This window comes from Bombina bombina, chromosome 7 (assembly GCF_027579735.1).
Source record: "Bombina bombina isolate aBomBom1 chromosome 7, aBomBom1.pri, whole genome shotgun sequence".
Lineage (NCBI taxonomy): Eukaryota > Metazoa > Chordata > Amphibia > Anura > Bombinatoridae > Bombina > Bombina bombina.
The window spans coordinates 496,855,537-496,975,536 of NC_069505.1; the positions used below are offsets into that span (position 1 = coordinate 496,855,537).

Sequence of the window (120,000 nt, forward strand, 5' to 3'; positions counted from 1 at the left end):
TTTTTAGATGTAGCAAGGACTGAAAGAAACAAAGTATTATTAAATGCATACGAAAGTTAAAATTAAACTTTCATGATTCAGACAGAGCGGGCAATTAGTTGGACATCCTGGTGTACAGAAAATGATGTCATAACCAGATACTTTTGGTAGCCACATATAAGAGGTGATGTAAAATCTTATGTTAACTCCTGTGATTTATGTCAGTGCACCAAAACTCCTAAACAGCTACCCGCTGGATTACTCCAACCCCTTCATATTTCAGAAAAAACTTGGGATTCCATCAGCATGGACTTTATTGTGGACCTACCACCATCTGAGGGAAAGACCTGTATTCTTGTTATTGTTGACAGACTAAGCAAAATGGCTCACTTCATAAGCCATTACCTTCCATTCCACATGCCAGCACCATTCGTCAAACATTCCTAAACATTTTTTAGATTGCATGGTTTTCCCAAAGAGATTATTTCTGATAGAGGTGTTCAGTTCACCTCCAGATTCTGAACTTCTATGCCTAAATCTCACAAAATAGATCATCACTTTTCCACAGCATTTCAAAGTAATGGCCAAACTGAGTCCACCAAATACTTGAACAATATTTAATGATCTATTGCTCATACTTACAATCTGATTGGAATGAACTGTTCCTCATTCATCCACCAAACAATACTCTCTCTTCGCTGGAATAGAAAAACCTCCATCCTCCTCCACCAATTCTGATCGATGGAGATCCAGAATCCAAAAGTAGAACAATCCCTGGATTCTCGTATTAGGTACAGACATCTGGAATATCTTATGTGATGGAAGAGTTATGGTGTTGAAGAAAATTCCTGGGTAACTCATCATTCTGTTCATGCCCCAAAAATGACCGCCAGTTTTCATCAATCCAACCCTAGCAAACCCACACCTTCATCTCCCTGAGGGAGATCTTTGCCGGGGGGGTATGTCACATTCTGATACTTATGATTATATGACGATACTGTCACTTTAATAAGTTTACCTTTTAGAAATCACTCCCCTTTTTTCTCCTATGCTTCTGAAGGCATTCCCTGCCCATTAACAGGTGCTGTGTTAATTAATTGTGTTTGCTGTCTGGTGTTGTAAGAAATCTGTCTTTCTCTGCTGAAAGCCAACTGCATATTAAACCTGTGTCTGCTGACTGAATGTTGGATTACCTCCTATCTTTGGATTTATAGTCTTTTTATGCTGCTGAAAACATCAAGGCCACTGTTTGGGATATAAAGTGCTGGATCTGCTTTCTGGTTTTAAACACACTTTATATTTACTTAAAGCATCAAGTCTGCTGATTGTGATCTGATTTGCAATCTGGGGCTACTCATTTGGATTGAAAGACACTTTATGTTTGTTTGCTGAAAGCATCAAAATTACTGATTGGGATCTGACTTATGTGCTGTTCTGTTTACTTCATGAGATACACGGCCTAATGACAAAATTAGGTAAGAACTTTGTTACTAATTTTAAGAGGAAAAAAGACTGTTTATATTTTTGAGTTTAGATTCTGTTTGACCTTTTTCTCAATACAAAATATAGTTGAATAATACAGTAAGAATCTTGTGTAAAGTTCTCCTTTTAAAAGGAAATGTATTTAATTTGATCTAGTACAGGCATACCTCGTTTTATTGCGCCTCACAGATATTGCTCTTTTTACAAATTGAAGGTTTGTAGCAACCCTGTGTCGAACAAGTCTATCAGCAACATTTTTCACCTTATACTCACATAAACGCACATGAATACACATATGTACACACCTATATATACACTCACCACCAGAATAAAGATTACGACTCGCTGAAGGCTCAGATGATGGTTAGCATTTTTTTATCACTAAAGTATTTTTTAATTAAGGTATTGCACACTTAGAGGGACACTAAACTCAAATTTGTTCTTTCATGATTCAGATAGAGCAGCAATTTTAAGCACCTTTCTAATTTACTCCTATTATCAATTTTTCTTCGTTCTCTTGCTATCTTTATTTGAAAAAAACAGGAATTTAAGGTTAGGGTCCGGCTAATTTTTGGTTAAAATATTTCAACTCTGAGTTCTCAGCTACGCGACCTGATGCGGCTGAGCGCGCAGAGATGAAAAGGCAAGACACACTGAGCACATACAGCTGCATCATCACGCTGTGCACCGCGCCGCATCATCACGCTGTGCACCGCGCCGCTCTCAGTGTGTCACAGCCTTAACAGTTACTGCCAAGTGAAGATTAAAGCCCTTATTTGAATTTTGGGACCTCACTCTTTCAAATACGAGTCTTAAAATATATATATATATATAATGTGTGTGTGTGTGTGTGTGTATGTGTATATATATATATATATATATATATATATATATATATATATATATATATATATAATATATATATATATATATATATAGTGAGTGAGTAATAAAGGTCAAATGCTTAGAGGTGAAAATCCTGTAACGGATATTAATAGTTTTGAGAAAAACCAGGGAAAAGTGTAGGCTGTAAGGCTGAGGAAAGTCCCGCTTCAGAGTTCAGGTGTCAACTGAAAAGTTTGAATGAGAATTAAAAAAAATCTTTGTAATGCCCTGTTCAATTTACAGTCACTAGAGTCAATGTAGTTTGGACGATAACCCCAATATTTTTGCAGAGTTGTATAAATTGGGTAAGTAGTATACTAATATGCAAATATCGTTGTATAAAGAATTGAATCTGAAATCTTTGGTGACGTTTCTTAGGAACTTTGATTTGTCGGTTAAAATATTGGACAGCTGAGATGATTTCCATGCAGAGAATGACTGCTATTGGAGAACTATTCTTCACAAAATATTTGCCTGCAAAATGCCCTACTTAGAGTTCTTTGCAGTTGATAGGTTCCTTATCTGCAGGATTCAACTTGCCCCTGTGATAGATAGGCCCCAACAGGCTCCTACTAATACATTTCTTACATCTGATTCCATAACAACATCTAGAACACTGTCGAAGATAGTTCTTCTGTTCCAAATTTCCATGTGAAAAAGCCACCAGGAGAGTTCTTCCATGGCCTCTGTAGAAAGAGGGATATTGTGGAAATCTCCTTTTTGGAGATTCAAAATTTTAGTTGTTGCAAATAGGGTTGCTAGGTGTCTGGTATCTGACCAGACAGTCTGGTTTTTCAGCCAGCTGTCCGGTAAAACTACCAGAAAAAAACGGACACTTAAATTTCTTGTTTTGAAGAAGACAACTGCACTTTATCCAGTGGAGAATAGGGAAGTACACATTCCCATGCTTTCTCCACTCCACGAGACTGTGCCACCTCCCCTTTTGGAGACCTGTTAAACTTCACAGGTTCCCAGTTGCTGCGGGGGTGGGGCCTCATCTTATGCTGCAGAGAAGAGAATGGACTTAAGTGTCTGCTTATGCAAAATACTTTCTCACGGACAGAAGAGTTGTAACTGCCCTCTCTCTGACTGGAGGTAACCGTATGAAGAGGATGCTCCGCACCGGATGTCTTGAAGATGGAGCTGCTCCACGTTGGAAGGACGAAGATAGAAGATGCTGTCTGGATGAAGTCTTCTGCCAGCATGGAGAACCACTTCTTGCCACTTGGATGAAGACTTCTCCCCTTTTCAGGGCAATGGGGAGCTTAGGTTTTTTAGATAGGTTTTTATTTGGGGGGGGGGGTGGTTATGTGGGTGGTGGGTTTAACTGTTGGGGGGTTGTTTGTATTTTTTTTTTTTAACAGGTAAAAGAGCTGATTTATTTGGGGCAATGCCCCGCAAAAGGCCCTTTTAAGGGCCATTGGTAGTTTATTGTAGGCTAGAGTTTTTTTTTATTTTGTGGGGCTTTTTTATTTTGATAGGGCTATTAGATTAGGTGTAATTAGTTTAAATATTTCAAAATTTATTTTTTATTTTGTGTAACTTAGTCTTTTTTATTTTGTGTAACTTAGTAATTTTTAATAGAATATTTTAATAACTTGAGTAGGGTTAGGTTTTTAAATATGTAATATAGTTAATTTAATTGTTAGTTTAATGTAATTGTAGTATAATAGTTAGGGTAGGTTAATTAGTAATTTAATATAGTTTATTTTAATTCTAAAGGTAAGTTTAAATTTATTCTAAGATAGGGATGAGTTAATATTTATTGTAAAGTTATTGGGTTGTTAGGTTTAGGGGTTAATAGGTTAATTTAGTTTATGGCGATGTGGGGGGCTGGCGGTTTAGGGGTTAATAGGTTTAGTTAATGGTAGTGATGTGGGAGGCCAGGGGTTTAGGGGTTCATTTTTATAACAGTTGCCGGGAGCGGCGGGATAGGGGTTAATACATTTATTTAGTTACGGTGGGCTCCGGGAGCAGCGGAATATGGGTTAATATATATATATTTAGTTGCAGTGGGCTCCAGGAGTGGCGGGATAGGGGTTAATAAATTTTATTTAGCTTGCAGCGATGTTGGGACGGCAGATTAGGGGTGTTAGGACTCTGGGTATATGTTAGGGTGTTAGGTGTATACGTTACTGGTTTCCTCCCATAGAAATCAATGAGATATCTGGCAGCAGCGAACATAAGCTTTCGCTGCTTTCAGACTCCCATTGATTCCTATGGCATCCGCGGCCTCCAGGGTGGCGGATTAAAAACCAGGTATGCTGGGCCGGAATAGCGGCGAGCGTACCTGTTAGGAATTTGAAAACTAGCAAAAGTTGTCAGATAGTGAAGAATTTGTATTCGGAACATCTGTAATGACGTAAGCATCGATCTATGTCGGATTGAAACCAGCGGATCGTATGTTACGTTACAAATTTCAACTTTTGCCGGTCTGTAGGCTTTGATAAATAAGGCGAATCAGTCTCTCCACAATTACGCCGCTGAATTCCGGCATATTTGCGGTTGATGGCTTGATAAATAGGCCTCATTGAGTCAACTCTGCGACCTGTTTCCAAAGCTGATACACGAGAGAGTGATGTGAACTCTCCAATATACCTGGCTGCTGGCTCCCAATCTTGGGGATGTGGCCGGCCCCCAGAGGTGAGACAGGAGTCATCGGTTGGATCACAGGGGCAATCACATCGAATCCAGTAAGGCATCTTTGTTCAGTGGATCACGGGTTGAACATTGCACTCTGCCGTACATGAAAGGGGAATCCTTCACAGGTTATGAAGGGAGAGCAATTGCGGCAAATTATGCACGCCAGTGTGGAGATTCGTTGGACATCTTTGCTAGACTTGCTACTTGAGGAACCTGAAAGGCTACCCCTTCAGGGTTGAGTTCTACGCATGAGACATGCAGAAAAATGTATTTACTTTATCCGCTCCAGTGAGTTTGTCTTGCGTAGCAAGGGGCACAGATTCTTAACCTATAAGAATCATAGACAGGGAACTGGTTGAGACTCGGGACTGTGTCTGTGTTACTGAGCTGCAATCTGCATTTTTATATACACTTGCTTTTCAGTATTATAGTATTACCTTCTGCTTTGTACAAAGTGTTTTGTCATGAAAGCTCAAAAGCCTGAAATAGGTATTTACAGTCTTCTAAAGTCGAAAGTAGTTATGAATAGTTTACATTCCAATGTTCTTCATATAGATGAAAATGTTTATTTTAAAATATATATTTCTCTATATAACTGATTATTTTCTTGAAATGTATTTAAAATTAAACAAGATGTCAGTGCAACCCTCTAATGATAACATTTAATGGATGCCTCCTAATTCTAAATGCTATTAACTGTATATGTATCCCCATTGCATTAACACCTTCCTACCTGAACCACAACTAAGCCCTTTGCCACTTTGCACAACTCCGCAGCACAAGGGCACTCCATAAAAAAAAAAAACCTGAAATCATCCTTTTTAAAAAACAAACTAACACCCACATAGAAATAACATAGCCCCATAACCAGCACCAAGTTTCCCCTAATGTAAAGACATTAAAGGGACACTGAACCCAATTTTTTTTCTTTCATGAATCAGAGCATGCAATTTTAAGCAACTTTCAAATTTACTCCTATTAACAATTTTTCTTCGTTCTCTTGCTATTTTTATTTGAAAAAGAAGGCATCTTAAGCTAAGGAGCCAGCCAATTTTTGATTTAGAACCCTGGACAGCACTTGTTTATTGGTGGGTGAATTTATCCACCAATCAGCAAAAAAAAAACAGGTTGTTCGCCAAAAATGGGCCGTCATCTAAACTTACATTCTTGCTTTTCAAATAAAGATACCAATAGAATGAATAACATTTGATAATAGGAGTAAATTAGAAAGTTGCTTAAAATTGCTGCTCTATCTGAATCACGAAAGAAAAGTTTTGGGTTCAGTGTCCCTTTAATCTATGATCATGTAATGTCTTCTTACTTGTTGGATGAATAAGTGACACAGAAGTTCACAAACGCTCTAATGCAACATAACGCTTTATTTCAAACAGTGATCTAGTGCCCTAGAGGCATGAAACGCGTATGATGCAGAGGGGCCATGGTCCTTCCACTTTGCTTTGCTTTACTATGTTCTCCAGTGGATGATATATGTTTTTATGGAAATCAATTTGACACCTGAACTCTTACTTTACCTGGCTCGGCTGTTTGAAATAGAGCATTATATTGGATTAGAGCGTTTGTGGACTACTTAGTGCTGGAACTTCTGTGTCACTTGTTAAGCTTCAGTCCTATCGGGGACTGTCTCCATTGCACCTGACTTTCCATCCACGCCCACTACAATGTGTCGACACGGAAGAATGCCGCTGTCTACCTTCGGCTAAGCATCCTTTCCCCCTTGGGTTCCTATTTCTTGTTGGATGGAGGAATGGCCGACCTGATAAGTATGTGAATTGGTAAGCTTTTTCTATTTCAAAAGCTTTCGGCCTTTATAATCAAACCGAGATTATTTTTGAGTATTGCCATTTATTCATACAAAATTGTTTATATTTCTCAGCAAATACAATTTGGGCAACTGAGATTAAAATACATCCCAAAAAGATTTCATGCAAGTCTCCCCTTAGTAACGGTCCATGTTCTTTTAATACAACCACTGTGGTTGTGTTGTGCTTTCATGATTATCTTAAATCCTCAGAATATAGAACTTCTTCAATGTAGAAACCCCCCAAAACATTTTTCTACAGGTGTAAAGAAAAAAACATTAAGAGAAAACTTTCTATGAGTTGTTTCTGTTATTCAGGATGTTGTCTTCATGATTCAGATCCAGGTCTTCTCAAAAGCAGGTCTAGGCTAAGCAGCTTGGCCTTTGTATTGTTAGCGAGGGACGGCATACATAGTATATTTCCTAGGTCTTGATGCGTTGGTGTTAGGTTCAGGTGTGATCTCAATGTCCTTTTCATCTACTGTGGGCTTCAAGGTAAACTTCTGTAGTATGTTGGTTAGGAAAAGAAATAACTCCATACGGGCCATGCCTTCACCAGCGCACACTCGTTTTCCTGCAGTAAGGAGATGGGAGACACAAGTATATCAAGATGAGAAAAAACAAGCATGAAACTTTCTACATAAAAGGTGTATGGTCCATAAAATACCATTGTAGAACCATCCACACAATGTTGACGGAATATACGTTAATATTAAAATGTGAAATGATACAACAGACCTTGTTTTGTACCCGCTTCTCTGTTGTGGTGCTATATGGCATTCTCTAAAGTATCCTTACCACTTGGATGTCTATTATGCACCTTGCAACATGCTTCTATTATAAACAGTGATAATATATTGTTGATAGCTCTAGTATTAGTATTTCCCTTTTGTTTTTATGACAGAAAACCTACCAAACAACATATTTTAAAAAGCAAATCTACTGTTTAAGGGTTTCTTTCAAGAGAAAAATAGATCTTTTTTTTGAGACTTGGGGGCCGATTTATCAAAGCGTCAATCGGCCCTAATGCATTTGTTTTCGCAAGAAACAGGAGTTAAGAAGCAGCGATCTTAAGACTGCGGCTCCTTAACTCGTCCGCCACCTCTGAGGCGGTGGACAGCAATCAGCCGATTGGATATGATCGGGATGATTGACACCCCCTGCTAGTGGCCGATTGGCCATGAATCTGCAGGGGGCGGTATTGAACAAGCATTTCACGAGAAATGCTTGTGCAATGATAAATGCTGACACCGTATGCTGTCGGCATTTATCGATGTGCAGCGGACACGATCTGCTACAGCAGATGTCCGTCCGTCCGTGTATGTGTGTGTGTATATATGTGTGTGTGTGTGTATATGTGTGTGTATATATGTGTGTGTGTGTATATGTGTGTGTGTTTATATATGTATGTGTGTGTGTATATATGTGTATATATGTGTGTGTGTATGTATATGTGTGTGTGTATGTGTGTATGTATATATGTGTGTATGTATATATGTGTGTGTGTGTATATATGAAAAATACGAGTGTATCACTGTGTAGTCTGCGCTCCTCCCGCAGTCCTGTGGAATGAACAGAGCCCGGCACAATGGAGAGTGGGTGGGGGACACACCCCTGTGTGATGCAATCCAATCAAGTAGGCAGCCTCCTCAGGCGTGTCAGCCACACACGCTAAAAACAGAGATAGGTCAAAAGGTGCAGAGAAGGCGCTCTGTGTAAAGGGAGAGTAGTAATCTAAGTGCTATAAAAAGCACTAAACCATATGAAAAATGAAGACGAATTCCAGGCAACAAAATAAAAAAGTAAAGAACAATTTTATTCCATAACGTTTAAAAAAGGACAAAACCAGGATGTCCTGTACAGAGCCAGCAAATGCTCTACCAACCAGGCAAGTGAGCAGATCCCCATGCAGACATGTTTCGTGCACCAGGTGCACTTGATCACTGAGTGATCAAGTGCACCTGGTGCACGAAACATGTCTGCATGGGGATCTGCTCACTTGCCTGGTTGGTAGAGCATTTGCTGGCTCTGTACAGGACATCCTGGTTTTGTCCTTTTTTAAACGTTATGGAATAAACTTGTTCTTTACTTTTTTATTTTGTTGCCTGGAATTCGTCTTCATTTTTCATATGGTTTAGTGCTTTTTATAGCACTTCGATTACTACTCTCCCTTTACACAGAGCGCCTTCTCTGCACCTTTTGACCTATATGTGTGTGTGTATGTGTGTGTGTATGTGTGTGTGTATATATGTGTATGTATATGTGTGTGTGTATATGTGTGTGTATGTATATATGTGTGTGTGTATATATGTGTATATATGTGTGTGTGTATGTGTGTGTATATATATGTGTGTGTGTGTATATATGTATGTGTGTATGTATATGTGTGTGTATATGTGTGTATGTATATGTGTGTATGTATATATGTGTGTGTATATATGTGTGTGTATATATGTTTGTGTGTATATATATATATATATATGTGTGTGTGTATATATGTGTGTGTGTGTGTGTATATATGTGTGTGTGTGTGTGTATATATGTGTGTGTGTGTGTGTATATATTTCTATGTGTGAGGTGTTTTATGCCGAAATCTCAGTAAAATAGTATAGCACAGAAGCAAAACGCTAAAACCTTATCTTACATGAGTTTTACCGTGCGCCCCCATAAAAGTCTGTGAGAGATTAAGCACACCCGTGCCCCCTGACATACAGTTGTTAGTGTGCACTAGACTATTGCTTCAGTGATTAAAAAAAACAAAAAACTTTGTACTTGTTATATAATAACAAAAATAGAAGTGGTATTGATTGCGCTTGAGTGCGCTAATATTTTTGTGCTCCACTTGTAATCTACACCAATAAAGGGATAGTTTATGAGTGGAGCACAAATTTGTGCTCCCACAAGTGCTTTATCTGCGCTCAACTTTTTTTTTACCATTGCACGCCCAGTTGCTCACGTATTAAAGGTCGCAAGTAAAGACTTTGCGAAGTTGTGAACACAGGACCATATTCCCCCATAGACTTTAATGGAGCAAACATGAGCGTAGGATTGCAATAATATGTATGTATTTCTATAAATATGGATATCTGTATTTAGTTGTATATATATGTATGAAAATACATATATATACATATGTATAGAAATACTTGCGTATATAGTTATATACATACATATATTTATACATGTGTTCCTATGGATCCCTATGTAAAAGCACTTTTGGCCCGTTATTTTTTTTTTTATAACACCTGAGACCTCATATCTTTGAGCCATTATAACTTTTTATTGCAATTTAAAAAAAATGTTTAATTAGATACTGTTTTTATGAGTCTAACTGTACTCTGTAATGTATTTTTGATGTGTTTTGTGACACTTCTTTGACTTGCGTAACAGTTAACCAGAGCTCTGAAGTCGCGGTCATAATTGTAGCGTAAATTGCAATTGCGCTTAAGTGTTTGCATTTACTTTCAACATTTAATACAGGCGGATTTTAACTTGCGCGCAAATAACCACAAAAACCCGATATCACTTGCGCTCAAACGATAGCGTCACTCATAATCTAGCCCATACATTTTTTACTAAATCGTCATATTAAAGTGCAATTTTTTTAGATCATTTGTGTACTGCACAAGAGAAGACTTCTTATCAAGAATGTCTCATTTATTAAATACATCTTATTCGGAAAATGTCGGGGTGGATATCGAATATGGCGGCGTGAGAAAAGAGCTCCAGCAAACCTGCATCTTATTGTGTAATTATAGCCGCCATATCGATCCTCGAAGTAGTCCTTGGCAGGGAAATCCAGCCTGGAAACACTGCAAGGCTCACTCAGCAGCAACCTCACCATCGGAACACTACGCAGGTAATATCAGTAGCCGCCATTGCCTTTGCCGCCCACGACGAGTGAGTTTCTACTGTGCCTGGATGTATATAGGGCGCATATAACTGCCGATCTCAGCAGCGCAGTAACCCTCCACACATAGGGTAAGAACATTTAACTACTGCGGCTCTGCTGGGAATAAACTTGGCCTCATTGCGATGTTAATGCCGCACTTATAATCTTGCCTCAGATCTTTGTCTCAGAGCTAGCTACATCTTTTAAAATAAAAACGCATCACAGACAAAGGGCAAAGTCTATTGATGTCCACAATTATTTCGACACTGAGAGGTCAATTTATTAAGCTCCGTACAGCTCGCCGGAAACAGAAGTTGCTCCATAACCTGTCCACCTGCTAGCGAATCTGCAGGGGGCGGTATTGCACCAGTAGTTCCCAAGATTCAATGATAAATGCAGGCAACGTATGCTGTCGGCATTTATCGATGTGCAGCGGACATAATGCGCTACATCGTATCATGTCCGTCCGCACAATAATAAATTGACCCCTGAATATTGAACTTATTATTGTGCATCAAGACCACATATAGCTTGCTACACTTTCCACTGCTTAACTACGCAGCATACCTATAAAAAGTTAACGGGAGTATACCTTTAATACCTATAAACAGAAAAGCTGCAAACAAGAAGGGAAATAAAAATATATTTTGTGAGCATAAAAGTAATAAGCAGACGGACCTCATCATTTGACTGAGACCTCCCCCGCACACAGCAATCTGCTAAGTGGCACAAGATATACTTGCTATAGCATTTTTGTTTTTTACTTAAAGATTCCTGTTGCCTACTGCAAACGAACTGTATGACCTGTAACAGCCTATGGACAGGCATCTAACCTCTCAAAAAATGTTGAAAAGAGCAAAGGCCCACCAAGAAAGGAAGGGGAAGACGCCCCCTGACCCTCCACCTACTTCACCATCTACGATGGCTGTAGTGACACAGTCAGACATCTCCCTCAACGCAGATCAACAGCTTAGCTCTCTCCTCCTGACCAAGCTGGATACTTTACAGAAGGGTATGGATACCCTAACTACGGAAGTTAAAAATTTAACTCACGGCTTACTATGGCAGTGCAGCGAATCTCAGATTTGGAGGATGGTCATAACTCGTCGGCAATTAAGATTACGGATTTAATCCAACAAAATGCCTACCTTCACCAGAAAATTGATGACTTGGAAAACCGTTCCGTAGGAACAGTATTCGGCTGGTGGGACTCCCAGAGTCGGCTCGCCCCATCTCTATGAAAGTGCGCATAGGATTGGAAGTTACAGGCCAACAACTCTGGAGAAGAGTATCTCAATTTTCAATCCAAAATTCACCTTCTAAGAGCATACTGAAAAATTCAGATGCTGCTTTATGACAACAAAAGTATCTACCTGTTTCAGGACTATTCATCGGAAGTCATGAGGAAAAGGAAAGAATTCTTCTCTCTTGTGCACATCACTACATAAGGAAAAGCGGCAAGCCATCCTGCTGTTCCCAGCACATCTTAAACTTCACACTCCGAGAGGCCCTAAAATCTTTGATTCACCCAAAGATGCTCAAGCCCTCTTAGACCAAGAAATGGAATTCACCTCACAACTCCACTCACAGTAACATGCCTCTCCTGGCTGATTCAGTTGAGGAACCTTTCTTTCGCTCCTAAGTGGGAGCTCAAGCCCCTGAGAGGGATATTAACTGTGAAATCCAAAAATAAGACAATTATGGTTTGGTATTACTTATTGATATATGTTAATTGTTATATGTTGTTTTGGTTGTAAAAAATTTACCAAGGCTATTTGTTACAGAATGTAGATTAGTTTTTACTATGAGTCATCTCTACTTGTTACACACTACACACTCCAATAAAGATAACTACTTGAGCTCCACTCCTCCTTATGATTACGTGCAACCCTGTGTAGCATACTTAATATATATATCCCTCCTAGGCTTCCAATGTCAGTGAAAATCATCTCCTGGAATGTAGGAGGGATTAATTCACCAATCAAAAGAAAATCTATTCTAGCTCACCTAAAGTTCCCCGCTAACATCATGTTCCTACAAGAGACCCATCTTAATACACCCGAACACGAAAAACTTAAAGTTAATTGGATCTCAGAGATTATTAGCGCCCCCTATAACAACTCTAGTAGAGGAGTAGCTATTCTATTCCACAAAAATTTTGACTATCAAATAGAGGACAAGATCATTGACCAGGAGGGAAGTTTTATCATTACCAAAACTTAAATGGCAGGGAGAATGGTATACCTTATGCAATGTTTATGGCCCCAACCAGCGAGCCCCCAAATTTTGGCAAGACTTGACCAAAAACCTAGCTAGATTTTTAGACACTAAACTCATTATAGCTGGCGATTTTAACCTTACCCCCAATCCAGCACTTGATAGATTTAGGGACCCGACAAGATCTGCTCCAAAGAGGCCTATAAGAGATATGACAATATTTCCACTTAAGGTATTTGATGTATTTTACTCCTCTTGGAAGTGCAGGACATTTGGAGAAGACAAAACCCTACAGGAAGGGACTTTACTTGTTCATCTCGAGCCCACAATACGGTATCCCATTACCTCCTGACTCTCTAGAGCTCCTGATCACAGAAACTAAAATTTATAACATCACAATCTCAGACCATGCCCCTGTCTCTATAACCCTTCTCCAATCTCCAAAACCCATTTACAAACGTGTTTTTTGCTTCCCATTTTGCTTCCCAACTCACCTAATTAAGTCTCCTGATTTTAACATGTATCTAGTAAAACAATGGGACAACTTCGTAGCTAACAATGCCCCCCATTTGGAAACCCCAGAGCTTTTTTGGGAAACAGCCAAAACAGTCCTCAGAGGGGACATCATTACATATCTTACTAAACAGAAACATTTACAAAATTGTAAAGAGGAACACCATAATGATATGATGTCAAAAGCATACTCACTTTACTGCCAATACCCAACCCTGGCTCATAGGCGTTCCTACTATGCAGCAAAAAAGGAGAGAGATACCTTCCTATTGCGGAATACTATATATCAAGACAATAGAAAAAAGGGCAGATTTTTGAAGCATGGTAATATATCGGGAAAGTTTCTAGCTTCCCTGATTAAAATTAAGCAATCAAATAGGGGAGTCCCTGCTCTCAAGAAAGGAGACCAGCTGACAAATAATCTATTAGATATAGTAACAGAGTTTGCAGAGTATTATTCCACTTTATAACAGTCACAGCCAGCCCAGAGGGATGCCCAATATAGGTTTTGGAATAAAATCACACTCCCCAAAATAACAACTGACCAAGTAGACAATAAAAAGGGTCATGAAACCCAAACATTTTCTTTCATGATTCAGATAGAAAATACAATTTTAAACCCCTAGCAAATATACTTACGATTTCTCTTCCCGGGAATTAGCCTCAACTCACACAAACTGCAAATTGCTCTTTACGCGGATGACATGCTCCTCTTTATCTCAGATCCAAAAACCCATGTCACCCTAATTTTAGATTCGATTAAATTATTTGGAGAATTCTCCTGACACAAAATAAACTATTGAAATCCGAGATCTTATGGTTAAATCAAAAAATTAAAAGATACAAAGATGCCCTACCCTTTCCCCACCGTTAACACCCACCTAACCTATCTAGGCATCCATATCTCTGCCAACCCACAACAATGGTATCAACATAATATGACCCCTATAATCCACTGAATTAAAACAGATTTGGCCTCCTGGCATAATTTACCACTCTCTCTAATGGGTAGAGTACACATAATTAAAATGATCATGCTGCCCAAACTTTTATATCCCATTCAGACGTTGCCCCTCCTTTTTAGGCGCAAAGACATATAATTTCTTAATGGTATGTTCAAAACTTTTCTTTGGAAAGGAGGTAAACCAAGAATTGGTATTAAGTTATATCTGCCTTACTCGAAAGGAGGCTTAGGTTTGCCAAATATTCTTTATTATAATTGGGCCTCACTATCAAAGTTTGCATTGGATTGGAAACTGGGTACACAACACTTCTCTACTATTCAAATAGAAGAATCCGCACTCCCTCAGTGGTCCCTCTCCTTTTTACCACATGCTACACTGTCAGAATTACCAGTTACTCTACAATATCACCCCATGTTTAGAGACATACTCTTAGGCTGGCGTGCCCTGGACAAGAACTTGGCTTGGGACCCAAGTCCCTCTTGTAACTTACCTATTTATTGGAACCCTAGATTCATACCTGGATTATTATACCCTGTGTTCCATACCAGGAAACTCCTAGGCATAGACATCATAGGCAAGTTGCTAGATGTCTCTACCAAATTGGTTATGCCCTTTGATATTATATGTAGAACATACTTAGTTCCTTATACTAATACATTTGCCTACTTTCAACTCCAGCATCATATTTGATCTTATCAGCTATTTTTAACATTACAAGTCACTGATATTGGGGTCCAGACATCACCCTGTGGGATTGCGGTGAATGCTCCTGGCGGAATACCTTGACTGCTGTTTTTCTACATGGAAATCATTACATGCTGTTTTAAATTTTTGTTCCTGTAAGTGCATTACTGTTTGTGCGCTTTTTGTGTACTATATATAAATATGTAAATAAATACACTTGAATCTTGGTTGCGCTCCTGTTCCCTTTATTGTTTTGCATGTTGACACCGGCTGAGAGGGAAAGAACTCGGCATTGATGGAGCTGCACCAGAGACACCATACATACCACTGAGTGACGTCATCATCCAGACACTTGGATTCACACGCCAGAACTACACGCCACACACCAGTGGGGAGTGAGTTTGTTTGGCTGCATCTTTGTCTTTAGCATATACACTATAAGGAAAATATCGCCACAGAGGAAGTCTTGGTCTGCAGTTTAAAAAGAACTAAAAGCGGAGCAGTTTTATAAAGGTACTGTGCCAGTCTAATTTGGGAGTTGATTTCTTCTACAAGATACGACGAGTCCACGGATTTCATCCTTACTTGTGGGATATTATCCTCCTGCTAACAGGCAGTGGCAAAGAGCACCACAGCAGAGCTGTATATATAGCTCCTCCCTTCCCCTCCACCCCCAGTCATTCTCTTTGCCTGTGTTTGTACTAGAAAGAGGTAAAGTGAGGTGTTAGTTTTAGTTTCTTCAATCAAGAAGTTTTTTTTATTTTAAATGGTACCAGTGAGTACTATTTCCCTCAGGGGGATATAGAAGAAGATTTCTGCCCTGAGGTTTATGATCTTAGCAGATGTAACTAAGATCCACGTTGGTTCCCACAGAGCTTCTGAAGGTAGTACAAGAGAGATCTTCATTGTGGAGAACGGTTTCATGCTACAAGCAGCATTGAGGTATGTTCAGTCCTTTACTTCTGAGGAGACTTGGTGTATCAGAACTGGCTGACATGTTTTTCCCTGCAAGGGAAGGGGTAAGCAGTAGACCTGTTGAAACAGAGGGTATTACTGAAAACCTGTATGTATTATTTGTTAACATGATACTGGGCTTTATGCATATTGCAGCATATATCAGAGACACTGGGAGAGGCAGCTTAACGGTTTGGTTTTTATTAGTGAATAACAAACGTTTCCATAGCTGTTTTTATGAGGTTTATGTTTGGGGACCACATGGCTTTTGGCTAAACCGCTTCCCATGCGGTTGTACAGTCTGAGGTAAACGTCGTCCATGATGGGCGGGGCCTATTTTCGCGCGCTCGGACGTGCAGTTCATCTGGCTGTGAAGGCAGCAGGCCTTAGCTCCGGATGGGTCTACACTGATGTCCTGTTAACCGGATCGTTAGCAAGTCCTTTTGCAGTTCCCTGGGGGCAGGTAGGCGCCACAGCTCTGCAGGGGTCGTTTTTTGAAATCAAATACATTTTTTGCTTTAAAGAACGTCTAGAGTTTAATTTTGCCCTTTTGCCTCAGGCTGCAATAATTTTTGGCACTATTGTGTATGTGTAGCTAATTAGATAGCGTTATTTAACGTTTTTTAGGCAATTTGAAAAAATTGTGCGCTTTTTTATTTCTTAAAGGCGCAGTACACGTTTTTCTAAAAACTGTTTAATTCAATAAATAAAGTGTTTGACTACTGTGGTTATTACTAGTCTGTTCAACATGTCTGACATTAAGGAAACTCATTGCTCTATGTGTTTGGAAGCCATTGTGGAACCCCCTCTTACATTGTGTACCTCTTGTACTGAAAGGGCCTTACATTGTAAAAAGCATATTTTAGGTGAAGAAAGTGTGCCTAAGGATGATTCTCAGTCTGAAGAGAATCAGGATATGCCATCCAATTCTCCCCAAGTGTCACAAGCTTTAACGCCCACACAAGCGACGCCAAGTACCTCTAGTGCGTCTAATTCTTTTACTCTGCAGGAGATGGCTGCAGTTATGTCAACTACCCTTACAGAGGTATTATCTAAATTACCAGTGTTGCAGGGTAAACGCAGTAGGTCAAGTATTAATGTGAATACTGAATCCTCTGATGCTTTATTAACTATTTCTGATGTACCCTCACAGTGCTCTGAGTTGGGGGTCAGGGAATTGCTGTCTGAAGGAGAACTTTCAGATTCAGGAAATGTGTTATCTGACATATTCGGACGTGATGTCCTTTAAATTTAAGCTTGAACACCTCCGCATGTCACTTAGGGAGGTTTTAGCGATTCTGGATGATTGTGATACTATTATGATACCACCAGAGAAATTGTGTAAGATGGACAAATATCTAGAGGTGCCTACTTACACTGATGTTTTTCCAGTTCCTAAAAGAATTTCGGAAATTGTAAAGAAGGAATGGGATAGACCAGGTATACCGTTCTCTCCCCCTCCTAATTTTAAGAAAATGTTTCCCATATCAGACACCATTCGGGATGCTTGGCAAACGGTCCCTAGGTCCCTAAGGTGGAGGGAGCTATTTCTACCCTGGCTAAGCGCACAACTATACCTATTGAGGACAGTTGTGCTTTCAAAGACCCTATGGATAAAAAGTTAGAGGGTCTTCTAAAGAAATTATTTATTAATCAGGGTTTTCTTTTACAACCTACGGCTTGCATTGTTCCAGTTACTACTGCAGCAGCTTTTTGGTTTGAGGCTCTAGAAGAGTCTCTGAAGGTTGAGACTCCATTAGATGACATATTGGATAGAATTAAGGCTCTCAAGCTAGCTAATTCTTTTATTACTGATGCCGCTTTTCAAATTGCTAAATTGCTAAATTAGCAGCGAAAAATGCAGGATTTGCATTCTAGCGCGTAGAGCGTTATGGCTCAAATCTTGGTCTGCTGATGTCTCATCAAAATCTAAGCTTTTTTAGCTATTCCTTTTAAAGGTAAGACCCTATTCGGGCCTGAATTGAAGGAATCATTTCTGACATTACTGGAGGTAAAGGCCATGCCCTACCTCAGGATAAGTCTCTTAAGACGAGGGGTAAACAAAATAATTTTCGTTCCTTTCGAAAGTTTAAAGGAGGACCCTCTGCTTCCTCTTCCTCCACAAAGCAGGAAGGGAATTTTGCTCAATCCAAGTCAGTCTGGAGACCCAATCAGTGGCTCAGTGTATGGAGGTCATTGGATTAATGGTGCAAAAATACATAAGGTTCACCAGCACTGTTAGGATAAAAAAATTATCTTTTATTGAAGATCCTTTAAAAATAGCAACATTTCGTGACCTTATGTCACTTAATCATGCCTTGATTAAGTGACATAAGGTCACGAAACGTTGCTATTTTTAAAGGATCTTCAATAAAAGATAATTTTTTATCCTAACAGTGCTGGTGAACCTTATGTATTTTTGCATCATACAGAGGACTTGCAGTTTAACCTCATCACCATGCACTATTAGCGGTGCTGTATTCATGAATGATATTGGATTGGATTAATGGTAGCGGCAATGGACATCATTCCATTTGCCCGCTTGCATCTCAGACCACTGCAGCTGTGCATGCTCAGATAGTGGAATGGGGACTATGTGAATTTATCTCCTCAGATAAATCTGGATCAAGAGACCAGAGACTCTCTTCTTTGGTGGTTGTCGCTGGATCATCTGTCCCAGGGAACTTGTTTCCGCAGACCCTTGTGGGTGATAGTGACAACGGACGCCAGCCTACTGGGCTGGGGTACAGTCTGGAATTCCCTGAAGGCTCAGGGTGTTTGGACTCAGGTGGAGTCTCTACTTCCAATCAATATTCTGGAACTGAGAGCAATATTCAATGCGCTTCAGGCGTGGCCTCAGTTGGCTTCAGCCAAATTCATCAGATTCCAGTCGGACAACATCACGACTGTGGCATATATCAATCAACAGGGGGGAACAAGGAGTTCCCTAGCGATGATAGAAGTATCCAAGATAATCCGATGGGCAGAGGCCCACTCTTGTTATCTGTCGGCAATTTACATCCCAGGAGTAGAAAACTGGGAAGCGGATTTTCTAAGTCCTCAGACTTTTCATCCAGGGGAGTGGGAACTCCATCCGGAGGTGTTTTCCTCATTGATTCGCCAATGGGGCAGACCGGAACTGGATCTGATGGCATCTCATCAGAATGCCAAGCTTCCACGTTACGGATCCAGGTCAAGGGATCCCCAGGCCGAACTGATAGATGCCTTGGCAGTGCCTTGGTTGTTCAGCCTAGCTTTTGTGTTTCCACCATTTCCTCTCCTTCCACGCGTGATTGCTCAAATCAAACAGGAGAGAGCTTCAGTAATCCTGATAGCGCCTGCATGGCCACACAGGACTTGGTATGCGGATCTAGTGGACATGTCCTCTCTGCCACTGTGAAAACTTCCTTTGAGACAGGACCTTCTCATTCAAGGTCCTTTCCAACATCCAAATCTAAATTATCTGCAGCTGACTGCTTGGAGATTGAACGCTTGATTCTATCTAAGCGAGGATTCTCTGATTCGGTCATTGATACTTTGATACAGGCTTGAAAGCCTGTCACTAGAAAAATCTATCATAAGATATGGCGTAAATATCTTTATTGTTGTTAATCCAAGGATTATGCATGGAGTAAAGTTAGGATTCCCAGGATTCTGTCTTTTCTCCAAGAAGGATTGGAGAAAGGGTTATCAGCAAGTTCCTTAAAGGGACAAATGTCTGCTTTGTCAATTTGCTTCACAAACGTTTGGCAGATGTGCCAGATGTTCAGTCTTTTTGTCAGACTCTATCTAGAATTAAGCCTGTATTTAGACCAATTACTCCTCCCTGGAGTTTGAATTTAGTTCCCTCGAGTTCTTCAAGGGGTTCCGTTTGAGCCCATGCATTCCATAGATATTAAATTGTTATTTTGGAAAGTTCAGTTTTTAGTTGCTATTTCTTCTGCTCGAAGAGTTTCTGAGCTTTCAGCGTTACAGTGTGATTTGCCTTATCTTTCATTCTGATAAGGTGGTTTTACGTACCAAACGTGGATTTCTTCCTAAGGTTGTTTCAAATAAGAATATTAATCAGGAAATTGTTGTTCCTTCCTTGTGTCCCAATCCTTCTGCTAAGAAGGAGCATCTGTTACATAACCTGGACGTGGTCTGTGCCTTTAAGTTTTACTTACAGGCGACTAAGGATTTCCGTCAATCATCTTCATTATTCATTGTTTATTCTGGAAAGCGTAGGGGTTAGAAAGCTACGGCTACCTCTCTTTCTTTTTGGCTGAGGAGTATCATCCGCCTGGCATATGAGACTGCTGGTCAGCAGCCTCCTGAAAGAATTACGGCTCATTCTACTAGGGCTGTGGCTTCCACATGGGCCTTTAAAAACTATACTTCTGTTGAACAGATTTGTAAGGCTGCGACTTGGTCGTCCCTTCATACTTTTTCCAAATTTTACAAATTTGATACTTTTGCTTCTTCTGAGGCTGTTTTTGGGAGAAAAGTTCTTCAAGCAGTGGTGCCTTCCGTTTAGGTCTCTGTCTTGTCCCTCCCGTTTCATCCGTGTCCTGTAGCTGTGGTATTGTATCCCACAAGTAAGGATGAAATCCGTGGACTCGTCGTATCTTGTAGAAGAAAAGGAAATTTATGCTTAGCTGATAAATTGATTTCTTCTACGATACGACGAGTCCACGGCCCTCCCTGTCATTTTAAGACAGACTATATTTTTTATTTAACAACTTCAGTCACCTCTCCACCTTTTAGCTTTTCCTTTCTCTTCCTAAAACCTTCGGTCGAATGACTGGGGGTGGAGGGGAAGGGAGGAGCTATATATACAGCTCTGCTGTGGTGCTCTTTGCCACTTCCTGTTAGCAGGAGGATAATATCCCACAAGTAAGGATGGAATCCGTGGACTCGTCGTATCGTAGAAGAAATCAATTTATCAGGTAAGCATAAATTCCCTTTTTTATCCTATCTGTGGACTGCAGTCGTTGCACACAATTGTTCAGCATCATGAGAACTCTCTGTTTGTATTAACCTACAATCGTGTGTATATATATATATTTTAATTCACTGCATTTATCACGCTTGCTCTTGGGGATTTTTTAGCGCAGAATGTTTTTCTTAGATTGGTGTCACTACATAAATCATATATTACATAATTGCATGACATTCTGGAACCCCACACCGTTAGGCCTAACCTCTAACTCTATAGATTGGGGATATAGCAAATTTGCGCATTAGGAATAAAGTATTAATACAAGCTAAAATCCCTACAATGCAACAGAAGCTCTTGAACACCTGGAACAAAAAAATAGCTAGAATACCCTCAACTAAGATTATATATGACAGCCTGACTTTGACAAGGTCAGCGACTCTTGCGGCGGACCTTAGAGAATCTCAGCTGAGAGTTGTTTATCAAGACTGCCTTACCCCAAATAGACTGAGCAAATGGAGGAAAAACTTCTCTAATGTCTGTAGTAAATGTTCACATCCAGATCCAGATTTTATCCACTACCTTGGTACTGCACCAAGATCCGTAACTATTGAGGATATGTCTCCTTTTGGTTATCTAAAATAACACACTTACCTTTAACTCTTACGCTTCAACATTCTGTTTTTTTTTGACCAACTACCAATCAGAGGTCAAGTTAAAAGTTAGATAAAGTTTTTTATTATTTGTGTATTGTTGGCTAGAAAATGTGTGTTTCACAGATAGCTTCATAGTAAAGCACCCACTTTTGTATTTTTGAAGCAGATGGTATTGAAATATCTAAAACATGAACAGTGTGATACCTTATTTGATGTATGTGCCAGAGTGTCACGTTTCCTGGGGAAGTGGAAGCTCTATCTAGAGTTTATTGATCTTCCAACCAAAAGGCAGATTCTGTATCCTTTCAAAACTACAGTTTATATGATGGAAGCCAACCTGAGAGATGAATGGAATATATGGGAGGACTGACCTATATATGGAAGTTGTATTGAGTTGCATATTCAAGTCCGCTGCGTTTGCCCTGATGATGCCTCACAGATCATTTGTTGTGTGCCCTAACTGTCAATTTGTTGGAATGTATATAGTTATATATACCAATGTTTACAAGTGTTATGACGTCTTGTTAATGTCTAACGCCCATATGCCTAAATGTGGCATAAGGCATCCCAGATAATCTATTTTGTGTTGTGTAAAAATTAAAAAAACAATAGGCAGAATGGAAATACAATACCCTCAACAAGAGGGAGAACTGCTGGACTAAATAAGAATCGCGGATCAATCACTGAGACCTGTCTCTCACCTTTTCTTTTACTTTGGTTTAAAAGTGCTTTATTATTTTATTTTGCCACATGAGAACTTGTCTATTTTATTTATACACTGAAATGTATATGATCTGTATACGGTTTGCTCTATCCTATTGCCTATTAATAAATAAAAGTAAAAAAAAAAAAAAATCTTATTCATCAAATATTGCACACATGGAACTTTCCTAAGATCTCAACTGTAACATTTATAAACCACTAGTGAGTGGACTTTAGATTATTCAGGTATAGGGTTGCCAGGTGTCCAATTTTCAACTGGACAGTCCAGTATTTTTATCAGGCTGTTTTGTAAAATCTTCCTTAAAATACTGGCCACATAACCCCTTCACACAATAAGACGTATATATACGTCTTGTGGTACTTTGCTCATCGTACCGCAAGACGTATATATACGTCTTAGCTTCAGGAAGCTCCAGCAGTCTCGGCTTTTAAGTTACAGCAGAGAGCTGGAGTTCCTGAAGCTCCAGGCATCTGCCGCATATGGAACTGGAGCGCGATTGGCGCTCCGGTTCCTTATGAGGGCAGATGCGTGATTGTTATAGATGTTGACACTGTGTGTGTCACCGTCTGTAACGATCATTACTGGTGCAGGCGGGTGGTGGGTGGGCGGCCAAGCAGCAGAGGAGGGAGGGAGTGGGTGGGCCCTAGGCTACAGAAAAAAATTAATAAAGGGACAGGGAGGGATGGGGCAGCTACTACACTACAGAAAAAGGTGTGTGGGATGCCCTAACTAATGATCGCGGGAGGGGGGAGGTGGGGGGGACACTACGCTACAGAAAATAATTAAAAAAAAAGAATAAAAAAGTATAGCTGCCAGTACCTAAGATGGTGGCTAATAGAGGGGGGGTTTAGAAAGCTGTTTGGGGAGATCAGGGAGGTTGGGGAGTAAGGGGGGATCCTACACTGCAGAAAATATCAAAATAAAATAAAAAATAATTTATAAAAAAAAAAAAAAAAAAAAAAGACATTTTCATACTGGCAGACTGTCTAGTACCTAAGACCAGTGGGAATTGTGTGAGGGAAGAGAGCTGTTTAGGAGGGATCAGGGGTTGGGAAGTATCAGTTGAGAGGGTAATCTCTACACTAAAGCTAAAATTAAACTTTTAAGCTACCTAATTAACCCCTTCACTGCCGGGAATAATAAAAGTGCGGTGCACAGCTTCAATTAGCGGCCTTCTAATTACCAAAAAGCCATATATGTCTGTTATTTCTGAACAAAGAGGATCCCAAAGAAACTTTTACAACCATTGGTGCCATGATTGCACAAGCAGTATGTAAATGATTAAAGTGAGAAAACCAAAGTTTGTGAAAATATTAACAATTTTTTTTATTTGATTGCATTTGGCGGTGAAATGGTGGCATGAAATATACCAAAATGGGCATAGGTCAATACTTTGGGTTGTCTACTTAAAATATATATATATAGTTTTGACAGGTAAATAAAAACAAGACAAGGCTTTATTTCTGTTTAAATGGAGTGATAGCAAAAATGCTAAAAATTCTACGTTATTTTGGACACGTTTTTCTCTGAAAGTCCCTGTAGCGAAGGGGTTAAAGGTTCAGTTTTTTTTTTTTTTTTAAGTTCCTGAGTGTTATATAAATATAAAAGACATTTTTATACCTAAATGTGTTACAAATATGGAGCAGACAGAAGTGAGGGGCAATCAAGAGGGTGAAATCTGGCAGCCAGAGGTAAAATAATTGATATGTATGTTACTGGCCACCAAGGGGTAAACATACTACTCAGTTGTGAAAAATATACATAATAGGATCAAGAGTTGGGGGCTAATGTAGAGCTTTTGGGGGGAAACATTTTGTGAATCCCACCTACCAGTGTACCCCAGTTTGCTCAGTATTTTTGTGGAGGGAAGTTGGCAGCCCTATTCACTTAGGAATTGTGAGATGACCGTATTGGTTTTCTTGAAGCCTGTGAAATATTATTGGTGACTTATTGATCTTACCTACAGAAAATGGAATAAAATTCTCAGATTTCTTAAAACCTCCGTTTTCATCAAGAAAATGATTGGGGTCAAACTGTTGTGGATTTTTGAAATACTTTGGATCCTTCAGGACAGAAGTTAATACCGGAAACAATGTCGTACCCTGATATAGAAAAATAAATTAAAATATAATTTGTCTTACAATATTTATGATAATGATAGCAAATTTAAGGATTCAGTGTTTAGAAAAAGACCAAAATGTACCATAAGATAATGATTATGTTAGGAAAGGGATAGGTTTACCAAATTTGCCTATTCCAAACTCTAGCACATCTCATTTCTATATAGCTATTAGATTCATTTGTAGAAACCTGTTAATGGGACACTGTATTATAAAATGTGTTTTTCCTTAATTTGTTCCAAATTACTTGTTTTACCAAGAGCATAGTATTAAATTTATGGGAAATTGATCCTTCATGTTTTTGTTTGTATTCAAAATAAAGGATTTTGCTCATTAAACCCATCACATAGGACATGCCCATAACAGGGGGCTGAGCCTGCAAGTAAAGCAGATCTGCTAATGTTATTTATGTTAGGTCTTGAATTGCTAATGATGACTGGAGGGTTAAATAAACACAAGCAGCTATTTCATATATAAAATTTCCCCCTCTTGTCCCCCACTATAAGATTAATTAGTGCTAATGTCTCCTGTTGACAAAGTTTTTCTAAAGAGAATATCTGCGAGATTACGAGTTTTGTGTTAACAGGGGTGCGGTGCTAACGAGCAGTTTTCCCTCACCGCTCACCTACAGACAACGCTGGTATTACGGGTCTTTACAAACCTGGGGCGCGATCCGATAAACGGCGTAGTTTGCGGCGCAAGCGAGGGAACCCGCGTCGCCCGCAGTTTCAGCTCGCAACTCGAGCTATACCATATACGGCGCCGTCAGATGCTAACGTGCCGTAAGTCGGATAAACCAGCGATGTCCAGAAATCTGCGCAAGTACAAATTTCTGGCGTCGCCAGTGACTTGCGCCACGTTAGAAACTGCCGGCGCCTACAAAACCTGACTAAAGTCTAAATCACCCGCACTGTCTAACACGCCTCCCTAACATAGCCCGACACGTCTAACCCTCTATCCGTTATCCCCCCTCTCTATCCTAACAATAAAATATGTATTAACCCCTAAACCGCCGCTCCCAAACCCCGCCGCAACCTAATAGTTATTAACCCCTAAACCGCCGCCAGCTATATTAAATCTATAACCCCCTAAAGTGAGCCCCTAACACCGTCGCCATCTACCTTACCTACCCCCTAAAGTGAGCCCCTACCCCGCCGCTATCTATTTTAAAATTATTAACCCCTAATCTAATCCCCCTACCCCGCCGCCATCTATATTAAATTATTTAACCCCTAAAATACTAAACTATCCCTACCACTAAACCTAAGTCTAACCGTACAAATAGCCCTGAAAAGGGCTTTTTGCGTGGCATTGCCCCAAAGAAACAGCTCTTTTGCCAGCCCTTAAAAGGGCTTTTTGCGGGGCATGCCCCAAAGAATTCAGCTCTTTTGCCAGCCCTTAACAGGGCTTTTGGCGGGGCTTTGTCACAAAGTAAACTGCTCTTTTGCCTACAATCTACATCCCCCTACACCGCGGCCACCTATAATAAAAGTATTAACCCCTAATCTAATCCCCCTACACCGCCGCCGCCTATATTAAACACATTAACCCCTAATCTACATCCCCCTACACAGCGGCCACCTATAATAAATGTATTAACCCCTAATCTAATCCCCCTACACCGCCGCCAGCTATATTAACTATATTAACCCTAATTATATTAGGGTTAATATAGTTAATATAGTTATTATATTATATATATTAACTATGGCCTAGATTTAGAGTTGGGCGGTAGCCGTCAAAACCAGCGTTAGAGGCTCCTAACGCTGGTTTTTACCGCTCCTGTGGTATTTGGAGTCAGTCATTAAAGGGTCTAACGCTCACTTTTCAGCCGCGACTTTTCCATACCGCAGATCCCCTTACGTCAATTGCGTATCCTATCTTTTCAATGGGATCTTTCTAACGCCGGTATTTAGAGTCGTGGCTGAAGTGAGCGTTAGAAATCTAACGACAAAACTCCAGCCGCAGAAAAAAGTCAGTAGTTAAGAGCTTTCTGGGCTAACGCCGGTTCATAAAGCTCTTAACTACTGTGCTCTACAGTACACTAACACCCATAAACTACCTATGTACCCCTAAACCGAGGCCCCCCCACATCGCTGCCACTCGATAAAAAAAATTTAACCCCTAATCTGCCGACCGCCACCTACGTTATACTTATGTACCCCTAATCTGCTGCCCCTAACACCGCCGACCCCTATATTATATTTATTAACCCCTAACCTGCCCCCCACAACGTCGCCGCCAGCTACCAACAATAATTAACCCCTAATCTGCCGACCGCAAAGCGCCGCTACCTACGTTATCCTTATGTACCCCTAATCTGCTGCCCCTAACACCGCCGACCCCTATATTATATTTATTAACCCCTAATCTGCCCCCCTCAACGTCGCCTCCACCTGCCTACACTTATTAACCCCTAATCTGCCGAGCAGACCGCACCGCTACTATAATAAAGTTATTAACCCCTAATCCGCCTCACTCCCGCCTCAATAACCCTATAATAAATAGTATTAACCCCTAATCTGCCCTCCCTAACATCGCCCACACCTAACTTCAATTATTAACCCCTAATCTGCCGACCGAATCTCGCCGCTACTGTAATATATGGATTAACCCCTAAAGCTAAGTCTAACCCTAACACTAACACCCCCCTAAGTTAAATATAATTTAAATCTAACGAAATAAATTAACTCTTATTAAATAAATTATTCCTATTTAAAGCTAAATACTTACCTATAAAATAAACCCTAATATAGCTACAATATAAATTATAATTATATTATAGCTATTTTAGGATTTATATTTATTTTACAGGCAACTTTGTATTTATTTTAACCAGGTACAATAGCTATTAAATAGTTAAGAACTATTTAATAGCTAAAATAGTTAAAATAATTACAAAATTACCTGTAAAATAAATCCTAACCTAAGTTACAATTAAACCTAACACTACACTATCAATAAATTAATTAAATAAAATACCTACAATTACCTACAATTAAACCTAACACTACACTATCAATACATTAATTAAATACAATACCTACAAATAACTACAATTAAATAAAATAACTAAAGTACAAAAAATAAAAAAGAACTAAGTTACAAAAAATAAAAAAATATTTACAAACATTAGAAAAATATTACAACAATTTTAAACTAATTACACCTACTCTAAGCCCCCTAATAAAATTACAAAGCCCCCCAAAATAAAAAAATGCCCTACCCTATTCTAAATTAAAAAAGTTCAAAGCTCTTTTACCTTACCAGCCCTGAACAGGGCCCTTTGCGGGGCATGCCCCAAGAAATTCAGCTATTTTTCCTGTAAAAAAAAACATACAATACCCCCCCCCCAACATTACAACCCACCACCCACATACCCCTAATCTAACCCAAACCCCCCTTAAATAAACCTAACACTAAGCCCCTGAAGATCTTCCTACCTTATCTTCACCTCGCCGGGTATCACACCGATCGGTCCTGGCTCCAAAATCTTCATCCAACCCAAGCGGGGGCTGGCGATCCATAATCCTGCGGCTGAAGAGGTCCAGAAGAGGCTCCAAAGTCTTCATCCTATCCGGGAAGAAGAGGCGATCCAGACCGGCAACCATCTTGATCCAAGCGGCATCTTCTATCTTCATCCGATGAGGAACGGCTCCATCGTGAAGACCTCCAGCGCGGATCAATCTTCTTCCGACGACGTCCAACTGAAGAATGACGGTTCCTTTAAGGGACGTCATCCAAGATGGCGTCCCTCGAATTCCGATTGGCTGATAGGATTCTATCAGCCAATCGGAATTAAGGTAGGAAAATTCTGATTGGCTGATGGAATCAGCCAATCAGAATCAAGTTCAATCCGATTGGCTGATCCGATCAGCCAATCAGATTGAGCTCGCATTCTATTGGCTGATCGGAACAGCCAATAGAATGCGAGCTTAATCTGATTGGCTGATCGGATCAGCCAATCGGATTTAACTTGATTCTGATTAGCTGATTCAATCAGCCAATCAGAATTTTCCTACCTTAATTCCGATTGGCTGATAGAATCCTATCAGCCAATCGGAATTCGAGGGACGCCATCTTGGATGACATCCCTTAAAGGAACCGTCATTCTTCAGTTGGACGTCGTCGGAAGAAGATTGATCCGCGCTGGAGGTCTTCACGATGGAGCCGTTCCTCATCAGATGAAGATAGAAGATGCCGCTTGGATCAAGATGGTTGCCGGTCTGGATCGCCGCCTCTTCACGGATAGGATGAAGACTTTGGAGCCTCTTCTGGACCTCTTCAGCCGCAGGATTATGGATCGCCAGCCCCCGCTTGGGTTGGATGAAGATTTTGGAGCCAGGACCGATCGGTGTGATACCCGGCGAGGTGAAGATAAGGTAGGAAGATCTTCAGGGGCTTAGTGTTAGGTTTATTTAAGGGGGGTTTGGGTTAGATTAGGGGTATGTGGGTGGTGGGTTGTAATGTTAGGGGGGGGTATTGTATGTGTTTTTTTTACAGGCAAAAGAGCTGAATTCTTTGGGGCATGCCCCGCAAAGGGCCCTGTTCAGGGCTGGTAAGGTAAAAGAGCTTTGAACTTTTGTAATTTAGAATAGGGTAGGGCATTTTTTTATTTTGGGGGTCTTTGTTATTTTATTAGGGGGCTTAGAGTAGGTGTAATTAGTTTAAAATTGTTGTAATATTTTTCTAATGTTTGTAAATATTTTTTTATTTTTTGTAACTTAGTTCTTTTTTATTTTTTGTACTTTAGTTAGTTTATTTAAATGTATTTATTTGTAGGTATTGTATTTAATTAATTTATTGATAGTGTAGTGTTAGGTTTAATTGTAGATAATTGTAGGTATTTTATTTAATTAATTTATTGATAGTGTAGTGTTAGGTTTAATTGTAGATAATTGTAGGTATTTTATTTAATTAATTTATTGATAGTGTAGTGTTAGGTTTAATTGTAACTTAGGTTAGGATTTATTTTACAGGTAATTTTGTAATTATTTTAACTATTTTAGCTATTAAATAGTTCTTAACTATTTAATAGCTATTGTACCTGGTTAAAATAAATACAAAGTTACCTGTAAAATAAATATAAATCCTAAAATAGCTATAATATAATTATAATTTATATTGTAGCTATATTAGGATTTATTTTACAGGTAAGTATTTAGCTTTAAATAGGAATAATTTATTTAATAAGAGTTAATTTATTTCGTTAGATTTAAATTATATTTAACTTAGGGGGGTGTTAGTGTTAGGGTTAGACTTAGCTTTAGGGGTTAATACATTTATTAGAATAGCGGTGAGCTCCAGTCGGCAGATTAGGGGTTAATGTTTGAAGTTAGGTGTCGGCAATGTTAGGGAGGGCAGATTAGGGGTTAATACTATTTATTATAGGGTTATTGAGGCGGGAGTGAGGCGGATTAGGGGTTAATAACTTTATTATAATAGCGGTGCGGTCCGCTCGGCAGATTAGGGGTTAATAAGTGTAGGCAGGTGGAGGTGACGTTGTGGGGGGCAGATTAGGGGTTAATAAATATAATATAGGGGTCGGCGGTGTTAGGGGCAGCAGATTAGGGGTACATAGGGATAATGTAAGTAGCGGCGGTTTACAGAGCGGCAGATTAGGGGTTAAAAAAATATGCGGAAGTCATCGATAGCGGGGGCGGCAGAATAGGGGTTAATAAGTGTAAGGTTAGGGGTGTGTAGACTCGGGGTACATGTTAGAGTGTTAGGTGCAGACGTAGGAAGTGTTTCCCCATAGCAAACAATGGGGCTGCGTTAGGAGCTGAACGCGGCTTTTTTGCAGGTGTTAGTTTTCTTTTTAGCTCAAACAGCCCCATTGTTTTCTATGGGGGAATCGTGCACAAGCACGTTTTTGAAGCTGGCCGCGTCCGTAAGCACCGCTGGTATTGAGAGTTGAAGTTGCGGTAAATATGCTCTACGCTCCTTTTTTGGAGCCTAACGCAGCCATTCTGTGAACTCTAAATACCAGCGGTATTTAAAAGGTGCGGCCAGAAAAAAGCACGCGTAGCTAACGCACCCCTTTGGCTGCAAAACTCTAAATCTAGGCGTATATTAACCCTAATTTTATTAGGGTTAATATAGTTAATATCGTTATTATATATATATATATATATATATATATATATATATATATATATATATATATATATATATATATATATATATAATAAGTATAATAACCCTATCTAACTCTAACATCCTAACTAAACTCTTATTAAAATAAATCTAATATTAATATTATTAATTAAAATATTCCTATTTAAATCTAAATACTTACCTATAAAATAAACCCTAAGATAGCTACAATATAATTAATAATTACATTGTAGCTATGTTAGGGTTTATATTTATTTTACAGGTAAATTGTTAATTATTTTAACTAGGTATAATAGCTATTAAATAGTTAATAACTATTTAATAGCTACCTAGTTAAAATAATTACCCAATTACCTGTAAAATAAATCCTAACCTAAGTTACAAATACACCTACACTATCAATAAATTAAATAAACTACAAATATCTATCTAAAAATACAATTAAATAAACTAAACTAAATTACAAAAACAAACACTAAATTACAAAAAATAAAAAAAAGATTACAAGATTTTTAAGCTAATTACACCTATTCTAAGCCCCCTAATAAAATAATAAAGCCCACCAAAACAAAAAAATTCCCTACCCTATTCTAAATTAAAAAAAGTTCAAAGCTCTTTTACCTTACCAGCCCTTAAAAGGGCCATTAGCGGGGCATGCCCCAAAGAAAACTGCTCTTTTGCCTAAAAAAAACACACAATACCACCCCCCAACATTACAACCCACCACCCACATACCCCTAATCTAACCCAAACCCCCCTTAAATAAACCTAACACTACCCCCCTGAAGATCTCCCTACCTTATCTTCACCACGCCGGGCCGAACTCCTCATCCGATCCGGGCGATGTCTATCCAAGCGGCAAAGAAGAGGTCTTCATCCCAGCGATGTCTTTATCCAAGCGGCAGCAAAGTCTTCTTCCATCGGGCAGCTTCTTCCATCAAGCGGCATCTTCAATCTTCATTCTTCGCTCCACAGACGCGGAGCATCCATCCCGGCCGACGACTGAACGACGAATGAGGTACCTTTAAAAGACGTCATCCAAGATGGCGTCCGTCGAATTCCGATTGGCTGATAGGATCCTATCAGCCAATCGGAATTAAGGTAGAAAAATCTGATTGGCTGATTGAATCAGCCAATCAGATTCAAGTTCAATCCAATTGGCTGAACCAATCAGCCAATCAGATTGAGCTCGCATTTTATTGGCTGATCGGATCAGATTTTTCTACCTTAATTCCGATTGGCTGATAGAATCCTATCAGCCAATCGGAATTCGACGGACGCCATCTTGGATGACGTCATTTAAAGGTACCTCATTCGTCGTTCAGTCGTCGGCCGGGATGGATGCTCCGCGTCTGTGGAGCGAAGAATGAAGATTGAAGATGCCGCTTGATGGAAGATGCTGCCCGATGGAAGAAGACTTTGCTGCCGCTTGGATAAAGACATCGCTGGGATGAAGACCTCTTCTTTGCCGCTTGGATAGACATCGCCCGGATCGGAAGAGGAGTTCGGCCCGGCGTGGTGAAGATAAGGTAGGGAGATCTTCAGGGGGGTAGTGTTAGGTTTATTTAAGGGGGGTTTGGGTTAGATTAGGAGTATGTGGGTGGTGGGTTGTAATGTTGGGGGTTGGTATTGTGTTTTTTTTTCAGGCAAAAGAGCAGTTTTCTTTGGGGCATGCCCCGCTAATGGCCCTTTTAAGGGCTGGTAAGGTAAAAGAGCTTTGAACTTTTTTTAATTTAGAATAGGGTAGGGAATTTTTTTATTTTGATGGGCTTTATTATTTTATTAGGGGGCTTAGAATAGGTGTAATTAGCTTAAAAATCTTGTAATCTTTTTTTTATTTTTTGTAATTTAGTGTTTGTTTTTTTTGTAATTTAGTTTAGTTTATTTAATTGTATTTTTAGATAGATATTTGTAGTTTATTTAATTTATTGATAGTGTAGGTGTATTTGTAACTTAGGTTAGGATTTATTTTACAGGTAATTGGGTAATTATTTTAACTAGGTAGCTATTAAATAGTTAATAACTATTTAATAGCTATTATACCTAGTTAAAATAATTAACAATTTACCTGTAAAATAAGTATAAACCCTAACATAGCTACAATGTAATTATTAATTATATTGTAGCTATCTTACGGCTAGATTTAGAGTTTGGCGACCAAAGGGGTGCGTTAGCTACGCGTGCTTTTTTTCCCCCGCACCTTTTAAATACCGCTGGTATTTAGAGTTCACAGAATGGCTGGGTTTTCAGTGCGTTAGGCTCCAAAAAGGGAGCGTAGAGCATAATTTAACGCCACTGCAACTCTCGATACCAGCGGTGCTTACGGACGCGGCCAGCTTAAAAAACGTGCTCGTGCACGATTCCCCCATAGAAAACAATGGGGCTGTTTGACCTGAAAAAAAACCTAACACCTGCAAAAAAGCCGCGTTCAGCTCCTAACGCAGCCCCATTGTTTCCTAAGGGGAAACACTTCCAAAGTCTGCACCTAACACTCTAACATGTACCCCGAGTCTAAACACCCCTAACCTTACACTTATTAACCCCTAATCTGCCGCCCCCGCTATCGCTGACCCCTGCATATTATTTTTAACCCCTAATCTGCCGCTCCGTACACCCCCGCCACCTACATTATCCCTATGTACCCCTAATCTGCTGCCCTAACATCGCCGACCCCTATATTATATTCATTAACCCCTAATCTGCCGCCCCCAATGTCGCCTCCACCTAACTACACTTATTAACCCCTAATCTGCCGACCGGACCTGAGCGCTACTATAATAAATGTATTAACCCCTAATCCGCCTTACTCCCGCCTCAATAACCCTATAATAAATAGTATTAACCCCTAATCTGCCCTCCCTAACATTGCCGACACCTAACTTCAAGTATTAACGCCTAATCTGCCGACAGGAGCTCACCGCTACTATAATAAATTTATTAACCCCTAAAGCTAAGTCTAACTTTAACCCTAACACCCCCCTAAATTAAATATAATTTAAATCTAACGAAATAAATTAACTCTTATTAAATAAATTATTCCTATTTAAAGCTAAATACTTACCTGTAAAATAAACCCTAATATAGCTACAATATAAATTATAATTATATTATAGCTATTTTAGGATTTATATTTATTTTACAGGCGACTTTGTAATTATTTTAACCAGGTACAATAGCTATTAAATAGTTAAGAACTATTTAATAGTTACCTAGTTAAAATAATTACAAAATTACCTGTAAAATAAATCCTAACCTAAGTTACAATTAAACCTAACACTACACTATCAATAAATTAATTAAATAAAATACCTACAATTATCTACAATTAAACCTAACACTACACTATCAATAAATTAATTAAATACAATATCTACAAATAAATACAATGAAATAAACTAACTAAAGTACAAAAAATAAAAAAGAACTAAGTTACAAAAAATAAAAAAATATTTACAAACATTAGAAAAATATTACAACAATTTTAAACTAATTACACCTACTCTAAGCCCCCTAATAAAATAACAAAGCCCCCCAAAATAAAAAAATGCCCTACCCTATTCTAAATTAAAAAAGTTCAAAGCTCTTTTACCTTACCAGCCCTGAACAGGGCCCTTTGCGGGGCATGCCCCAAAGAATTCAGCTCTTTTGCCTGTAAAAAAAACACATACAATACCCCCCCAACATTACAACCCACCACCCACATACCCCTAATCTAACCCAAACCCCCCTTAAATAAACCTAACACTAAGCCCCTGAAGATCTTCCTACCTTATCTTCACCATGCCAGGTTCACCGATCCGTCCTCGGAAGTCTTGATCCAAGCCTCGGAAGTGTTGATCCAAGCCCAAGCGGGGGGCTGAAGAGTGACGTCCATCCTCGGGCTGAAGTCTGGATCCAAGCGGCGGCTGAAGAAATCCATCATCGGGCGGAAGTCCATCATCGGGATGAAGTCTTCTATCAAGCAGCATCTTCAATCTTCTTTCTTCCGGAGCGGAGCGGAGCCATCTTCTTCCCAGCCGACGCGGATCCATCCTCTTCTAACGACGCCTACTAGCCGAATGACGGTTCCTTTAAATGACGTCATCCAAGATGGCGTCCGTCGAATTCCGATTGGCTGATAGGATTCTATCAGCCAATCGGAATTAAGGTAGGAAAATTCTGATTGGCTGATGGAATCAGCCAATCAGATTCAAGTTCAATCCGATTGGCTGATCCGATCAGCCAATCAGATTGAGCTTGCATTCTATTGGCTGTTCCGATCAGCCAATAGAATGCGAGCTCAATCTGATTGGCTGATTCCATCAGCCAATCAGATTTTTCCTACCTTAATTCCGATTGGCTGATAGAATCCTATCAGCCAATCGGAATTCGACGGACGCCATCTTGGATGACGTCATTTAAAGGAACCGTCATTCGGCGTCGTTGGAAGAGGATGGATCCGCGTCGGCTGGGAAGAAGATGGCTCCGCTCCGCTCCGGAAGAAAGAAGATTGAAGATGCTGCTTGATAGAAGACTTCATCCCGATGATGGACTTCCGACTTCAGCCCGATGATGGATTTCTTCAGCCGCCGCTTGGATCCAGGCTTCAGCCCGAAGATGGACGTCACTCTTCAGCCCCCCGCTTGGGCTTGGATCAACACTTCCGAGGCTTGGATCAAGACTTCCGAGGACGGATCGGTGAACCTGGCATGGTGAAGATAAGGTAGGAAGATCTTCAGGGGCTTAGTGTTAGGTTTATTTAAGGGGGGTTTGGGTTAGATTAGGGGTATGTGGGTGGTGGGTTGTAATGTTGGGGGGGGGGGGGTATTGTATGTGTTTTTTTTACAGGCAAAAGAGCTGAATTCTTTGGGGCATGCCCCGCAAAGGGCCCTGTTCAGGGCTGGTAAGGTAAAAGAGCTTTGAACTTTTTTAATTTAGAATAGGGTAGGGCATTTTTTTATTTTTGGGGGCTTTGTTATTTTATTAGGGGGCTTAGAGTAGGTGTAATTAGTTTAAAATTGTTGTAATATTTTTCTAATGTTTGTAAATATTTTTTTATTTTTTGTAACTTAGTTCTTTTTTATTTTTTGTACTTTATTTAGTTTATTTCATTGTATTTATTTGTAGATATTGTATTTAATTAATTTATTGATAGTGTAGTGTTAGGTTTAATTGTAGATAATTGTAGGTATTTTATTTAATTAATTAATTTATTGATAGTGTAGTGTTAGGTTTAATTGTAACTTAGGTTAGGATTTATTTTACAGGTAATTTTGTAATTATTTTAACTATTTTAGCTATTAAATAGTTCTTAACTATTTAATAGCTATTGTACCTGGTTAAAATAAATACAAAGTTACCTGTAAAATAAATATAAATCCTAAAATAGCTATAATATAATTATAATTTATATTGTAGCTATATTAGGATTTATTTTACAGGTAAGTATTTAGCTTTAAATAGGAATAATTTATTTAATAAGAGTTAATTTATTTAGTTAGATTTAAATTATATTTAACTTAGGGGGGTGTTAGTGTTAGGGTTAGACTTAGCTTTAGGGGTTAATCCATTTATTACAGTAGCGGCGAGATTCGGTCGGCAGATTAGGGGTTAATAATTGAAGTTAGGTGTCGGTGATGTTAGGGAGGGCAGATTAGGGGTTAATACTATTTATTATAGGGTTATTGAGGCGGGAGTGAGGCGGATTAGGGGTTAATAAGTGTAGGCAGGTGGAGGCGACGTTGAGGGGGGGGCAGATTAGGGGTTAATAAATATAATATAGGGGTCGGCGGTGTTAGGCGCAGCAGATTAGGGGTACATAGCTATAATATAGGTGGCAGCGGTGTACGGAGCGGCAGATTAGGGGTTAATAATAATATGCAGGGGTCAGCGATAGCGGGGGCGGCAGATTAGGGGTTAATAAATATAATATAGGGGTCGGCGGTGTTAGGGGCAGCAGATTAGGGGTTCATAGGCATAATGTAGGTGGCAGCGGTGTGCGGTCGGCAGATTAGGGGTTAAAAATTTTTAATAGAGTGGCGGCGATGTGGGGGGACCTCGGTTTAGGGGTACATAGGTAGTTTATGGGTGTTAGTGTACTTTAGAGCACAGTAGTTAAGATCTTTATAAACCGGCGTTAGCCCAGAAAGCTCTTAACTACTGGGTTTTTTTTGCGGCTGGAGTTTTGTCGTTAGATTTCTAACGCTCACTTCAGCCAAGACTCTAAATACCGGCGTTAGAAAGATCCCATTGAAAAGATAGGATACGCATTTGACGTAAGGGGATCTGCGGTATGGAAAAGTCGCGGCTGGAAAGTGAGCGTTAGACCCTTTAATGACTAGCTCCAAATACCAGAGGGCGGTAAAAACCAGCGTTAGGAGCCTCTAACGCGGGTTTTGACGACTACCGCCCAACTCTAAATCTAGGGCTTAGAGTTTATTTTATAGGTAAGTATTTAGATTTAAATAGGAATATTTTAGTTTATAATATGAATTAGATTTATTTAATAAGAATTTAGTTAGGGGTGTTAGGGTTAGATAGAGTTAATATAGTTTATATAAATACTATAGTAACTATATTAACTATATTAACCCTAATATAATTAGGGTTAATATATATAATGTAATAACTATATTAACTATAATATACTTAGGGTTAATATAGATAATATAGCTGGCGGCGGGGTAGGTAGATTAAATTAGGGGTTAATAATTTTAATATAGATGGCGGCGGTGTAAGGGGCTTACATTAGGGGTTAATACTATTAATATAGGTGGCGGCGGTGTAGGGAGCGCAGGTTATAGGGCAAAAGAGCTGTTTACTTTGGGGCAAAGCCCCGCAAAAGGCCCTTTTAAGGGCTGGTAATAGAGATAATTATTTTAGGGGGATTAGATTAGGGGTTAATAATCTTAATATAGCTGGCGGCGGTATAGGGGGATTAGATTAGGGGTTAATATTTTTTATATAGGTGGCGGCGGTGTAAGGGGTCAGATTAGGGGATAGATAAGGTAGATGGCGGCAGTGTAAGGGGTTCACATTAGGGGATAGATCAGTTAGATGGTGGCGGTTTTAGGGGCTCACAGTAGGGGGTTAGTTTATGGAGATGGCGGTGGGGTCCGTGAGCGGCGGTTTAGGGGTTAAATACTTTATTAGGGATTGCGGCGGGGGATCGCGGTTGACAGGGAGATAGACATTGCACATGCGTTAGGTGTTAGGTTTTATTTAGCAGATCGCGGTTGACAGGTAGATAGACATTGCATCAGCCAATAGGATTTTTTCTACCTTAATTCCGATTGGCTGATAGAATTCTATCAGCCAATTGGAATTCAAGGGATGCCATCTTGGATGACGTCATTTAAAGGAACCTTCATTCTTCAGTTGGACTTCGTTTGAAGAGGATGCTCCGCGTCGGATGTCTTGAAGATGGAGCCGCTCCGCGCTGGATGGATGAAGATAGAAGATGCTGCCTGGATGAAGACTTCTGCCGGTCTGGAGGACCTCTTCTTCCCGGCTTGGATGAAGACTTCTGCCCGTCTGGAGGACCACTTCGCCCAGCTTCGTTGAGGACTTTGGCCCGGTTGGGTGAAGACTTCTCAAGGTAGGGTGATCTTCAAGGGGTTAGTGTTAGGTTTTATTAAGGGGGTATTGGGTGGGTTTTAGAGTAGGGTTGGGTGTGTGGGTGGTGGGTTTACTTTTTTTAACAGGTAAAAGAGCTGTTTACTTAGTTTGGGGCAATGCCCCGCAAAAGGCCCTTTTAAGGGCTATTTGTAATTTAATATAGGGTAGGGCTTTTTATTATTTTGGGGGGCTTTTTTATTTTATTAGGGGGATTAAATTAGGTGTAATTAGTTTAAAAAACTTGTAATTATTTTATTATTTTCTGTAATTTTGTGTTTTTTTTTTCTTCAAACTTTAGATAGTTTTTTTTAAATTGTATTTAATTGTATTTAGTTTAGGTAATTAATTTAATTATAGTGTAGTGTTAGGTGTAATTTTAACTTAGGTTAGGTTTATTTTACAGGTAAATTTGTATTTATTTTAACTAGGTAGTTATTAAATAGTTAATAACTATTTAATAACTATTCTACCTAGTTAAAATAAATACAAACTTGCCTGTAAAAAAAAAAACAAAACCTAAGCTAGCTACAATGTAACTATTAGTTATATTGTAGCTGTCTTAGGGTTTATTTTATAGGTAAGTATTTAGTTTTAAATAGGAATAATTTAGTGAATTGTAGTAATTTTATTTAGATATTTTTAAATTTTATTTAAGTTAGGGGGTGTTAGGGTTAGGGCTAGACTTAGATTTAGGGGTTAATACATTTAATATAGTTGCGGCGACGTTGGGGGCGGCAGATTAGGGGTTAATAAATGTAGGTAGGTGTCGGCGATGTTAGGGATGGCAGATTAGGGGTTAATAAAATGTAACTAGTGTTTGCGATGCGGGAGGGCGGAAGTTTAGGGGTTAATATATTTTTATAGTGGCGGCGATGTCCGGTTCAGCAGATTAGGGGTTAAAAATAGTTTTTTGTGATGTGGGGGGGGGCTCGGTTTAGGGGTTAATAGGTAGTTTATGGGTGTTAGTGTACTTTTTAGCACTTTAGTTAAGAGTTTTATACTACAGCGTTAGCCCATAAAACTCTTAACTACTGACTTTTAAATGCGGTATCAGTCTTGACAGGAGAGGCTGTACCGCTCACTTTTTGGAAGACTCGTAATACCGACGTTATGCAAGTCCCATTGAAAATATAGGATACGCAATTGACGTAAGTGGATTTGCGGTATTTTCGATTCTGACCAAAAAAGTGAGCGGTGAGCCTCTCATTTCAAGACTCGTAATACCAGCGGGCATTAAAAAGCAGCGTTGGGACCTCTCAACGCTGCTTTTTAAGGCTAACGCAAGACTCGTAATCTAGCCGTATGTTTGTTATTCATATTTGTAGTATAGGTGGTAGTTTCTAGAGGCAAATTCAGCTATTTCAAATAACAAAATAAAGGTAAATTATGTGTTTGCAAATATTTAAATACACTCCAGCAGGTAAAATGTACCATTTGGACAACATTAACATTTTACAGTACAAAGCCCCTTTCTATAGAGAATAGAAAGAGGAGGGCACTTTAGTTAAAGTCTGCATTGGAAAAGAAAATGTAAGGAAGTTGCTTGAAACCAGATCATTTGGATTTAAAAGAGAAAACTTTGTTGAATTCCTCTAACCTTTGGGATATTGTATCCTCTAAAGGTTGTGTCTTTGCTGGCTGCATGAGGAACCCCCATTGGCACAATATCTGCAAATCTCTGAATCTCATGGATCACAGCATCGGTATATGGCATTTTGCTCCGGTCCTCTATTGATGGCAAGCGATTATGGCCTACCACGCGATCAATCTCATTGTGGACCTTCTCTGAAGACAAATAAGAGTTATAAACACGCATAGCAAGAAATAACAGCAAAGACAATGTAACATATACTAGGGCCATGGATTTGAGATCCAATGAGTGTACTCTAACCTCTATGGCGGTGGGAAGATAAATATTTTTATATTTAAATTACAGTAAAAACAGGCAATACAAATACTGTATAGATGCACTACACATTGTTTTGTTTTCACTATGCATAATTTAACTTTTTATGGTTAATTACAATTTAACTTTCTCTTGTAAGGTGTATCCAGTCCACGGATTCATCCATTACTTGTGGGATATTCTCCTTCCCAACAGGAAGCTGCAAGAGGACACCCACAGTAGAGCTGTCTATATAGCTCCTCCCCTAACTGCTACTCCCAGTCATTCTCTTGCAGCTCTCGACATGAAAGGTCTTACAGGCAGTGGTGCCTTCCGTTTAAGCACCTGCCTTGTCCCTACCTTGTATCCCACAAGTAATGGATGAATCCGTGGACTGGATACACCTTACAAGAGAATGGATGAATCCGTGGACTGGATACACCTTACAAGAGAAAACAAAATTTATGCTTACCTGATAAATTTATTTCTCTTGTGGTGTATCCAGTCCACGGCCCGCCCTGTCATTTTAAGGCAGGTGTTTTTTATTTTAAAACTACAGTCACCACTGCACCCTATAGTTTCTCCTTTCTCTTGCTTGTCTTCGGTCGAATGACTGGTGGTGGCAGTTAGGGGAGGAGCTATATAGACAGCTCTGCTGTGGGTGTCCTCTTGCAGCTTCCTGTTGGGAAGGAGAATATCCCACAAGTAATGGATGAATCCGTGGACTGGATACACCACAAGAGAAATAAATTTATCAGGTAAGCATAAATTTTGTTTTTAAGGGCATTGAACTAGATGAAAATATTATTACTTTATCACCAAATGTATAAATCTCCTTAAATGGCCTGAGAATGGAAGATAAGGATAACTGCTTTTTGATGTAGAATAAAAATATAGTGGTGCAGATTCCATTACAGAGACTAAAACTGTAAACTTATTTATTCAATAATTAAAGAGCTTACATAATACTTCTATAATCTAATGTTCTTTGTCTTCTTGGTGTCATTTGTTGAAAAGCAAACCTAGGTAAACTCAGGAGCAACCATGCACTACTGGGATCTAGCTGCTGATTGGTGGATGCATATATGCCATATGTTTTTAACTAGCTCCCAGTAGTGCATTGCTGCTCCTCCAACAAAGGATAAGAGAATGAAGCTAATTTGATAATAGAATAATTTGGAAAGTTGTTTAAAATTGTACGCTCTATCAGAATCTTGAAAAATGGGTTTTATGTCCCTTTAAGTTTGGCGTGTGGAAAAAAGTCTTCCGACTGATATTGGGTAAAACATAAACAGGGAAGTTACCTTGTATGTGAGGGTATTTCAGCATGATCAAGAGGGCGTATGTTAATGTTATGCTTGTAGTCTCCGTCCCAGCAAAAAATAGATCATTAACAGTGCTCATTAAATTATCATCATTAAATTCAGTGTTGGGATTTTTCTTCTCCTGTTTAAAGTTGAAAAATGAATGAGAAAAAAATAAAAAAAAATAAAACTCTTCCCATAATTGTTCACCTTTTATATTTAAAAAAATACCTCATTTATCTTGATAAGGAAACAGTCAATTAAATCCCGGGGGCAATTCTCATCCAGTGACTCTTTGTGGGCAGCCAACTTTTCCTTCAAAAATTCCTTTATACTGTCGAAATATGTGAAAATCTTTTGATGAGGACCAGGTATATAGCTGACAGCATTTGGAAAGAAATTAAAAAGCTGTGAAAATGGAAAGACAAAGATAAAATGAGTTTAAGAGGCTTTGGAATGAGCAACCTAATTCTCCATCTTATCCATAAGACTAACCTGCCCAGTAGCACTGTTGAAAAGTTTGGTCATTTCTCTTAGGTTGAACAGAAGATCCTTAAACTCCTTGTCTTTGTAGTCAAACCTCTCACCAAAGACGACGGAGCAGATTACATTGGAGACGGATGATATTAACATGTACGTTGGGTCAAATGGGGAATCTGTCAAAAGAGTTAATCATTATAAAGCAAAAATTGTAATATTTCCTGCAAGGATTAGCACAAATCATTAGGTGTTAGGTTCACCACCAACCTCTTACGTCTATCTACTCTCTCTTATCTTAACAATCCAAGTGTTATTCTGCCAAACCTGTAAACTAAGGCCTAGGGGTCAATTTATTAAACCCAGGACTATAGTGAATAATGTCCGCCCTCTATTGCGTATGCTGTCGTCATTTAACATTGCACAAGCATTTAAGAAGAAATGCTTGTGCAATGCCGCCACTGCACTTTCACAGTCAAACGGCTGCTAGCAGGGGGTGTCAATCATCATGATCTTATCCGACTGCTGCTTTTTAACTTCTGTTTCCGGCAAGCCTGAAACTATGGGGGTAGATAGCAGCATCCACTGCTTATTAAATCTACCCCTAGTTTCTATTGAGGTGGTAAAGTTTGGAAACTGGTGATAAAATAATGTATCTCCATTAATGTCTATGGAGATTTTTTTTCTTGCCACCAGTTTCCAAACGTTACCAACTCAATGGAAACTAGGCCCATGTAGGGTCAAGTTTCCATGTTATTACCAGTTTCCCAAATGCACCACCTCAATCAAAACTAGGTCTAAGATTGGTTTGATTTTGTCTATGGTTTCCCTAGAAAAAAAGGTAGGATCCTCATGAGTTTTACCAGCCTTTTCACAATAGTAGAGAGCAAATGTCCACATTGACTATCATACACCCAAATCTAGATAGCTTTCCTTGAGCCCTCATAATTTGTACCAGACCAAGGGCTCATTTTCATTGAGGTGGTAAAGTTTGGAAACTGCTGACAAACAAATGTGGGTTTTTTTCCATTGAGGTGGTAGACTTTGGAAATTGGTGGTAACATAAAAAATCTCCATAGACTTTAATATAAATAAAGATTTTTATCACAGTTTTCTTTTACACTTTACCACCTCAATGAAAAGCCCTTTATCTCCATTATAGTGTAAGGAGATGTTTTATGTTACCACCACTTTCCAAACTTTACCACCTCAATGGAAACTAAACCCAAGGTCCCAAATATAGGCCTAGTTTACTGGTGGTAACATAAAATATCTCCATAGACTTTGGCCTATTTTCCTTTGATGTGGTGAATTGTTAAAACTGGTGGTAAAAACATTTATCTTCATTAAAGTCTATGGAACATTTTTATGTTACTACCAGTTTCCAAACTTTACCACCTTAATGGAAACTAAGCCTTTAATGGAGTTAAATGTTTTTACCACCCCAGTGGAAATGAGCCCATGTTCTCCATAGGCTTTTATGGAGATAAATGTTTTGACCATCAGTTGGCCTAAATTCCACTGAGGTGGTAAACTTTGAAAAACGTTTGTAAAAACTTTTATCTCCATTAAAGTCTATGGAGACTTTTTTTGTTACCAGTAGTTTCCTAACTTTACCACCTCAATGGAAACTAAGCCTTAGTCGGAGGGTTTAAATTGAGCAATATACTCTAAACCCACCAATGGGATTACAACTTGATTTACAATCTAGGTACAGGTAGAAAAGATCCATGAACGGGCAAGGTGGGACACTAATTAAGCTTCTGTCTGCAGCTAACTGTGGAACATAAACATGTCAAAAACTTTAAAAAAACAGGGAGGTAGGTAAAATGAAAGTTGTCAATAACAAATAGTTGCACACATTTTAATATGGAGTTTTAGATAACACTTAACCCACCCACAATGGGCCAGATTACTAGAGGCACACTAACAGTTACGTGCGAGCAATAAGGGGTTTATTGTGGCTGTTTGCGTGTGTCAGATGTAGCGTATTACAAGTTAAAAGTAAACGCAATCGCTTGAGCGCAATTGTTAACGTGCGTCGGGATAGTGTGTCCTCACAGCTCAGGTTAATTGTTTAGCGAAACAATAATATTTTATGATATCTTTTATATCTTTTTATGTAACAACACTGAAGAAATGACACTTTGCTACAATGTAAAGTAGTGAGTGTACAGCCTGTATAGCAGTGTAAATTTGCCATCCCCTCAAAATAACTCAACACACAGCCATTAATGTCTAAACTGTTGGCAACAAAAGTGAGTACACCCCTAAGTGGAAATGTCCAAATTGGGCCCAAAGTATCAATATTTTGTGTGGCCACAATTATTTTCCAGCACTGCCTTAACCCTCTTGAGCATGGAGGTCACCAGAGCTTCACAGGTCGCCACTGGAGTCCTCTTCCACTCCTCCATGACGACATTATGGAGCTGGTGTATGTTAGAGACCTTGCGCTCCCCCACCCTCCGTTTGAGGATGCCCAATAGATGCTCAATAGGGTTTAGGTCTGGAGACATGCTTTGCCAGTCCATCACCTTTACCCTAAGCTTCTTTAGCAAGGCAGTGGTCGTCTTGGAGGTGTGTTTGGGGTCGTTATGATGTTGGAATACTGCCCTGTGGACCAGTCTCCAAAGGGAGGAGATCATGCTCTGCTTCAGTATGTCACAGTACATATTGGCATTCATGGCTCCCTCAATGAACTGTAGCTCCCCAGTGCCGTCAGCACTCATGCAGCCCAGACCATGACACTCTAACCACCATGCTTGACTGTAGGCAAGACACACTTGTCTTTGTACTCCTCACCTGGTTGCCACCACACACACTTTACACCATCTGAACCAAATAAGTTTATCTTGGTCTCATCAGACCACAGGACATGGTTCCAGTAATCCATGTCCTTAGTCTGCTTGTCTTCAGCAAACTGTTTGCGGGCTTTCTTGTGCATCATCTTTAGAAGAGGCTTCCTTTTGGGACAACAGCCATGCAGACCAGTTTGATACAGTGTGCAGCGTATGGTCTGAGAACTGTGAGGCTGATCCCCACCCCTTTTAACCTCTGCAGCAATGCTGGCAGCACTCATACGTCTATTTCCCAAAGACAACTTCTGGATATGACGCTGAGCACATGCACTTAACTTCTTTGGTTGACCATGGCGAGGCCTGTTCTGAGTGGGACCTGTCCTGTGAAACCGCTGTATGGTCTTGCCCACCGTGCTGCAGCTCAGTTTCAGGGTATTGGCAATCTTCTTATAGCCTAGGCCATCTTTTTATTTTTTATTATTTTTTCAGATCCTCAGAGAGTTCTTTGCCATGAGATTCCATGTTGAACTTCCAGTGACCAGTATGAGAGAGTGTGAGAGCGATAACACAATATTAACATACCTGCTTCCCATTCACACCTGAGACCTTGTAACACTGACAAGTCACATGACACCGGGGAGAGAAAATGGCTAATTGTGCCCAATTTGGACATTTCCACTTAGGGGTGTACTCACTTTTGTTGTCAACGGTTTAGACATTAATGGCTGTGTGTTGAGTTATTTTGAAGGGACAGAAAATTTACACTGTTATACAGGCTGTACACTCACTACTTAACATTGTAGCAAAGTGTCACATGTATGTGTGTATGTGTGTATGTGTTTAAATAAGTGCACATGTGTATTTATGTGTCTATATGTATTTACAGCCATATATACACACATAAATACATATGTATACATATATAGGCATAAATATAAGTGCATTGGAGCCCTGTGGCCCTTTGTTGTCAAGTACATGAAAAAGCATATTAATGTAATATCTATATTTAATGCAATGTTATACTGTGTATTTACTGTAAATATTTCACATTCCAATGTTCTGCACATAGAATATGTTCTAAGAATTTCTAAATAGATATTCCTATATATATAATCATCTATATATATATATATAAGTATATATGTCACCAACATAGTAAATAATTAGCAAACTCCTAATTCTTGGCTACATTATATATGAAACAACCAATCATATCTCAGAATCACCACTGCCGCAGCACAACAGCATGAGCTCTCCCACAGATAGGAAGAAGGAAGCAAATCTATTGCTCACTTTGATCTCCTACTTTAAAGATAATTAGCCTTGGTCCCCATAGAAAAAAACAAAGTTGCCACTTTTGTGACAGGTATTTAAAGCGACACAAAACCCAAATTGTGGCCTTTAAAGGCTTAGAAATTAGCATATCAGCCTACCTAGGTTAAGCTTTAAACAAAGAATAGCCAGTGAACAAAGCAAATTTGATGATAAAAGTAAACTGGAAAGTTGTTTAACATTGCGTGCCCTTTCTAAATCATGAGAGTTTCATTTTGACTTGACTGTCCCTTTAAGTTCCTTACCCACCATGGTTCTCTGCCTTTGCCCATATCACCAATTACTTCACCAACCTTTGTGAGTTTTGATCTCATCCACCAGACACTGTGCTTCCTCCTGAATTCTCTCCTCAATACTTCTCTTCCCCATGCCAAAATTCCTCAGTGTCATGAGAGAGAATCTACGCATGGTTTTCCAACGATCCCCATTGCTAAAGATGATGCCTGAAAATAATTTAACAACTATATTATCAAGGTTACTGAACATGAGTTAACACTTTAATATCCTAAAAAGACTTCTGATTACATATTGATCATTAGAAAAGACGTGTTTGTGACTTACAAGGAGAAAATAAAGTTTTACTGCTCCGATCACAAAAGGGTTTCATTGTTTTAGCAGACACTCATGAAAAAGAAGGTACTCACCATTTAACTCATTTATGACGGGGGGCAAATGTTAATGATTAGAATAAAGTTTAGACGTAAACATTACAGGGAAAAGGGAAATCATATGATCGCTGATGTGATCACATGATACCAGCGCTAGGATCAGATCCTTGCGGACTGCTTCCGGTGCTAGGAATGTCCCTCAAGCAAATCTTCATTGAAGCAGGGGGTGTGCTGGATGCCAAAAAAGGTAGGACGTTCCATACCGTCCTAACGGCGTTAAAGCCCAATGCCTTTAACATGGCATGGAATGTCTTAACAGTGTTAACCGGTTAACAGAGTTTATGGGAATTTTTAGTAAAGTAAAAATATACTCCTGATTTACTCCAGTTTGGTATTGACTGTGAAAGTTAAAGCAGAGTTGCCAACGGTCCCTATTTGTGCAGAACAGTCCCGCATTTAGAGTTTTGTCGTGCTGAGACCCGCCATATGGCAGGATTTCCTTTGCTCAGGTATGATCAGCCTTAGCCCTTCAGAGTTTTTGGAACTATATTTCCCATGATGCTCAGCCAGTTTAAAGTGTCAGAGCATCATTGGAAATTAAGTTTCTAAACCTCTGAAAGGCCAAGGTTGATCACCCCTGGGTTAGTCCATTGACCTCCCAGACACACCCAGCAACACACCAATCAAACCTATGATCACACCCACTATCCAACCCATAACCCACCTCTCCTGACATAGCTCCTCCCATACAATGGCGACGGGTCCCCCTTAACTTCCTGAGTCTTAATTAGCCATCCACAAATGTTAAAAGGTATGTTAAAGTAATTTCCAGAATATTTATTAAAATTCACAACAGTTTTGTAAAATAATTTTTACCCTAAATTTAAAAACGACTTCATGAAATACTCCGCATAAATCCTATTAATCTAGAGTGGCTGCATTTATACTTCTACAAGAAAGGGACCCATGTGAATTTAATTCTATACAATAATTATGTTGAGTCTTTCATTAAGTAGTTTTTTTGGTTTTGTTTTTTGTTTATTTTAACAAAATGTAATAATTTTTTGTCTTTTGGCCACTAGATGACGCTGCAATATTTGATGTAACGTTTACATGTATAAACTATAAATGTTATTATTGTTACATTATTGTAAGCATTACTAAGAACTCATTGATTGATAGAAATGTTGCACATTTCAGTGTTGGACTCCTGTTACATTAAAAGAAAGAATCCACAGCACCAACGATATATTTACAACTTTATTGGAACATCTGGGTCAGACAGATATTATAAGCAACGTTTAGGGTTAACAACCCTTAAAGAGACAGTGTAGTCCAAAATAAACTTTCATGATTCAGATAGGGCATGTGAGGGTGTTAGTTTATGTGTGTCATATAGATAACACTGTGCTCACGCGCTCGGAGTTCCTAGGAGCCCGCACTGATTGGCTAAAATGCAAGTCTGTCAAAAGAACTGAAATAAGTGGGCAGTCTGCAGAGGCTTAGGTAAAAGATAATCACAGAGGTAAAACGTGTATTTATATAACTGTGTTGGTTATGCAAAACTAGGGAATAGGTAATAAAGGGATTATCTATCTTTTAAAACAATAAAAAATTCTGGTGTAGACTGTCCCTTTAATCATGCTTAATCATAGCATGATTAAGGGTTGTTAACCTGAAACGTTGCTTATAATATCTGTCTGACCCAGATGTTCCAATAAAGTTGTGAATATATCCTTGGTGCTGTGGATTCATTTGGAATTTGGATGATTATCTTTGTGTGCCTGCAGTAACCCTTCCAGCGTGCACTTAGGACTAAGGTGTTGAGGTGCTGTGTCTATTGGTATCACGTTAAAATAAAGGTCAGTTTTAATTAAAAAGTTTAATTGAACTGTTATCTTTGAATGCAGTGGGGAAGTGCCTGGTAAGCACAGCTCATGCCAAACAAGGGATAAGCCTGAGATACTAAGTTTAGAGTTCTATAATATGACTATAGACACCCAAGCTTACTCAACAAAATATACTAAGAGAATGAAGCAAAATTGATAATAGAATTAAATGGGAAAGTTGTTTAAACTTGTATTCTCTATCCAAATCATGAAATAAAAAAAAATGTGTGTTTCATGTCCTTTTAACCTTTCACACCTATATATATTCCTACATCCTATATTATAAAAGACAAGAGTTTGTCTGAAGCCGTCATGCGCAGTTCAGACAAACTCTTGCAGCTGATCGCACGCGCACCCACCCGACAGCAGCGCGAGGACCGGGCAGCACAGCTGATCGCGCGCGCAGGGGAGAACCGGGGAGAACGAGAGAGAGAGAGAGAGAGAGAGAGAGATTAAATATAACACAACACGGCCCGTGTGAACGGGCTTTAGGACTAGTTATACATATTAGAATAAGTACAGCAGTGTGCTTTTATTGGCAAACTATATAATATCAGTAAAAGTTATTTTTAATTAATCATTTCTTCATTGCTTTATACATTCTATTTTGGTATATATACTATAGATTGTAGAGTCATTTTATAGAACTCAGAATCTGAATCTAAAAATGTACCAATCGCTGTCTAGATAACTCTCTAATCACAAAACTTAATATATATGATGATTTCTGGAGTTTCTACTTATTTAATACATAAGCATCATCTATTTTTTCTTTATCTAAGGAATTAGAATGGGTGGCATTGTCTTCAAACAGTGAAACTTAGTACCTGCTACACAGTGATTGTTGGATCCGTCCAGAAGCTCATTTAGGAGATAGAATAAACATGTCTTTAAATTTAATTAAAATATTTATTTTGTATGCAAATAATTTCCAATGTAATGCTTTTAATTCATTATGTGTAGAAAAACAATTTATTTTCACAATGTTTTCTCTTTTTCCTGTAATTAATCTCTAAAAAAAAAATGCGGAAAACGCACACTGCAGACTTCTCAGGGTTAAACCTGCTACATAGCTGTCCTTCATTGGCCTCAACAAGGGAAGATTACATAAGGAACTGCAGAACAATGCAAGTATTTGCTAACATAATGGGTGTGCTAAGTTTCAAACTGTGATTGCCTTCAAATAAGTGGTGAGGCAAGTTTTGATATTTTAAATAATTTGCAGTAATTAAGATGTTTATGTGATTTAAAAATAATTACACTTGGCTGCTATGCTATTCTATCTTAAGAAAAATAAAATGGACTAGTGGCCACTTAACGGCTGATATAATATATATATATTATATTGTTACTAAACTTCTAGTAACTAGCTATATAATTATGCATCATCCAAGTCTAAACATATCTGAAATAAATTAACATCTTGTTTGCTGCACTTGTTTTTTAATAGCCAAACTCCAACCACTACATGCCTTATCTGGGCTTGAGCCTGCAGACTATTATATTTGTATAAAGTGGATTGTTTTGCAGCTGTTGTTAGAGAAAGACGTGTAGCAGGTTTAGCCTTGACAAATCTGCAGTGTGCATTTCTATTTCTAAGAAATAGGAAGCAAAATAAATAATGAAAATATATTGCACAGTTAATTTATTAAACATAACTAAACATTTAAATAGCAAGGTGCATACTGTCCATTTAATAAATGTAATACTGTAGTTTTTGTTTTAAAAAGGACGTAAGCTGTTAATTAATTAATTGGATAATTAATTTTATATTGGCAATCTTTAATGATCTCAGCTATTGTAAGCTGCTAAAAGGTCTACAACTTATGTGATTTATTGAACTTTCTTACCATAATCTTTAAAGAATAGGTCAACAATTTGTGTGCCTCCGCGGTCACTAAACGAGTCACTTCGGTCTACCAGAGCCTCTTTCACTGCATCATAACCAACCAGTACCATGACACGTTCCGCAATCAAATCAAGAGTAAAAACGGGTCCATAGGTCTCACTCAGCTGTGTAGAAACAGATAGTGCAACAGAGTTCAGAGCTTTGGACGTTGCAATACATTTAACTGTTTCAGTTGTAGAGAATAATGTTTAACTTTTTTTTTATACTTTTTATTTCATTTTTTATCTATTTACAAATGTTTCCTGCTGAAGTTGTGCTTATGTTAATACCAGAAAACTCTTTTTAAAGAATTGCGTTTCCTAGGTTTATTTTGGTTACATATTATTGATTATTAATGAGGTCATAATATCATAATTTTTTCAAACTATAATGTTCATATTCTCTTAAATTTTCACATGGCACAAGCGTTGGGTGCTAAATGCTAGCAACGGATAAATGTCTCACACATTTGTTAATACATATTAGAAATATTTATTATACTTAACAAATGACAAAAGTTTTCTAAACAAAAATGAATATCTTTCTATCATGAAATTTGACATCTGACTGCCAAATGTAACTCTATATTCTCATATTAAGATTTAAATATTGATCTTCATAGAACAAGATCTATAATTAAATGTGCAGACAAAGGTGTACTTGCCCACCAGAGTTATTAGGTGGCAGACATTGCTTTTCCCTGCACTTGTGAGACCTGTCAATCTCCCAGGCGTTAATAATGAGTGGTCGTACCACTGTTGCTTTTGGATTTGCTCAAAGCAAGCTCTGCTGCTCAATAATAGGTACCCATAGACATCAATCAATGTGTAGGAGACTTATAATATGAATATGAAGGTAATATCTAATTGTTAAATATGGTCATTCAATTTTAACATCTGATATTAGAATGCTAACGTTGGTTCTATAAAAAATAATTTAATTAAACCATTCTTATTTAAAAACAAACAAACATATATCCACACATCCCTATTGAATCCTATTAGTTTAAGTAGAAATTAAATTACAAAAAAATGTATTGAATTATACAAGTCTAGATGTGAGACTTTGTTTTTTTTAAATTACTCCTGATTGTGTGGTTGTTAAAAAACAAACAAAACACAGTTAACATTGAATCTGCTGTTAATTAGAATATACAATTGTTCCAAAGAATGTAATTGTCTTTGTCAATAATTACCACTAATGATCTATAGAACCTCCAGATATTAAAAGTTAATTAAAATAAAAAAGAAAGAAAAATAAAAGAATAAAATATATTGGTTGTGGCTAAAGGAAAAGTTTTCCAAGCAGAAAAAAATGAACCTGCAAAACTGGACCTCAAACTCACACTTACCTTCAACAAGGACTTTGGAAACTCTTTAGGACTAATGTTCAAAAGGTTCCCTAATAAAGGTAAAGGGATCGGCCCAGGGGGCAATTTTTCTTTCCTGAACTTGTTCCACCATGATATCAGATACAGCAGGAAGGTAATACAGGTTGCAAGCAGAATTGTTCCTGCAACACTCAGAGCCATAATTTTATTAACAAGGTTGGAGAACAGTTCTTCCACTCTCTCTCTCTCTCTCTCTCTCTCTCTCTCTCTCTCTCTCTCTCTCTCTCTCTCTCTCTCTCTTTCTCAGTTGTTATTACCCTTTCGCTGTCTTTTTATACCCTGTACTTTTCGGACTATGCCCTTGTTTTTTTTTTTCTCTGGTGACCCAGCTTAAAATTACAGCTGATACAAGGTGTGCCTGAGATTTACACATGGTTGCATAACCGGTTTGGTAGTATCACATACCATTGTAATATAGATATATTTAAATATATATATATATATATATATATATATATATATATATATATATATATATATATATATAAAAATTTATATATATGTATATATAATAATAATAATAGTATGTAAAATGATCTCATATAGACCATCTCTTACTAAAATTAAAAATCAAAAAGGTCCATGATGTCCAATATTTTATATAGTTGGATAGATGTATTAGGCTTATCCATAAAATTCAATTATTAAACTGTAGATCAATACTTGACTCAGTAAATAAATTACATTTGTATAATGCAATATTGTATAACATATATGAACAAACAACTCAAAGTATTAAAGCATACAACAATTTATTTTTTATTATAAATTTAATCCTGAAATAAAAAATATGCATAGAAAAGTTAGTCAATAATATTATTATACCACAATTGAAATTTCAAGCGCTGAGATCTTAGCTATGCCAAGATTCAGGTCTCTGACATAAAAGGGATTAATGGGAGTTTTCCCAGTCCATGGCAACATTAAAAGCAACAATGCAGGTAAGACGTCTGTAGCAACATTTCTATGGCAACATTTCTTTTACAAAGATATGATGAGTCCACGGATTTCATCCTTACTTGTGGGATATTAACCTCCTGCTAACAGGAAGTGGTAAAGAGCACCACAGCAGAGCTGTATATATAGCTCCCCCCTTCCCTCCACCTCCAGTCATTCTCTTTGCCTGTGTTAGTAATAGGAAGAGGTAAAGCGAGGTGTTAGTTTTAGATTCTTCAATCAAGAAGTTTTTTATTTTTAATGGTACCGGTGTGTACTATTTTCCTCAGGGAGATATGGAAGAAGATTTCTGCCCTGAGGTTGATGATCTTAGCAGTTGTAACTAAGATCCATTTTGGTTCCCACAGAGCTTCTGAAGGTAGTGCAAGAGAAATCTTCAGTGTGGAGAACGGTGTCATGCTACAAGCAGCATTGAGGTATGTTCAGTCTTTTATTTCTGAGGAGACTTGTTATATCAGAATTGGCTGACATTTTTTTCCCTGCAAGGGAAGGGGTAAGCAGTAGATCTTTATCACTGAGGGTGTTACTGAAGATCCTTACGGCTAGATTTAGAGTTGGGCGGTAGCCGTCAAAACCAGCGTTAGAGGCTCCTAACGCTGGTTTTGGGCTACCGCCGGTATTTAGAGTCAGTCATTAAAGGGTCTAACGCTCACTTTCCAGCCACAACTTTTCCATACCGCAGATCCCCTTACGTCAATTGCGTATCCTATCTTTTCAATGGGATCTTTCTAACGCCGGTATTTAGAGTCGTGGCTGAAGTGAGCGTTAGAAATCTAACGAAAAAACTCCAGCCGCAGAAAAAAAACAGTAGTTAAGAGCTTTCTGGGCTAACGCCGGTTTATAAAGCTCTTAACTACTGTGCTCTAAAGTACACTAACACCCATAAACTACCTATGTACCCCTAAACCGAGGCCCCCCCACATCGCCGCCACTCTATTAAAATTTTTTAACCCCTAATCTGCCGACTGCACACCGCTGCCACCTACATTATCCCTATGAACCCCTAATCTGCTGCCCCTAACACCGCCGACCCCTATATTATATTTATTAACCCCTAATCTGCCGCCCCCGCTATCGCTGACCCCTGCTTATTATTATTAACCCCTAATCTGCCGCTCCATACCCAGCTGCCACCTACATTATAGCTATGTACCCCTAATCTGCTGCGCCTAACACCGCCGACCCCTATATTATATTTATTAACCCCTAATCTGCCCCCCTCAACGTCGCCTCCACCTGCCTACACTTATTAACCCCTAATCTGCCGAGCGGACCGCACCGCTACTATAATAAAGTTATTAACCCCTAATCCGCCTCACTCCCGCCTCAATAACCCTATAATAAATAGTATTAACCCCTAATCTGCCCTCCCTAACATCGCCGACACCTAACTTCAAGTATTAACCCCTAATCTGCCGATCGGAGCTCACCGCTACTCTAATAAATTTTTTAACCCCTAAAGCTAATTCTAACCCTAACCCTAACACCCCCCTAAATTAAATATAATTTTATTCTAACAAAATAAATTAACTCTTATTAAATAAATTATTCCTATTTAAAGCTAAATACTTACCTGTAAAATAAACCCTAATATAGCTACAATATAAATTATAATTATATTGTAGCTATTTTAGGATTAATATTTATTTTACAGGCAACTTTGTATTTATTTTAACCAGGTACAATAGCTATTTAATAGTTACCTAGTTAAAATAATAACAAAATTACCTGTAAAATAAATCCTAACCTAAGTTACAATTAAACCTAACACTACACTATCAATAAATTAATTAAATAAAATACCTACAATTATCTACAATTAAACCTAACACTACACTATCAATAAATTAATTAAATACAATACCTACAAATAAATACAATTAAATAAACTAACTAAAGTACAAAAAATAAAAAAGAACTAAGTTACAAAAAATAAAAAAATATTTACAAACATTAGAAAAATATTACAACAATTTTAAACTAATTACACCTACTCTAAGCCCCCTAATAAAATAACAAAGCCCCCCAAAATAAAAAAAATGCCCTACCCTATTCTAAATTTAAAAAGTTCAAAGCTCTTTTACCTTACCAGCCCTGAACAGGGGCCTTTGCAGGGCATGCCCCAAAGAATTCAGCTCTTTTGCCTGTAAAAAAAACACATACAATACCCCCCCCCCCCCAACATTACAACCCACCACCCACATACCCCTAATCTAACCCAAACCCCCCTTAAATAAACCTAACACTAAGCCCCTGAAGATCTTCCTACCTTATCTTCACCATGCTAGGTTCACCGATCCGTCCTCGGAAGTCTTGATCCAAGCCTCGGAAGTGTTGATCCAAGCCCAAGCAGGGGCTGAAGAGTGACGTCCATCCTCGGGCTGAAGTCTGGATCCAAGCGGCGGCTGAAGAAATCCATCATCGGGCTGAAGTCGGAAGTCCATCATCGGGATGAAGTCTTCTATCAAGCAGCATCTTCAATCTTCTTTCTTCCGGAGCGGAGCGGAGCCATCTTCTTCCCAGCCGACGCGGATCCATCCTCTTCTAACGACGCCTACTAGCCGAATGACGGTTCCTTTAAATGACGTCATCCAAGATGGCGTCCGTCGAATTCCGATTGGCTGATAGGATTCTATCAGCCAATCGGAATTAAGGTAGGAAAATTCTGATTGGCTGATGGAATCAGCCAATCAGAATCAAGTTCAATCAGATTGGCTGATCGGATCAGCCAATCGGATTGAGCTTGCATTCTATTGGCTGATCGGAACAGCCGATAGAATGCAAGCTCAATCTGATTGGCTGATCGGATCAGCCAATCGGATTGAACTTGAATCTGATTGGCTGATTCCATCAGCCAATCAGAATTTTCCTACCTTAATTCCGATTGGCTGATAGAATCCTATCAGCCAATCAGAATTCGACGGACGCCATCTTGGATGACGTCATTTAAAGGAACCGTCATTCGGCGAGTAGGCGTCGGTAGAAGAGGATGTTCCGCGTCGGCTGGGAAGAAGATGGCTCCGCTCCGCTCCGGAAGAAAGAAGATTGAAGATGCTGCTTGATAGAAGACTTCATCCCGATGATGGACTTCCGACTTCAGCCCGATGATGGATTTCTTCAGCCGCCGCTTGGATCCAGACTTCAGCCCGAGGATGGAGGTCACTCTTCAGCCCCCCGCTTGGGCTTGGATCAAGACTTTGCACCCTCTTCTGGACCGATCGGTGAACCTGGCATGGTGAAGACAAGGTAGGGAGATCTTCATGGGCTTAGTGTTAGGTTTATTTAAGGGGGTTTGGGTTAGATTAGGGGTATGTGGGTGGTGGGTGGTAATGTGGGGGGGGGGTATTGTATGTTTTTTTTTTACAGGCAAAAGAGCTGAATTCTTTGGGGCATGCCCCGCAAAGGGCCCTTTTAAGGGCTGGTAAGGTTAAAGAGCTTTGAACTTTTGTAATTTAGAATAGGGTAGGGCATTTTTTTATTTTGGGGGTCTTTGTTATTTTATTAGGGGGCTTAGAGTAGGTGTAATTAGTTTAAAATTGTTGTAATTTTTTTCTAATGTTTGTAAATATTTTTTTATTTTTTGTAACTTAGTTCTTTTTTATTTTTTGTACTTTAGTTAGTTTAATTGTATTTATTTGTAGGAATTGTATTTAATTTATTTATTGATAGTGTAGTGTTAGGTTTAATTGTAGATAATTGTAGGTATTTTATTTATTTAATTTATTGATAGTGTAGTGTTAGGTTTAATTGTAACTTAGGTTAGGATTTATTTTACAGGTAATTTTGTTATTATTTTAACTAAGTAACTATTAAATAGTTATTAACTATTTAATAGCTATTGTACCTGGTTAAAATAATTACAAAGTTGCCTGTAAAATAAATATTAATCCTAAAATAGCTACAATATAATTATTTGTTATATTGTAGCTATATTAGGGTTTATTTTACAGGTAAGTATTTAGCTTTAAATAGGAATAAGTTATTTAATAAGAGTTAATTTATTTCGTTAGAATAAAATTATATTTAACTTAGGGGGGTGTTAGGGTTAGGGTTAAAATTAGCTTTAGGGGTTAAAAAATTTATTAGAGTAGCGGTGAGTTCCGATCGGCAGATTAGGGGTTAATACTTGAAGTTAGGTGTCGGCAATGTTAGGGAGGGCAGATTAGGGGTTAATACTATTTCTTATAGGGTTATTGAGGCGGGAGTGAGGCGGATTAGGGGTTAATACATTTATTATAGTAGCGCTCAGGTCCGGTCGGCAGATTAGGGGTTAATAAGTGTAGTTAGGTGGAGGCGACGTTGGGGGCGGCAGATTAGGGGTTAATAAATATAATATAGGGGTCGGCGATGTTAGGGCAGCAGATTAGGGGTAAATAGGGATAATGTAGGTGGCGGGGGTGTACGGAGCGGCAGATTAGGGGTTAAAAATAATATGCAGGGGTCAGCGATAGCTGGGGCGGCAGATTAGGGGTTAATAAGTGTAAGGTTCGGGGTACATGTTAGAGTGTTAGGTGCAGACGTAGGAAGTGTTTCCCCATAGGAAACAATGGGGCTGCGTTAGGAGCTGAACGCGGCTTTTTTTGCTGGTGTTAGGTTTTTTTTCAGCTCAAACAGCCCCATTGTTTTCTATGGGGGAATCGTGCACGAGCACGTTTTTTAAGCTGGCCGCGTCCGTAAGCACCGCTGGTATCGAGAGTTGCAGTGGCGTTAAATTATGCTCTACGCTCCCTTTTTGGAGCCTAACGCACTGAAAACCCAGCCATTCTGTGAACTCTAAATACCAGCGGCATTTAAAAGGTGCGGGGGAAAAAAAGCACGCATAGCTAACACACCCCTTTGTCTGCAAAACTCTAAATCTAGGCGTTATATTGCATACATATTGCTTATATCTGCATGGGGCTGGACACTGGGAGAGGCAGCTTGACATTGTATATATATTTATTATTTATAAAAGTCAGTAGAGCTGCAGTTTATTTTTATAGAAATTCAGGGGACCACTAACCACTTCCCATGCCGTTATACAAACTATTCAGACGAAGTCTATGATAGGCGGGGCCTATTTTGCACGCTCAGACGCGCAGTTTACACTGTCTGAGAAGGCAGCAGGCATTTAGCTCCGGTGGGGCCTAGAGTTGAGATCTGTTAACCAGATCGTTGTCGAGACATTTTCGCAGTACCCTGGGGCAGTTAGGCATTTTTTTCTATTAACTTAATCTTTTGTGATTAAAATGCTTCTTAGAGGGTAGATTCATCACTTACCTATAGGGTGCAATAATTGTTGGGCCAATTGAGTTATTATATTTGATTGTTTTAGCGTTTTCAATCGCTTTAAGCAGTTTGAGAAAAATTGTTGCGCTTTTTATCTCTTAAAGGCGCAGTACATTTTTTCTAAAAATTGTTTTGAATCAATATTTGAGGTTATTTACGACTAGTGTTGCTAGTACTAATCTGTTCAACATGTCTAACATTGAGGAAACTAATTGTTCTATGTGTTTAGAAGCCATTGTGGAACCCCCTCTTACTTTGTGTACCTCTTGTACTGAAAGGGCCTTACAATGTAAGAAGCATATTTTAGGTAAAGAAAGTGTGCCTAAGGATGATTCTCAGTCTGAAGAGAATCAGGATATGCCATCTAATTCTCCCCAAGTGTCACAACCTTTAACGCCCACACAAGCGACGCCAGGTACTTCAAGTGCGTCTAATTATTTTACTCAGCAGGATATGGCTGCAGTTATGTCAACTACCCTTACAGAGGTATTATCTAAGTTACAAGTGTTACAGGGTAAACGCAGTAGGTCAGGTATTAATGTAAATACTGAATCCTCTGATGCTTTGCTGGCTATTTCCGACGTACCCTCACAGGGCTCTGAGTTGGGGACAGGGAATTGTTGTCTGAGGGAGAACTTTCAGACCCTGGAAGTATGTTACCTCAGACAGATTCGGACGTCATGTCCTTTAAATTTAAGCTTGAACACCTCCGCCTGTTACTCCGGGAGGTTTTAACGACTCCAGAAAAATGGTGTAAAATGGACAAATATCTAGAGGTAACTACTTACACTGATGTTTTTCCGGTTCCTAAAAGAATTTCGGAAATTATAAAAAAGGAATGGGATAGACCAGGTATACCGTTCTCTCCTCCTAATTTCAAGAAAATGTATCCCATATCAGACACCATTCGGGACTCTTGGCAGTCGGTTCCTAAGGTGGAGGGAGCTATTTCTACCCTGGCTAAGCGTACAACTATACCTATTGAAGACAGTTGTGCTTTTAAAGACACTATGGATAAGAAGTTGGAGAGTCTTCTAAAGAAATTATTTATTCATCAGGGTTTTCTTTTACAACCAACAGCTTAGCTTACATTGTTCCAGTTACTACTGCAGCAGCTTTTTGGTTTGATGCTCTAGAAGAGTCTCTAAAGGTGGAGACCCCTTTAGAGGACATTTTGGATAGAATTAAGGCTCTCAAGTTAGCTAATTATTTTATTACAGATGCCGCCTTTCAAATTGCTAAATTGGCAACGAAAAATGCAGGATTTGCCATTTTAGCGTGTAGAGCATTATGGTTAAAATCATGGTCTGCTGACGTGTCATCAAAATCGTTTAGCTATTCCTTTCAAGGGTAAGACCCTATTTGGGCCTGAGTTGAAGGAAATCATTTCTGACATTACTGGAGGTAAAGGTCATGCCCTAACTCAGGATAAGTCTGTTAAGATGAGAGGTAGACAAAATAATTTTCGTTCCTTTCGAAATTTTAAAGGAGTACCCTCCGCTTCCTCTTCTTCCACAAAGCAGGACGGGAATTTTGCTCAGTCCAAATCCGTCTGGAGATTTAACCAGGCTTGGAACAAAGGTAAACAACCCAAGAAGCCCGCTGCTGCTACAAAGACAGCATGAAGGGGCGGCCCCCGATTCGGGACCAGATCTAGTAGGGGGCAGACTTTCTTTCTTTGCCCAGGCTTGGGCAAGAGATGTTCAGGACCCCTGGGCATTGGAAATAGTGACCCACGGGTATCAACTGGAATTCAAGGATTTTCTCCCAAGAGGAAGATTCCATCTTTCACGATTGTCTGTTGACCAGATAAAAAGAGAGGCGTTCTTACGCTGTGTAAAAGACCTCTCTACCATGGGAGTAATTCTTCCCGTTCCAAAACTGGAACAGGGACAGGGGTTTTACTCAAATCTTTTCGTGGTTCCCAAAAAAGAGGGAACTTTCAGACCCATTTTAGATCTCAAGTGTCTAAACAAGTTTCTCAGAGTCCCACCGTTCAAGATGGAGACTATACGAACAATCTTACCAATGATCCAGGAGGGTCAATATATGACTACCGTGGACTTGAAGGATGCATACCTTCATATCCCTATTCACAAGGATCATCATCAGTTCCTAAGGTTTGCCTTCCTGGACAAACATTTTCAGTTTGTGGCTCTTCCCTTCGGGTGGGCCACAGCACCCAGGATCTTCACAAAGGTTCTAGGGTCCCTTCTGGCGGTTCTCAGACCGTGGTGCATAGCAGTGACGCCTTATCTGGACGATATTTTAATTAAGGCGTCGACTTATCATCTGACGAAATCTCATACAGACACAGTGTTGTCCTTTCTGAGAACTCTCGGTTGGAAGGTGAACCTAGAAAAGAGTTCACTAGTTCCACGGACAAGAGTTCCGTTTGCTCGTTTTCATCTCAGACCACTGCAGCTGTGCATGCTCAGACAGTGGAATAGGGACTATGCAAATTTCCTCAGATAAATCTGGATCAAGAGACCAGAGAGTCTCTTTTTTGGTGGTTGTCACTGGATCAGCTGTCCCAGGGGACGTGTTTCCGCAGACCCTTGTGGGTGATAGTTACAACGGACGCCAGCCTCCTGGGCTGGGGTGCAGTCTGGAATTCCCTGAAGGTTCAGGGTGTAAGGACTCAGATGGAGTCTCTACTTCCAATCAATATTCTGGAATAGAGAGCAATATTCAATGCGCTTCAGGCGTGGCCTCAGTTGGTTTCGGCCAAATTCATCAGATTCCAGTCGGACAATATCACGACTGTAGCTTATATCAATCATTAAGGGGGAACGAGGAGTTCCTTAGCGATGATAGAAGTATCCAATATAATTTGATGGGCGGAGGCCCACTCTTGTTATCTGTCGGCAATCTACATCCCAGGAGTAGAGAACTGGGAAGCGGATTTTCTAAATCGACAGACTTTTCATCCAGGGGAGTGGGAACTCCACCCGGAGGTGTTTGCCTCTCTGATTTTCCGATGGGGCAGACCGGAATTGGATCTGATGGCATCTCGTCAGAATGCCAAGCTTCCAAGATACGGATCCAGGTCAAGGGATCCCCAGGCAGAACTGCTAGATGCCTTGGCAGTGCCTTGGTCGTTCAGCCTAGCTTATGTGTTTCCACCGTTTCCTCTCCTTCCACACGTGATTGCTCGGATCAAACAGGAGAGAGCTTCAGTAATCCTGATCGAGTCTGCATGGCCACGCAGGACTTGGTATGCGGATCTAGTGGACATGTCTTCTCTGCCACCGTGGAAACTTCCTTTGAGACAGGACCTTCTCATTCATGGACCTTTCCAACATCCAAATCTAAATTCTCTGCAGCTGACTGCTTGGAGATTGAACGCTTGATTTTATCTAAGCGGGGATTCTCAGATTCGGTCATTGATACTTTGATACAGGCACGTAAGCCTGTCACTAGAAAGATCTATCATAAGATATGGTGTAAATATCTTTTTTGGTGTGAATCCAAGGGCTACTCATGGAGTAAAGTTAGGATTCCCAGGATTCTGTCCTTTCTCCAAGAAGGATTGGAGAAAGGGTTATCAGCGAGTTCCTTAAAGGGACAGATTTCTGCTTTGTCATTTTTGCTTCACAAACGTTTGGCAGATGTTCCAGATGTTCAGTCTTTTTGTCAGGTTCTATCCAGAATTAAGCCTGTATTTAGACCAATTACTCCTCCCTGGAGTTTGAATTTAGTTCTTAGAGTTCTTCAAGGGGTTCCGTTTGAACCCATGCATTCCATAGATATTAAGTTGTTATATTGGAAAGTTTTGTTTTTGGTTGCTATTTCTTCTGCTCGTAGAGTTTCGGAGCTTTGAGCGTTACAATGTGATTCGCCTTATCTTATATTTCATTCTGATAAGGTGGTTTTGCGTAGCAAACCTGGATTCCTTCCTAAGGTTGTTTCTAATAAGAATATTAATCAGGAAATTGTTGTTCCTTCCTTGTGTCCTAATCCTTCTTCTAAGAAGGAGCGTCTGACACATAACCTGGACGTGGTCCGTACCTTGAAGTTTTACTTGCAGGCGACTAAGGATTTCCGTCAATCATCTTCATTATTCATTGTTTATTCTGGAAAGCGTAAGGGTCAGAAAGATACGGCTACCTCTCTTTCTTTTTGGCTGAGGAGTATCATCCGTCTGGCATATGAGACTGCTTGACAGCAGCCGCCTGAAAGAATTACGGCTCATTCTACTAGGGCTGTGGCTTCCTCATGGGATTTTAAAAATTATGCTTCTGTAGAACAGATTTGCAAGGCTGCGACTTGGTCGTCTCTTCATACTTTTTCCAAATTTTACAAATTTGATACTTTTGCTTCTTCTGAGGCTGTTTTGGGAGAAAGGTTCTTCAAGCAGTGGTGCCTTCCGTTTAGGTTCTTGTCTTGTCCCTCCCTTTCATCCGTGTCCTATAGCTTTGGTATTGGTATCCCACAAGTAAGGATGAAATCCGTGGACTCGTCATATCTTTGTAAAAGAAAAGTAAATTTATGCTTACCTGATAAATTAATTTCTTTTACGATATGACGAGTCCACGGCCCACCCTGTTATTTTAAGACGGATTTATTTTATATTTATTTTTTGTAAACTTCAGTCACCTCTGCACCTTTAGCTTTTTCCTTTCTCTTCCTAAACCTTCGGTCGAATGACTGGGGGTGGAGGGAAGGGAGGAGCTATATATACAGCTCTGCTGTGGTGCTCTTTGCCACTTCCTGTTAGCAGGAGGTTAATATCCCACAAGTAAGGATGAAATCAGTGGACTCGTCATATCGTAAAAGAAATTAATTTATCAGGTAAGCATAAATTTACTTTTTGCTAGTGGTTGCCCCACTATAGCATCCTTGATCTTCCTGTTGGGGCAACATACAGAATAAGAACCAGCAAAAACAACCCCTTGATGTGCAATATTACTCTATAGGGAGCAATTCTCAGTCCTTACAAATTACTAACACAGCTTTATACTTCATTGCCTAAAAGGTCATAACAGAGATGTTTCTGCAGATATGGGGGCCTATCTATCAAGCTCCGATATGGTGGCCTATCTATCAAGCTCCGTGTTTTTGTGTCTAAAGAACGCTGCTCCATTACCCTGTCCGCCTGCTCTGATGAGGCGGATAGGAATCGCTGGAATTCAACACGATCGAGTACGATCGGGTTGATTGACACCCCCCTGCTGGCGGCCTGCAGGGTGGGGCGTTGCACCAGCAGCTCATAAGAGCTGCTGGTGCAATGCTGAATATGGAGAGCGTATTGCTCTCCGCATTCAGTGATGTCTGTCGGACCTGATCCGCACTGTCGGATCAGGTCCGACAGACATTTCATAAATAGGCCTCATGGTCTCTTCCTGTGCCTGAAAGCTGCAGAACCATTGGTCGAACAAGTGTGAGCAAGAGTCAGCAAGACTACAAAGAACTTTCCCTTTTTTAAACAGATTTACTAAAGATAAATATATATGAAATACAAATAATAAATGTGACCACTTATTAGAAGGGTATCATCCAATTGAGATTGTCTCCTTACAATACTATAGCAGAGACCAATATATTGCAATTAAGAAGATAAGATGCCCTATAGCTGAGGACATGAGTCCAGTTTACGTCAGAGAATACTGCTGTCTGGTTATCAGACTCATTGTACAATTATGAGTATGAGAATTCACAAGCTCTTTTGTTCAGGATCTCATATAATATGTAACAACTGAAGGTTTCACTAGAGGGCAGGATTGAACAAGTCTAGAACCGATGTCTGGAATCTCAACCTGAATACAGACAAATAATTCTTAACTCGGCCTTCCATAAAAGAGGGGAGGCTAACTGCCTTGTCCATTCTGCAAGAGGTGTGATCATAAACATGACCTCAGGAAAATAGGTATTTAGTGGTAATTTCAGCAAAATAATATTGTCATTCTATATGGGAGGCTGCATGCAGCTGAGTGACATTATCTATGCCATCTGAATGGAACTTCTGGGAAAGATAGTGGTTCTTTTATATTTTCTCCATTTTATTTTAAGAACTGTGTAGTCGTGTTTAACTCTTTTTTATATATATAAATGCACTGTGACTCTTTTTTTCCCGATTGCATTTTCTCAAGTGTGCAATTTCTGTCCGAGGACTGGATTCTGATTTGCTTATCAGTTGAAGAAGAAGGCAGCTACGTAATGGTGGGGGGAGTCCGGCATCCATATTTACCGGGTATTAGAGTAGTTAGCGCCGCTGATTAGGACAGAAGCAAGGCGGCAAGGCAGGAGGGGTATAGTGTAGGCGGACCTCCGTTTTGTTATTTTCAATATAAAAACATGTTAAAGTAAGTGTTGACTGTCCCTTTAAAGGGACACTGAACCCAAATTTTTTCTTTTGTGATTCAGATAGAGCAGCAATTTTAAGCAACTTTCTAATTTACTCCTATTATCAAATTTTCTTCATTCTCTTGGTATTTCTATTTGAAAAGCAAGAATGTAGGTTTAGATGCCGGCCCATTTTTTATGAACAACCTGGGTTGTCCTTGCTGATTGGTGGATAAATTCATCCACCAATAAGTGCTGTCAAGGGTTTGCACTTTTTTTTTCAAATAAAGATAGCAAGAGAATGAAGAAAAATTGATAATAGGAGTCAATTAGAAAGTTGCTTAAAATTGCATGCTCTATCTGAATCATGAAATAAAAAAATTGGGTTCAGTATCCCTTTAAAGCAAGTAACCTTTTCAATTTAAATAATGTTACAATTATTCATTTTAGATCAAGAAAATATGCATTTAATATATTTTTACAACTTTCACAAATGATATATAGATTCTCCTATAGAGTAAACACATACCCAAACAAAGACTCTCTTAAAATATTTATCAAAAGGGATATTTTATGATATTGAGTGAAAGCTAACATTCTTGGCCCTTCAAGAGACTAGCAACCATGATTAGATGTTAACGAGGAACTGCATACATCTCGTACGTTCGAGGTTTTGATGAATTACTGAAAGGTTCTGGGGTGAGATCAATGTCCTTCACATCTATTTTTGGCTTCAAGGTGAACTTTTGTAGGATGCTGGTCAGAAACAGAAATATCTCCATCTTTGCTAGACCTTCTCCAGCACAGGCCCGTTTTCCTGGAATAAGATGTTAAGCACACAAAGTCAATTTTAAGAAGAAATTATTAGGGCCTGGTTCCCTAAAATCCTCTGGCATGGAGTGTAATATAATACTAATCCTTGTATGAATGAGAAGACTCCCTCAATATCCCGAAAATAGGAGCAGAAACTGGAAGCTCCATTGGATGGTGAGCTGCCCTCCATAGAAAGTAATACAGCTTTGCAAGGGGATTTACAAAAAAAATGGAAGAATGGGCTGGCAAATGGCAAATGAGATTTAATACTGGTATATGTAAGGATTTACATTTTAGAAGTAAAAATATACAGGCTCCCTATTATTTAAATGGGACTAGAGTTAGTAGAGGAGGAAAGGAGTTAGGTGTATTTATAGATAACAAACTAAGAATCGGCACACAATGTAAGGCAGCAGCTTCTAAGGCTAATATTATGCTAGCATTATTCTATCTCTATATAATTTCTTGGTAACACCTCACCTTGAGTGCAGTTCTGGGGACCTATTTTAAAAAGCACATTGCAGAATTAGTAAAACGGCCACAAAACAAATAAGGGGAATGTAGGATTTAGATTTTGAGGAGAGGTTAGCAAAATTGGGCACTTTTTCTCTAGAAAAAAAAAGGAACTTGAGAGGTGATATGACTACTTTATATAAATATATTCAAGGTTCATATACAGAATTGGTGGCAGTGCTGTTTATTCCAAGACAATTGTTTGTGACAAGAGGTCACAGTTTAGGGTTAGAGGAAAAAAGATTTATTGATAGTAGCGAATCATGTCCGCTCAACCTCGCTAATCATGTCCGCTCAACTTCGCTAAATGCTTGTTGGAAACAGGAGTTAAGAAGCAGCGGTCTTAAGACCACTGCTCCTTAACTCATCTGCTACCTCTGAGGTGGCGGACATCAATCAGCCTGATCAGATATGATCGGGTTGATTGACACCCCCTGCCATGAATGTGCAGGGGGCGGCATTGCACAAGCATTTCACCAGAAATGCTTGTGCAATGATAAATGCCGACAGCGTATGCTGTATTCATTTATCGAGCGGATCATGTCCTCCCGCACATTAGTAAATCCCCCCCTTAGTCTGCAGCAATATAAATGTATTTTCGTTGTAAGAGCAATCAAATTGTGGAACACCTTGCCTAAGAAGGTAGTGAATGCCAATACCTTATATTATTTTAAAAATTGCTTGGATACATTTCTATCTAGGGAAATGATTGCGTGTGTTAAATGGGTCAGCTTTCTAATTGTACTAATGTAAGTTCAATTGGTAGCTTCTTTATTGAACATCAAGTACGATTAGTATAGGTTGAACGTGATGGACTTATGTCTTTTTCCAACCTCATCTATTATGTTACTGTGTTACTACCTGGAATGGAAAATCTTACAGAAGAGATTGCATTCGGCGCTGCTAAGAATTTTTTTCAAGCAAATTTAGATCAAATTATTATGTTTTCAGCATTTTCGTATATTGCATTAACTTCTGGTTTTGCACAAATCTTTAGCCCTCAGGGCAATATGCATATTGCTTATTTTGAGACAAATTCACTAGCTTACATTTGTTGGAATAAAATAGTGAGAACTGTAGGCGTAACATGCTTAGAGAATATTATGAGGCCTGTGAGCCTTCACAAAGGCTGCAAAACTCATTTTACTATAAAATAATAAATCATGCTTCAAATTTTGAGTTTTAAATGATTACATTAAATATGTTTTATTCCTAAACACTTTTATTAAGAATTGAATGTGTAATACAAATAATTTTGCTGCATACATTTATTTTGACTTTTAATCTGTATTATTAAAGGGACATAATACTCATATGCTAAATCACTTGAAAGTGATGCAGCATAACTGTAAAAAGCTGACAATAAAATATCACCTGAACATCTCTATGTAAAAAAGGAAGAAATTTTACATCACAATTTCATCAGCTCACCAGAGTAAGTGCTGTGTAAACAGCTCTTTCAGTTACTGCCCAGCTGCAGGTTAAAAAAAAAAAGAGGAAGAAATGAACAGCAGCCAATCAGCGTCAGCAGTGCTGAGGTCATGAACTCTTTTACTGTGATCTCATGAGATTTCACATAACTCTCATGAGATTTCATAGTAAACTTCCTTAAAGGGCCATAATACCCAAATGTTTAAACACTTGAAAGTGAAGCAGCATAGCTGTAAAAAGCTGTCTAGAAAATATCACCTGAACATCTCTATGTAAAAAAGGAAGATATTTTACCTCAAAAGTTCCTCAGTAGCCACCTCCCATTGTAAAGGATTTCTAAGCAGCATTTTAGTGTGTTTGTCCTGGGACATCCGAAGGGACTAGCATCGTGCACTCTCATATTATTTCACCAATCAGGTAAAGGAAGCTTACTATGAAATCTCATGAGAGTTATGTCAAATCTCATGAGATCACAGTAAGAGTTCATGACCTCAGCACTGCTGATGCTGATTGGCTGCTGTTCATTTCTTCATTTTTTAAATTTTTTTTACCTGCAGCTGGGAGCAGCTGAGTATAACTTTTTACACAGAACAAACTCTGCTGAGCTGAGGAGATTGTGAGGTAAAATATCTTCCTTTTTTACATAGAGATGCTCAGGTGATATTTTCCTGTCAGCTTTTTACAGTTATACTGCATCAGTTTCAAGTGATTTAGCATATGGGTATTATGTCCCTTTAAGCTGAATAGGGAAATAACATGTGTGCATGAGGCACACTCCCTTGCAAGTCCCGGGCATACTGATTAGCTGCTTAAAGTCCTTTACAATGGGGTGTGAATACATTTTGTGAAGGACATTTTGAGGTAAAATATATTTATTTTTTACATAGAGATATTCAGGTGATATTTTCTAGTCCTCTTTTTACAGCTATGCTGCATCACTTTCAAGTGCTTCAACATTTGGGTATCATGTCCCTTTAATATTATTTTTAATGCTTATTTAATTAAGTTTTTTTTACTTTTGTATTTATGATGAACTTATGAAGTAATGAGTGCAATTATGTGAATTAATGCATAATATATTAACTAACTGCTTATTATCTAAAGGGACTCAAAATCCAACATTTTCTTTTGTGAATTTGATGGAGCATGCAAGTTTTAACAAGCTTGCCATTTTACTTCTATTTATATAATTTTCTTCATTCTCCTGGCATTCTTTTTTGTAAAAGCATATCTAGGTAGGCTCAAGTGCAGCCTCTTGCAGCTGATGTGTTCAGCTATCCCCCAGTAGCGCATTGCTGCTCCTTCAGCAAATGATACCAAGATAATTAATCAAATTTGATCATAGAAAAAAAATTGGTAAGTTGTTTAACATTGTATGCTCTATCTGAGTCATAAAAGAAACATTTTGGGTTTGATGCCCCTTTAACAAGCATGTTATCAGGAAAAAAATAGATTACCTATAGAAAACGGAATAAAGGCATCACTTTTCTTAAAGCAGCCGTTTTCATCAAGAAAATGCCCAGGATCAAATTGATGAGGATTCTTGAAATATTTGGGATCCTTCAAGACAGAAGTCAGAACAGGTATCACCAGGGTCCCCTAAAATTAAAATATTACAATTCATCTTCAAAGAACCTTGAAGTTCTCGTAGTGACATTTGATGGTTTAAGCAAAAGAGTCAGAAACACTTATATACATTACAGTACATATATATTCAGTACATATATATATATATATATATATATATACACATATACATACAGTACATATACATACAGTACATATATATACACACATATACATACAGTACATATACATACAGTACATATATATACACACATATACATACAGTACATCTATATATACAGTACATATATATATATATACATACAGTACATATACATACAGTACATATACGTACAGTACATATATATACACACATATACATACAGTACATATACATACAGTACATCTATATATACAGTACATATATATATATACATACAGTACATATACATACAGTACATATACGTACAGTACATATATATATATATACACACATATACATACAGTACATATACATACACACATATACATACAGTACATATACATACAGTACATATACATACACACATATGCATACACACATATACATACAGTACATATACATACAGTACATATACATACACACATATACATACACACATATACATACCCTCCTCCCAACCACTGAGAGTGAAGCGGCTTCCCTTTTGTCTTCCTCACACCTCACTACCTGCCCACTTGACCCTATTCCTTCACATCTAATTCCTCCTCTGTCTACCACCCTCACTCTGGCTCACATATTTAACCTATCCCTTTCTACCGGCTCATTCCCTGCTTCCTTCAAACATGCAAAGGTCAGCCCGATCCTCAAAAAATTCTCCCTCGACCCTAACTCCCCTGCAAACTACCGCCCCATATCACTGCTCCCACTAACTTCAAAACTCCTTGAAAAACTAGTTTTCAATCGCCTAACCCACTTCCTGTCCTCCAACTCATTGCTCGACCCCCTGCAATCTGGCTTCCATCCCCAACACTCAACTGAGACTGCCCTCACCAAGGTTACTAACGATCTCCTTTCTGCTAAAAACAAAGGCTACTACTCTATACTCATCTTACTTGACCTATCTGCTGCCTTTGACACTGTTGACCATCCCCTTCTCCTACGGTGTCTCAGTTCTCTTGGTCTCTATGACACTGCCCTCTCCTGGATTCACTTTTATCTCTCTAACAGATCCTTCTCTGTCTCTTTTGCTGGTGACTCCTCCTCTCTATTGCCCCTGTCTGTTGGAGTACCTCAAGGCTCTGTCCTGGGTCCTCTACTTTTCTCTATTTACACTTCTTCACTGGGTAAACTTATCAACAGCTATGGCTTCAGCTATCACCTCTATGCTGATGATACCCAGATCTACCTTTCCACCCCTGTACTCTCTCCTTCTGTCAACTCTCACATCAGCGACTGCTTATCTGGCATTTCCTCCTGGGTGGCCTCTCACCACCTAAAAATAAATATGTCTAAGACCGAACTACTTCTAATTCCACCCTCTAGCTCCACTCCAGTCTCTAATTTTTCTATCACTGTTGGCGGCACCACTATCTCCCCATCACCCCAAGTCCGCTGCCTCGGAGTCACGCTTGACTCAAATCTGTCCTTCATTCCCCACATCCAACTGCTCTCTTCATCCTGCCGCAACCACCTATGCAATATCTCCAAAATTTGTCCGTTTCTGAGTGCTGAAACTACCAAACAGCTCATCCACTCCCTGGTAATTTCCCGACTTGACTACTGTAACAACTTACTAACTGGCCTCCCTCTCTCCCGCCTCTCTCCCTTCCAATCCATCCTAAATGCATCTGCCAGGCTAATCCACCTCTCCCGATGCTCTGTTTCTGCTGCACCTCTCTGTGAGTCCCTTCACTGGCTCCCCATTCACAACAGAGTTAAATTCAAAATTCTCACCCTGACCTACAAAGCCCTCACCAATGCTGCCCCACCCTACCTGTCCTCACTCATCAACAAATATACTCCTGCCCGTCCCCTAAGATCCAACAACGACCTGCTTCTTGCATCCTCTACCATCACCTCCTCTCATTCTAGACTACAGGACTTCTCTCGTGCGGCACCAACCCTCTGGAACGCACTTCCTCGAGCTGTCAGACTTGCCCCTAACCTCTCCTCCTTTAAACGTTCCCTAAAGACCTTTCTGTTCATGGAAGCTCATCACCCAACTTATCAACAAACTAACTTCACTTAACTAACAGTTCTCCTCTATCTCCTCACTAATATCATTCTCACCTCTGCAGTCCCCACCTCCTGTTTCCCATCCTCCTACCCGTCTAGATTCTAAGTTCCCACAGGAATAGGGCCCTCAATTCCCCTTGTATTTGTCTGTAAAATTGTGTGTCTTATTGTATTTTTTCTCCACTGTACTGTTATCCTTGTACCCATGGGCAGCGCTGCAGAATCTGTCAACGCTTTATAAATAAACAATAATAATAATTATATATATATATATATATATATATATATATATATATATATATATATATATATAGTACATATACATACAGTACATATATATACACAAATGTATAGTACATACAGTACATATACATACAGTACATATATATATACACAGTACATATACATACACACATATACATACAGTACACATACATACAGTACATATATATATATACACACATATACATACAGTACATATACATACAGTACATATACATACAGTGCATATACATACAGTACATATACATACAGTAAATATATTTCCAATGAGAGAGCTTCTTAAATTGAGATATATGAGTTGTAGGATATTGGTATTACATACATGAAAGACCATAGATTGTTAAAAGGTATAACATATACTACATATATTATACAGGTTATACTGTTAAGTTAAAGGGATAGGAAGGGCAACATTAAACTTGCATGATTCAGATAGAGCATGTAATTGTAAGACACTTTCAATTTCACTTCTATTTTCAAATGGGCTTTGTTCTCTTTATATCCCTTGTTGAAAAATAATACGCACTTATCCTACACTAGCGTGAGCTAGCTGCTGATTGGTGCCTGCATATATATGTCTCTTGTGATTGGCTAACTAGATGTGTTCAGCCAGCTGCCAGTAGTGCAATGCTGCTCCTTCAGCAAAGGATAACAAGTGAATGAAGCAGATGTGATAATAGAAGTAAATTGGAAACTTGTTTAAAATTGTATGTTCTATCCATATCATGAAATAAAATGTTGGGCTTTCTTGACCCTTTAAAGGGACATTTTTTTAATTTATAATGCAGATAGAGAATACAATTTAACAACTTTCCAATTCAATTATGTTATCTGTTTCATTCTCTTGGCATCCTTTGTTGAATGGCATACCTAGGTAGGCTTATGAGCAAAAATGCACTACTGGGAGTAAGCTGCTGATTGGTGGCTGTACATATATATGACTCTTGTCATTGACTCAGCTAGCTTCTAATAGTGGATTTCTTCTCTTTTAATAAAGAAGATGAAGCAAATTTGATTAAAGAAGCAAAATGGAAAGTTATTTAAAGGGACAGTAAACGTAAATAATAATCACCTGGATACGTTTTGTGATATAGAGGGTGCAAAACGAATGCAACAAAAGTTGTGATATTTCACCCTCCATAGCGCTGCCATTACAAGTTTCAGAAAAGCCACCTTGTGCGTGCGATATGGTGGTGATAAGCTCCATACCGCACAAAGTCCAAGGGCTGAGAATACATGCTCGTGCACGCTTTCCCCCATAGACATCAATGGGGAGAGAGTGTTAGAAAAAAAACTAACGCCTAAAGCGCGGAATGAAAAGCTCCGTAACGCAACCCCATTGATGTCTATGGGGGAAAAAAAGTTACGTTTAAACATAACACCTTAACATAAACCCCAAGTCTAAACACCCCTAATCTGCTGCCCCCGACATCGCCGACACCGAAATAAAGTTATTAACCCCTAATCTGCCGTTCCCGACATCGCCGCCACTAATAAAAGCTATTAACCCCTTTTCCGCCGCTCCCCGACATCGCCGCCACTATAATAGTTATTAACCCCTATTCCCCCGCACCCCAACATCGCTGCCACTATAATAAAGTTATTAACCCCTATTCCCCCGCACCCCAACATTGCCGACACTATAATAAAGTTATTAACCCCTAAACCTCGGGCCTCCCACATAACCGCCACTAAATAAACCTATTAACCCCTAAACCGCCAGCCCCCCACATTGCAAAAAACTAAATTAAACTATTAACCCCTAAACCTAACACCCCCTAACTTGATATTAAAAATACAATATCCCTATCTTAAAATAAATAAAAACTTACCTGTGAAATGAAAAAAATACTAAGTTTAAACTAACAATTAACCTAACATAACTATTATACTAAAATTAAAATAACTACTAATTAAAAAAACTAAATTACACATTAAAAAAAAACTAACACTACTAAAAATTTTTTGTCTAAAATGGCAAAAAATACTAAATTACGAAAAATAACAAACACTAAATTACAAAAAATAACTAACGAAATTATCCAAAATAAAAACAATTACACCCAATCTAAAAGCCCTATAAAAATAAAAAAGCCCCCCCAAAATAAAAAAAAACCCTAGCCTACAATAAACTACCAATAACCCATTAAAGGGCCTTTTGTAGGGCATTGCCTAAAGAAATCAGCTCTTTTACCTGTAAAAAAAAATACAAAGACCCCCCCAACAGTAAAACCCACCACCCAACCAACCCCCCAAAATAAAAAACCTAACTCTAAAAAAAAAACTTAAGCTACCCATTGCCCTGAAAAGGGCATTTGTATAGGCATTGCCCTTAAAATGGCATTCAGTTACACTTACCTAATTTCCTCTCCAGGCACTTCTGATCTGGTCTTCTTTTCAAAAATGATTCACAGTTGCGCTGTCTAATAAAAGCACACCCAATTGCGCTATTGAACTAAATGTAACACGCTCTCGCTACCAGACCAGAGCTTTTTCAAACTAGACCTGATCAGAAGAGCTTGGAGAGGAAAGAATTTAAGTCTAACTTTGGGGGCTAAATCTTTTGGGTTTTTTTCAAGCTGTCGCTAAGATAATCTTACACATAGTGCAGAAATATGTAACATTGTTTTAAATGATTACTGTCCCTTTAAAAGTGTATGCTCTATCTTAATATATATATATATATATATATATATATATATATATATATGCATAACACACATATGGGGCAGATTTATTACGCAGCGGATGCTGCTGCTTAACTTGTCCGCAATCAACCCAATCAGATATGATCGGGATAATTGGCACGCCCTGCTAACAGACGATTGACCGCGCATTTGCAGGGGGCAGCATTGCACAAGCATTTATTGTGAAATGCTTGTGCAATGTTAAATGCCGACAGCCTATTCTGTTGGCATTAAGCGATGTAGGGTGGACATGATTCGCTATAGCCCGTGGTTTAATAAACTAACCCCATAGCCATAACATATATTTTCTGTTACTATCTTCTGATGAAATAATGTTTCCCAGTCCCTGCCAATGTAAAGCATTTCCACAGCGTATTTCTACATGCTACCAAAGCAAGGCTTCAATGTGGGGATGGCGTTCTCAAAAGGATTAGTAATTAGTATTGTATTGTATCCCCTGCCTGATGTGCCTGCTACTGATACTCATATCACGTGATTGCTACCTAGCGAATCACACAGAGCCTTAGTCTGTCGCAGGTATAGTGACTGCACGTGTAGTCAGTGAGTGTGACAGTCTTCAGTAGCAACTTTTATCCTTCCCTGTACTGCTACAATACACTTAGAGGCCGAATTATCAAAGGTCTTGCGGACCTTGTCGGATCAGGTCAGCAAGACCTCGCTGAATGCGGAGAGCAATACGCTCTCCGTATTCAGCATTGCAACGCCGCCCCCTGCAAACTCAAGGCCAATGGGCCGCCAGCAGGGAGGTGTCAATCAACCCGATCGTACTCGATTGGGTTGCATTGTAGCGATTCCTGTCCGCCTGCTCAGAGCAGGAGGACAGGGTTATGGAGCAGCGGTCTTTAGGCCGCTGCTTCATAACTGCTGTTTTTGGCGAGTCTGAAGACTCACCAGAAACACGGGCCCTCAAGCTCCATACGAAGCTTAATAAATGAGCCTCAGAGTGTCTAAGCTGCATGCTGTCTGTTTTAGCTGTTGCTGAACGCTGCATCACCATGACAGGCATAGTTTAAACAGCAATAAATCACAGAGCATGCTTCTTTAATAAATCACAGAGCATGCTTCTTTAATAAATCACAGAGCATACTTCTTTAATAAATCACAGAGCATGCTTCTTTAATAAATCACAGAGCATGCTTCTTTAATAAATCACAGAGCATGCTTCTTTAATAAATCACAGAGCATGCTTCTTTAATAAATCACAGAGCATGCTTCTTTAATAAATCACAGAGCATGCTTCTTTCTATATATGTGTGTGTATGTGTATATATATATATATATATATATATATATATATATATATATTATCACACATACTGTGCCAGCCGGTAAACTCTTTAGCGGCATATTTTGTGAAATCTTAATACTGCAGAAGCCATATATGTGTGAGCACGTAGGTGACTGTGGGTCCCTATGACTGTCTGTGACTGGGTCCTTTATGGATTCTTGCACCCGGGCCCTGGAGTTTCTAGTTACGCCTCTGGTTCTATTGGTATCCTTAGTTTAGGTCCATACCTAGGTAGGTTAGGATTATATATGTGTCGTGTGTACTATATGGTGAAGGTTGTTTTTAACAATATATTGTAAACCCTGCTTCCATATAGTAAGTACAACGTGCATGACCTAATGCCTATATAGATATGCTTTTGAACAAATAATACCAAAGTAACATAGTATATTTGATAACATAAGTAAATTCACATTTTTTTTAAATTGACCGCTCTGTCTGAATCCTAAAAGTTTAATTTTGACTTTTACAAGCAATTGATAACATTTTGTTTCCTTCAGTCCTTGCTACACCTATAAAATAAAAGCCCTTGTTTATCAACGCAGAGAAGGACAAGGAAGGAAAACTGTCTGCCAATAATCAGGGCTATAGAAGCAGGATCCTACTTTCATGCCACCTATTACTCTAAAGCAGGGCTTGTCAATCAACCTAGACTCATTTGACTGGGATAATTGAGACAGACTTTAAGTCCGCTACCTCTGAGGTGGTTCAGAAAGGTTAGGAAGCAGCAGTCTAACGATAGCTACTTGTGGTTAGCCTCCAACTCAAGAGCTCCAAAACTGCATCAGCATCTTGATAAATTGAGGCCCTGTCTAGGTAGCATATTTAGATATCACTGACCTTGGGAATGTGGTAACCTCTGAACATTGTGTCTTTGCTGGCTGCACGAGAGACTCCCATTGGGAGGATATCTGCAAATCTCTGGATTTCATGGATCACTGCATCGGTGTACGGCATCTTGCCTCGATCTTCCATTGATGGGCACCGACTTTGGCCTATCACTTGGTCTATCTCCTTGTGTATCTTCTCTGAAGAGAAATTAGAACGTACATTTATATAGATATGCTAGACCATGAAAATGAAGGAAATTCTATAACAAAAGTAAAAGAAAACTTTTTTTTAAAGAGATTGTATGCTATCTCTGAATTGGCCCATTTTTGATTCAGCACCTGGGTAGCGCCTGCTGATTGGTGGCTAAATGTAGCCACCAATCAGCAAGCGCTACCCAGGTGCTGAAACAAAAATGGGGCGGCTCCTGTGCCTACATTCCTGCTTTTTCAAATATAGATAGCAAGAGAACAAAGAAAAAATTATAATAGGAGTAAATTAGAAAGTTGCTTAAAATTGCATGCTCTATCTGAATTATGAAAGAAAAAAATGTGGGTTTTGTGTCCCTTTAAGGAAGAATTAAAGGGAAATTAAACCACTTTTTATTTCTTTCACGGTTCAGAAAAAAGCATTTTAAACAACTTTCTAATTATAATCATATTAACTAATTTGTTCTCTTGACATCTTTTGTTGAAAAGCCTTCCTATGTAGGCTCAGAAGCAGCAATGCATTGCTGAGAGCTAACTTCTTATTGGCGACGGCACATGAATACCTTTTGCCACTGGTTCACCCAATGGCATCTACTTATCAAGTCGTCGACTTTCTTGCATTCGACGGCACCAATACGCTCGCCTAAGTTCGCCTAACATCGCTGCCGTGGACCTGAATATGTTCTCCAAAGTTACCAAAAAAGCTGTCAAAAAGCTGCGCACCAAGTACGGTGCGATGAGCAGCGGACTGTTGTTAACTAACAGTCATCGATCTCGCTGCTCTTCGGCTTTTTTTCAGCTTTCTTGGTATACTGTCACTAAGCACCCACACTATACTATACTGTTTTACCCCTAAACCGCCGCTCCCGGAGCCCACCGCACCTAAATAAAGTTATTAACCCCTAAACCGCTGCTCCCGGAGCCCACCGCAACTCTAATAAATGTATTAACCCCTAAACCGCCGCTCCCAGAGCCCACCGCCACCTACATTATACATATTAACCCCTAATCTTCCACCCCCTATACCGCCGCCACCTTCATAAAGTTATTAACCCGCTTTCCTGCCGCTCCCGGGCCCCTCCGCAACTAAATAAAGTGTTTAACCCCTAAACCGCCGCTCCCGGAGCCCACTGCCACCTACATTATATTTATTAACCCCTAATCTGCCCCCCCCCTACACCGCCGCCACTATATTAAATGTTTTAACCCCTAAACCTAAGTCTAACACTAACCCTAACACCGACTAACTTAAATATAATTTAAATAAATCAAAATAAATTCTTCCTATATAAAACTAAATACTTACCTATAAAATAAACCCTAAGATAGCTACAATATAACTAATAGTTACATTGTAGCTAGCTTATGATTTATTTTTATTTTACAGGCAACTTTGTATTTATACTACAATAGTTATTAAATAGTTATTAAATAGTTATTAACTATTTAATAACTACCTAGTTAAAATAAATACAAAAGTACCTGTAAAATAAAACCTAACCTAAGTTACAATTACACCTAACACTACTCTATAATTAAATAAATTACCTACATTAACTACAATTAAATAAAATTATCTAAAGTACAAAAACAAACAAACACAAAATTACAGAAAATAATAAAATAATTGCAAGATTTTTAAACTAATTACACCTAATCTAATCCCCCTAACAAAATAAAAAAGCCCCCAAAAATAAAAAAAATAAAAAATCCCTACCCTACACTAAATTACAAATAGCCCTTAAAAGGGCTTTTTGCGGGGCATTGCCCCAAAGTAATCAGCTCTTTTACCTGAAAAAAAAGTACAATACCACCCACACACCCAACCCTACTCTAAAACCCACCCAATCTCCCCTTAAAAAAACCTAACAGTAACCCCTTGAAGATCACCCTACCTTGAGACGTCGTCACCCAACCGGGCCGAAGTCCTCAACGAAGCAGGCAAAGTGGTCCTCCAGACGGGCAGAAGTCTTCATCCAAGCCGGGGCGAAGTGGTCTTCCAGACGGGCAGAAGTCTTCATCCAGGAGGCATCTTCATCCATCCGGTGCGGAGCGGGTCCATCTCCAAGACATCCGACGCGGAGCATCCTTCCTGGCCGATAACTAACCGACGAATGAAGGTTCCTTTAAATGACGTCATCCAAGATGGCGTCCCTTCAATTCCGATTGGCTGATAGAATTCTATCAGCCAATCGGAATTAAGGTAGGAAAAATCCTATTGGTTGATGCGATCAGCCAATATAATTGAAGTTCAATCCTATTGGCTGATCCAATCAGCCAATAGGATTGAGCTTGCATTCTATTGGCTGATTGGAACAGCCAATAGGATTGAACTTCAATCCTATTGGCTGATTGCATCAACCAATAGGATTTTTCCTACCTTAATTCCGATTGGCTGATAGAATTCTATCAGCCAATCGGAATTGAAGGGACGCCATCTTGGATGACGTCATTTAAAGCAGTGTTTTTCAACCAGTGTGCCGTGGCACACTAGTGTGCCGTGAGAGATCCTCAGGTGTGCCACGGCAGACTGACAACAGTGTGACATATTTTTTAAACTTTGCTTGTTTTTTACTCCCAGTGCAGGGGTAGTTTGTAGGAGGCATGGCATAACAGCACAATACATACAGTATGTGTGTGTGTGTTTGTATGTGTATATATATGCTGTATTAGGCTACGTGTGATTTTTTTAAAATTTTGGGATGGTGGTGTGCCACAGGATTTTTTAATGTAAAAAAGTGTGCCACGGCAAAAAAAAGGTTAAAAATCACTGATTTAAAGGAACCTTCATTCATCGGTTAGTCATCAGCCAGGAAGGATGCTCCGCATTGGATGTCTTGAAGATGGACCTGCTCCGCGCCGGATGGATGAAGATAGAAGATGCCATCTGGATGAAGACTTCTGCCCGTCTGGAGGACCACTTCGCCCCGGATTGGATGAAGACTTCTGCCCGTCTGGAGGACCACTTCGCCCGGCTTTGTTGAGGACTTTGGCCCGGTTGGGTGAAGATGTCTCAAGGTAGGGTGATCTTCAAGGGGTAAGTGTTAGGTTTTTTTAAGGGGGGATTGGGTGGATTTTAGAGTAGGGTTGGTTGTGTGGGTGGTGGGTTTTAATGTTGGGGGGTATTGTACTTTTTTTTCAGGTAAAAGAGCTGATTACTTTGGGGCAATGCCCCGCAAAAAGCCCTTTTAAGGGCTATTTGTAATTTAGTGTAGGGTAGGCATTTTTTTTTATTTTGGGGGGCTTTTTTATTTTATTAGGGGGATTAGATTAGGTGTAATTAGTTTAAAATCTTGTAATTATTTTATTATTTTCTGTAATTTAGTGTGTTTTTTTGTACTTTAGATAATTTTACTTAATTGTAGTTAATTGTAGCTAATGTAGGTAATTTATTTAATTAAAGAGTAGTGTTAGGTGTGATTGTAACTTAGGTTAGGTTTTATTTTACAGGTACTTTTGTATTTATTTTAACTAGGTAGTTATTAAATAGTTAATAACTATTTAATAACTATTGTAGCTAGTTAAAATAAATACAAAGCTGCCTGTAAAATTAAAAAAAATCGTAAACTATCTACAATGTAAGTAGTAGTTATATTGTAGCTATCTTAGGGTTTATTTTATAGGTAAGTATTTAGTTTTAAATAGAAATAATTTATTTTGATTTATTTAAATTATATTTAAGTTAGTGGGTGTTAGGGTTAGTGTTAGACTTAGGTTTAGGGGTTAATACATTTAATATAGTGGCGGCGGTGTAGGGGGGGCAGATTAAGAGTTAACAAATATAATGTAGGTGGCGGAGGTGTAGGGGGGGGGCAGATTAGGGGTTAATAAATATAATGTAGGTGGCAGTGGGCTCCGGGAGCGGCGGATTAGGGGTTTAACACTTTATTTAGTTGCGGCGGTGTCCGGGAGTGGCGGTTTAGGGGTTAATTAGTATAATGTAGGTGGCGGCGGTGTAGGGGGTGGCAGTTTAGGGGTGTTTAGACTCGGGGTACATGTTAGGGTGTTAGGTGTAGATATTACCATAGGAATCAATGGGATATCGGGCAGCAGCAAATATGAGCTCTCACTGCTTTCCGACTCCCATTGATTCCTATGGCATCCGCCGCCTCCAGGGTGGCGGATTGAAAACCAGGTACACTGGGCCAGAAAACTGCAGAGCGTACCTGCTAGTTATTTGATAACTAGCAAAAGTAGTCAGATAGTGCCGAACTTGCGTTCGGAACATCTGGAGTGACGTATGCATCGATCTGGGTCGGACTGAGTCCGGCGGATCGTATGTTACGCCACTAGATTCTACTTTTGACGGTCTGTAGGGTTTGATAACTAAGGCGAATCAGGCTCGTCACAAATACGCTGCGGAATTCCAGCATATTTGCGGTTGACGGCTTGATAAATACATGCCAATGTGTTCAGCTTCCTCCTAGTAATGCATAGCTGCTACTTCAACAAAGGATGTCAAGAAAATGAAGTAAATGTGATAATAGAAGTAAATTGGAAAGTTGGTTACAATTGTATGCTCTATCTGAATCATGAAAGACATTTTTAGGTTTCATGTCCTTTTAAAGAAATATTTAGGGACACTGCATATTAGTGAGGTTACCTACCTTGTATATCAGGGTATTTAAGCATGATAAAGAAGCTGTATCTTAGTGTAACGCTTGAAGTCTCTGTCCCAGCAAAAAACAGATCACTGATGGTACCAGTTAAATTATCATTGTGAAATTCAGTATGGCGATTATTCTTCTCCTGATAAATACATGGTATAAAAAATCAATGATGAAGATTTCCTTCCTAGCCACAGACACAAAGGGGTAGATTTATGAAGACGCAAGCGGACATGATTCGATGTAGTCAGCTCGACCTCGCTAAATGCATACACTGTCAGCATTTAACATAGCACAAGCATTTCTGGTTAAATTATTGTGCAATGCCGCCCCCTGCTCAATCTCGGCCAATTGGCCGCTAGCAGGGGCCGTCAATCATCTTACGACCGCTGCTTCTTAACTACCGTTTCAGTCAGACCTAAAACGATGGGGCTTCGATGTAGCATCTGCTGCTTAATAAATCGACCCCTAAGAGCCTGATGTTCTAAGGCTCTCCACTTTAGCGAGATAATCTAAGAAGTCTCGTCCGTATTTTTAGGTCCAACAATTTATTATTTATTTGGTTGAGAGCTGTTTATTTCGCTTTTTATGGCTCTGGAGAGACACGGTACAATATAATCCTCAAAAAAGCCCTCAAAGAATTTATTTGGTTTCTCTCCATCTTAAAACACTCTTTTGATAATCAGACCTCAAGTGAGCAATGCCCACTACAAAGTAGTCTACCCTTTCATTACATCACCTCCTTGAGCTTCAAGAGAAAACAGTCGATTAAGTCTCGGGGGCAGTTTTCATCTAACGTCTCTTTGTGGGCTTGAACTGAATCCAACAAAAATTCCCTTATGCTTTGAAAATATTTAAATATCTTTTGTTGAGGACCGGGCACATATTGGGACAGATTTGGAAAGAAGTTGATTATCTGCAAACAGAGAGAGAGATATTGGAATAAATATAAACATGTAATCATGAATAGACCATTTGCATTGATTTTTATAATACTTCTCCATTTTTACATATTTAATAACATCAAGAACCGACCTGCCCAAGGCTGGAATTTAGAAGTCTGATCATTTCCCTCATATAGAAAAGGAGAGACATAAACTTTTCGTCTTTGTAGTCAAACCTCTGGCCAAAGACAATGGAGCAGATGATGTTGGAGACGGACAATCCCAACAGGTATGTTGGATCAAATGAGGTATCTAGAATTCAAATAAAAAAAAAGAGTCCTTAAAGATCGAAAATGGGAGAGACGTGTTTTAGGTTTGTACAAGGTCAGTGGAGTCTTACCAAAATATTTGTAAAAATAAGAATATATCCTTATTTAATAATCAAATTACTCACAAGCATATGTATGTATGTATTGGGTACTTGTAAAGCGCGGCTAATCACCCGATCACCCGTAAGGGTCTCAAGGCGCTGCTCATTTTATCGACCTCGGAAGGATTAAAGGCTGAGTGGACTTCGCCGGGGATCGAACCTGCAAACCTCGGGTTGCTACAGAGCTCAGCTACAGTGCATTAGCATGCTGAGCTATCTGTCCAAGATCCTGCATGGGCAGGGCCTTCTATGATTTTAAAAATTACTTCATGTACTTAATGTTCAAAGCTCTGCTACAAATTTGAAAATATATAAGTGTTAAATATATATAAATCCAATAACATCTGTATAAATGTAGTTTATTGAATTCCAACTAATAATCCTAAATCAAATATTTAGTAATCCTTTCTTGAAACCTACATTACCTTAAAAGGACTTTAGAATTTTTATTGTTTAAAAAAATAGATAATCCCTTTATTACCCATTCCCCCATTATGCATAACCAACACAGTCATATTAATCTACTGTTTACCTCTGTGATTATCTTGTATCTAAGCCTCTGCAGACTGCCCCCTTATTTCAGTTATTTTGACTTACATTTTAGCCAATCAGTGCCCAATCAGTAACTACACGGGCATGAGCACAATCTTATCTATATGGCACACATGAACTAACGCCCTCTAGCTGTGAAAAACTGTCAAATGCTTTGAGATAAGAGGCAGCCTTTAAAGGCTTAGAAATTAGCAAATGAGCCTACCTAGGGTAACTTTCAATAAAGAATATGAAGAGAACAAAGCAAATTTGATGATAAAAGTGAGTATGAAAGTTTAAAATGACATGAAAGTTTAATTTTGACTAGACTGTCCCTTGAAACATTACAAGGATTCCAGATCTTCTTATGTAGTTGAAAGGAAGAGTAAAGATCTTAATTACATAACAATTTTTGTAATCTTTCTATAGAATACCATACCAACCAAATCTAAACATTCTTCAAACAAATTAGTATGTTCTCTAAAATTGTTTATCAATACCCTAAACCATCCACCACTTATTTGGAGGAACCATCCCATGTTATTAGAAAATGTTTTGTTTTGCAGTTGTTTTAAGCTAAAAACAATTAGGTAAACTATGTAGCAGGGTTGGCCTTGATAAGTCAGCAGGGTGCATTTCAGGTTCGTAGAATTAGTTTTCAGAGCAAAATTAGAAGAAAAAAAGAACAAATAAATAATAAATAATGGAAGTATATTGCAAAATTACTTTACTATGCATAACTAAACATTTTATATAAAATTCTCAAGACGTTTAGTGTCCCTTTAAGTGTAGGAACTTGTAGGGGGCATTACACTCACAATTTAACTCTCTGGTGATATTTAGCATTCGTGCATTTACATCGCTTGACAGATACTTTTGCGTTCGGCAGATTTTGAGTTGAAAGTAAAAAGTTTGCCCAGAAAGAAAAACCCGACGTGCACAAAGAGTTGGACTTAAAATATTGCGACCTATTCTCCCATAGACTTCAATGGAGCACGAAAAATGCAAAACAAAACCCATACTCATGCGCTAACCCGATAGCATTTATTGAAGTGCGCTAAACCCAGCATAAATGATTAATATTTTAAATTACCATGTTCGTCACATACAGAACAATGTCCTTTTTATTGTAAATATATATATATATATATGTATATATATATATATATATATATATATATATATATATATATATATATATATATATATATATATATATTAGACCATGTTTAAGAAGAATATAAGGAGGATAATTTATTCCTTATTGAAAAAGAAAGGGAATTCAGCACTCTTTTTATTTTGAACACCATATATATTTTATTAATCAAAAAGATTCCAAAGAAGGGTCTCTTTGTTACACTTTCCATAAAAGGTTTGATACGCAAACTCATTCATGCTGCATAATCCAAAGAAATGAAATGAAACATTTAGGATCGATCATATTGCACACAGAACTTAACACCTAATGTAACAATCATAAGTGAGCTAGCTATATAATCTTAGTACAAAGCGGAAAAACCTGCATCATTGTGATGTGCATAGAAATAATGACAGGAAAACAACGGTCCATTTCAATGGTGACAGTAGCCATCATGGGCATGGAGTGACAAACATAGAACCAAGTGGAAACTCCGGTAAGTTCAACCGCGGTATACACCGCACTTAAGGTTAGACCGGACTGGTAAAGGATTATCAGTGTCAATGTTGTAATGCTTACGTGACCAAACGCCTGGGAAGCGGCTCAAAGTTCCCTCCTGGGACTCCCTTTCATGGGAGCTCGTAAACAAACGAGTGATTGATTTTCTCTGTAGAGCCCTCCTCTTTTGACGTCACAACAGTAGCATATCCAAAACTCCGATGTTAATTTTACAGCAGACAAAACTTGTGTTCCCAAGACAAATCTTAATTGGAGGTAGATGCACACAGGGCGACCTTTGCTGTCCTACCATGGGCCCTCTCCCATCAAGGTTCCATATTCTATTTAATTCAAATCCAAACCAGTCACGGTATTGAATCACACCAACACCCAGGTGAAATGGCACCTAATCACCATACTTTGTATCAACCTTGTATCCACAGCTCACAGGATTCAATTGCATCTGAGTATTGCGGTCAAATAAACGTCCAAACCTACTGTGTATTACAGCATGATTTTAAAAGCCTTTATACCAACATCATATGTGTTTCACCCCTAAGGCAGACTCACACTGGGGCTTCATCAGGGCAATAATCTACTACACTCACAACAGCCTTTTTAAACCTTGGTTGGCCCAGCCTATTTTGTGCAGTTTTACCTATTTCCCTTAAAGGCACATATCACAATAAGTTTCACATGCTAAAAACATAGTAGATAAGGTTGAAAAAAGACCTAAGTCCATCGAGTTCAACCTATACAAATCTAAAATACTTACAAAAAGCTCCAGTTAAGCTTAAATAACCCCACTAAAAGGTGACCCATTTAATACTAGCAATCATATCCATGAATTTTGTTTATATACAGAAATGTATCCAGACTATTTTTAAATGTATCTATGGTATTGGCATTCACTACCTCTTTTGGTAATGAGTTCCACAATCTTATTGCTCTTACAGTGAAAAAACATTTCCGTTGCAGGAGATTAAATCTCCTTTCCTCCAACCTTAAATTGTGACCTCTTGTCAGAAACAATTTTCTTGGAAAAAACAGAGCTTCTGCCATCTCTGTATATGGGCCTTGAATATCCTATATAATAAAAGGTCAAGTGTGTTTGTCCGAAGCTATCATGCACAGTAGAGACTGCGTGCGAGGACAAACACACCTGGCCTTCCAACTGACCTGGCATCTGGCGTGTGGAGTTGGCGTGATTGGGTGGGTGTGCCGGGGGCGGGGCCAGGTGTGCCATGGGCGGGGCCGGGCATAACTGGGCGGGGCCGGGTGCCATGGCCGATTGGCTGACTGGCCGTGAGAGACAGAGAGCTCTAAAGAGGGGGATAGAGAGAGCAGAAGAGGGGGGATAAAGAGAGGGAGAGACAGCAAAAGAGAGGGGGAGAGTGCAAAAGAGGGGGAGAGAGAGAAAGAGAGAGAGCAGAAGAGGGGGAGAGAGAGAGAGCAAAAGAGGGGGAGAGAGAACAAAAGAGAGTGAGAGACACCAAAAGAGAGGAAGAGAGACAGCAAAAGAAAGAGGGGAGAGAGAGCAAAAGAGAGGAAGAGAGACAGCAAAAGAGAGGAAGAGAGACAGCAAAAGAGAGAGGGGAGAGAGAGCAGAAGAGGGGGAGAGAGAAAGCATAAGAGGGGGAGAGAGAGAGAAAGAGAGGAAGAGAGACAGCAAAAGAGAAGTAGAGAGACAGCAAAAGAGAGAGGGAGAGAGAGAACAGAAGAGGGGGAGAGAGAGCAAAAGAGAGGGGGAGAGAGAGAGAGAGAGCAAATGAGAGGGGGAGAGACAGCAAAAGAGAGGGGGAGAAATAAAAGAGAAGGAGAGATACAGTAAAAGAGAGAGAGAGCAAAAGAGAGGGGGAGAGAGCAAAAGAGATGGAGAGACAGCAAAAGCGAGGAAGAGAGAGAGAAAAAGAGGGAGAGAGAGCAAAAGAGAGAGGGAAGAGAGAGAGAGCAAAAGAGAGAGGGGAGAGAGAGAGCAAAAGAGAGGGGGAGATAGAGAGCGCAAAAGAGGGGGGAGAGCGCAAAAGAGAGGGGGAGAGAGAGCAAAAGAGATGGAGAGACAGCAAAAGAGAGGAAGAGAGAGAGCAAAAGAGGGAGAGAGAGAGCAAAAGAGAGAGGGGAGAGAGAGAGCAAAAGAGAGAGGGGAGAGAGAGAGCAAAAGAGAGAGGGGAGAGAGAGAGCAAAGAGAGGGGAGAGAGAGAGCAAAAGAGAGGGGAGAGAGCAAAAGAGAGGGAGAGAGAGCAAAAGAGAGGGGGGAGAGAGAGAGCAAAAGAGAGGGGGAAGAGAGAGAGCAAAAGAGAGGGGGAAGAGAGAGCAAAAGAGAGGGGAGAGAGAGAGAGTAAAAGAGAGGGAGGAGAGAGAGAGCAAAAAGAGGGGGGAGAGACCGCAAATGAGAGGGGGAGAGACAGCAAAAGAGAGGGGGAGAAATAAAAGAGAAGGTGAGATACAGTAAAAGAGAGAGAGAGAGCAAAAGAGAGGGGGAGAGAGCACAAAAGAGAGGGGGGGAGAGAGCAAAAGAGATGGAGAGACAGCAAAAGAGAGGAAGAGAGAGAGCAAAATAGGGAGAGAGAGAGCAAAAGAGAGAGGGGAGAGAGAGCAAAAGAGAGAGGGGAGATAGAGAGCAAAAGAGAGGGGAGAGAGAGAGAGAGAAAGCAAAAGAGAGGGAGAGAGAGCAAAAGAGAGGGGGGAGAGAGAGAGAGCAAAACAGAGGGGGAAGAGAGAGAGCAAAAGAGAGGGGGAAGAGAGAGCAAAAGAGAGGGGAGAGAGAGAGAGAGTAAAATAGAGGGAGGAGAGAGAGAGCAAAAGAGAGGGGAGAGAGAGAGCAAAAGAGAGGGGAGAAAGAGAGAGCAAAAGAGAGGGGGGATAGAGAGAGAGCAAGGGGTGGGACCGCTGTACTGCAAAAAATGGCCCGTGTACACAGGCTTTAGGACTAGTATTTATATAAAGTAATCATGTCACCTCTCAAGCGCCTTTTTTCTAAGGAAAACAGACCCAGTTTGGCTAGCCTCTCCTCATAGGTTGAATTCTCCAATCCCCTTATTAGCTTTGTGGCCCTTCTCTAAACTTTTTTTAGTTCTGCCATATCTTTTTTTGCGATCGGTCCCCAGAACTGCACTCCATATTCAAGGTGAGGTCTTACCAGGGCTTTATATAGTGACAGAATTATGCTTTCCTCCCTTGAATCAATGCCTCTTTTAATACATGCTAGTATCTTATTAGCCTTTGAAGCCGCTGCCCTGCATTGTGCACCCATCTTTAGCTTGTTATCTATTACTACTCCCAAATCCCTTTCCTCCTGTGTTTGGCTAAGTCTTGTCCCATTTAAAAAAATATGTTGCCTGTTTATTTTTACTTCCAAAATGTAGAACCTTGCATTTTCCCATATTAAATCTCATTTTCCATTTACTTGCCCATACTTCTAATTTTTGCAGATCCCTTTGTAACGAAAGTTCATCCTGCTCTGACCTAATGACCTTACTTAACTTAGTATCATCTGCAAAAATAGAGATGTCGCTATTTAATCCTTGCTCCAAGTCATTTATAAAAATATTAAAAAGAACAGGGCCCAGTACTGATCCCTTGGGGACTCCACTGATTACCTTTGTCCAATCTGAGTATGATCCATTTACTACTACTCGTTGCTCCCTATCTTTTATCCAGTTATTTATCCATGAGCTAACATTTTCAGCTATTCACAGTCCCTTAATTTTGTGCATTAATCTCTCATGTGGCACTGTATCAAATGCCTTTGCAAAATCTAAGAATATCACACCAACTGATTCCCCTTTATCTATATTTTTACTTACTTCCTCGTAGAATCTAATTAGATTAGTTTGACATGATCTATTTCTCCTAAAACCATGCTGATTAGAACTCATAATTTTGTTTACACGAATATGCTCGTCAATATAATCCCTTATAATCCCTTCAAATATCTTCCCCACTATTGATGTCAGGCTAACTGGTCTATAGCTTCCTGGATCATCCCTGCTTCCCTTTTTGAAGTGTGGCACCACATCAGCTTTGCGCCAATCCTGGGCTACCATGCCTGAGGATAATGAGGCTTGAAAAATGAAAAGTAGTGGTTTGTCTATAACAGTGCTAAATTCCCTTAACACCCTTGGGTGTATTCCATCTGGGCCTGGAGTTTTATTTACCTTAATATTATCCAGTTTTTTCCTGATATCCTCTAAACATAACCCAGTTAATGGTATGGGCTGGAATGTTCTATTTTGTTCCAAAGTATCATCCAATGGTTCCTCTCTTGTGTATACTGAAGAAAAAAACTGATTTAGTACCTCAGCCTTCTCCCTGTCACTGTTAATCATGCTACCCTCCACACCTTTTAATGTACCTATATTGTCCTTCTTAGATTTTTTGCTATTTTTGTACTTAAAGAACCTTTTAGGGTTAGACTTAGAATACTTTGCAATTAATTTTTCATTTTCAATTTTGGCTAATTTGATTGCTTTTTTGCATGCTTTTTTACATTCCTTATAAAAATGGAATGTTGAGTCTGTACTATTTTCTTTGAATAATTTAAATGGCCTACGTTTTTTCCTAATTTCTAATTTCTCAATTAGATGAAAAGATACTTCTCTGTAGCTTTTCTCTTAAAGACATTACGAGATGCTGATGAAGATTGGGCACTGCTGATACGACGAGTGCTAGATGTATCAGTCTCGGCTCACCGCTGCGCTGGCTCGCCTTTTCAGTTCAGCTGCCACTAGCCGCTCTCATTCAGCCCTCACTTAGCTCTGCAACTGCCACAATGCAGATTCACAGTCTCACTGTCACTGACTACACGCACGTGCAGTCAGGTCAGGAGCTATGTATTTACATTAACAGTATCATATATATATATATATATATATATATACATACAGACAGTATATATACATATATAGAAATATATATTTAACAATGAAAAGTACAATATTTTCTATGTGAATAACATAGGAATGTAAAATATGTGAAACGCGCATCAGGGTCACAATTTTTTACTAATGTGATTGGGTTAGCGCACAAGAAGAATTGCTATCTTCAATGCGTGTTTTTGCCCTAGCCCAAAATGTACATAATAAGAAATTGCAGCTTATTATGACCTATTTCACTTGCTTTTAATGTAATTTAGATGGTATAAATGATAGTTTTCCACTGCTTTCCAGAAACCCTCCTATTTGATGCACATCTTTGTTTTATTAATACAACAGCTCATTTATATATATATCCATAAACAACTAGAGAAAAGCAGATACGCTAAACACTCAAGAAGATTTTGAAAGGGTTTGACCTTGAACAACAAAACAATGTCATTTTTGTTAAAATATTTTAGTTTTAAATGCTTTTAAAGGGACAGTCTACACCTTAGTCATCTTAAAGTCTTACCTTAAATTAACCCCTTAAGGACCAGCAATGTACCCTGTATGTCGCCGTTTTTTTTGTGGGGGTGCGTTTTTCATTAGTGATGAGACTGCGCTATTATAGAAAGCCTGCAGGAGGGAGGGAGGGTTTAATAGCGGCAAGCCCCACACTATTACACCCAGAAAAAACCTTAATGACCAGTGACATACAGGGTACGTCACATTCGTTAAGGGCTTAAGCTAAAAGCGGCCTTCAAGGGCTTAGAAGGGTTTAGCTTTCAACAAAGAATACCAAGTGAACAAAGCAAATTTGATCATGAAAATTTAATTTTGACTAGGCTGTCCCCTATAAAAAAAGAAGTTATTATTGACTATATCTACTGACCTTGCATCTTCTGAAACTCCTCAGCAAGATACATGGCTTCCTCTTGGATCCTCTCTTCAATGGTTCTCTTTCCCATTCCAAAATTTCTCAAAGTCATGAGAGAAAATCTGCGCATGACTCTCCATCGCTCCCCATTGCTAAAAACAATCCCTGAAAATAATTTTGGAGACATATTGGGGTAAACTGGTTAAGGGACAGGATCTCTCATAATATTGCAAGGTCTGTGTAATTTAGTCAGTAAATATATGTGTAAGAAGTATGGTAATTGCTAATAAATTCTTATCTTTGTCCTTTTGTGCATTATGCCCCTCAATTTTCATTAAAGGGACAGTCTACACCAGAATTTTTATTGTTTAAAAAGATAGAAAATGCTTTTATTACACATTCCCTAGTTTTGCACAACCAACACAGTTATATAAATACAATTTTTACCTCTGTGATTACCTTGTATCTAAGCCTCTGCAAACTGCCCCCTTATTTCAGTTCTTTTGACAGACATCCATTTTAGCCAATCAGAGCTGGCTTACCTGAACTCCACATGCGTGAGCACAGTGTTATCTATATGACATACGTGAACTAACATCCTCTAGTGGTGACAACCTGTCAAAATGCCCTGAGAGAAGAGGCGGCCTTCAAATTAGCATATGAACCTCCTAGGTTTAGCTTTCAACTAAGAATACCAAGAGAACAAAGCAAAATTGGTGATAAAAGTAAATTGGAAAATTGTTTAAAATTACATTCTTTATCTGAATCATGAAAGTTTATTTTGGACTAGACTGTCCCTTTAAAGTGAGGAAAAAAAACACAGACAAAACATAATTTTAGTCCATTACAGTTAGTTAAGTATTTCACATGTATTTCCCAAGGGTTTTCAAATTCAAAACTAATTCTAATCACTTTGAAAACCCGAAAGTAACTTAAATTTGTTACACATTCTAAAGGGACAATTTGATATCTGCACTCTATCAAAAAACAGTCTTTTAGAACTTTTGACCTTTTTAAATACAATAGTCTTGACCACTTGATATCAGATTTTGACCTATTCTGACCTTAAGTTTGATTAGAATCTATGAGCCCTTTTGAATATTGACAATATATGTTGACAATATTACTATCAACCATTTTCATTTTTTATCTGTAGCACTTTTTTTGTTATTGATTTTGCATACACTGTCTGCATTTATCATTGCACAAGCATTTTTGCTGAAATTCTTGTGCAATGCCTCCCTCTGCTCACTGGCGGCCAATCGGCTGCTAGCAGGGGCTGTCAATCATCCTAACCGGATCGGACGCTTCTTAACTTCTGTTTCATGCAAGTCTGAAACGATGGGCCTCCGAAGCAACATCCGCTGTTTAATAAATGGAGCCCTTAATCTCCAAAAATATAAACTTCCTTTTCACTGTAAGAGCATTCAAATCTATCCATCACTTTTTTTTAAAGGGACGGTCCACTCCAGAATTTTTTATTGTTTAAAAAGATAAATAATCCCTTTTATTACTCATTCCCCAGTTTTGCATAACCAACAAGATGATATAATTATAATTTTTACCTCTGTGATTACCTTATATCTAAACCTCTGCAGACTGCCCCCTTATCTCAGTTCTTTTGACAGACTTGCATTTTAGCCAATCAGTGCTGGCTCATAAATAACTTCACGGAAGTGAGCACAATGTTATCTATACGACACACATGAACTAGCACTGTCTAGCTGTGAAACACTGTCAATGCACTGAGATAAGAGGCGGCCTTCAAGGGCTTAGAAATTAGCATATGAGACTACCTAGGTTTAGCTTTAAACTAAGAATACCCAGAGAACAAAGCAAGTTTAATGATAAAAGTAAATTGGATCTGAATCATGAACATTTAATTTTGACTAGACTGTACCTTTTAATGGACAGTAAACACATTATAATTATAAGGCATTTCTGTTGTATTGCAGTAGAATAATATATTAGCCAATTCTAAAAAAAAACATTTTTAAAGCAAATTAACATTTTTTACTGCAATTAGTTATCAATAGCCAAACTATTGGAAAGTTGTTTACAAAAATATGCCCTTTCTGAATCATAAAAGAACATTTTGGGGTTTTTGTCCCTTTAATTTACAGTACGGATTATATAATCAGCTGTTTAGTAATTGTGGTTATATAACATGTTATCATTCTAGATAATCCTAAACTTCTGGACTGTGCTTAGATCCAGAGGTCTAGAGATGGTAAAACCCGGTATATAATCAGCTGCTAATTAATTGTGGTTATATAACATTTTCTCATCCTAGATAATCCTAAACTTCTTTTCTGTGGTTAGATACAGAGGTCTAGAGTTGGTAAACCCTGGTATATAATCAGCTGCTAATTAATTGTGGCTATATAACATGTTCTCATCCTAGATAATTCAAACATTCTGGACTGTAGTTAGATCCAGAGGTCTAGAGATGGTAAACCCTGGTATATAATCAGCTGCTTAGTAATTGTGGTTATATAAATTGTTCTCATCCTAGATAATCCTAAACTTCTGGACTGTAGTTAGATCCAGAGGTCTAGAGAAGTCAAACCCTGGTATATAATCAGCTGCTTAGTAATTGTGGTTGTATAACATGTTCTCAACCTAGATAATCCTAAACTTCTGGACTGTAGTTAGATCCAGAGGTCTAGAGATGTTAAACCCTGGTATATAATCAGCTGCTTAGTAATTGTGGTTATATAACATGTTCTCAACCTAGATAATCCTAAACTTCTGGACTGTAGATAGGTCTAGAGATGGTAACCCTGGTATATAATCAGCTGCTTAGTAATTGTGGTTATATAACAAGGTCTCATCCCAGATTATCCTACACTTCTGGGCTGTAGTTAGATCCAGAGGTCTTGAGATAGGAAACCCTGGTTTAAGCTTACAAGAAGCTAATATTCAACACCTATCAGCATGTTCCATTCGCTTACCATAATTTTTGAAGAGGACATCAGCTACGGCCATAATTCCTCGTTCACTAAATGAATCACTGTTGTCAACCAAAGCCTCCTTCACAGCATCATAACCGATCAGAAGCACACTACGATAATTGAATATATACACGGTGTAGACATTTCCATAGGTCTTGCACAGCTAGGGAAAGATGAAGTATTATATATGAAACCTTTACTAAAGAAATATAAAACTTTTCTACATGATTTACTTTGAGGTATATGTAATTATTGTGATTATTGGTTATGATCCAACTGACTTGACGAGTTCTCCTTGAATCTAAGAACACTGAATACAGTCCTCAATTGACCCTAATAATACCATATGAAAATTATAGTCTAACATTATGGCCTCTATTAAAAGAACTATAAATTAAAAATTAAACTTTCATAATTGAGTAACACCTTTAAAATTGCTTCATTGTCTTGACATATTTTGTTGAAGTTGCATCAATGCATTATTTAGAGCTCAGAAATAATTGGTGGCTGCATTTATATGTCTGTTTTCTTTGGTTCATCCAGTGTGTTCAGCTATCTCCCAGTAGTGCATTGCTGCTCTTTCAACAAAAGATACCAAGAGAATGAAGTAAATTGGAAAGTTGTTTAAAATAATGCATTTTATGGATCATGTTATTTTTAAAAATCTTATCTCCAGAAATAAATGTTTCCTCACAAAAGCATAAGTGTATGGTATTATTATTAGTTTTTTTACTTCAAACAGTTATGGTTGGCGATTAGACAATTAGTAATTCCTCACACAACATACATTATATATATATTTTATTGCATACGGGGCATAACATGATCTAAGTGAGCCCCAGGGCAAAGGTGTAGGCCTCTGCAGTTTTAACAGCGACAATTCCAAAGCTTTGCAAACTCCTAATAGTATAATTCAGTGTTTTTCAACCAGTGTGCCGTGGCACACTAGTGTGCCGTGAGAGATCCTCAGGTGTGCCACGGAAGACTGACAACAGTGTGACATATTTTTTAAACTTTGCTTGTTTTTTACTCCCAGTGCAGGGGTAGTTTGTAGGAGGCATGGCATAACAGCACAATACATACAGTATGTGTGTATTTGTGTGTATGTGTATATATATATATATATGCTGTATTAGGCTACAATGTGTGATTTTTTTTGAATTTTGGGATGGTGGTGTGCCACAGGATTTTTTAATGTAAAAAAGTGTGCCACGGCAAAAAAAAGGTTAAAAATCACTGGTATAATTTATCAGCATTCCTAATTAATAGACACCCATGTTGCACCGAATTGGAAATACTTCTCTTGAGTCTTTCAATTCCCTTGGTTAGTCCACACCAGGGAATATGCACTTGTTCTGACTTCCTGTACAAATATGGCAGCAGGTTCTTTCTTGCCACCATATTTGTAAAGGCAATTCCATACACTTTGCTTAAACTGTGAGACCTGCTTTTTCAGGGGATACATAGAGGGGCCAGACTCTAGCAGTTGGAGTCTTGGTACAAGCTGGACCCCCTGTGAGGTGTGGGCCCAGTCTCTATTGAGACCTTTTTGCTTACTATAAATATGATTCTCTAAGTGTACTAATTATGATTTTAACTTTGTACTTTCAATATGCTTTTAAACTGCATTTTTTGTTGGAAACTATAATATAATGCATGTGTCTTTCCTTCACATGTAGAAATGTAAGGTTCAGTTAGCCTATACATGGTTCTATGAAGAACCTTGTAGCAGAATGGGATCTTTTAAAGACTTATGCTTAAAGGGACACATTTTTTCTTTTGTGATTCAGATAGAGCATGACATTTTAAGCAACTTTCTAATTTACTCATATTATCTAGATATGTGCATGATCGAAAAATTAGTTTTGGTTCGGTTTGGATCGATTCAGATTTTTTCAAATTTCGGTTCGGATCGATTCGAATTCGGAAAAATTTGAATGAATTCGTTTTGGATTTATTCGGATTCAAATAAATTTGGCTGGATTCGGTTCAGTTCGGAAATTCGGAATTTCGATATGTGTTAGGTGGGATATGCTGTGTATTAGACTAGTATTATGTACTGTATATTAGGTGTAACCCATAGCAGAGTGATATAACCTAATATACTGTACAATACTAGTGTAATCCATGGCCATCCGAATTTACCGAATAAATCAGAACTAATTCGGATTTATTCGGTAGATTCGGCACTATTTTAATTCGGAAATTCGAATCGATCAAAAAAGAATCACACATGTCTACTATTATCAAATGTTCTTCATTCTCTTGATATCTTTATTTGAAATGCAAGAATGTGAGTTTAGATGCTGGCCCATTTTTGGTGAACAACCTGGGTTGTTCTTGCTGATTGGTGGATAAATTCATCCACCAATAAAAAAAAGTGCTGTCCGGAGGCTGAACCAAAAAAAAAAGCTTAGATGCCTTCTTTTTCAAATAAAGATAGCAAAAGAACGAAGAACAATTGATAATAGGAGTAAATTAGAAAGTTGCTTAAAATTGCATGCTCTATCTGAATCACAAAAGAAAAAAATTGGGTTCAGTGTCCCTTTAAGCGCACAGCTTTATAGACTTTGGCCCTCTGTTCTAGGATATTTATTTCTAGTAGGGCGTTTAATAACAATACATAGCTATATTTATCACTGGTGTGGCAGGTGTACATGAGAGATTAGGGAAAGCCTTATCTATTTGTAAATATTTTTTACACGTATACCCTCACCTTCATCAGTGTTTGTGGAAATTCCCCAGGAGTAAAATAAAGGAAGTTTCCCAGTATGGGTAGGGGGACAGGACCAGGTGGGAGGTTTCGTTCTTTCATCTTACGCCACCATGAGACCAGGTATATGATGATGGTTACACCAGTGATGAGAAGAAGTGTCCCAGCTATTCCAAAACCCATTGTAACAGCAAGAATTTGACAGCCACACTCTCTCCACTTCTCTTTCTTTCTCCCTTTTTCTTTGGACTTTTCCTCTTTATATTTTTTATTTTTTATTGGGAATATGTTTTATTGCGTAAGCTTATGAAATTCTAAAATAGAATGTGGTTTAAAGTTTGGCCAACAAAATAAAAAAAAACTTAAGTCTAATTAAAAAAAATATGATATTACATCACACCGTGGCCATACCGCTCTATAATTAAATAGATTTTAGAAGTTGTATTGGCGAAAATATTCGGGACATCATAGGTAACGTAAAAGTGTTCCCATTCTTCACTTCATTCTTTAACCTATAGGAAAAATAAAAGAATGATTTTTTAACTTGGTCACTACAATAAAATATGTAAAATGCAAGTGCACGTCTACATTATTATCTTTTAATCTATAACACACTTCTAAATACAACTCAGCACTAAGGGCTCCATGTACTAACAGGCAGGCGGACAGCTTCTCAACTTGCGAAGCTGTCCGCCCGCCTTCGCTATATACGGGCAGAGGATCTGTTGATCCGCTGGCCCGTATGTGTCATTACACACTCATCGCGCAGTGTGTAATGCCCGCCCCTTCATTCACGCGATTGAAGGGGCTGTCAATCACCAAGAGCGATCAAGCTCTCATTGATTTTCCCTCGCCACCTCAAAGGTGGTGTAGGGCGTAAGAAGCAGCGGTCTAATGACCGCTGTTTCTTACATTGCGGGAAGCAGGCTCGCATATACGAACCTGCCCCGCAAGGGCTCCGGAGCAGCTTTTGCTGTAGTGAAAGCTAGATTACAACATGACGGCATACACAACTAGAGGGAGGTGGGAAATAACCTCAAAACTATGCATATATAATGTATTTAATTATGTTTCAAGTCTGCATTGGCTCCTCCAATAAGACAATTATTGGGTGGAGTTTGGCTATTGAAAATTAATCACAGAAACAAGATGTTCATTTGTTGTAAAAATGTTTAGACTTGGCTAATATGCTATTCTACTTCAACAGAAATGTTTTGTAAGTACAAGTTGTTTACTGACCCTTTAAGGAATGTGTATTCACAGAAGAATCAAGAGATGTTAGATTAACATATATATATATATATATATATATATATATATATATTTCTTGGTATTCTTAGTTAAAAGCTAAACCTAGGAGGTTCATATGCTAATTTCTTAGACCTTGAAGGCCGCCTCTAATCTGAAAGCATTTTGACAGTTTTTCACCACTAGAGGGTGTTAGTTCATGTGTTTCATATAAAAAACATTGAGCTCACGCACGTGAAGCTCCTAGGAGTGAGCACTGATTGGCTAAAATGCAAGTCTGTCAAAAGAACTGAAATAAGGGGGCAGTTTGCAGAGGCTTAGATACAAGGTAATTACAGAGGTAAAAATGTACAAATATTTTGGTGTTGACTGTCCCTTTAAATTTCTCAGTGCACTAACGCATATCTGATGCTTCTGCTGAAATGTGAATTAGGGAAATGGGCTTATTGATTCTTTTTTTCTAGGAGTACAGTGCACATTATCTGGCAGCAGATACACTTTATATAATCAAGTAGTCAACACCTCATTCTGCACGGAAAATCTGATATTTATTTAAGTTGTGAAATAAGTCTCTGCCTTGGTATGACCAATGTGTTGCATTTTAGTTAATATAAATAATATCTTATGGGTCAGTTTTAGGGATGGGTGAATGTGTTTATATTCAAATTAGAACAAATGTTATTGTAGAAATTCGATTTACATAATCGAATGTTGATAAGAACGAATATTCTTAAAAATTCTAAAATCAATGCTTTTTACAGTTTTTGAATGTCACTTTCGAATTTGAATGTTCATAATTAGATCGAATGTAATATTCGATTTAACAAATACTATTCAGAAGTTCAATAGTTCATGTGGTAGGGAATTTTGTAAATTTATACATAATAGATACAAATATATAAATTCAAATTTTTCTATTTAGAATATTGCATAATTCGAATATTTCATTTAAAGTGAAGGTAAACTTTGATGAATGAAAGCCCATTTTTAAAAAAAATACTATTAAAAACAGGAGCACTTTCATTTATCAAAGTTTACAAAGCAGCCGTTTTGATTAAAAACTTACCTCTCTTCTTTGCACAGTCAGAGCAGCTTCCCCCACCCGGAGATCCTCTCTTTACACGTCAGCAATGACTAATCCGGCTTCCTCCATTCACGGCTTTCCCCCCAGGGTAGTCATTGCCTGAGGCCATGCCGTGGTTGGAGGAAGCCGGATTAGTCATTGCTGACGTGTGAAGAGAGGATCTCTGGGTGGGGGAAGCTGCTCTGGCTGTGAAAAAAACAAAGGTAAGTTTTTAATCAAAACGACTGCTTTCTAAACTTTGATGAATGAAAGTGCCCCTGTTTTTAATAGTATTTTAAAAAAACGGGTTTCATTCATCAAAGTTTACCTTCTCTTTAAAGAAAGCATTATAAATACTATTACAAATATATAAATTCTATTTTTTTTAATTTGAATATTGCATAATTCGAATACATTAAACGAATGTTAGAATGTTGTACAAACATTTCGAAATTTGTAACAAACAAATGTGTTAAAATTCGTTTCATTTTTCGAATGTTGCAAAACATTTGCACATCCCTAGTCAGTGTGTGTGTGTGGGGGAGGGGGTCTGTATGTACCCTCACCCTGTATTAGACCACCCTACTGTCCTTAAATAAGAGGGACAGTCCCTAATTCTGAGCTTTTTTCCCTCTGCTACATGTCCCTATTTGCAGATTTATCCCCGCCCATAGACCGCCAGACACGCCTACAAACAACCCCCACACACCAACTGACTGCCAAGACACACCCATAACCCTGCCCACTATCCATCCTTAATCCCTCCCGACTTGCTCACAACATTGCTATGACCCCCCTTTAACCTCCTGAGTGCCTAATACCTGCTCACAGATAACGCATATCCTTACTCTGTATACACACAGCGTGCATTCACCCTGTTTACGAATACAACATGCACTAACACTGGGCAGAGATACAGCATGCACTCACCCTATACATAGATACAGCATGCCACTCACATTGTGCAAAAACAGCATGCACTCACCCTATGCACAGATACAGCATGCACTGACCCTATATATTGTTACAGCATGCACTCACATTGTACAAATACAGCATGCACTCACCCTATGCACAAATACAGCATGCACTCACCCTATACATAGATACAGCATGCCACTCACATTGTACAAATACAGCATGCACTCACCCTATGCACAGATACAGCATGCACTCACCCTATACATAGATACAGCATGCACCCACTCTGTACAAATATAGCATGCACTCACCCTTATGCACAGATACAACATGCATTCACCCTATACATAGATACAGCATGCACTCACTCTGTACATAGACACACCATGCACTCACTCTGTAAAGATACAGCATGCACTCACCCTATGCACAGATACAGCATGCACTCACCTTGTACAAATACATCATGCACTCACCCTATGCACAGATACAGCATGCACTCACTCTATACATAGATACACCATGCACTCACTCTGTAAAAATACAGCATGCGCTCACCCTATGCACAGATACAGCATGCACTCACCCTATGCACAGATACAGCATGCACTCACCCTATGCATAGATACAGCATGCACTCAACCTATGCACAGATACAGCATGCACTCACCCTATGCATAGATACAGCATGCACTCACCCTATGCGCAGATACAGCATGCACTCACTCTATACATAGCTACACCATGCACTCACTCTGTAAAAATACAGCATGCGCTCACCCTATGCACAGATATAGCATGCACTCACCCTATGCACAGATACAGCATGCACTCACCCTATGCACAGATACAGCATGCACTCAACCTATGCACAGATACAGCATGCACTCACCCTATGCATAGATACAGCATGCACTCACCCTATGCGCAGATACAGCATGCACTTACTCTGTAAAAATACAGCATGCGCTCAACCTATGCACAGATACAGCATGCACTCACCCTATGCACAGATACAGCATGGAGTAACCCTATATATAGATACAGAATGCATTCACCCTGTAAACACAGTAATCATCCTGTACACAGATATATCCTGTACACACAAAGCATGCACACATCTGGTACACACTCAGCCTGCACTAACCCTCTATAAAGATACAGCCTGCACACACTCTGTACACAGATTCCAAATGCACTGAATCTGTACACACACAGCCTGCACTCAAGTTGTGCTCAGATACAGCCTGGACTTACCTTGTGCACAGATACAGCCTGAGCTCACCCTGCACACACAGCTTGCACTCACCCTATACACAGATACAACATTCACTCACTCTGTACACACAGCCTGCACTCACCCTGTACACACACAGTCTTTACTAAACCTGTACAAATATATGTAGTGCGCTCACCCTGTATACAGAAACAGTCTGCAGTCAGAGTACATTGTGCAAACACACCCTGCACTCACTCTATACACAGATACAGAATGCACTCACCCTGTACACCCACTGGGACTCACTCTATACACAGATACAGAATACACTCACCCTGTACACACACTGGGACTCACTCTATACACAGATACAGAATGCACTCACCCTGTACACACACTGGGACTCACTCTATACACAGATACAGCCTGCACTCACCCTGTACACACACTGGGACTCACTCTATACACAGATACAGCATGCGCTCACCCTATGCACAGATACAGCATGCACTAACCCTATGCATATATACAACATGCACTCAACCTATGCACAGATACAGCATGCACTCACCCTATGCATAGATACAGCATGCACTCACCCTATGCGCAGATACAGCATGCACTCACCCTATGCACAGATACAGCATGCACTTACTCTGTAAAAATACAGCATGCGCTCAACCTATGCACAGATACAGCATGCACTCACCCTATGCACAGATACAGCATGCACTCACCCTATGCACAGATACAGCATGGAGTAACCCTATATATAGATACAGAATGCATTCACCCTGTAAACACAGTACTCATCCTGTACACAGATACATCCTGTACACACAAAGCATGCACACATCTGGTACACACTCAGCCTGCACTAACCCTCTATAAAGATACAGCCTGCACACACTCTATACACAGATTCCAAATGCACTGAATCTGTACACACACAGCCTGCACTCACGTTGTGCTCAGATACAGCCTGGACTTACCTTGTGCACAGATACAGCCTGAGCTCACCCTGCACACACAGCTTGCACTCACCCTATGCACAGATACAGCATGCACTCACCCTATGCACAGATACAGCATGCACTCACCCTATGCATAGATACAGCATGCACTCACCCTATGCATAGATACAGCATGCACTCAACTTATGCACAGATACAGCATGCACTCACCCTATGCGCAGATACAGCATGCACTCACTCTATACATAGATACACCATGCACTCACTCTGTAAAAATACAGCATGCGCTCACCCTATGCACAGATACAGCATGCACTCACCCTATGCATAGATACAGCATGCACTCAACCTATGCACAGATACAGCATGCACTCACCCTATGCATAGATACAGCATGCACTCACTCTATACATAGATACACCATGCACTCACTCTGTAAAAATACAGCATGCGCTCACCCTATGCACAGATATAGCATGCGCTCACCCTATGCACAGATACAGCATGCACTCAACCTATGCACAGATACAGCATGCACTCACCCTATGCATAGATACAGCATGCACTCACCCTATGCGCAGATACAGCATGCACTCACCCTATGCATAGATACAGCATGCACTCAACCTATGCACAGATACAGCATGCACTCACCCTATGCGCAGATACAGCATGCACTCACTCTATACATAGATACACCATGCACTCACTCTGTAAAAATACAGCATGCGCTCACCCTATGCACAGATACAGCATGCACTCACCCTATGCACAGATACAGCATGCACTCACCCTATGCACAGATACAGCATGCACTCACCCTATGTACAGATACAGCATGCACTCACCCTATGTACAGATACAGCATGCACTCACCCTATGCACAGATACAGCATGGAGTAACCCTATATATAGATACAGAATGCATTCACCCTGTAAACACAGTACTCATCCTGTACACACAAAGCATGCACACATCTGGTACACACTCAGCCTGCACTAACCCTCTATAAAGATACAGCCTGCACACACTCTATACACAGATTCCAAATGCACTGAATCTGTACACACACAGCCTGCACTCACGTTGTGCTCAGATACAGCCTGCACTTACCTTGTGCACAGATACAGCCTGAGCTCACCCTGCACACACAGCTTGCACTCACCCTATACACAGATACAACATTCACTCACTCTGTACACACAGCCTGCACTCACCCTGTACACACACAGTCTTTACTAAACCTGTACAAATATATGTAGTGCGCTCACCCTGTATACAGAAACAGTCTGCAGTCAGAGTACATTGTGCAAACACACCCTGCACTCACTCTATACACAGATACAGAATGCACTCACCCTGTACACCCACTGGGACTCACTCTATACACAGATACAGAATACACTCACCCTGTACACACACTGGGACTCACTCTATACAGATACAGCCTGCACTCACCCTGTACACACACTGGGATTCACTCTATACACAGATACAGCATGCGCTCACCCTATGCACAGATACAGCATGCACTCACCCTATGCATATATACAGCATGCACTCAACCTATGCACAGATACAGCATGCACTCACCCTATGCATAGATACAGCATGCACTCACCCTATGCGCAGATACAGCATGCACTCACCCTATGCACAGATACAGCATGCACTTACTCTGTAAAAATACAGCATGCGCTCAACCTATGCACAGATACAGCATGCACTCACCCTATGCACAGATACAGCATGCACTCACCCTATGCACAGATACAGCATGGAGTAACCCTATATATAGATACAGAATGCATTCACCCTGTAAACACAGTACTCATCCTGTACACAGATACATCCTGTACACACAAAGCATGCACACATCTGGTACACACTCAGCCTGCACTAACCCTCTATAAAGATACAGCCTGCACACACTCTGTACACAGATTCCAAATGCACTGAATCTGTACACACACAGCCTGCACTCACGTTGTGCTCAGATACAGCCTGGACTTACCTTGTGCACAGATACAGCCTGAGCTCACCCTGCACACACAGCTTGCACTCACCCTATACACAGATACAGCATTCACTCACTCTGTACACACAGCCTGCACTCACGTTGTGCTCAGATACAGCTTGGACTTACCTTGTGCACAGATACAGCCTGAGCTCACCCTGCACACACAGCTTGCACTCACCCTATGCACAGATACAGCATGCACTCACCCTATGCACAGATACAGCATGCACTCACCCTATGCATAGATACAGCATGCACTCACCCTATGCATAGATACAGCATGCACTCAACTTATGCACAGATACAGCATGCACTCACCCTATGCGCAGATACAGCATGCACTCACTCTATACATAGATACACCATGCACTCACTCTGTAAAAATACAGCATGCGCTCACCCTATGCACAGATACAGCATGCACTCACCCTATGCATAGATACAGCATGCACTCAACCTATGCACAGATACAGCATGCACTTACCCTATGCATAGATACAGCATGCACTCACTCTATACATAGATACACCATGCACTCACTCTGTAAAAATACAGCATGCGCTCACCCTATGCACAGATATAGCATGCGCTCACCCTATGCACAGATACAGCATGCACTCAACCTATGCACAGATACAGCATGCACTCACCCTATGCGCAGATACAGCATGCACTCACCCTATGCATAGATACAGCATGCACTCAACCTATGCACAGATACAGCATGCACTCACCCTATGCGCAGATACAGCATGCACTCACTCTATACATAGATACACCATGCACTCACTCTGTAAAAATACAGCATGCGCTCACCCTATGCACAGATACAGCATGCACTCACCCTATGCACAGATACAGCATGCACTCACCCTATGAACAGATACAGCATGGAGTAACCCTATATATAGATACAGAATGCATTCACCCTGTAAACACAGTACTCATCCTGTACACAGATACATCCTGTACACACAAAGCATGCACACATCTGGTACACACTCAGCCTGCACTAACCCTCTATAAAGATACAGCCTGCACACACTCTGTACACAGATTCCAAATGCACTGAATCTGTACACACACAGCCTGCACTCACGTTGTGCTCAGATACAGCCTGGACTTACCTTGTGCACAGATACAGCCTGAGCTCACCCTGCACACACAGCTTGCACTCACCCTATACACAGATACAACATTCACTCACTCTGTACACACAGCCTGCACTCACCCTGTACACACACAGTCTTTACTAAACCTGTACAAATATATGTAGTGCGCTCACCCTGTATACAGAAACAGTCTGCAGTCAGAGTACATTGTGCAAACACACCCTCCACTCACTCTATACACAGATACAGAATGCACTCACCCTGTACACCCACTGGGACTCACTCTATACACAGATACAGAATACACTCACCCTGTACACACACTGGGACTCACTCTATACACAGATACAGCCTGCACTCACCCTGTACACACACTGGGATTCACTCTATACACAGATACAGCATGCGCTCACCCTATGCACAGATACAGCATGCACTCACCCTATGCATATATACAGCATGCACTCAACCTATGCACAGATACAGCATGCACTCACCCTATGCATAGATACAGCATGCACTCACCCTATGCGCAGATACAGCATGCACTCACCCTATGCACAGATACAGCATGCACTTACTCTGTAAAAATACAGCATGCGCTCAACCTATGCACAGATACAGCATGCACTCACCCTATGCACAGATACAGCATGCACTCACCCTATGCACAGATACAGCATGGAGTAACCCTATATATAGATACAGAATGCATTCACCCTGTAAACACAGTACTCATCCTGTACACAGATACATCCTGTACACACAAAGCATGCACACATCTGGTACACACTCAGCCTGCACTAACCCTCTATAAAGATACAGCCTGCACACACTCTATACACAGATTCCAAATGCACTGAATCTGTACACACACAGCCTGCACTCACGTTGTGCTCAGATACAGCCTGGACTTACCTTGTGCACAGATACAGCCTGAGCTCACCCTGCACACACAGCTTGCACTCACCCTATGCACAGATACAGCATGCACTCACCCTATGCACAGATACAGCATGCACTCACCCTATGCATAGATACAGCATGCACTCAACTTATGCACAGATACAGCATGCACTCCCCCTATGCGCAGATACAGCATGCACTCACTCTATACATAGATACACCATGCACTCACTCTGTAAAAATACAGCATGCGCTCACCCTATGCACAGATACAGCATGCACTCAACCTATGCACAGATACAGCATGCACTCACCCTATGCATAGATACAGCATGCACTCACTCTATACATAGATACACCATGCACTCACTCTGTAAAAATACAGCATGCGCTCACCCTATGCACAGATATAGCATGTGCTCACCCTATGCACAGATACAGCATGCACTCAACCTATGCACAGATACAGCATGCACTCACCCTATGCATAGTCACAGCATGCACTCACCCTATGCGCAGATACAGCATGCACTCACCCTATGCATAGATACAGCATGCACTCAACCTATGCACAGATACAGCATGCACTCACCCTATGCGCAGATACAGCATGCACTCACTCTATACATAGATACACCATGCACTCACTCTGTAAAAATACAGCATGCGCTCACCCTATGCACAGATACAGCATGCACTCACCCTATGCAGAGATACAGCATGCACTCACCCTATGAACAGATACAGCATGGAGTAACCCTATATATAGATACAGAATGCATTCACCCTGTAAACACAGTACTCATCCTGTACACAGATACATCCTGTACACACAAAGCATGCACACATCTGGTACACACTCAGCCTGCACTAACCCTCTATAAAGATACAGCCTGCACACACTCTGTACACAGATTCCAAATGCACTGAATCTGTACACACACAGCCTGCACTCACGTTGTGCTCAGATACAGCCTGGACTTACCTTGTGCACAGATACAGCCTGAGCTCACCCTGCACACACAGCTTGCACTCACCCTATACACAGATACAACATTCACTCACTCTGTACACACAGCCTGCACTCACCCTGTACACACACAGTCTTTACTAAACCTGTACAAATATATGTAGTGCGCTCACCCTGTATACAGAAACAGTCTGCAGTCAGAGTACATTGTGCAAACACACCCTGCACTCACTCTATACACAGATACAGAATGCACTCACCCTATACACCCACTGGGACTCACTCTATACACAGATACAGAATACACTCACCCTGTACACACACTGGGACTCACTCTATACACAGATACAGAATGCACTCACCCTGTACACACACTGGGACTCACTCTATACACAGATACAGCCTGCACTCACCCTGTACACACACTGGGATTCACTCTATACACAGATACAGCATGCGCTCACCCTATGCACAGATACAGCATGCACTCACCCTATGCATATATACAGCATGCACTCAACCTATGCACAGATACAGCATGCACTCACCCTATGCATAGATACAGCATGCACTCACCCTATGCGCAGATACAGCATGCACTCACCCTATGCACAGATACAGCATGCACTTACTCTGTAAAAATACAGCATGCGCTCAACCTATGCACAGATACAGCATGCACTCACCCTATGCACAGATACAGCATGGAGTAACCCTATATATAGATACAGAATGCATTCACCCTGTAAACACAGTACTCATCCTGTACACAGATACATCCTGTACACACAAAGCATGCACACATCTGGTACACACTCAGCCTGCACTAACCCTCTATAAAGATACAGCCTGCACACACTCTATACACAGATTCCAAATGCACTGAATCTGTACACACACAGCCTGCACTCACGTTGTGCTCAGATACAGCCTGGACTTACCTTGTGCACAGATACAGCCTGAGCTCACCCTGCACACACAGCTTGCACTCACCCTATGCACAGATACAGCATGCACTTACCCTATGCACAGATACACCATGCACTCACCCTATGCATAGATACAGCATGCACTCAACTTATGCACAGATACAGCATGCACTCCCCCTATGCGCAGATACAGCATGCACTCACTCTATACATAGATACACCATGCACTCACTCTGTAAAAATACAGCATGCGCTCACCCTATGCACAGATACAGAATGCACTCACCCTATGCATAGATACAGCATGCACTCAACCTATGCACAGATACAGCATGCACTCACCCTATGCATAGATACAGCATGCACTCACTCTATACATAGATACACCATGCACTCACTCTGTAAAAATACAGCATGCGCTCACCCTATGCACAGATATAGCATGCGCTCACCCTATGCACAGATACAGCATGCACTCAACCTATGCACAGATACAGCATGCACTCACCCTATACATAGATACAGCATGCACTCACCCTATGCGCAGATACAGCATGCACTCACCCTATGCATAGATACAGCATGCACTCAACCTATGCACAGATACAGCATGCACTCACCCTATGCGCAGATACACCATGCCACTCACATTGTACAAATACAGCATGCACTCACCCTATGCACAGATACAGCATGCACTGACCCTATATATTGTTACAGCATGCACTCACATTGTACAAATACAGCATGCACTCACCCTATGTACAGATACAGCATGCACTCACCCTATGCACAGATACAGCATGGAGTAACCCTATGCACAGATACAGCATGGAGTAACCCTATATATAGATACAGAATGCATTCACCCTGTAAACACAGTACTCATCCTGTACACAGATACATCCTGTACACACAAAGCATGCACACATCTGGTACACACTCAGCCTGCACTAACCCTTTATAAAGATACAGCCTGCACACACTCTGTACACAGATTCCAAATGCACTGAATCTGTACACACACAGCCTGCACTCACGTTGTGCTCAGATACAGCCTGAGCTCAACCTACACACATAGCTTGCACTCACCCTATACACAGATACAGCATTCACTCACTCTGTACACACAGCCTGCACTCACCCTGTACACACACAGTCTTTACTAAACCTGTACAAATATATGTAGTGCGCTCGCCCTGTATACAGAAACAGTCTGCAGTCAGAGTACATTGTGCAAACACACCCTGCACTCACTCTATACACAGATACAGAATGCACTCACTCTGTACACCCACTGGGACTCACTCTATACACAGATACAGAATGCACTCACCCTGTACACACACTGGGACTCACTCTATACACAGATACAGAATGCACTCACCCTGTACACACACTGGGGCTCACTCTATACACAGATACAGCCTGCACTCACCCTGTACACACACTGGGACTCACTCTATATACAGATACAGCATGCACTCACCCTATGCACAGATACAGCATGCACTCACCCTATGCATAGATACAGCATGCACTCAACCTATGCACATATACATCATGCACTCACCCTATGCATAGATACATCATGCACTCACCCTATGCATAGATACAGCATGCACTCACCCTATGCGCAGATACAGCATGCCCTCACCCTATGCGCAGATACAGCATGCACTTACTCTGTAAAAATACAGCATGCGCTCACCCTATGCACAGATACAGCATGCACTCACCCTATGCACAGATACAGCATGCACTCACCCTATGCACAGATACAGCATGCACTCACCCTATGCACAGATACAGCATGGAGTAACCCTATATATAGATACAGAATGCATTCACCCTGTAAACACAGTACTCATCCTGTACACAGATATATCCTGTACACACAAAGCATGCACACATCTGGTACATACTCAGCCTGCACTAACCCTCTATAAAGATACAGCCTGCACACACTCTATACACAGATTCCAAATGCACTGAATCTGTACACACACAGCCTGCACTCACGTTGTGCTCAGATACAGCCTGGACTTACCTTGTGCACAGATATAGCCTGAGCTCACCCTGCACACACAGCTTGCACTCACCCTATACACAGATACAGCATTCACTCACTCTGTACACACAGCCTGCACTCACCCTGTACACACACAGTCTTTACTAAACCTGTACAAATATATGTAGTGCGCTCACACTGTATACAGAAACAGTCTGCAGTCAGTGTACATTGTGCAAACACACCCTGCACTCACTCTATACACAGATACAGAATGCACTCACCCTGTACACCCATTGGGACTCACGCTATACACTGATACAGAATGCACTCACCCTGTACACACACTGGGACTCACTCTATACACAGATACAGAATGCACTCACCCTGTACACACACTGGGACTCACGCTATACACAGATACAGAATGCACTCACCCTGTACACACACTGGGACTCACTCTATACACAGATACAGCCTGCACTCACCCTGTACACACACTGGGACTCACTCTATACACAGATACAGAATGCACTCACCCTGTACACACACTGGGACTCTATACACAGATACAGAATGCACTCACCCTGTACACACACTGGGACTCACTCTATACACAGATACAGCCTGCACTCACCCTGTGCACACACTGGGACTCACTCTATACACAGATACAGCCTGCACTCACCCTGTACACACACTGGGACTCACTCTATACACAGATACAGAATGCACTCACCCTGTACACACACTGGGACTCACTCTATACACAGATACAGAATGCACTCACCCTGTACACACACTGGGACTCACTCTATACACAGATACAGAATGCACTCACCCTGTACACACACTGGTACTCACTCTATACACAGATACAGCCTGCACTCTCCCTGTACACACACTGGGACTCACTCTATACACAGATACAGAATGCACTCACCCTGTACACACACTGGGACTCACTTTATACACAGATACAACCTGCACTCACCCTGTACACACTCTGGGACTCACTCTATACACAGATACAGCCTGCACTCACCCTGTACACACACTGGGACTCACTCTATACACAGATACAGAATGCACTCATCCTGTACACACACTGTAGACAAAACCTACATTTTACAATACAAAGTAAAGAGGATATTTATAAGTACAAAGACTTGTCTGATCTTACTATGGTTGGTGCAATGTTAATTACTTGTGCCCTTTCCCAAATGGGGAAAAAAATGTTTTCAATGTGGATATTCAGCTCTCACCTTTAAACAATGAACTCTCTTGCTATAGGCAAGTTCTCTTGTTGATCCAGGAAGTTTCTGTGCAGAAGACACCTTCCTTCCTATAGTACAGGGCTGTAAAGATAAAGTCACGACTGTCTGTGTATAATCAGAGCCGTCCCATTTCCTTAACCACTCCCATAAAGCAATATAGATTTCTATTCTATGCAGTTGATTCAATAACCTCACTTAAAGGGACAGTCTAGTAAAATATAAACTTTCATGATTCAGATTATAGGGCATGTCATTTTAAACAACTTTCCAATTTACTTTTATCATCAATTTTGCTTTGTTCTCTTGGTATTCTTAGTTGAAAGCTAAACCTAGGTAGGCTCATATGCTAATGTATAAGCCCTTGAAGGCCGCCTCTTATATGAATGCATTTTGACATTTTTTTACAACTAGAAGGTGTTGGTTCACGTGTGCCATATATATATATATATATATATATAACATTGTGCTCACTCCTGTAGAGTTCCTTATGAGACAGCACTGGTTGGCTAAAATGCAAGTCTGTCAAAAGAGCTGAGATAAGAGGACAGTCTGCAGAGGCTTAGATACAAGGTAATCACATAGGTTAAAAGTGTATTAATTTAACAGTGTTGGTTATGCAAAACTGGGGGATTGGTAATAAAGGGAGTGTTTATCTTTTTAAACAATAACAATTCTGGTGTAGACTGTCCCTTTAAAGGGACATGACTCAGGCAGAGTATATAATTTTAAACACATTTACAATTTATTTAAATGATCTATTTTGCCTCTTGAAGGAGCTAGCTGAATCAATTGGGTGAGCCAATGAAAAGTAGCATACATGTAAAGTCACCAATCAGCAACAATCTCCTAATAGAGCATAGCTGTTCCTGAGCCTACTTAGATATGTTTTTTCCCAGCAAAGGGTACTAAGAGAATGAAGCAAATTAGATAATGGAAGTAAATTGGAAAGTTGTTTAAAATTACATGTTCTATTGGAATCATAAAAGTAGAATTGTGACATTAGTGTTCTGTTTAATATCTATTTGCTAGTGAATCAGTGGTGTAGAATGAAGCAGAAATATGTGAAGCTAGAAAGAGCGTCTTCATTGCATTTATTCTTTCTTTCCCTTTCTTTTTCATCGGGCAAGATTACGAGCGGCGCGTTAACAGTTACGCATAAGTGAAAAGGGGTTTATTGTGGCTGTTTGCACACATCAGGTTTTCCGCTCATAGAGTTGAAAGTAAATGCAATCGCTTGAGCGCAATCACGATATACGCTAGAATGATTACCGCGTCCTCAGAGCTCTGGTTAACTGTTTTGCCAAACGAAAAGGTGTCACAAAACACATCAAAAATACATTACATGGTACAGTTACACTTATAATAACACTATCTGATAAAAAATATTTCAAAATAATATTACAATAAAAAGTTTTAAGGGCTTAAAGATTTGAGGTCTTATATCTACAGTATATCTATGCCTATATATAATCATGTATATATATGTATGTATATATATATATATATATATATATATATATATATATATGTGTGTATAGATATATAAATAGAAATATGTATTTTTGAATTACAAGAATATATTCTTCTATGTGAATTACATTAGAATCTAAAATATATTCATATTTTCCTGTCGGGTTAGTGCACATGCGAATATGCAATCGTATCTGCACTTGAGTAAGGTGTTAAAGGTTTTTTTTCACCTTTTTTGCTCCATTGTCTTCTATGGGGAAATACATTATCCTAAGTTCAGTTTTTTAAGCACTTCGGGTCAGCGCACGAGCAAAATCCGTTTTTATTTTCAACTAATAATACTTGCGCAACCCGATGCGCAAAAAAGCTTACTTCTAGGAGTGTTAAATAATGCTCCACTTGTAATCTGGCCCTTAAAGGGACATTAAACATTAAACAAATGCTAAATAGAATGATGCATTAAAAGAAAAGATAAATCTGAGAATAACCAGTAGATCAGGGGTTAAGTCGAATGGGAACGCATAGGAACGGAGTTCCTGCACTATTTTTGCAGGAGGAACTAAGTTCCCTCTGGATAGAGAACATAAACACTTCAGTAAACACTACTGCTGCTGGTGGGAGGAGCTGGAGCGCAGTCTGGTTAGAGGGATAGTGAGATCCTCTAGTAATGGACAGTAACACTTCCTACAATATACTAAATGCAAGCTTGTCAGCAGTCTTGCTGTGTGATCATCCCGCATTGTGTGGAACAAATGGTGCTTGCATTCTTGTGTGGCTTTCTCTGGAGTTATTTAGATCCCCTCAGCAGAAATAGGACTATTGCTCCGTAAGTGGGTAAGACTCTGTGACAGAGGAGGATTCTCAGACCCAAAGGCAACCATTCAACCTTTCATTTGATTTAATTTGCTTTCATTAACCAAAGTGTATAGATTATATACATATACATACAGTATGTGTGTATATATAAACAATATCAATTGCAAGGGGGGGTGGAAGTCTTTGTGACTTCCCACACGTTTTTTAGTAGGACTGTAGATGCATTTTTTTTTTTAAAGTTTCATTAGCTGTTTAAATATTGACAAATAAGTGTAAAGTTTTAGTGTCTATACAATAATGGGAGCTGCCATGTTGTAACTTAGGTTACCTTCTCTGCTGTGGCCAATTAGGGACAGTTATAAATAGGTCACTAGAGTGTGCAGCCAATGGCTGTGTAGAATATAACAGTGTTCTGCACTTCCAATTCTAACAGGAACTGAAAAGCTCACAATTTCATAATTGAATTACAGGAAAAGGGGACAAAATAAACAATGAAAGTATATTGCAGAGTTTGTTTGTTTTTATATATACAATTTTTCATGTTATATTATCTCAAAGTGTTTAATGTCCTTTTAATCTCTAATTTATCTTTCTTTCCCTTTCTATCCATCTTCCTTTTTTTCTTACCTTCCTTTTCTGTCTCTATCTCTGTCAATTCCTTTGGGACAGGGTACTGACTTTCATATCTGTTGGATGGATAAGACTATACAGTATTTGGTAGGACAGCAGCATATTCATTACATCATGTCAGCAATTAACAAATTGAGTCATTACCAGATGGTACAAACACCTTAGGCTCTCTGAGCAAGTGCTAAGTTTCAAATGCTGGTGCACGGAGCATACTTAAATACACTTTTGAAACAGCAATATCTGTTATTAGAAGCATTTTTGCTAATACATATATTAAACAAATGCTTCTATTCAAAACTGAAATGCATCCATGTGGATTCCAATGTTGGTTAGAATGTCCCTTTAAGGGCTGAAAGCATCACTGCAGTGTCACAAAGTGAGGAGATGGTTCTCTAACAATGGTGGAATGTTAAAAGCAATATTGCCGTCTGCAGCAAAGATGTAATATAAATGATCTTTTAAGACAGTACAGTATTTAATTGCAATGCAATATACATCATGGGCTAGATTACAAGTGGAGCACTAATTAGTTATTTTTCATGCATGCGATAAGCGATGTTTACTAAAGATATGTATAGGAATACCTATTTAAAAATACTTAGAACAGGTTCTACTATGTGAAGGAAATAGGAATGTGAAAATATTTACAGAAAATACAGAGTAAAACAGAAAAAATATTGAAACTGTTGAAAAATTATTTTTCATGTTTTCAGCTATTTGAGTGAAAACGGCTCCAAAGTATATATATGTGTATTTATGTGTTTATATGTGTATATATGTTCATATATACATATATACACATAAATACACATATATTCATACATACACACAGTGCTTTTTTAGTAAAAGAAAAGTTGCCGGTACTCATTTGATTTTTAATTGATATATTCTGCTCAGTAACTTTGAGAAAATCAAAGGGACAAAACTATTTACAATGTTTGATGTATTTTGTATGTTTTGTGATTACAAATATTACATGTTATAAGTTGGCAGAGGTGGGGGTACTTAGTACCGGTGAGTACTACCACAAAAAAGCCCTGCAGCATTTGCGCGAGATAGCTTCAGGAGGCTCAAGCACTCTCGGCTATTAAGTTACAGCCGAGAGCTGGAGCTCCTAAAGCTTCAGGCATCTGCCGCATATGGAGCCGGAGCGCGATTGGTGATCCGCCTCCCTATGAGGGCAGATGCCTGGTCGTTACGGGCGGTGACACTGTGTGTTTCACCGTCTGTAACGATCTTCTGCTGGAGCCGGCGGGAGGTGTGGGCGGGCGGCGGTGGGAGCGGCTCAGCAGGGGGGAGGGAAGGGGAGGAACTGGGAGGGCCCTACGCTACAGATATTTTTTTTTTAAAAGGAACAAGAAGGATGGGGCAGCAACACTACAGAAAAGGTATTTGGGGGTGTGGGAGGGTGGTACTAAATGGCGATTGCGGGAGTGGGGAGGTGGTGGGACCACTTCCCTACAGAATTTTTTTATTATTAAAAAAAGCAGTTTATAGGTACTGCACTACATTCCCCACAATACCCTGCATGGGCCCGTGTACACGGGCTTTAACACTAGTATATACATAATAGCCCTTTCCATTCAAACACCTTGGCATATACCATTTAGTTTTGAACCCTTATAAAACTTTATTCTTAATATTTCTATGAATATTTTTTTTAGATAGTGTATATATGAGTGTAACTTTATTTTAATGCATTAATATTATGTTTAGTATATATATTTTTTTTAACCCATAGCCTTTACACGAGCTCTTCAGTCGCACTAATCCAACAAGCGTAAAATACAAATGCGCTCACACAAACATGTTTTCTTTCCATCTGTAATACTGTGCTAAAGTTAGTGTGGTCGAGATACTGATATTGCGATTCACGATAGACTTAGCGCGCCACTTGCAATCTAGCCCCATATATAAACCAAAACTGAATCTCTTTTGTTACAATACAATAGTGAAACTAGTACATGAATAATAGAAGTATATACGCTGGGGGATTGTGGGTATATTGTATATACTGTGTTATGTATTAAAATGTAAAATAGTATTTCTCCTGTTAAGTGTAGTCAGTCCACGGGTCATCCATTACTTATGGAATATTTCTCTTCCTAACAGGAAACTGCAAGAGAATTACCCAGCAGAGCTTGCTATATAGCTCCTCCCCTCACCTATCATATTCAGTCATTCTCTTGCAGCCTAACTAAAAAGGAAGCTGTGAGAGATCTGTGGTGTTTTTTTAACTTAGTTTATTTCTACAATCAAAAGTTTGTTATTTTTAAATGGCACCGGAGTGTGCTGTTTATTCTCAGGCAGCATTAGAAGAAGAATCTGCCTGGGTTTTCTTTCTATGGTCTTAGCAGACGTAACTAAGATCCACTGGCTGTTTCTCATCTGAGGCGTGAGGTAACTTCAGAGAAGGGGAATAGCATGCAGGGCTCCCCTGCAACAAATGAGGTATGCGCAGTAATTTATTTTCTGAGGAATGGAATTGACTGTGAAAATACTGCTGATACCATTATAAAGTAAGTTCAGCCTTAAATGCAGCGATAGCGACTGGTATCAGGCTGATGTGTGTGTGTGTGCACTGAATGTATTTTCTAAGGAATGGAATTGACTCTGAAAATACTGTAAATACTGAAATAATGTATGAGCCTTAACTGCAGTAAAAGCGACTGGTAGCAGGCTTGTAAATAATAATACATAACTTTTAAATGTATGTTTAAAACGTTTTACTGGCTTGTTAATCGTTTTTGTGAGGTACATGGTGATAAAACTTATTAGGGCATGATTTTTACCACATGGCCATTTTTGTTTTCTGCATAGAAACAGTTTCTGAGCTTCCACCACTGTTGTAATATGAGTGGGAGGGGCCTATTTTAGCGCTTTTTTACACAGTAAAAATTCAGTCACAATCTGTCTACTTCATCCTCCATGATCCAGATCGTCTCTAGAGAGCTCAGGGGTCTTCAAAATTCATTTTTGAGGGAGGTAATCAGTCACAGTAGTCCTGTGACAGTGTATTTGACTGTGAGAAAAACGTTAATTATATAATTGTTATCCGTTTTTGGGTACTAAGGGGTTAATCATCCATTTGCTGGTGGGTGCAATCCTTTGCTAACTTAATACATTTACTGTGAAAATTTGGTTGCTATAACTATTTTTGATCATTGTTATTTCAACTGTGTTAGTTTTTCTGTGCTTCTTAAAGGCACAGTAACGTTTTTTATATTGCTTGTAAATTAATTTTGAAAAGTATTTCCAAGTTGCTAGTCTCATTGCTAGTTTGTTTAAACATGTCTGACACAGATGAATCTGTTTGTTCACTATGTTTAAAGGCCAATGTGGAGCCCAATAGAAATTTGTGCACTCAATGTATAGATGTCACTTTAAATAAAAGTCAAACTTTATATGTTAAGAAATTATCACCAGACAACGAGGGGGAAGTTATGCCGACTAACTCTCCTCACGTGTCAGTACCTTCGCCTCCCGCTCAGTAGGTGCGTGATATTGTGGCGCCAAGTACATCAGGGCGGCCCATACAAATCACTTTGCAAGACATGGCTACTGTTATGACAGAAGTACTGTCTAAATTGCCAGAATTAAGAGGTAAGCGCGATCACTCTGGAGTTAGAACAGAGCGCGCTGATAATGGTAGAGCCATGTCTGATACTGCGTCACAATTTGCAGAACATGAGGACGGAGAGCTTCATTCTGTGGGTGACGGGTCTGATCCGGGTAAACTGGATTCAGAGATTTCAAATTTTAAATTTAAGCTTGAGAACCTCCGCGTATTGCTAGGGGAGGTATTAGCGGCTCTGAATGATTGTAACACGGTTGCAATCCCAGAGAAAGTATGTAGGCTGGATAAATATTTTGCGGTACCGGTGTGTACTGACGTTTTTCCTATACCTAAAAGGCTTACAGAAATTGTTAACAAGGAGTGGGATAGACCCGGTGTGCCCTTTTCACCACCTCCTATATTTAGAAAAATGTTTCCAATAGACGCCACCACACGGGACTTATGGCAGACGGTCCCTAAGGTGGAGGGAGCAGTTTCTACTTTGGCTAAGCGCACCACTATCCCGGTGGAGGATAGCTGTGCTTTTTCAGATCCAATGGATAAAAAGTTAGAGGGTTACCTTAAGAAAATGTTTGTTCAACAAGGTTTTATATTACAACCCCTTGCATGCATTGCGCCTGTTACTGCTGCGGCGGCATTCTGGTTTGAGTCTCTGGAAGAGACCATTCGCACAGCTCCATTGGATGAAATTATGAACAAGCTTAAAACCCTTAAGCTAGCTAACTCATTTGTTTCTGATGCCGTCGTACACTTAACCAAAATTACGGCTAAGAACTCCGGATTCGCCATTCAAGCGCGCAGAGCGCTGTGGCTTAAATCCTGGTCAGCTGACGTGACTTCTAAATCCAAATTGCTTAATATTCCTTTCAAAGGGCAGACCTTATTCGGGCCCGGCTTGAAAGAAATTATTGCTGACATTACGGGAGGTAAGGGCCATGCTCTACCTCAGGACAGGGCCAAATCAAAGGCCAAACAGTCTAATTTTCGTGCCTTTCGTAACTTCAAGGCAGGAGCAGCATCAACTTCCTCCGCTCCAAAACAGGAAGGAGCTGTTGCTCGTTACAGGCAGGGCTGGAAAGTTAACCAGTCCTGGAACAGGGGCAAGCAGGCCAAGAAACCTGCTGCTGCCCCCAAGACAGCATGAAGAGAGGGCCCCCTATCCGGAAACGGATCTAGTGGGGGGCAGACTTTCTCTCTTCGCCCAGGCTTGGACAAGAGATATCCAGGATCCCTGGGCGTTGGAGATCATATCTCAGGGATATCTCCTGGACTTCAAAACTTCTCCTCCACGGGGGAGATTTCATCTTTCAAGGTTATCAGCAAACCAAACAAAGAAAGAGGTGTTTCTACGCTGTGTACAAGACCTCTTACTAATGGGAGTAATCCACCCAGTTCCGCGGACGGAACACGGGCAGGGATTCTATTCAAATCTATTTGTGGTTCCCAAAAAAGAGGGAACCTTCAGACCAATCTTGGACTTAAAAATCCTAAACAAATTTCTAAGAGTTCCATCATTCAAAATGGAAACTATTCGAACCATCCTTCCCATGATCCAAGAGGGTCAGTACATGACCACGGTGGACTTAAAGGATGCCTACCTTCACATACCGATTCACAAGGACCATTACCGGTATCTGAGATTTGCCTTCCTAGACAGGCATTACCAGTTTGTAGCTCTTCCCTTCGGATTAGCTACGGCCCCAAGAATCTTTACAAAAATTCTAGGATCACTTCTGGCGGTACTAAGACCGCGAGGCATAGCGGTGACTCCGTACCTAGACGACATTCTGATACAAGCGTCAAGTTTTCAAACTGCCAAGTCTCATACAGAGATAGTTCTGGCATTTCTGAGGTCGCATGGGTGGAAGGTGAACGTGGAAAAGAGTTCTCTATTACCACTTACAAGAGTTCCCTTTCTAGGGACTCTTATAGATTCTGTAGAGATGAAAATTTACCTGACAGAGGCCAGGTTATTAAAACTTCTAAATGCTTGCCGTGTCCTTCACTCCATTCCACACCCGTCAGTAGCTCAGTGCATGGAAGTAATCGGCTTAATGGTAGCGGCAATGGACATAGTACCATTTGCGCGCCTGCATCTCAGACCGCTGCAATTGTGCATGCTAAGTCAGTGGAACGGGGATTACTCAGGTTTGTCCCCCCTACTAAATCTGGATCAAAAGACCAGAGATTCTCTTCTATGGTGGCTCTTTCGGCCACATCTGTCCAAGGGGATGACCTTTCGCAGGCCAGATTGGACGATTGTAACAACAGACGCCAGCCTTCTAGGCTGGGGAGCAGTCTGGAATTCCCTGAAAGCTCAGGGATTATGGACTCAGGAGGAGAAACTCCTCCCAATAAATATTCTGGAGTTAAGAGCAATATTCAATGCTCTCCTAGCTTGGCCTCAGTTAGCAACTCTGAGGTTCATCAGATTTCAGTCGGACAACATCACGACTGTGGCTTACATCAACCATCAAGGGGGAACCAGAAGTTCCCTAGCGATGTTGGAAGTCTCAAAGATAATTCGCTGGGCAGAGTCTCACTCTTGCCACCTGTCAGCGATCTACATCCCAGGCGTGGAGAACTGGGAGGCGGATTTTCTAAGTCGCCAGACTTTTCATCCGGGAGAGTGGGAGCTCCATCCGGAGGTCTTTGCTCAACTGATTCGTCGTTGGGGCAAACCAGATCTGGATCTCATGGCGTCTCGTCAGAACGCCAAGCTTCCTTGTTACGGATCCAGGTCCAGGGACCCGGGAGCGGTGCTGATAGATGCTCTGACAGCCCCTTGGGTCTTCAACATGGCTTATGTGTTTCCACCATTCCCAATGCTTCCTCGTTTGATTGCCAAGATCAAACAGGAGAGAGCTTCGGTGATTCTGATAGCGCCTGCGTGGCCACGCAGGACCTGGTATGCAGACCTAGTGGACATGTCGTCCTGTCCACCGTGGTCTCTGCCTCTGAGACAGGACCTTCTAATTCAGGGTCCTTTCAAACATCCAAATCTAATTTCTCTGAGGCTGACTGCATGGAGATTGAACGCTTGATTCTATCAAAGCGTGGTTTCTCGGAGTCGGTTATTGATACCTTAATACAGGCTAGGAAGCCCGTTACCAGAAAAATTTACCATAAAATATGGCGTAAATATTTATGTTGGTGCGAATCCAAGAGTTACTCATGGAGTAAGGTTAGGATTCCTAGGATATTGTCCTTTCTACAAGAGGGTCTAGAAAAGGGCTTATCTACTAGTTCGTTAAAGGGACAGATTTC

The 120,000-nt window shown here is 39.6% G+C and overlaps 2 protein-coding genes across 2 annotated transcripts; both read right to left on the minus strand.

The window, feature by feature from the left end:
* Window positions 1-6,832: 6,832 nt before the first annotated feature.
* On the minus strand, window positions 6,833-51,966 carry LOC128666856 (cytochrome P450 2C15). Its single transcript, XM_053721656.1, has 9 exons — window positions 51,697-51,966; window positions 50,308-50,470; window positions 46,254-46,403; window positions 41,849-42,009; window positions 41,585-41,761; window positions 41,354-41,495; window positions 39,762-39,949; window positions 24,292-24,433; window positions 6,833-7,382 (listed from the first exon to the last, which is right to left on the minus strand). The coding sequence occupies exons 1-9, from the start codon at window positions 51,874-51,876 to the stop codon at window positions 7,201-7,203; spliced, it is 1,485 nt and encodes a 494-aa protein (XP_053577631.1). The 5' UTR covers window positions 51,877-51,966; the 3' UTR covers window positions 6,833-7,200.
* A 12,750-nt stretch (window positions 51,967-64,716) lies between these two features.
* On the minus strand, window positions 64,717-81,855 carry LOC128666857 (cytochrome P450 2A4-like). The gene is made up of 6 exons (XM_053721657.1): window positions 81,744-81,855; window positions 81,448-81,624; window positions 80,709-80,850; window positions 75,905-76,092; window positions 68,460-68,601; window positions 64,717-65,062 (listed from the first exon to the last, which is right to left on the minus strand). Exons 1-6 carry the CDS (start codon window positions 81,801-81,803, stop codon window positions 64,881-64,883), a joined length of 891 nt encoding a protein of 296 aa, XP_053577632.1. The 5' UTR covers window positions 81,804-81,855; the 3' UTR covers window positions 64,717-64,880.
* Window positions 81,856-120,000: the final 38,145 nt, after the last annotated feature.

What these genes read in the sequence shown, in the direction of transcription:
- LOC128666856 (XM_053721656.1), bottom strand. Translation starts at nt 51,876, where the DNA reads ATGGCTCTGAGTGTTGCAGGAACAATTCTGCTTGCAACCTGTATTACC. An exon ending in TCCTTATCAAGATAAATGAG is followed by an intron (nt 41,496 to 41,584) that starts GTATTTTTTTAA and finishes AACTTTAAACAG; the next exon opens with GAGAAGAAAAATCCCAACAC. An exon ending in GAGGATACAATATCCCAAAG is followed by an intron (nt 24,434 to 39,761) that starts GTTAGAGGAATT and finishes TTTCTATATCAG; the next exon opens with GGTACGACATTGTTTCCGGT.
- LOC128666857 (XM_053721657.1), bottom strand. Translation starts at nt 81,803, where the DNA reads ATGTCTCTCCTTTTCTATATGAGGGAAATGATCAGACTTCTAAATTCC. An exon ending in TTCTCTTGAAGCTCAAGGAG is followed by an intron (nt 80,851 to 81,447) that starts GTGATGTAATGA and finishes TGTATTTATCAG; the next exon opens with GAGAAGAATAATCGCCATAC. An exon ending in CTTTATTCCGTTTTCTATAG is followed by an intron (nt 65,063 to 68,459) that starts GTAATCTATTTT and finishes ATCTTATTCCAG; the next exon opens with GAAAACGGGCCTGTGCTGGA.